The 144,179-nt window shown below is 32.1% G+C and overlaps 1 protein-coding gene across 1 annotated transcript; it reads left to right on the top strand.

Annotated features, from left to right (window-relative positions):
* Positions 1-36,875: 36,875 nt before the first annotated feature.
* LOC143047947 (pyrokinin-1 receptor-like) lies at positions 36,876-94,191 on the top strand. Its single transcript, XM_076221318.1, has 4 exons — positions 36,876-37,514; positions 88,873-89,415; positions 91,652-91,777; positions 93,584-94,191. The coding sequence occupies exons 1-4, from the start codon at positions 37,262-37,264 to the stop codon at positions 93,835-93,837; spliced, it is 1,176 nt and encodes a 391-aa protein (XP_076077433.1). The 5' UTR covers positions 36,876-37,261; the 3' UTR covers positions 93,838-94,191.
* The last annotated feature ends 49,988 nt before the right edge of the window (positions 94,192-144,179 follow it).

Below are 144,179 nucleotides of genomic sequence, written 5' to 3'. Positions count from 1 at the left end.
ACTATTAACAGAATCAAAAGGACCATCATAAGCACGTAATTTATCTAAAACATCCAAAGAATTTTTTACACTCCAAAAATGGTTTATACCACTATGTTCATATATTTTATTACAATAGTTTATGATAAGCTCTTTATTAGTTGTTAATTAACTAGTTAAGATCACTGAAAGATTAGTTGTAGAACACTCACTAGAGGCCGAGATGAAACGATATTTAAATGGTTTTTTGTGTAGTTTAGGTAGCCAATACATAGTAGGGACCTTCAAATGTTCAGAAGAAGCCTTAAGCTTTGATATGGTTGTGATATGCTTGTTTACTATATGACTCTCTGTGGAGCGGGTGGACTTGAATGTAGATGAATTTAAAATTTCATTCTTAAGAACGTCCGTGTAGTATTTACGGCATACCACCACTACATTATTGGCTGCTTTGTCGGCCGGTACAAACACAAACCGCTTTGAAAGTATTTGAAGTTTATTTCTTATTCTGGAAATAGGTGTATTATGTACTCTATTATTTACTTCAATTATTTTCAAAATGTGATATTCTCTTATCTACCACATTGATACATTATTTTAAATAAGAATCAAGAGATTTTTTTTATCAGATTTTCCCCGTTTACACCATTTTTTACAAAACGAGGAAAGAGCATCTTTGGTGACTTGACGACACTCTTTCCATTCTATTTTAGATGGAGGACGATATTTTGGTCCTTTTTTCAAAAAGTTTTTAACCTCTCTGTCCTGGACGATATTGAGGTCCCCTGTAATAACATGGCCATAGGGAACATATCTAAACTTCGACGATTCACAGTTTCAAGTTAAGGGAGTATTACTATCTATATTCACGTCTGATGTAACCGACGTATAATTAAAAATTAAACTTCTGCTGGTTTTTTTGTTTGTATAGGTGGTTCTATATTATCAAAATAGGGAGGTATAAAGTTTTGAACGGTAGAGTCATTAAATATACTACATAGGTATAAAGTTTTGAACGGTAGAGTCATTAAATATACTACATAAGATGATAAAATCAATGCCTCTGCTAATATATTTAATTTTAAAAAAATGACGTTTATGATCTTCAGGTGTATCGATACGCGGGAACAGCCTATGGTGGCAAAAAGCTGTAATTATACGAGAATATTCATACAGTGGGCTAAAGAATGAGACGGTGTCACACTCTTTGAAAATATCGTGTAATTTACTAATTGGTATTTGACCCAGTTTACATAATAATTGATGACTACCATTATTTTTAAATATAGATAGGAGATTATCAAGTGTATAATTTATACGATGTTTGACTCGTTGATTTCGATTGATACGTTTCCCATGAGACCTTTTATTTCGTTGTTTTTTATCCATAATATTCATGATATCAATAGAGAAAGTAGTCGATATGTTCCCTTGTCCAAGTATATTGTCATTTAGACCCAGGGGAAAAGCTGTTTGAAGTCGTTTAATCCATGACAGTTCGATAATTTTACTGGAATCTTCAAATTGTTTATGCGACTGCCCTTGTTGTTTCTGGACCGTTTCGAGCGGGTGAAATCTAATAAATTTAATATTGTGGGTGTGGTTACCTAAAAGTTGATAAATTATGCTTTTGAATTTCTTAGGTTTTCGGAAGCGGTATAGATGTTCCTGTGTTCGTGTAAAAAACTCCCGTCCTGTTTGTCCTACATATTGTTTACCACACTTGGGCTTAGTTCATGTAACCAGATAAATGAGGCTTTGGGTTTTTCATGTTATGTCACAGGAAAAGGAAAGTGAAAAAGCTCTCCCGTTCACTGTTGACCTTATAGTATTATCAGAAGATAATCTAGAACAGGTTTGTCATTTTCTGGCATTGCACGGAAATATTTGTGGATATCCACGTGCATTTTTATTGAATAATCTGGCTGCAGCAGCATGGTCACCTTTAACACGATTATAAAAACTGCTTAATTTAGATGGGGAATTTCGATTGACGGCGGTTACCTCCTGATTTGCACTTGTGCTAGTTCCCAATTCACATATAATCCTGTTGGCTACGTTATTACCGGTGACCTCAACATTGTTAATAACACTTCTCTACGAAATGTGTTATCGAAAGGTCCGAAATATCGTGAGCCTAAATCCATCAATTGGAAATACAACTTTAAAATTTTGATGGATTCAGTTGATTATGCCAGGCAATGGGCTAAGCGCGAGAAGGAAGACGTAGACACTCTTTCCGAATGGATTAAGGCAGTGAGGTCGTTAATACAAATCAGAATTAAGAAACTGAATGGGTCTATGAATGCCCATGCTACGTCAATCTTTAAAGACCCAAATGTTGCAAAACACCTATCCTACCTCCATGACAAATATGTTGTTGTCCCCGCAGATAAAGCCCCAAACAACATCGTTTTTGTATGTAAAACTCATTACATTAACTGCTTGATAAACGAATTGGGTATTGACAATTCACTTGGAAACTCAACATATACCCTCACGACACTTACCAAAGAGGAAATACTGGATAATCATAGGTCTGTTCTGTGTTCCTTTTGAATTTCAACCAAAGATGAAGAACTGGATCTGCCATCACTGTATTGGATACCTAAACTACATAAGTGTCCTTACAAACAACGGTATATTGCTAGGTCTTCCAAGTGCTCCACGAAACCTCTTTCTAAATTATTAACATCTATTTTATCAGCAATCAAAGACGGGCTTCAGAGTTATTGTGAAACTGCCTATTTTAGAGGGGGCGTGAATCAGATGTGGATACTTAAAAATTCCAAAGATGTTTTAGAGTACATACAATCTAACTCTCTTTCATCTTGTAACAGTATTAAAACATTGACTTTTCTACTCTATACACTAGTATTCCACATTCCAAACTAAAAGACAAATTGAAAGAGTTGGTATTGCTTTGCTTCGTAAAAAAGAATGGCCAACGTAGAAACAAGTATCTTGTCTTGGGGAGGGATAAATCCTACTTTGTAAAGGATCACTCTTAATCGAACAAAAATTCTCTGAAACTTATATTATCAAGATGCTTGATTTCCTGATTGACAACATATTTGTTACGTTCGGGGGACGTGTTTTTCAACAGACTGTCGGCATTCCAATGGGAACAAACTGTGCCCCTCTACTTGCCGACTTGTTTCTTTATTATTATGAGGCTGACTTCATGCAGGGACTTCTTAGGAAGAAAGATAAGAAGTTAGCAATATCCTTTAACTCTACTTTTCGCTATATAGATGATGTTCTTTCAGTAAATAATTCAAAATTTGGTGACTATGTGGAACGCATCTATCCAAGAGAGCTAAAGATAAAGGATACTACAGATACAGTTAAGTCGGCCTCATATCTTGACTTACATCTAGAAATTGACAATGAGGGTCGGTTGAAAACAAAACTTTACGACAAAACAGATGATTTCAGCTTTCCAATTGTGAACTTTCCATTTCTAAGTAGCAACATTCCAGCAGCACCTGCATACGGGGTATATATCTCCCAATTGATACGATATTCCCGTGCTTGCATTTCCTATCATGATTTTCTTGATAGAGGGTTGCTGCTCACAAGGAAGCTATTAAACCAAGAGTTCCAAATGGTGAAGTTGAAATCATCCCTTCGTAAATTTTACAGACGCCATCACGAGTTGGTTGACCATTATGGAATAACCGTTTCACAAATGATATCGGATATGTTCCTTACGTCGTAACTACAATCCCCTTCCCTTTCATGAATGTGACCTACCGAATTAGACCATTTACCGGATTTGTTATCACATAAGCAACACGACGGGTGCCGCATGTGGAGCAGGATCTGCTTACCCTTCCGGAGCACCTGAGATCACCCCTAGTTTTTTTGGTGGGGTTCGTGTTGTTTACTCTTTAGTTTTCTATGTTGTGTCGTGTGTGCTGTTGTTTGTTTGTCTTTTTTCATTTTTAGCCATGGCGTTGTCAGTTTGTTTTAGATTTATGAGTTTGACTGTCCCTTTGGTATCTTTCGTCCCTCTTTTACAGTAACGGAATATATAAACAATTTATAAAACAGTCGAAGAATTCTTATAAAAACAATATTGAACAGGCCGACAAACAATGACGTGATATAACCAGACAGACATGAAACAAATATAGGTCCGAGAAAACAGTTATGATGTAGTGAATTTATCTAAAACAGAAAACAACAAAAATCAAAAATGTTAGCAGTTTTTAGTTGACTTTAACACCATGGAAAAGAATTCTTGAACCATAGTGTCATCAGTTTTATACGCTAGTGTGTAAGGTCTTAACACCGTGGTTAAACTGCGTGCCTTGAAGTATCTGATCTACAGTATATGCACCTGAATCGACCAATAAATCACGAAGCCCAGCTGATGCCCATATTTAGCCTATTGCTGAAATGTAACACGAAACCATGTGGAAATTGCATATTCTCACAACGTGCTAGTGAAAAATCTGAGGCATAGACTGCTTTACAGGTCTGCATTGTATCATTCTGGCCTACGGCCTTTGACATTTCTAGGCATTTCAGCATTGCCGTATACACTCGCCATGTCAACAGGTTTTGCGTCTATGATTAGGGGATATGCATTGAAGACATCGATTGATTTTCGGTCGGAAAGTCTTTTGTGGAAGCCTGTCCAAAAGGATATTACTTGTTTTGTATCATTTTAAAACACAGGTAGTTCAAAATGCCGTGTGTAAGTAATCGGAGCAATACCCAAGCCATATCAGACACGTCACATCTTTTTTGGTTGTACATGATTCAATTTGACTGTATGGCTCGGTACATCTAGGCTGGCTGAATCTTTCTTTAGGCTTGCAGAAAGGCAAACATGCAATGAGAGTACATTGTAATCATTCTCAATATGAAAATAATTGTCATCTATTAACCTGGCAAGAAAGTTTATCAAAGAGGTAGGTATAAATTGTAAAGCTGTAGGGATAGAAACTTCCAAAGGAGATGGATAATTTTCAGTCGATATTTTGAACGATTGTAAACTGCTTCCAATTTTTTTTTTTGCCGCATTATGTAGTCTGATCTTCCTTTTGTATGGAATCATATACAAACTGGTTTTCATCTCAGAAAATTTTAATTCCGCTTTTAAAAAACAGGCAGCGCGAATAGACATGGAAACACTAAAATAGGTACTGAACATCATATCAAATTTACCCTGTCCTCTTTGAGTCTGAACTACAATGTGATCACCGAAGTGATTTTCTAGTTTGTGTTGCAGTTTAGCAGTTGTATTTACTACTAATTTCTTGTGGAAGAAAGGAACAATATGTGTCTAGTTAATTCAACAGCGGAAATGCTTTCTTTTTCATAAACAGATCATCGTGAAGACTTTCTGTCATGTTCTTCAAAGCAATTTCATGCTCGAACTCAATTGACGCATCATCAGCAAAATCCCTTTTCCAGTTCAGTATGCAGTTTGCAATGATACAGTGCCTTGTCTTTGAAGTTCTATAAACTTACAAATGGATATTAGTAGTCAGACTTGTATTTGCGGCATTTAAGATATTATCGACACGTTCAACAGACTCGACTCGCCTTCATTGCTAATCTCGCTTGTATGACTTTTGTCTACAAAATAAACATTTAGACTAGTCTAATGGTAATGCCGTGAAGAGTGTTTTAACTCAAGTTGATTCATACACGGAATGATTTGTACTCGTTGTTGACCATTTGTCTGTTCCTATTTGAAATGTAACCAATTTTTTTTCTACATGTAACAGCTTTAAAACACGACCTATGATATTTTATGTGTTCTAATGGAATCACTTTTATTGACTCTGATTCATCATAAAGGCGGCGTTAAACAATACCCTCTCTGACATATATTGCGTATAATTAGCAGTTTTGGTCCTCAATGCTCTTCAATTTTGTACTTGTTTATATTTCAACACAGATTAACAGTAGTCAAACTTATACTGGGATAAAAATGTTTGCCTTTAAAAATATTTGTTTTGGTTCATTTATAAATTGAAGGATCTATTTAGTCGGAACGATATTGCACACATTGTAGATATATGTGTAGATCTTCCCTTCGATGAAACTTGCTTCATGATTAATGTACATCATGAATAAAGTTGTTTCCACATCTTAATTGTATTTTACTTGCATTAGTGTATTTGATAATGATTGAATTAAACTGCTTTTTGTGAGAGATTCATGTAAATTGTTGAATTGAAGTATTATTTCATCTAGTGTATTAATGTAGTAAAGGGTTTGAGTTTATCAAACATTATAAATAAACTCAGGATTAAATTTTGTATAAACATTTACCATTTACCTCACTACTCTTTTTGGTTTCTATTTTGGTATCGGTTTATGGTGAACATGTCTTATAGTCTTCTTTATTGAATAGCGATCTACTACTGTTGCCTTAATTTGTCGTGATACATTATTGAAATTTACTGTTTAGTCCATTTTTGGTTATATCCTTTTGGCGTGTGTCGGTACTTATACATCCCGCCAATATGTTGTGGTGCTGTGGTAATTTTTTTAAATGTTGTCGTTCATTTTTTATCAAGTGCTTTTTCATAGTGTGTTTTGTAGACATAATTGGTTTTTGGTTATAATAATTAGGATATAGATAATGTTGACTGTGGTTCCACTATTTTAATATTGCCATTTGATAATGTAACTTGCCGTTTTGAATTTTCCTTGGAGTTTGGAATTTTTAATTTATCTTACCTTTTATCAGGACCTTATTATTGTATGTATTCGTCCTGTACTCCGGCTTTTAAACTTGTATCACTGTTGAAAAACTTGCAAGTATCGATAACAATTCAAAGCTTTACTTCTTCAGTAACCTTAAAATTGAGAAATTAAATTGGAAGACTACTGAGTGCACAATCTTAGCAATCGTACTATGGTAAATTTGTGTATTTTTGTCTGTAATTTTTGTTATGGGTCATTTTTATAAATTTACTGTTACAAAACTTTGAATTTTTAGAGAAACTTAAGATTTCCTTAGCAGTATTTGGCATTATCATAACTGTTTGGAATTTTGGATCTTCAATGCTCTTCAACTTCGTTCTTGTTTGGCTTTATAACTATATTTATTTGAGCGTGACTGTTAAATGTGATGTAGACGAAACGCGCGTCTGGCGTAATAATTCTGGTACCTTTGACAACCATTTGTTGGTATGCTTGTTATAGATGTTTCAATGTAATGGAATTTGATGCGACTGTCGTACAAGTGAGAGGTTTCGCTGGCTTTAAAACCCGTTTATGACAAAGTCAGGAGTTTTCCTGTTTGATTAGGGACTTCCTTTTTAAATTGGCCGCGGAGTTCAGTAGTCAACATTGTGTTATAAACTTAATAAGTATAACAACACATGTGTACCAGGAAGCACAAAATGGCATATAAACCAAGCATATTAGCAAAATTTAAAGACGAATAAACAAAAACAAAGTACAGAGATACGTCCTATGTATCAAAGAAACACCAAAAGGCATAGAGACAACGCACACTAGCTAAAATAAAAGACGAGAATTATAGAAAAATAACACAATGACGGAATGCAAAAGTACCGAGCCACGTCATTTGGATATCAATATAAACAGCCTAACAGATTCATAAAGACAAAGAAAAGGATAGTATATCGCGTTATTAAGATGATCCACAACGTCAGTACCCAGGATATTAACAGTAATATTAGGAATCCACAAATAATTGAAATTAAAACCTATTATATCCAAATTTAAACCAGTTTGACTCAAACTCTTAACTATTCTAGATCTCAGTATATACACTTTGTGAAGTGTTGTAGACTATATATAGCAAGCAATGCTTATTCTTTAGCTTTCTATGTTGTGTCATGTGTACTATTGTTTTTCTTTTTCATTTTTAGCCATGGCGTTACCAGTTTATTTTCGATTTACGAGTTTGACTGTCCCTCTGGTATCGTTCGTCCCTCTTTTGTATGTACTTGTCATCTCATGACAATCTCGCAAAATTTGTGGTAGTGAAGGCAGACAGGGCCTCATAAATGTGTGGTTGGGAATGCAAACATGGCTTCATAAATTTGTGGTTGGGAAGGCAGACATGGCTTCAATCACTTGCTAAATGTTACAGTTTGTTCTATTTCAGATGTTAAAGGTGTGGTGAAGAAGTCACTTTGTCCATCAAATGTTTTAATGAATGTACCCTGCCTTATCATACATTTAAAATTTGGTCATGTACGCACATTACATCTGACGCTCCTTCAGGAGAGTATCTATCTGGTGTTGCTAAAGTAGGAATCGGGGTATTGGAGTGTATAAATCACAATCTGATCTAATTGGCATGAATGACAGACGCTGGTTATGAGCAGCAGATGTTTTCCAAGAATAGCAATTTACATTAATGTCATCAAGTGAAAACGATAATTGAATGATTTTTGTCAATTAATTTTATCCAAAGGTTTGTGAAACCAAAAGTGATTGAAAAGTGCAGTACTTACACATACGAAGCTGTTGACTGTTGAGATGGTTAATGCCGACCATGGAGTAAAAAACCAACAGCTTTTATTAAAATGAAAAGAAAAATATATCTTACAATGATAAGTTTGAGTTTGGCAATGCTGAAAGAACAGTTTTTGGAAAATTATAATTAAGATCGTTAAAGGAAGGATCTTAAATTACCTACAAAATGTGTGAGATGTTCGGATTAGATTATACTACATTTTGTAATTGATTTCTAAGTAGACGAAAGAATGCTTTAGTCATTAAGTATACAATTGTCCTGGTCAGTTTTTCTGACGCTTATCACATTGCTTATTAATGAATGAAATTATCAACCAGCTTAAACCATTCAGGGAAACGTGAACTTAATAGTCAAGCCAGCTAATATTTTTCTTCATTCACAGTTTCAGAATATCTGAAAAAATTAGATACATAACCACTTAAACGAATGCGACATTTGTTACCACATGGATCACTTGAGCGGAGAGATTTTCGATTTTCAAATTATAAAAATAAAGTGGTTGATAACATATCCGAACATTGTCTTTAATCATAGCGAATCTTGTTAACTATAACTGGATGTGATTCAACATATCCAGATTAAGCAGTCTCAAGCGCCAGAGATATGCATTGGATTCGAGAAACGAAACAGAATAAGAAGGATTTAAAAAGAATTTCAAAAATGGCTTTTTAAACTAAAGAAAATTAAAGAACCTTGGTGAGCGCGCTCACATACCCCACGCGCCCACATTATGATTGGACAAATAAAATAACTGTTAGAAAGAAAAAAAAATGAATCATAATTTCCTGTCGATATGCACATCTATATAGTATGTCCTTATTATCTACACGGTTTCATGAAATTCTATTGTGTGGTTTTAGAGGAGTATTGATGACAAAATGTTGCAATAGTATATTTGGACAAAACTCCTAGAAATAAATTGAATCATAATTTCCTGTCGATATGCACATCTACATAGCATGTCCTTATTATCTACACAGTTTTATGAAATTCTGTTGTGTGGTTTCAGAGGAGTTGCGATGACAAAATGTTGAAAATAATTTCAAAGGGCATAACTCCTAGAAATAAATTGAATCATAATTTCCTGTCGATATGCACATCTACATAGTATGTCCTTATGATCTAAAAAGGTTGAAATTCTGTTGTTTGATTTCAGAGGAGTTGCGATGACAAGAACTGGATTAATGGACAGACTGACGGACGGGTCAAAAACATTCTACCCTCCACAGCTTCGTTGCGTGGGTATAATTAAAATATGAAAAGAAAAATACGGGTTAGCAGGCAAATATTTGTTATGGCACTCTAAAAGACAAAAAAACCATCTAAAGTACAAATTTCTGAATGAAGTACCAAATCATGACAAGCGAACATCCTTAATAAAATTGAGAATGGAAATGGGGAATTTGTCAAAGAGACAACAACCCATAGAACAGCAGGTTACCAACAGGTTTGCAATACAGCAGAGAAATTGCCGCACCCGGAGGCGTCCTTATGCTGTCCCCAAACAAATATATATACTAGTTCAGTGATGAATTTTAATAATGTTTCATGATTTATATTTAAGAAATACATGTAAGTCAACTGCATGAAAGAGGATATATTGAAGGTAATGTTCATATTTCCTTGGTATTGAAGGTTAGGTTCTAGTTATTGTTTTTAAAAAAGTGTCAAAGACTTGCAATTTATTTATTCACACTACCATTAATTAGTTTTTGTAATGTCAAAATTGAAACTAAATTGAAAACTAGTAATGTAAGATTTCTGCGAAGTTGAGATTTATTGTTATTATTTGTGTTGCCAATCATTATTGAAAATCTTTGCTTTAAACTCTGAAGTTTAATATTTTAAAAAGAAATGTGAGATTTGGCCAGCATGTATTTCCATATATTGATGAATTGTTTAATTTCATTTTTTAGCTAAAATCTAAAAGAAGAATTGAAATATGTCCAGAAAAGCCGTATTTTAATCAAGATTTGTATGATGTTGATATTTAAAGTTCATATAATTGTTGAGAAGCTTCAAATAATCTTGAAGTAAATTAGTCAAGAAATAATCCAATTCAGATTTGTTCAAGTGTAAAGGTTCATTTGTATGTTTTCTCAAGATAAAAAAAGAAAGAAAAAAAGCAGATTTAGTTTTTTTATAAAATTGATTCATGAGACTTTCTTTTCAAAACCCTTATTATTTAAATTCAAAATGTTTTAAAATTGTTCTTACAAATTTAAAACCAAGAACGTTTCATTTTTTATTGAGAGATCCAAAATAGCTAACGAGTCCTATGGAAATAATCACTTCTTTGGCAATTTTCATTGTATGCCCAGACTACATGCTCACTTCAAATGTGGGAGTTCATTTGTTGGAACCCCGGTTCTTAATGTATCCCTTTCTTTGTTCACTCATTCATTTGTCCATTCAGTATAAGGTTAATTGATTTAATCGAGATACTCTTTGTTGAAGATGAGATAAAAATTCAGTACTGAGCGTTCATGATGAAAGTAAAATTTTGGAAAAGTTGAAATTCTGTTTATAGAGTGATTTTATTTTTCTGAAAAGAAACATTTCTTTGGTCAAATTACCTGATTGACCAAATAAATTTATTTTTGGTATCGGCTGCATAATAAAGCAAGGATGCCATAAAACAGATGTAGGATTGGTTTAATAATATCATCAATGTGTCGCTATTATCGTGCAAATTTTTATGTGTCTTAATTTTTCTTTAACTTGTTGATGGTCTCTTATTTCAGGCTGATGTTCACCGATCCTGGTATAGCGTTGTTGTATACCAACTTTCCGACTCGTTTTTGGTACATGTTAAGATGTCTTGTAAATTAACTGGTGGCAATCTAGTTATATTTGGCATGTGCCTGCAATATTTGTCCAGCCTTTTGTGGAATATTGTCGTAAAGTTTGACTTTGAGCAATTGAGCTAGCTGGGTCCAGTTTACGTGTGAACCTATTTGGGTTTAGAAGTTTAGCAGTTCAAAAATCCCTGTTTGTCAAAGTTGTAACTAATAAATTTTCAATGATATGTTTTTTGGGTTTTATTTTTTTCCCCCTGTGTTGGTCTTAAATGTTCTGTCACTAGCCATTCGATTTGATTCAATACAAGTACACTTTTGGTCTGTGTTGTACTGTTCATATGACGTTCTTGAAGCCAGAAAACTATAAACATCATTTCCGCCATCGGTTATTGATTCAGCAAATGTATTGCGACTATCAATAATGTTTTTGTTTATCTCTTTTTTCTATCCTGTGGTGTTGAATTGGGGGACATGCGTACAAAAATAAGATTTGTCAAATGAAATGTTCATTTCTGTCTCCACACCTGGCTTTGTTTCACTCCCTTTAGCAGCTTTTGGGGAGGTTATGTTTGTGTAGCATTGCAACATAATTCATCTTTGCTTGCTGGTGCCGATTTATGTAATTTTGAGATATGATCATGTATGGTATTGCAGGGGTTGCAGTCCTCCAAAGAATGTTCTGGGTTTGTTTTTTGTTTTTTTTTTCAGACAGGCTATTTTTTTTTATTTAAGAGAAGAATGTCTTTTGTTCACCATTTCTATTTTTAGCGATGTTAGTTGAGTAGTCTGACGAAGTATTTTAATTTGAAATGCTTCAAACATAATGGACATGTTTGGAAAGTTCTCCATGCATTCTTCATAATTTTCAAACCGCCCTCTCAAACTGAAATTGCTTCTTATTTTTGGGGAGGTTTTGTACATTTAATGTTTTTCTCAATGCTTGAATTGATGACAAGTCCTTTGTTTCTCTTGAAATAAGAATTTTCCCAAAGTTGCAGAAATTTATTTTTAATATCATGACAACTGTTTTATGACTGAATATATTTTCCCTGAAATAACAGTAGAATGTTACTGTATCATTGTTGCTCTCTACTGTATTTACAATTGCATTTTCGGTAAGGGTTTCATTGTACTCACATTTTCTCATTTGTGTCACAAACGCTTGTGTGATGTCTGCTATCACAATTCCTACATCTAAATCGTGAGCGGCATTCCGGAACTTTGTGTTTGTCAAGGCAATTGTAATATACCTTATTCTGTTTTATAATAGCTAAGCGGCTCTTTCTGTTTGCAACATTGCTACATTCTAGGGATGCACGTTCTCCGCGTGGACGCTACTGATTACAAGTCCACTTAAAACATTTCTTACTTAATCAAGTAAATAATTAAAAAAAAAAAAACAAAAAAACAGAATTCTCATTAAATTTTATAGTTTCCTCAGTTGAAATAGCAAGCGGTAGAGAAAGAGGCTGTAGTAGCTTTGTGTTAAAATTGCTAGAAATGTTGTCACAAAGTAAGTTACCGTTGTTGTTAATGCAAAAAATCAACAATATTTGTTGTAATAATGTTTATCAAAGTTATGTTGCTAATTCATTCTTTACGTTAAACATTAAAACTGACTATATAAAAATAAAATTAACGGTACCAATTTTCTTGCACCAGATGCGCATTTCGACAATACATGTCTCTTCAGTGATGCTCGTGGCCAAAATATTTGAAATCCAATACTTATATAAAAGATGAAGAGCTATAATCTAAAAGGTTCAAAAAGTATAGCCAATATAAAAGGGTATGATGACATTGTGTCAACTTTTAACCAGAGACCAAACGACATATAAGTTAACAACTGTAGGTTATCCTACGTCCTTCAGCCAGTTCACATTTAAAAACAAATGTAGGTCATCGTACAACCTGCAATCAGTTTGAATTTTAAGTAAATCAACGATATGTTATCTTGTTCCTTTGGTCCTAATGGATATTTTTTTATTCTAAATTGCTCCTATTAAATAGAAAATGTGCGATGTAAAAGATTAGTTCTGTTTTATTGGTTTCAAGGGAAAATGATTGAAAAAAAGAATACGATTACAAGTAAAATAAATATATTGACAGCAACGATCTGTATTTCTTGACGACATTTAGAATTAACAATTCTGCAACAACAATATGACCTGAGATTTTCCTACGCATCAGACTACTTTTCCCATGCTCAATTGAGAGATCGACGTTACCATCTCATTAAACAGAGCTCGTTCTAGAAAATTGGGAATTGTAGACATAACTGCATCAGGTATTTTGGGGGTTACAATAACGGGATTTTTTTTTATGGTGATTATATCAGAAAACTCACTGACGACGATATCATATAAGTATAACACATAGCTGAGACGGTGATAGAGCAGATTGTAACCCCGAGAAAACATTGTCCACCGCGGCGAAGCCAAGGTTGACCATGCTTTTTCGAGAGGTTCCAATCTGCTCTATCAACCTCTCAGCTATGCGTTATTTAATTTATTATACTGAATGTCCTGTCATTATTATTTTCTAAATGAATTGTATTTCAAAGTATTTTCTATGACGTCAGGTACATATGTAAACCTCAGATCTGTGTACGACCTCAAATCTGTGTCTGTTTTTCAAATCTATGCCCCATCGTGACGTCAATCGCTAATCTAAATCCGTAAAAATGATTCGGCCTCAAATCTGTGTCAGATTTTCAATCGCGACGTCATTCGCAAATCTGTGTCCGTTAAAAAGATAAGGTCTCAAATCTGTAACGTTTTTTCCAATTTGTTTCGCCATGCGCAAATTTATGCCCGTCTAATAAGTTCGGCCTTGTAGGTTTTTTATTTTATTAAGTAATTTCCCATAATTCAATATTAAGATGGTGTGTGTTCTCCATGTATGTGCAAGGTGAAGTTTGTATGCGTTTTAGAAAAAAATCCGCCTAAATTATTTAGCTGGTATTTATAATATTGTTTCAAGTACGGTATATGCTTTTTGTTTTATCAAGTCATTTTTCCATGTGTGTGGTAAACAATCTTAACCTGCGTGGGTTATTATTGTATGCCGTCTTTAAGAATGAAACTACACATATTTATTTTACTAAGGCAGCAACCATTTGATTTTCTGGGGGGGGGGGGGGGCTATGTTTTTTTGTTTTTCTGTACAAACTTTTTTTTTCGCCTGCGGCGAAAAACAATCTTTTTCTTTCGCGACAAGTCGAAAACAATTTTTTTCTTTCAATTTTAGCATTACATATAGTGGCAGCTGAGAGTGAAACAAACAATTTTTTTTTCTCAGAATCAAAAACAAATTATTTTTTTCTCCAAAAACTGGAAACAAACTTTTTTTTCCAAAAAAACCCATAGCCCCCCCCCCCCCAGAAAATCAAATGGTTGCTGCCTAAAAAAAGACCGCAAAGAATGAATATTTGTTTGCAACTTCGAAGTACTTCGTTTTGTCTTATGAATTTGTTCATATCGCTGTTTCATTGACATTTATACCACTTTATCTATGTTTTTCCTTGAATACTAGTATCAAAAAATCATTCTAAATTGATAAAAATAAAACGTTCTTTATATTTTGAAATATTTGTGAATCACAATACAACATATTTTAATTGTTTGGTCTTACAGAAGCTGATATCTATTTAGTTCAAATGTAAATCTTGTAATAATGTCTATAATAACGAACATATTTCCCCGGGAAGAATCATTCTTTATGTTTTTGCACATTCCTTCTCTCCAGAAACCAGATGTTAACACTGCAGTCCCTTTGTTCATGGCTGGATTTGTTTTGAATTATAAATATTCCCCAAAAGTAGTAGTAAGTAAAGATATCCTGATAATTGTCAGGAAACATTTCAAGAGGATAAATCTCTAGTTGACGTTTTTGAAAATATTCCATCAGTCCACTATTCATAACAGATTTTCCTCCAGTTTAAAAAACAAAACATAAAGCAATTTTAAACCATGTGTATTAATAGATAAAATGTTAACCTTGCTTTTGTCATATAAACCACTTGTTCAATGTTTGTTCTGAGTGAGTTAATGCTCCGTGTCAAAGGCCGTACTTGCACCTGTAATTGTTAACTTTTCATTGTTTACTTGATGACGTCAATGCATGGACATAGATTTGAGCCAAAAATGGCCATAGATTTGAGTAAATAAAGGACATATATTTGAGTAAATAAAGGACATAGATGTGAGACAATACAGGACATAGATTTGAGGCTTACAGATATAACAATTTTTATATGGGTATTAGAAAAATAAACAGAAGTGAGGCAAAATACTTTATTTATTTATTTTGAGTCAAATAATAAAATCTGAGCCGTAACGTAGATCTAAAGCATTGTCTGCAATTATTTAAACTCAATTCATTGGCCTTTGAATAGTCGATTTTTGATTGGTCTGGACGAGAAGGTGACATTCAAAAACATTTTCACTCGCTGAGGTCTGTAATAGAGTAAATGAACACCCTTGTATTAACCAATCAAAATATGGTATTTTAACGTGAAGTTAAATAATATCAAAAGACTGAACTTTTTAATTAATAACATCTTTATTGAGTTTGGAGGATTGATATTTCAACAGACCGTCGTTATTCATATTGGGAATAATTGTGCACCCCTTCTGGCCAAACGATTTGTGAAGCAGAATTAATTCAGAAACTTCATCTTTTATATAAGCTTTGGATTACAAATATTTTGGCCACGAGCATCACTGAAGAGACATGTATTGTCGAAATGCGCATCTGGTGCAAGAAAATTGGTACCGTTAATTTTATTACTACCACTGGGTCAATGCCTCTGCTGGTGGACTATTAGTCCCCGAGGGTATCACCAGCCCAGTAGCCAGTACTTCGGTACTGGCATGAAAATACGGATTTTTTGTTATTAAAATTTACTGTTACAAAATGATAGAAATTATTATAGAATTATTTATAAATAAAGGAATGTATCTCGCTCATGCAAAGCTCTGATTCCTTTCATGGATTTGGCTATACTTTTTGGACCTTTTGGATTATAGCTCTTAATCTTTTATATAAGCTTTGGATTACAAATATTTTGGCCACGAGCATCACTGAAGAGACATGTATTGTCGAAATGCGCATCTGGTGCAAGAAAATTGGTACCGTTAATTTTATTACTACCACTGGGTCAATGCCTTTGCTGATGGACTATTAGTCCCCGAGGGTATCACCAACCCAGTAGCCAGTACTTCGGTACTGGCATGAAAATACGGATTTTTTGTTATTAAAATTTACTGTTACAAAATGATAGAAATTATTATAGAATTATTTATAAATAAAGGAATGTATCTCGCTCATGCAAAGCTCTGATTCCTTTCACGGATTTGGCTATACTTTTTGGACCTTTTGGATTATAGCTCTTAATCTTTTATATAAGCTTTGGATTACAAATATTTTGGCCACGAGCATCACTGAAGAGACATGTATTGTCGAAATGCGCATCTGGTGCAAGAAAATTGGTACCGTTAATTTTATTACTACCACTGGGTCGTTGCCTCTGCTGGTGGACTATTAGTCCCCGAGGGTATCACCAGCCCAGTAGCCAGTACTTCGGTACTGGCATGAAAATACGGATTTTTTGTTATTAAAATTTACTGTTACAAAATGATAGAAATTATTATAGACTTATTTATAAATTCAGGAATGTATCTCCCTCATGCAAAGCTCTGATTCCTTTCACGTATTTGGCTATACTTTTTGGACCTTTTGGATTATAGCTCTTCATCTTTTATATAAGCTTTTGATTACAAATATTTTGGCCACGAGCATCACTGAAGAGACATGTATTGTCGAAATGCGCATCTGGTGCAAGAAAATTGGTACCGTTAATTTTATTACTACCACTGGGTCAATGCCTCTGCTGGTGGACTATTAGTCCCCGAGGGTATCACCAACCCAGTAGCCAGTACTTCGGTACTGGCATGAAAATACGGATTTTTTGTTATTAAAATTTACTGTTACAAAATGATAGAAATTATTATAGAATTATTTATAAATAAAGGAATGTATCTCCCTCATGCAAAGCTCTGATTCTTTTCACGGATTTGGCTATACTTTTTGGACCTTTTGGATTATAGCTCTTAATCTTTTATATAAGCTTTGGATTACAAATATTTTGGCCACGAGCATCACTGAAGAGACATGTATTGTCGAAATGCGCATCTGGTGCAAGAAAATTGGTACCGTTAATTTTATTACTACCACTGGGTCGATGCCTCTGCAGGTGGACTATTAGTCCCCGAGGGTATCACCAGCCCAGTAGCCAGTACTTCGGTACTGGCATGAAAATACGGATTTTTTGTTATTAAAATTTACTGTTACAAAATGATAGAAATTATTATAGAATTATTTATAAATTAAGGAATGTATCTGCCTCATGCAAAGCTCTGATTCCTTTCACGGATTTGGCTATACTTTTTGGACCTTTTGGATTATAGCTCTTCATTTTTTATATAAGCTTTGGATTACAAATATTTTGGCCACGAGCATCACTGAAGAGACATGTATTGTCGAAATGCGCATCTGGTGCAAGAAAATTGGTAGCATTAATTTTATTAAAGACAAAAAAGCAACTAAAAACCCCTATTTCATTCAGTGCTTACATCTCATATATCCAAGTGAACTTAAAATTAATCATACTACTAAAACTTAAACATACTTAATGCACAACGAAAACCACTCATCAACAGGTTCTTAATGTAGGAAAGGGCTGCGGGTTTAAACGTTTTCACGTGCGCCAACGTCCACCCTAACCTGATACCGGCGTCACACAGCAGTTTATAGCACCGTCGCATGCCGGACGTGGTTAAAAACCATGTACGCTGCCTATTAATACCCTTCTAATTTTGGACGCATTCAACATGTCAATCATATCTCTATCGATTGCACAACAAGCTTTAATCGTGTTTAAGGCGTACGAGAGGCACACATAAGCGTTGTATGTTGGGGTATGTCTGACGTTTGTCTTAACGTAGATGGAATACACGCTACGAAATTTCTCCTTGAACGTTTTTGAGACGCCCGAACGTACCCAGGACTATTATCCGTGCTTTCGGTGTTTGGGACGTGCAACTATAGGTTGTTTGTAATACTTCTGGCTACACATGGTCTTGTGTTCCCGCTTTTCTCACAACAATTCATTTCGAAATGCAACCCCAAAAATAGAGACAGAGGTAAATCAGCTCGTGGTGATGTATTGGGTCATGGGATGATGAGAACAAGAAAGAAAGTGAGAGAAGAGAATACTGGGGACCAGATTTTAAAAGTCAGAATACGTTTTGGATACTACCCGGGTGCGGTTTATACGTTCACGGAGCCCCGCATACGTCCAAGTAAAATGTCGAACGATATTTAGGCGTATACAACAACGTGTCCTAAACGTGTCTCAACCTTATCTAGCGTTTTTCAATACGCTTGTAACATATGTATTTTGTGCCTGTACCGAACAGGTATACGCTTGACAACAGCTAGAGCGAGATGAAACTAATGCTACATGTACATACAGATTTCCTTGATTTAAGGTTTACCCCTTCTGTAGCCATTTTTGTACGAACTTTTCAAACTTCAATTGTATCAAAACTACAGATATAATGAATAATAGAGATAGGCCATTATGTACATATACCAAGGGGAAACTTGATGTAAGCATTATTATTATTTACTGTTTCATAGCATTTAAAAGAAAAAGAGAACTTTGTTGCAAACAAACCAAGATTTTTTAAGAAAATCCACAGCCTATAATAGAGATGTTTGGTATAAAATTTGAAACATAGATTACTCACTTGCTTTCCGATGATGTGCTAGCGTTTATTTTTTTTAAAAAGTTCTAATCAACCTGTAAATTCCAAAATACCTCGTGTTGAGTCAATAAAGTCGTGCGCACCCTTAAAGGTGTACTTGATTTGGTCCATATTTTTATTTGTTTAACAAGTTTATTTATGTAGTATTTTTATTTGTTTTCACCAATAACTACTATTGGTGAAAACATAAAAATATGGACCAAATCAAGAACACCTTTCAGGGTGCGTTCGACTTTATTCGCTCCGCATGAGGTATTTTTGAATTAACAGGTTGGTTAAACACTAGCACATCATAGAAAAGCAACGGAGTAATCTATGTTTCAAGTTTTATACAAAAATCTCTGTATTAAAGCCTATGGATTTTCTATAAAAGAGGAACGAAAGATACCAAAGGGACAGTCAAACTCATCAATCTAAAACAAACTGACAACGCCATGGCTAAAAATGAAAAAAGACAAACAAACAACAGCACACATGACACAACATAGAAAACTAAAGAATAAACAACACGAATAAACAACACGAACCCTGTTGATAAGTGGTTTTTGTTGTGCATGAAGTATTTGAAGTTTTAGTAGTATGATTAATTTTAAGTTCACTTGGATATATGAATGCAAGCACTGAATGAAATAGGGTTTTTAAATGCGTGTTTGTCTTCAAGAAGTTTCTGAATTAATTCTGCTTCACAAATCGTTCGGCCAGAAGGGGTGCACAATTATTCCCAATAGGAATAACGACGGTCTGTTGAAATATCAATCCTCCAAACTCAATAAAATAAATTATCGATTAAAAAGTTCAGTCTTTTGATATTATTTAACTTCACGTTAAAATACCATATTTTGATTGGATGATACGGGGTGTTCATTTACTCTATCAAAGAGCTCAGCGGGTGAAAATGTTTTTGAATGTCACCTTCTCGTCCAGAACAATTAAAATCGACAATTCAAAGGCCAATGAATTGAGTTTAAATAAAATAATCTTAGACAAACTTTAGATCTACGTTACGGCTCAGATTTTATTATTTGACTGAAACTAAATAAATAAAACATTTTGCCTCACTTCTGTTGAAGTTTCTAATACCCATATAAAAATTGTTATATGTATGTGACGTCATAGAAAATACTTTTAAATACAATTCATCTAGAAGATAATAATGATAGGACATCCAGTATAATAAATTAAATAACACATAGCTGAGAGGTTGATAGAGCAGATTGGAACCTCTCAAAAAAAAAAAAAATAAATAAATAAAGGCAACAGTAGTATACCGCTGTTCAAAAATCGTAAATATATGGATAAAAAACAAAATCGGGGAAACAAACTAAAACTGAGGGAAACGCATTAAATATAAGAGAACAACGACACAACATTCAAATGTAACACACATAGCAACGGACTAAGCATTAGACAAAATCCGATGAGAATAACCAATATAACATCAAAACCAAATACATGAATTTGGGATAGACAAATGTTACACACTCTGAAACGAACTATGATATAACAATGGCCATTTTCCTGACTTGGTACAGGACATTTTTTAAGAAAAAAATGGTTGGTTGAACCTGGTTTTGTGGCATGCCAAACCTCGCACTTTAATGGCATTGTTAAATATAACATTAAAATGACAACATACCATTACAGGACTACAATACAAATATAGGAGAATATATTGGACAAAGAAACACACGAATAATAGCTAACAAAAGGCACCAGGTTTGAAATTTAATACGCCAGAAGTGCGTTTCGTCCACACAAGACTAACAAGTGACGCCCAGATTCAAAAAATTTGAAAGCCAAAACAAGTACAAAGTTGAACAGCACTGAGGACCAAAAGTTCAAAAAAGTTATGCCTAATACGGCTAGGGTTTTCTGCTTGGGATAAGAACATCCTTATTATCTAAAATAATTTAGACATTTGCAAACAATAAATTTTATAAAATGACTATATAATTGATATACATGATAAAACTGAAGTATCAACTAATTACAGAAAAAAAAACGGGTACATTACATAAACCGACATAATCCAACACAAAAAACTACACACCCGAGTTAGCCGAAGCCTCAACGAAAAAACTGACGTCACATTTGAAATTGTAAAAAAAAACCCACTGACAACTATGTTGATATGTCGGAATACTATAGTTTGAGATAATCTATAGATGGACGACGACGGTGTAACGTATCGCAGGGTCCACTCTTGGAATATTTGGTTAGATTTAGCTCAGTAGGTTCATAATTTAAATTGTTGCAGTCCTGAATCGAATATGTTGCGGTGTAGGTAAGAGAAAATCTGTAGGGATTATCTCATCACGGAAAACCGTATTTGGCACAACTTGTTAGGAATTTTTGGTCATCAATGCACTGTTTGGTTCTATGACTATTTTATCTGAGCGTCACTGAGGAGTCGTATGTAGACGAAACGACAATTCACTTGGAAACTGTGCATATATATCCCCACGACACTTACTGAAGAGTAATTGTGAAACTGCCGATTCATGAAGTGACATGACTAAGAGATGTGGATATTAAATAATTCCAAAGATCTTTTAGAGTACATACAAATGCATTCCAAGACTCTCATCTTGCAATAGAATTAAACATTTGACTTCTCTACACTCTACACAAGTATTCCCCTTTCGAAACTAAAAGACAAATTAGAAGAGTTAGGTATTGCTTTGATTCTTACAAAAGAATGGCCAACATAGATGCAAGTATTTTGTCTTAGGAAGGGATAAATCTTAATAATTCAAAATTTGTTGACTATGTTTAACACATCTATCCCATCGAACTAGATATAAAGGATGCAACAGATAGTTTAGTCTGCCTGAAATCTAGAATTACATCTAGAAATGGACAATAAGGGTCAGTTGAATACAAACTTCATCAGCTTTCTAATTGTGAACTTTCCTTTTCTATGTATCATCATTCCATCAGCGTCTGCATACGGAGTATATTTCTTCATATTAAAATTATATGTCCGGGCTTGTATATCCTAGGGTTGCAGCTCACAAGAACGCTATTAAATAGTTCCAAATGATGAAGATACAATCATAATTTCGTAAATTTTACGGACGCGAATTTCACGAAATTGTTTGCCGTTATACAATCCTGTTCTCTTTTCACGAATATAACCTACCGAATCAGACTTGTTACCGGATTTGTACTAACATGAGTAACACTACAGGTGCAACATGTGGAGCAGGATCTGCTAATCCTGCCGGAGCACCTGAGACCACCCTCAGTTTTTGGTGGTGTTCGTGTTTCTGAGTCTTGATTTTTCTCTGTTGTGTTTTTTGAACTATTGCTTGTCTGTTGATCTTTCTTTTCATTGTTAGTTTGTTCTCAATTTATAAGCTTGAATGTCCTTCTGGATATTTCGCTCCTCTTTTCGAGGTTCACAAATGCACAATGCCACATCTATGATACGATATGATGAATATAAAATCTCAATTTATCACCTTAAGATCGAAGTCGAAGGTGATGCTTCTCTTTTCTAGTCAGTTATACTTATTTCGGGGAGTTCCATGTATAGAATTTAACGGACACTGCTATCCTTTGCAGAGTACAATGTATAATAGTTTATTCCAACCAAACAGATTAACTTAACAATGTGGAAATAAAACAATCAATTACTGCATATCACATGTCGAAAAATCTGTCTATGCACCTCATCATTTCCTCTAATAACTTTCTGCGAACGGAATCATCAAGGTAGCGTTCATAGGGTTCCCTTGCCATTTCTGTTGTTGATCTTCTTTTATTTATTTTTTAGCATTTACCTGATTGTTCCTTGGGTCTCACAAACTCTTCATCGGTCGAATCCTATTTCTCTGCAGTCTCCTTAGCCTCTTCAATCACCTCATCTTTCAAATCTGGTACATCCACATCAGCTTCCGGATTGATGACCTGACAAATGTCGGTTTCTTGTTTTTGTGGTGCAACCTACAAAAAAGTACAAAAATACGTTTTATTTATCATATTTTGTCCCTGTGAAAAGGCACTTATTTTATTTAGGTATATAAATGCCATATGTGGATAAGCAGGATTAACAAAAGGCTTATAAATAAAAACAACAGTAGTATACCGCTGTTTGAAACTCATAAATCGATAGAAAAAAAACAAATCTGGGTTACAAACTAAAACCGAGGGAAACGCATCAAATACAAGAGAAGAACAACGACACAACAATAAAATGTAACACAAACAGAAACGATGTAAGCATTAGACAAAGTAATCAACACATTCAAATAGTATAATGATTCATGATAAAGCAGGTATGATAATTAGAAAAAATGATTAATTGATTGATTGACTTGTGTTTTTAGCACTATTGTTCTGTTTCGCGGCGTTCAGTTTCATTGGCGGTGGAAGCCACACAGTGAATGGTAAGAACAACCTACCTTCGGTAGAAAAACTGATAATTCAAGTCAATAAAGATTGGAATAGAGCGCACCTGTCTCATTTGGGATTTGAACTCATAGCACTGACGGGCTATTGATACAGTAGTCCACCTACCTAGACCACTGGGTCACTAAGCCCCTCCCCCCAAAAACAAGAAATCATTTTAATTGTATTAGTTTAGGTCCAGCCTTGCCTTAACTCTCTTAAATTTGAACGGGTTTGTGTGTACTCGAGAGTAAATTATGTGTTTCAAATCTGACCAAATTTATAAATTCCTAAAGTTAAACATTAAAAGAATAGCTGTAGATAAGAAAAAATATATTAATACAAATGTACCAAAATGAGGCAACAAACACATTTGTTTTTCGAAATGGTTTTTATTAATTAAATAAAAGATGTGCCAATATTTTCAACTAGCTCTTTTTATGCCCCATCTACGATAATAGAGGGGCACTATCTTTTCTGGTCTGTGCGTTCGTCTGTCTGTCCCGCTTCAATTTAAAGTTTTTGGTTAAGGTAGTTTTTGATGCAACTGAAGTCCAATCAACTGGAAACTTTGTACACATGTTCCTTAAGATATGATCTTTTTAATTTTAAAGCCAAATTAGACTTTTGACCCCAATTTCATGGTCCATAGAACATGGAAAATGTTCCAGTGGGGCATCCGTGTACTTGTTTAGTTTCTACCAAGGGTGCCCTAAGTTTTGTTTCGTTTTAAGCTTTAATGTCCTCCACCATTGTTTATATATATTCACTCCTGCTGACGTCATGGCCTTTTTGATCCCGTCGGAAATGCGTCTTTTCACCTTGTCAGATTTACCGTTCTCTTACAAATTCCTGACAGGTGTTGGAAGAAGATATACTTGACGTCTAACGTTGGCCTGAATAGCCACCAAACTACTGCTTATTTTGGAATATCAATCCAAAATCAAATGAACCTCTATATGTGTTACCTCTGAGTGCCTTTTTTGGTTGCCGTTTTTTTTTTATTGGGATAATTTATAAAACACTTTGTAATAATAAAATATTGCAACGTGTCCGCCTCGTGTGAAGTCTGCAACTTTCAAAATGTAATGGACTCGAAGAAGAACCTCTTGTGTGTATGCTACTCTTTTGTAATAGCAAAAGGTTGACGTGTAGAACGCTACTGGATCATTGGTGCTCTATACTGTATTTATAATTTTTTTTCGGTAAGGAGGGCATTGTACTCACATTTTCTCAATTCTGTCACAAACGCTAGTGTGATGTTTGCTATCATTGCTAAATCTAAACCGTGAGCGGCATTCCGAAACTTTGTGATTGCCAAGACGCTACCGATTATAAATCCACAGAAAACCTTTCTTACTTCTTAAATAAAAAAAAAACAGAATTCTCATTAAAATTTATAGTTTCCTCAGTTAAAATAGCAAGCGGTAGGGAAAGATGATATAGTAGCTTTGTGTTAAAAGTTACTAGGAATGTTGACATCAAGTAAGTTACCGTTGTTGTTTTTTTCTTGTTATGGCAAAAAATATTTTTTGTAATATTGTTTATTAAAGTTATGTTGCTAATTCATTCTTTACGTTAAACATTAAACCTGACTTTAAAAATTAATAAAAAATGGGTAAGATGACAATGTGTCAACATTTAACCAGAGACCAAACGACATATTAAAAGTTAACAACTGTAGGTTATCGTACGTCCTTCAGCTAGTTCGCATTTAAAAACAAATGTGGGTCATCGTACAACCTTCAACCAGTTTGTCTTTTCAAAATGTAATTGACTCGAAGAACCTCTTGTGTGTATGCTACTCTTTTGTAAAAGCGAAGGGGAGTGAAACTGAGTTACCGGACTGGTTCCCTGAACAGTTTTTACCTTCGGGCAGTGCTCAACGGACTAAGTTCTGATGTTGACACATTTCTGGCTAAATTAGTAATACTAATGGAAATTAATTATTTAATTGATGAGACAAATGTTTTATGATGTTATAAGATATAATGTTATTAACTTCAGCAAATGTAATTGATTACATCATATTGTAATAGTCACCAAGATTAAGCAAGCAAATCGTAGGGATGTTCCTGGTCAAACAATACAAATAAAAACAATACTTAGCAATAGACTAAAAATGACTAGCTTTGAGCTATTATATCCTAACTTAGAAAATCGGCGGAATTACAATAACTTATGATGCGTTTTTAAACTATAATAATCGAACGAGACACAATAGAGACCTTTTCAATAGATCTGTATAGCTATTTACTATTGGACACCTAAATTACAGGTTTTTCTGAATACCTTTTCGTAGAGAATTAGGATTAGAAAGTATAAACTTTTATACCAAAAATGTGTATGGAATTATTGTTTGAATATGCCGGAAGGTAACGTAGACCTTTAATACTTCTTTAAAACTGAATAGTGTCTTTTATTGTATACTTAAATTAAAGACGCTGGTAACGAGTCGTTAAGTATATTACGTCAACAGAAATTTGGTCCGAATATTGACTTTAATTACTCGAAAAAGCTTTTTAAATAAGCTTACCTTGAAATGTATCACGTTGTTTTTACAATGGAAAAGGTAAGAAAGACTGCTAAAGTTGATTTATTAGAGTAGTTTGGAAGTTTGCTTTTTGTTAGATGTTGCCTTTTGCCCAGTTGAACCACAACTAAAACAATGCAATACACACGCTCTTTTATACCTAAATTTTGACTCTAAAAGACTCGGAACGTTACGTCAATGACACGTTTAACGACACACGATACTTGCTTTACAGCAATTGTACTAGAATAACAAAGTTGACCTTTCAATGTAAACAATCGTACAAAATTAATTGACCAGGTACCCCTACAAAGCAATGATAAATGTGCATGATATGGAAATACTGTTACATGTAAAATCATCTTAATAATGAATTTTCAAATCACGGAAATAATAAGAAAGATACAAAACAGGTAAGTGCATGCTTTAACTTTTACGTTGAATTTGACGTTCGGAATTACTTGAAGGTTATCTGTTTTAAAACAGTTGTCATGCATATAACTATATTTATATGAATATTATTAAACAAAACAGAAGAAACGTTGGTGACTAAAACTGAAAATGACCTGTTAAAGAACGGGCATCCAATAGGCGCTTAGTTCATAAATTGTACCATCAGGCAGAATGGCCTTTTCAATTTTCTTTCCACCACCTATCTATCAGGGATGACTGAGCCTGAGTACATATAGCTGCTTATTCTTGCCTTTTCCCTAATACAACATTTTTTGGGATGAGGAGATGTCTGTTTCTTTCGTCAGAAAGCTTCTTTTCTTCTTCCATACTTTCGGCTTTCTCACTAGGTTTTGAAGTTTCAGTCTTCCTTTTCTTAGGGGTGCTTGGTAGAGCTGAAATTGGTTTGACCGGCGATTCAAATAGTGCTATCATATCCTCTGGTAATTGGGATATACTTTCATCATCATATCCAAAAATGATTGAGACAGGGGATTTTATGGGAGAAAAGTTCATCATACATTTCTCTGGGGATTTCTCAAATTGTTGCAAACGGCGCCCTCTTCATTGGTGATACCGGAATGACAAATGTTGGGTTTAGTCTTGGTTTATCATTGTTTTGTTGAATTCTCTTCTCTACTGCTTTAATTTGTTCTGAATGCTTTGCCTTTTCATGTTTCCTTCATCCTGAAGGCTAGACTACTGGAAACTTTATACGAATAGTAACGACATTCAACGATGGCTTTGGAATGCTTGTTCATCACATGTCTCATCATTTTCTCCCTGGATAAATATTCTGCACCACAGTGCCTGCATGCAAACATCATCTGAAGAAAGAACATTACATCTTTAGAATAAGAACAAATACAATGTCAACAGAAATTGAGTCCGAATATTGACTTTAATTACTCGAAAAAGCTTTTTAAATAAGCTTACCTTAAAATGCATCACGTTGTTTTTACAATGGAAAAGGTCAGAAAGACTCCCGAAAGTTACTTTATTAGAGTAGTTTGGAAGTTGGCTTTTGGCTAGATGTTGCCTTATGCCCAGTTGAACCACAACTGAAACAATGATGATATTTGGATGTTTCATGTCCGACTATCCTGTCTGGATATTGCGGACTAGAAAAACCTAATTTTAAAGATCGGAGTCTGTTTGTCTTTTAGCTTTCATTTTACTCCGACTGCGTTGGTGTTGCTGGTACGGAGTATCAGGTCGTGCTGCTTGTATGGCTGCTTGTATTGCCTCTTTTGTGTCTTCGTGGACGACGGGCGATGTGTGTGGTGGTGTGCGCAGTAAGTCTGGGTTGTCGATGTCGAACCCTTCTTCAAAGTCGATCCTACTGCGCTTGCCTCTGTCATTTGTGGAGGTGTACTATATACTAGGCGATGACAGGCCTTTTTGGGGTTGTAGGGACTGGTGACAATATCCCTATTGACTACAACCCTAACTGGTTGCCCTTTGTACTTAGTTGGTGTGAGTACATGTCCAACTACGCTGTCTCTTGTCTCGGTTTGCGTGATGGTGGTTTGTTGGATAGGGACAGCAGGTACAACGGCTGTTTTGTTTGCCATCCACTAGTCGTAACGCTTGGCGTCCCTTCTCCTGGTGGATGGTGGCTTTCTCTTCAGGGCCGGCTTGGGTTTACAGGAGGGTGCCTCTTGTTCCTTAGCCTTAGTCCACGTCAACTGTACTGTCACCTGGTCAGTACTTGCCGAGAACTTCCAGGCAGGTTCTTAACCTATCAACTTCATGACTGCTAACAAAGCATTCAGTTGATCAGGGATATCCATGATGATTGTCCAAAAAGTGAGAAGTATTAAGCTGTGATCAGTACGAGTACATCAAACGCGAAAACAATGCAATACGCACGCTCTTTTATACCAGAATTTTGACTAGAAAATGAGGCTCCGACTCTAAAAGACTCGGAACGTTACGTCAATGACATGTTTAACGACTATCGATACTTGCTTAACGGCAATTGTACTAGAACAACAAAGTTGACCTTTCAATGTAAACAACCCTTCAAAATTAATTGAACAGGTATCCGATAAATGTGCATGATATGGAAATAATGTTTCATGTAAAATCATCTCAATAATGAAGTTTCAAATCACGGAGATAATCAGAAAGATACAAAACAGGTAAGTGCATGCTTTAACTTTTACGTTGCATTTGCCGTCCGGAATTACTTGAATGTTATCTGTTTTTAAGCAGTTTTTATGCATATAACTATATGTATATGAATATTATTAAACAAAAGAAAACTTGGTGACTAAAACTGAACATGACCTGTTAAAAAACGGTAGAGTTAAGAAAAGGGGAAACAGCGCAAACGCGAAAACGTTACAATATGAACCATGTTCATGTTATTTCTTCCTATATTTGGTTTACGAATGTTGTCTTTTGACTCCGGATTATGTAGTTTTTCGACAATTATTCAACTCCGTTGTAGAATATCCTTGTACTCAGTCAATTAGAAAGAACGTTTACTTTTATTCCGAAGGTTTTGGAATTTTGGATCCTCAATGCTCTTCAACTTTGTACGTTTGGCTTTATAAATATTTTGATATGAACGTCACTGATGAGTCTTATGCAGACGAAACGCGCGTTTGGCGTACTAAATTATAATCCTGTTACCTTTGATAACTATTTTGTCATGTATAAAAAAAAAAAGAAAAAAGATAATTGTTTTTCCAAATGTGTACCGATTATATGTTTTAATTTTAATTTTTTTTATGGTTGTTCTTGCTTGAGATTTAGTACTAGGATATCCTAACGCAGGTATCCTGTTGAAAATGATATAATTCAGAGTCAAAATTCAGTAAAAAAAAAGATCTATTTCAATATATCCTTATTGTTTTGATATAAAGCACAAATTAAGATAGAAACGTGTTCGCTATACGCGTATCGTGCATCTCATTATTTTGCGTTATACTTCAATTTTGTATTCAGTTTAAATTATTATTTTGTATAAAGTTTGATATAATTCAAGAATTTCTTGCTCAAATAAATCCTTATTCATGTAAAAAAAAAATACTGCTTGTTACTTTTGTTGTTCGTATATGTTATTTATAATCCAATGGCCGTAAACTTGCGTCATCACCTTGAAGAAAACAACTAATCTTTGAAAAAAATCTAATTATACTGTACGTGTTCTTGTAAATAAATCACCGCCACAAACTGAATTGCTTTTTGTGAAAGTATAACAACTAAAGTACAACTTCCTATATAAATTTTATAAGAAACAGATTATTAAAAATTGCAATCTATAAATGAATATATAAAAGGCAATAAATGTACTTTTAAGATCTTAAACTAATATAATAATTACATCCCAATATCCGTTTGCAGTCAACTTTTTTATATTTATGCTGAAGTAACGTTTAAGTATCTTAAAGATGACTATATATTAAAGATATAAAGTGAATCTTTAAATTTAGTTTACGTTTATTCTCCTTGTATTTAAAAAAAAAGTTGTAGTTTTATTTGTTGCTGGGAAAGAGCTTAATTTATTGTGCCTGTATTCTTCAAATGATGTTATTGCACCTTCAAACGATATTTTAGACACCTTTAAATGATTTCAGATACAAAACTAGCAATTTTCGAAGACTAAATGGACATAATATTTTTTGTAACGGAACCTTTGCAGACAATAACTTTTGGCGTTTCTAAATACAACTTCCTGATTCTTAAACAAGGTCGTTGACACACGTACGAGTCAAGGCGATAGGTTTACGAAAACAAGATGAAAATGGATAGAAAAACAAGGTATTGCGGATCAAGAGAAAAAGCTCCATCTCTTAACCGTATTTTTTAAATTGTTTGGATATATTGTCTCAATGTTACAAAATATTTTGTCAGTCCCAATGTGTGATACATTAATTTCAGTTCCGTATTAACTTCACAGTCTTAAGTTTAGATGTTTTCATCTTAATTTTTAACCTGTCCTGTTTCATTTCGTTTTTTGGCAAAAAAGGACACCACTAGTATATACCCATCTTAAATGGTCATAAATCGATTAAGTTAAAACAAATTCGAGTTACAAACTGAAATCGAGAGAAAGGCATTCTTTTTGGCGTGCTCAGTATTTATACATCTTACCATTATGTTTTTGTACTATGGTAATTTTTTAGTATTCTTGTTCTACATTATTGCCAAGATGCATTGTCCATAATATGTCATTTTTTTCTTTGTTCACATATATGGTCACTGTCATAGTGGTAACGATTATAACACAGTTTAGACTGCTGAACCCCATTTTTTTATAACTATAAAAGTGTATGCTTGTGCTAGCTCTAAAAGACTGATTGAACTGAAAGGTTTGGTAAGCTATCAAACCAGGTTCAAATCACATTTTTCTCATATGAAAATGCGTGTACAAAGTCTTGAATGACAATTCCTTCTAATTCATTTGATGTTTTGGTGCTTTTATTTTTCAATTCTATAATAGCTTCAAAGACATAGATAATTACAACAATTAAAACAACTGGCATATGAGGGTTCGACAATGTCTTGTTCGACACAACCTTTTGAAATGTTCGGTCTTCAATGCTCTTCAACTTGATGTTTCTTTTGCTTTCTAACTAGTTTGAACTGGGAGTCATTTGTGAGTCTTTTGTGGACAAAACGCTCGTCTGGTGTATCAAATTCTTAGCCTGGTAAATTGGATAACTATTACCACACCTTATGGCGTGTAGAGATCATAAAAAAGTCATTTGTAGCACTCTATCTACCACGAAATGTAGACATCGTGTTTAAAATGAAGTTGGGGATAGTATCAGACATTACATGGATTACAATTTTAACAGTTGAAATAGCTTTAAAGATACAAAGAATTTTTGAACGACAGAGGTAACAAATAGGAAGCCCTTCATAAGAACAGGCACTTAGAATACCACAGATAGCACGGTCGCTTTATTCACTGAATACCATTGCTTACATTTGTTTTTGACATTTCGGTCATTGATATGAAACAAAAATGACTTCATCGGACTCTGTGTGACAAGAGGTCTACACGGGTTTGCTAGACATGGCTGGGTTTGCTTGTTGTAAATTTCTGTCATTTAAATGTAATTGCTTTCACATAATCCGTATTAAACACATAGCAAACTCTACTACAAAAAAAAAAAGGATGAGCGTGAATTTTGTCGAAGAAAAGCAATGTGCTGCTGGCCCATGCACTTTAACAGTGATATCATCCCATCTTAATGAAAGAGAAGGGGTCCTTGTCATATTTTCAAAAAGACATATTTCAATCATTCAAGAAAAATTAATAAAGTCTTATAAAGATCTGTTGCATAATGTTCTTTACAGCCTGGACGACTTACAACGGTATATTGATATTGTAGTATAAGTCAGGAATATGACAGTTATTTTCTAATATTTGTGTGCATTGTAGTTTGTTATATTTTGGACTTCAGTGTTTCTGTTGTTTCTTTGTTTTCTTCTCATAGTTGATGTTTGTCCCTCGGTTTTAGTTTGTAACCCGGATTTGTTTTCTCTTAATCGATTTATGACTTTTGAACAGAGGTATACTACTGTTGCGATTGTTTATCAACTAATAAAGCCGGAACTTCACAAATTATACATGATTGTGTTGAACTATAGAGTAAATGAATTTTAACTGAAAGTGCAATCATTTCTGATGTGGAAATTTTGCAGGTGCGTTGAATTTTCATTATTGTTTTGTATGATAATTCGACATGCAACAACAATAGTCTTAAAAATGACTTTAATACTGATGATATTTAAAAAGCAAGCTTGTCGTATAGATGCTCACTTGAATATACACGGGTATAACCAACTAATGGTTGACTTCGGACATTGTGTACTGTTCATCGATATTTTTTCTGTACTTTGTTTTATGTTTTTTTTTTTCGTTAAGGTTCTTTACCGTTCGTAAGTAAAACATCGAGAACATAGTTAACGATTTATGAGAAATTCAAACATACATCAAGGTGACTCGATTGTTGCTCGAACTTTCTTTACTGTATAAGATGTATACAAAATTAATTATGCAGCCATCCAGACGTCAAATGTAAAGCAATTGTTTGTGCGAGACGAAAACGCTACCACTGAATCAATCGTGATTGGTGATTTATTGTATTATTCAAAATTTTTAAACAAATATCTTTGTGTTTTTTAAATCATTTTTTTCAAATGAGCCATGTAAGGAGAGATAACTTTTTTTATTAAAAAAATATACTAGACTAGACTAGGGATTTTTTTTCTTATTATTACTTGTAGCAAGAAAAAAATTTCGGTGACACCCTTTTTTCTTTTTATTTTCTTAAAACATATAATACCTCTCTTCTCACAATTTATTTCAAAGTTCTATCTCCTAGATTGACACAAATATGTTTTTTCATGAACAATCAAACCAAATTTAGGCAATTTTCAACGACTCATAGCTTGTAAATAGCACGGCGACCCATACTTTTTATTATATTTTTGAAAAAAAGCATAGTAAAATCTTCATTTTGGCAAATTATAAGAAAGTTCTGTCTCAAAAGTTATATACTTATGATCTACATTGTGACTTAAGTGGTCGGCAAATTTGTTGCAATTTTCATTGACAGGAATATTTGACATTATATCGTCTCCAAAACTCTCATCAACTTCTTCCGCCGGAAGTAGAAATGGCAATCCGAAAATCTGGGTTAACCATTGTCCTATCTCAGTTGACTTATCTTTGTACTCATTAGCTATGCCTAATTTTTGTATTTTCCCAAACCAAGCCTGTCTAAATTAAAAACGACAACCTTTGATTGTTGTATTTGGATACATTCTACGAACAACAATATGCATTAACAATTCAAAATCAATGTTTACATATCTAGGGTTGAACAGTAGAATTCTTACAGCGCAAATCTTGTAGACTGCTGTCCAGAAATTAGTGTGGGTAATCTCATGTTTTGACGGCAATAAAGCAAAAAGTAAAGGAACGAAGTATCCGTTTATGCATCCATGGATAGATTACAATTGATAAAAGACTTTAGGACAAAACTTGAATGTTCCATCAATAAAGATTACCTCAGTCATATTGAATCTTTGTTTTTTTCGTAAACTCGGATATATTTCCTTCTTCGTTCTCTGTACTACAGATAAAAGTCGCGCAAATGTTATGCGTTTTTTTTTGGTTTTTTTTTTGCGCAAACATGAATTTCTGTTCGCGCAAACGTAACGCGCCGGTTAACCGGTTACTAGTATTGTCAATATAATTAATTTCTTATGCGACTGTGATACATGTTAGAAAAGTTAGCTATAAAACTGGATTTAACATAAGAAATGTTTGTACCAAGTCAGGAATATGATAGCTGTTTTGCATTCGTTTGATGTGTTGGAGCTTTGGGATTTGCCATTTCATTAGGAACATTATGTTTTGAATTTTCATTTGATTTTATCATTTTTGTTTTTTTACTTTTAAATTCATATATTGAAGGATGGATATTTTTAATAGTATATCGTTTCAAATTTTTAAAACTTAACTTTCGTCGCGAAAAATATTTTTGATTACCATTATGTTTAGTATACCTCTTTCTTGAAGCGTGGTATCTCTGGGTTTATCTTTGTTGGAGGTGATATGGAACTGTATTAAATACTACCAATTGCTTTTGCAGTCAGGTCAATGGCCGATAAATTTAAAAACATGTTTGTACCGTTTCCATTTGTGTCTTTTACAAAAGTTTTAAATCCATGATGATCAATTATTTACATTCAAATATTTTAGAAATATACATTATAAGAACATTTGGAGTTTACAAATTGTTAATCTAAAATATCAGCTCCTTGAACTTTTGTTGTAATGAAAACATTGCCTTCGATGACAAATAATAAATGAACTAAATACTTTTTGGAACAAACAGAACGATTACTCTGCATGGTGTGTCGGAGACATAAAAATTTGCCACAATTAAAACAACTTGCATGTGCAAGTTCAACAATGTCGTGTTTACAACATCTTATTGCGTGTAATGATCCTAAAAGTCATTTGTAGCACTCTATCTACCACAGACTGAAGCCATCGTGTTTAAAATGTAATTAGGGATAGTGTTGGACATTAACTGGATTACAGTTTGAACAGTTGTAATCGCTTTGTAGAAACAAGGAATTTTGAACTGACAGAGGTAATTGATAGAAAGACCTTGATAAGAACAGTGATTTAGTATACCACATATATCTCGGTGGTATGTATTTACAATTGTCTTGAACATTTCAGTCATTTGTATAAAAGAATGACATCCGCGGACTCCTTTGAAGAGTTCTCCACGGGTTTGCGAGATGTGTTTCGGTTGCATGATGTAAATTGCTGTCATTAAATTGTTAATGAGTTCACATGATTAATTCTATATACATAGCAATCTCTACTATACCGATGAGAATAACGTGTGATAAATGTTTTTACTTTAGTTTGATTTTTTTTTATCGAGCGTTTTAAAATTTATTTTTGATAAATGACAAGGTTTACATATCTATAAACTTTTTCAAAAAGGTCATCTGTAATGTCACTATGAGTTCATAAACATGTCTCAGTGTTTATACTTATGAAAATGGTCTTTAAAGTTTAGAGCCTTCATGCAAATATGAAAGCCAAAACGTAAAAATATGCTGTCTGTCAGAACATATGAATATGAATGTTTTATAATATACACTTTTATTTCAAATTCAAGGATATGGTAAATAAAGGCTACAGACGTATACCGCTGTTCGAAATTTAAAAATCGATTGAGAAAAAAACAAATCCGGTTACAAACTAAAACTGAGGGAAACACATCAAATGTAACAATACAACGACACAACAGAAACACTAAAATCCCACACACACAGAAACGAACTATAAGATAGCAATAGCCATTTTCCTGTCTTGGTATAAGACATTGTAATAACACATCATGGGTTAAAATAGTAAATGATAAATAAAACGTCAAATAACCAAATTAACCTATAATTGTCAAACAATAAGATGCATCTATGCTATATATTGCCCTTTATTTTTTGTCATACTGTTAAAATACATGGCATATGTGTTTTACGAGATAATATAATTTAGTGTCAATACTAAACATGCTTCCTGTATTTATAAGAACCTTTAAAAATGTTGGATTTTTTTTATTTTTTACATTTAATATTGAGTGTATTTCATGTTGACATTACCATAATTTACCAAACCATGTCATTTAAAACACTTGCACGTTTACATAAATGGATTACCACTATAACCAGAAGATGGATGATTCAAGTGTTAATCTTACAATAATGCATCATTATTTTATGCACAACATAATGCCCCTCTACGATAACTTTTGATGAAGCTGAAGTCAACTTGAAACTTAGTACACATGTTTCCTATAGTATGATCTTTCTAATTTAATGCCAAATTAGAGTTTCACGGTCCACTGAACACAAAAAATGATAGCGAGTGGGGAATCCGTGTACAGGGGACATATTCTGGTTTATTATGCGACACGATAATATCACTAATATATCTAGCCTAGTGACATGAAATCCTGTACGTTCCAGAAACACTAAAAACGCTCCAAAAGTTAGAATTTTGGTCCCTTATAAGTAAATGATAATTCTATCAAACCCTTTTAATACTGCAAATAAAAAACAGTAAAATCACAAAAATAACTGAACTCTGAGGAAAATTCATAACGGAAAGTCCCTAATCAAATGGCAAAATCAAATGATAAAATACATCAAACCACTGGCGGATCTAGAAATTTTCATAAGTGGGGCCCACTAACTGCCTTAGGGGGGTCGCTCCAGTCACACTTCAGTGATTCTCTATATAAGCAACCAATTTTTTCCCCAAAAGGGGCCCCTAAATCCGCCTCTGCAAACGAATGGACAACTACTTTCATATTCCTGACTTGATACAGGCATTTTCAAGTGTAGAAAATGGTGGATTGAACCTGGTTGGTTTATAGCGCTAAACCTCTCACTTGTATGACAGTCGATCAAATTCAAATGGATCTCCTGTGAAATACCCATTCAAGTAAAAAAACGATTAAAATGTTAATTTCAGCACATTATCTCAAAGATGGGTAAACATGTGATAGCAATTAACGTGGTCTAGAAATAATTTTAATAATGATGTACTAGGTATTCAACATATGCATATCCGTTTATGCATGCAATAAATAAAATGAAACACTAACGTTTCATTCGCTAAAAGAGTTTTTGTTTCCAATTACTAGGCATCAGATATAATAAACAAAACAGTATTTCAGCGTATTGCATTTAAATATGTAGTCATTAATCATGAATGTTAATTATGTTGATAATGTTTACCATAGTATGCAATAAATTGAACGTTTAAAAGCTACTAACAAACCTCATCATTGTATGCTACAATCACTTTTCTTAGTAAGATTTATTTTCGAGCATATATCAATCAGACAATATCGTAGGCACGACTGTACATACTGTTAAGATTTAACTATAGAAATCAATGCTCTTATGGTGTGGTTAGTGCCAAATTATTGTTTAAATAGTATAGCCGGTATATAGTTTCTACTTGTCAAAATTGTCAAGAAAATTTTCAACTTCGGTTTTTATTTTTGTGTATGTTATGAATACTGATGTGATAATGTCAGATGTAGTAATAGAAACTTGATATAAATAAGCAGGAAATACCGTTTTGCGTAACTCTATCATAAACAATGTTAATTTAATTTGTTTAGATACATTGATACAGGAAGAGTAATTAAGAAGCAAACGTAGGCATCTTCGAAACTCTATTGAAGGTTGAGTAGAACACATCGTGTCTTTAATATAAACAACAAAAATGAATAAATCTTTAAACATTTCAAACGGTACTTTCGATGCAGCCGCTTACCTGGTGATCAAATTGGGTGATAGGTATGTCAATACGGAACAACTAGTGGTGCTCAATATTATATATATTGGAATATTTATATCTGGGATGTTTGGTAATGTTTGCACCTGCATTGTGATTGCACGGAATCGTAATATGCATACAGCGACGAATTATTATCTGGTTAGTTTGGCAGTTTCGGATCTAATGACACTGATAATAGGTGAGACTTTTTTTCTTATGTTTAAGCATTCACATTTATAATATATAATAAAATTGGTACCGCTAATTATAATTATTAATCATAACTTATGAGTTTTGGAAGATTTATAGTTTGACATATGGTAAATACAGATGTCTGATGTCTTTTGATTTTTGTTTGTCATTGAATTTTTTCTATAACGTATACCCAACATATAAGTTTATTATTTTAATAGACATATGTAAAACACCTCTCATTTACCCCATTTCCATTTGTTCTGTAACAGAGATGTAAGGGCATACAAAATAAAGTCAGGTGAATTGTACTTGCAAACGCTTATAGTGTCAGGACAATCTCTAACCGTCCTGATTCACTTTCATAATAACATTAACGGTAATTATAGTATTGCACCAGATACGCATATCGACAATACATATCTGTTCAGTGATGTTCGAGGCCAAAATATTTGAAAGTCCAAACTTTGACAAAATGCAAAACTATATATATATTCGTTTAATAATACATAGATGCCAGTAAAAGTCTAACAATGATTCGTTCTTCATCTGACAGATATTGTCATGGTTTTACATGATATCATTGGTTAATTTTCACTTTCTTCAAAGTGCTTAATTTTAACAAAACAATATGCTTTTATAGTGATGTATAGACAGGAAATTACACTTAATGGGAATGTTCCTAACAAACAAATCATTATGAGTATCAAAAATAGGTTTGCGTTTAAATCAGTCAAGGAAGCGTTAATGTCAGGAAGAACAATGTGTTGACATCATAATACGCTCAGGTTTCGGCATAGAAACGATAATTTTACGTGCCGCGAAATAATTACATTGCAGAAATGTTCTTTATTGGCGGTTTACATTACAACTTTCTATTACACAATCGGATGCATTGTGTAATAAACATTTTTTCAAATATTTTTAACATCCTGTTAGATATTTTTAATATCGTATCCATCCCATCAAACATATACTGATACTGAGTAATTAATTAACAAGTATATAAATTTATACATATAGCAATAAGCCATAATCGAAAATAACGTCCAAACCTCTGACTGCGTAGGATAAAAACCGCATACGTGTGCATGCAAAACAAAATTCTTGGTAGAGGGGTCTAAATACAGCAAAATCAACATTTTTGCATAGACCGAAAAATTGAAAAAGTATATATTTAATAGTTTTTTTTTCTCATTTACTGACCTAAAGCGGCTTATAATTGCTTGCTTACAACACTTTGTTTGAACTCTAGTCTGGTGGGTGGGTGGATAGTTGTTTTATTGGCAAGTACACCACAGCTCCTCACTTTAATATAGATTCATTCCACTATTGGCAACAACTTCAAATTTTATGACTTTCATACAAATCATTTTTTGGGCTGCAAGTCGAATTAGTTTCAGAGGTATTTTTGTACTATTATAACGCCTAGTATTTCAACGTATGAACATTCAATCACTTCTATTTATTTCTAGCAAGACTAAGATGTTTCCTATGCTTAGCGTTGGTGTCTAAACTACCTCTATGAATTGCATTCTTTGTTATGATGTAACAGTGACTTAATATTATTGTCAGATCCGTTTAAATCTGGACGAATTTCACCTCTAAAATACGGGAGGGTTCACATATCAGAATACACTGAAAATTTCACAACTAGTTATAATCGTTTGGATGACAAGATTTCTGAGATAACAGAAAGCAATTTGACTGATTACCGTCATTTGTTCTTAATAGAAGTATCAAATGAGCAACACAATATATAGGTCAATGTGCTTGTTTTCAAGATATTAACAATTGAAATGTTGGCGGGTAAATGTTCTGTCTTGACTTTTCATTGCTTTATCATTGACAAGTTTAAGTTCTCAAAAACTATTAAAAAATAATTTAAATTTTATAAGACTTTTACACATGGCTTATCGTTATACATGTAAAAGATTTATAAAAAGAAAAATGAGGGTTAACAGGCAAATAGTTTTAAGGCATTCAAATGGATAACACCAGAAGATTCGAAAAATCTGACACAAATCTGAAACTATAGGGACAAATGCTCGTAGAAGACTCTTGTTATCAACCCAGTTTAAAATTAGTAAAGTGTTTTTGCTGATCTGTCTTACTTTAATATGTTTTAATGTTTAATTTTGATATTGTGTAAAAATGATAACCCCGCCACTTGATCGTATGCCTGTTAAAGGTCATCAACCTGGCCAGTGGTTGTCTCTGTCATTTATACATGTTTTTCTTGTCCTTGAGTATTTTGTGTCTTAACACATTTCTGTCTACAAATTATTAAAGCCGCATGTTGACCTCTCTTAAAGTTTGTACGTTTGTGTTGTTCTGTTACTTTGTCTTAAAGTAAGTCGGTATTGAAAGCGGTTGCAGTATTACATACATGTATGTAGCGATGAAACACGTACATCTAAACGACATCCATGATAGAGATGCTGCCAATATAAATCTTGCTTTCATCTTAATTTTGTTGTCATGTTAATATTATAGTCTTGTTAGAAGTTTTACAAATTAAACAATAAGAAGGAACTAAATAGAAAGTTATATGTACACTTCGAGTTGCTCAGTATGTCGTTATCTATGTAGTGTATGGTGGATGTTGTAAGTCTTTCCTTGTTTTCATTATTTTGGACATGGTTTTTTTTTATGTTTTTCATCAACTTATTATTTTCATTGTTCGTTTGGTATACATTTTGCTCCTTTTGTATAAACAGAGACAGTTATCGATAAACCTCCCGGTGTCCATATTCCTACGACGTGATAAGTAGTTATTGTACTCAACACCCAAAACAAATAAAGTGGCAAATCGCATGTAATTTGTAACGATATAACTGTCAGCAAAGATAAGGTTCATAGTTGAAGATTACCTAAAATACTGTTTTACGAAAAACGAAGGCTGTATCATATACTGATGTAGAAAAAATGCAGATGAAACCGTGAAGAAAAACATTAGTCGACTAGATGTAAAATCACATGGGTTGATGTAGTGTAAAGGAATATTGCCAACTGAACTACTCTCGCCCAGCAGCTTTTTTTTAAAGATGCATCTGTTTGTTTCTGTGGTATATATGAATACGCAGTCACACTGATCGATCAGAATAGAAACGTTCCTTAAATGTCTTGTATAGAATGAATGTCAAGGACTTCATGTGAAAGAACCATTAAATAAAAATAGTGTCGAATGCTTCGTATAGGGAAATTAAGGTCCATGGTCTGTGAATTGAAACAACCCTGCCATAACTCTTTAAACGTATGTAATATTATATATGATCCGTTTTCCCTATCAAACATACACAATTAATATTTCACGTGGCGGTACAAATTCACGCATTTGTTTCTTATCGACCGACTGCAGAACTGACGTGTTGAATTATCCTAGATACGTTATAATTAGACACTTGGTGTTTCTTTTCTTCCAATATTTTGAATGATACTATTTTACGGCCACACAGAGCCTTTACAGAAATTATGAGGATTTCAAAACATCTCAGAAATGTACACTTTATAATATGGAGAAAACGGCATGCCATGATTTTTGTTTAGTGTAATGTTTCGGACAGGGAAATTTGTATAATTACCAACGAAAACAAATCGACGATTCAGTAATTAAATAATGTATAGACATAAATATCAAAAGACACGTTAATTGCAGGAGAAAGGTATTTTCGCTTCATCTCACTTCCTCATACTTGATTTTGTTTAAAACATGCGTGTAAATTACGCATTAAAAATATGTATCGCGAACACATGTCTAATTCAGCTATCTATTTTCTGTTATAAATTTCCACATTTTCGTTCACATATTGCATATCTTGTCGATTGGTTAAGTTGATCACGAACAAATTAATGTGTTTTCTATGTAATGATTATGAAAATCATCATTCTGATCGAAATGTATTAAAGTAAACTCTCTTACAAACTAAACGGACTATGTGTGAACTAAAGACCGAGTTTATACATTAATGTACTCCTCAAAACAAAACACGTTTACTATCATCATCTCAAACTAGTTTGTGAATGAATGTGTCCACTGATTCCTTTACTTTTAATAGTTGGTTTGAAATTACAAGCTTCTTCTGTATTCAAAGGAGAGGGGTGATTTTTCTGAATATGTCAATAACGATCGTGAAAAAAACTCGCCAAAATACCACTCAGTACAGCAGACTACATCAAACATTAACACCCGACTCCTTAAAACACAAAGACATCAAAAAGGCGTAAAAGTCTTTTATAACTTGTCAAGTTCCTTTGTGACGATTTTCACTTTTAGGGGCTATAGTTCATGATAATTGTCGTGTAAAGTCGTATACGTGCAATTATAACTTGAGAAGTGCCGAACCAATTTATTCAGAATTGTTTATAACTGGCAATTAAATGGCGATCAAATTTGTAAATTGACTTTTGTTACTGTTGACACTGTAAAGATGTAATCCTCTATTAATTTGAAATAGTCCTTCGCGTGCAATTGTAACAGCCACTATGTTCCGTCAGTAACTTTGTTCCGGCGGAACATTTCAACTAGTTATTTCGTTCCGATGGAACTTTCCGACTAGTTTTTTTATTCCGAGTGCAGTCGAAAAGTTCCAGAAAAAAGTAGCTATTTGAAAAGTCCCCGAACAATGTAGCTAGTTGAATAGTTCTGGCGGAACAGACCATCTAGTTGCATCGTTCCAGAACATCCCTGTCAATGTGTCCTGTGTGCATTAGCTTGATTACACTCTTTCTTTTTTCTCTGGTGATGACAGTTCTCACAGTCTCGTATCCCTCCTGGTTGTTGATATACATCAAACTTTTGTTTCTGTCATCTTGAAATATCTTCGACCGTTTCCGTATTCTTCTCTTCTCACTTTCTGTTGCAGTTTCGTCATATTTTTTCTCCGACAAGTACAGAACGAGCTTCTCGTACTCTGAAATTCCATTTCTGTGATTTTACTGACTGAAACATTCAGCTTACATATGCATTTGTTGGTTCTGAAATGTACTCAGGTGTGCTGAACCATAAAACCTACATTCCGGTGAAATGTCAGTTTAAATACTAACCATGCATTTTGAACTGTAATCATGTTTTTATATATATAAGTAACAGTATTTACACATGTAGCATCTAACTTTGTTATTGTAATAATATGAAAAAAATCATATAAAAAAATATTTATTCACTTTCATTTTTAAAGTTCCTAACATTGTTCAAGGGTTTTTACAAAATTGTGGGGAACTTTAATTTCTGACTAGTTGAAAAATTCCGTTATAAATTAATATCTAAAAATGAGATTCTGATTCAACATTATTATAAAACATAAGATATGAAAATCAGGTCATGGTATTTTAGTATTGTTATTGCTTTAAACAACAACTATATAAACGGAACTGTGTGACTAGTTGATAAGTTCCGTTTGAACTTTTAAGCTAGTTTGCCATTTCTAGTTAGGGCTAATTTGCCGATGAGGGAGGAACTTTGTAGCTATTTGATAAGTTTGATACTATTTGATAAGTCCGTTTGGCATTTATGGCTAGTGTCTTGAAGTCTCTTGGTTCCGTTTTTTAAAAGTTCAATGATGATATGTTCTTCCCTTTTTAGTCAATTCTCTGAATGTAGCTGTCTGACTAATTGATAAGTTCCGTTGGTAATTTTGAATTGTTTGTTCCGTTATAGACTTATTTGACAAAGAGGAACTTTGTTGCTAGTTGATAAGTTCCCTTTGACTTTTGTAATCAGTATCTTGGTTTCCCTTTGAAAGGTTAAAATATAATATGTTGCGCTTTTACTTTGCATCAATTCTCCAAATGGAACTTTCTGCCTGGTTGATAAGTTTCGTTGGAACTTTTGTGCTAGTTTCGGTGTTGACTAATTTGGCAAAAAGGAACTCTCTAACTAGTTGATATGTTCCGTTGTAACTTTTCAACTAGTCACTTTGTTCCGTTGGAACTTTTCAACTAGTCACTTTGTTCCGGTGGAACTTTTATACCAGAGGAAGAACATATTAACTAGTTAATAAGTTCCTCCGGAACTTTTCGGCTACATTTTGTAGTTAGTTCTTTCCGCCCGGAACTTTCCAACGTCGAAACAAAGAGCATTTGGCAACTTGTGACAGCACGTAAGTCAATTTCGATGTAAATGAGTTTCAGTGTTCATATGAGTTAATAATCCAAGAGCAACGTATAGAGCAGCATGGTCTTCAACAGCATATACATGTCCAAGAAATGGTAAAACCTCTTCATCTCCCCGAGTCTTTTTAACTTGTAAGTGAACTTGACTTGAATAATGCAAGTTCATCCACTTATACCTCATTCAATAAATATAAAAAAAAAAAAAACAACAAAGATATAACATACGCTATTACTGATGAGATTCACGACCATCGAACAAACATGAAAATCAGGCGAGTTTTGTAGATCTTAACTTTCGCCTTTTAAATTTTGACCAATTAATTTACAAAACATAATTAAAAGAACGTACAGTAAAAATCAGCACAGGAAAAGAATACACCGCTAATAAATGAAAATAAATAACTATCAAACCGAACATAGAATGTTCACATACAATTATTGAAATCAAGCTCAAAGTATTATACCCTTCTACACCAGTGCCCAAAAACAAACTTTCCAGAAAAATAAATTAAAAAAACATTTAGCACTTCTTCAGACAATTATACAAAGGAAACAGATATGAATGTCAATTCCTAAATTTGTTACATGTATTTCTATAAACATGAAAAATGTATAACATGTCGTTTAATTGTTTTAAGCCATTTCAATTGATATCTTATAGTGTTTTTTTCTATGTTGTGATGTAACACTTGCTTCACATAATGGTGAAGGTGTCATATGTCAGAAATCTGAAGTTCATTAGTTGTCGTTTGTTGATGTGGTGATAAGTGTTTCTCGTTCCTTGTTTTTTATATAGATTAAACCGTTTGAATGGTTTTACACTTCATTTTTAAAGCCTTTTATAGCTTGCTGTTCGGTGTGAGCCAATGCTCAGAGTTGAATACCATACTTTGACTAGCTGTTATGGTTTACTTATACAAATTGTGACTTCGATGGAGAGTCTCACTCATCTTCTTATTTCTACAGTACAAATTGCCTAATCCGACACCTGAGTATTACAACATCCTGCTTTAACCGACACATTTTCATGGTCCAAAAATATGCCTATCCTTGCAGAAAAAAAAAAACCCCGAGTATTCCGACACCCTGCTTAATCCGACATTTTTTCCCCTGGTCCCTCAGTTTGTCGGATAACACTTTTAAAAAACTCATGCACGTGGAACCGTACTTCTTTAATAAAATCTTGTATTAGGTTATGACCAATTTATGATATATGTCTTCCTTCTGTTTAAGATGTAATAATGCTGGCGCTTAAATCAGATATCGAATTTGTTTGTCGTCATTTGATAAAAAGTAACTAAAAGCATGTTTTAATATTGTATTCACTTGTTCACGAAAAGAAAACCATAATGTATTAGTCTACACAGTTTTTCTGATGTACTAAAGTACACATTGAAGACTATTTAGCGGTCATTTGTACAGTATAATTTACGTTTTTAGATCTTATTGTCTGTTGACAAATTAAATTCCATAACAAATGTGTTATGAAAAACGTATATGTTTTAGAACTAAAATACTTATATAGTTTATTGAACAAATAAATCTGTTTAATTGTTTTCTTTAAATGTCAAAATGTATATTACTTCGTGTCTAATATACTTCAAACAGGCTTGAAGCCCTTCAGATGTCAACGTTAAGATGTTATTCCTCCGAATAGATTTTGAAACTGACAGCAGAGAAAAAAAGTTAATTATACCGAAGTTAGATTTAATAAGTTTCAGACGTAATTCTGTAACCATGCATTTATAAGTTATTCCTAAATTGACACTTCTTTTAAACTATAATATTACCCTTTATAAGCAACTGACGATTTCGTATAAGTTCTTCAAGAAAATTAATTTAATGTTTAAACTAAATAAAACCGGAGACTTCTCGGCACTTATTTTTAATCATTACAGATTGTTTAAGTTTTTATACAAGATGGAATACTTAAGGATTTCGTGCTTTAATACAGTTTATATGCGACTTAGCAGTAAATCTTTACTCACAATGATTTTTCTCTCATTTTATAATTACATCCTTGTCATGAAGAAATGGGAGGGAACACATCGGGAATATGGGAACTATTTTTGTACTCGCACCTTTTATTTAAATATAATGCACTTTTTACATGTAACATGGCACCTTTTATAAACTTTTAGGACTAAATATTTCTTTTTTTTTATGAAATATATTGTCGAAAACACAAGATTCAACTTGATATTTTTTCATCTTCTTTAAATATTCAGTCAAAAAGTTAATGTATGTTCTTGCCTTTTGAGTATTTGTGTCATTGTGCTGAAGTCTCATTAACATAAACTCCGTGACATGTTACTCATTTGCATTACACCACAAAGTATGAGTGGATATTGAATTATGGTCCAATAGACATATCCATTAAAAGCGAAGTACAGCTTTCTTACTATGTATTATATATATCATTGTAATATTAGGCGTTTCAATAGGAACAGAAATAATTTGAATCGCCAAATTCTGATCGAGTCAAAAAAGAACTACAAATCGTATGAAAATCGCGTTAAACGAAACTACTTGAGATATGAAGGAAACCAAATTGACTACTGGCGAAAACATAATCCGAAACAGTTTTTTGATGTATTCAAAAAAGGAAAGAAGAACACTAATTGTAATTTAAAGTCGTCAGATTTTTATAATCATTTCAAAAACCTAACTGCTGAAACCAGTTCTAATATAACCGATGATGTTGAAGCTGATAACCAAGAATGTGTGTATAACGAACTTGATGCGTCTATTACTCAAGAAGAAGTATGTAAAATTTTGTTGAAGTTAAAATGTAACAAATCGCCAGGTGCTGACAATTTGTTAAATGAGTATTTTATACATTTTAAAGACATTCTCGTACCTTTAATTGTGCAATTGTTTAATGTAATTTTTGAAACTGGATATATGCCGAAACAGTGGTGTAAAGGAATACTTATTCCTGTGCATAAAAAAAATAATGTAAATGTTACTGATAATTATAGAGGTATAACACTAAGCAGTTGTTTCTGCAAACTTTTTACTACTATTATTAATGAAAGGCTTACATTGTGGGCTAACGAAAATGACATTTTAACTGATGCTCAGTTTGGGTTTCGACCCGGTCATGGCACAACTGATGCTATTTTTGCCTTACAATCAATTATTACTAAATATTTGGGATTGAAGAAAAAACTTTATTGTTGTTTTATAGACTATAAAAGTGCTTTTGACAACTTGAATAGAAATTTTTTATATTATAAGCTTGCAAAATGTGGTATAAGTGGTAAACTTTTTTCAATTATTAAATCTTTATATGATAATTCTATGAGCTGTGTAAAATTTAAAGGTGAATTTTCTGACATATTTTCTGTAGAAAAAGGAGTATTGCAAGGGGAACCATTATCACCTATACTATTTTCAATGTTTTTAAATGATTTTGAAAATGAGTTTATTAATAGCTTATGTCTACCAGTAGACATAAAAGAACTTTCATTGTTTTTATTGATGTATGCAGATGACACTGTTATATTTTCCGAAACTATTGATGGGTTGCAAAATATGTTGAATTCACTACATAATTATTGTAAAAAGTGGAAACTTATTGTAAACACAAGCAAAACTAAGGTGGTTGTTTTCAGAAACGGTGGTAAATTACGAAGCGATGAAAAATGGTTTTATAATGGCGAAATTATTGAAGTTGCTGATCATTATTTGTATCTGGGTGTTATGTTATATTACAATGCAAAGTTTAATCAAACTCAGTTAAATATTGCTGCCAAAGGCAGAAAATGTTTATCAATGTTGTATGGTAAAATAAAACATATGTGTTTAAATGTACAAACAAAATTGTATTTATTTGATGTCTATGTATCACCTGTTTTATTATATGGAAGTGAAATATGGGGTTTTCATAATGCATCTGATATAGAAAAACTTCATATAGAATTTTGTAAAAATATTTTGACTGTTAAAAAATCCACTGCTACCGCAATGGTTTATTCTGAGTTGGGAAGATTTCCTTTATTGATATCTCGGAAAGTAAAAATATTAAAATATTGGATTCGTCTATTACGGACGAGAAATTGTATTCTTAATGCTATATATAATGATATGTATGATGAGTGTGAATCAGGAAATAAGTCATCATGGGTTAATAATGTTAAATGTATGTTACTTAGCCTAGGTTTTGGACATGTGTGGTGTGCACAGAATGTTGTATGCGAAGAAGCATTGATTATTTTATTCAAACAAAGGCTTATTGACCATTTTCTTCAAGAAAGAAATATGTTTTTCGATTCATCATCAAAATGTACTATCTATAAACACCTTGTGGATAATGTTCAATTGCAGTTTTATTTGACAAAAAATTTAAGTCCACAATGTATTAGATTTTTAACTAAGTATAGACTGTGTTCTCACAAATTGAATATTGAATATGGTAGATTCATTAAAAAAGCAAAAAATGAAAGATTATGTATCTTATGTAACCAGGGTGACATCGAGGATGAGTTTCATTTTATTTTAAAATGTCCAAAATATGAAAATATTAGAAAAATGTATATAAAAAGGTATTATTATACAAATGCATCTGTTTTTAAATTAGTTCAATTATTGTCAACAAAGAATGTTTCGGAATTATCTAATTTAGGAAAATATCTGAAATACGCCACAGATATAAAATTTTCATGACAATCTTCTGAATGATTTATACTATGTAGTATTGCCTCCTATTGTATTTAAAATGTTCTGTTATGATATACATGTACATATTTATGATATACCTATAAGCTGTATTGCTTTTGGTTTGAAATAAACTAAAACTTACAAATTAACGAAAGGTACGTACGCTTGACGAATCATACGTTAGACTCGTTTTAGGGATCCTTAATTTTGGCATATCTAAATTAGTCATCGAACTTTGGACCATTACGATTACCCTACATTCAACTTATTAAATTATATTTTTCTTGAGATACATAGATTTTCGGGACGTACGATAGGTTAAAATATAACACCACCAGGTGGAAGGAGATAACTCTACAAAGTACCCTAAATATAGAATAGTCAGAAAAAACAAATGCCCTAAAAAACTAAAAAAAAAAAGTGCTCCAACCCCTCCATCACTCTTCAAAATTACAATGTTGCGTTGTTTAACCTAAGAAATTATCAAAGCAAATACATTGTCCTCTTCCCTTACAAAAAAATAAGAGAAAATAAAAAAAAAAACAAAAAAACAAATACCTCCTTGATTCAAAATTTACAACGCCCAAAATAATAAAATGAAGAAAAAAATATGACCTTCATACTTTGCCATATGCTGGTGCTCGTTAAATAACTTGTGAATCAACGCCTCTCCCTGGGTAATAGTCATTGCCCCCTTTAATGTGTCTATATGATACAGCCGAGTTAGCTGATTACAAACAAAAACATCTGAATCCAGATTTTCCCTGTACCTTATAGTGTTAAAATTTTGAGGAAAAAAAAACAAAAAACAATTGATTGATAGCGTCGAAAAACTAAGAAAAAAAACCATAACCTCCTTTTGAAGTTCAATGGTTGCTCCCATACTTGTTTTTTTTTTTTTCTATTTTCCCATTTTATGCTTGTTCAACAGTGTGAACTTTGTAACGTTCATATAAAACTGAATCTGCAATTAAAGTTATAGTTGACATGTGTCGCCTGCGATCAAAAGAGCTACATTACCTTGATAACTTTAATAGAAAAAACTTGATCACAAAATCTGTTTTTTAGATTTATTTCACATTACTATTTCTAAACATTGTAGCATCATTGTTTTGCAAATCTCTATTTTCCACGTTGACAATTTGCTGATGGTGTATTATAAAAAAAATTAAAAATAAATGTAAATCTTGTCGTCAAATTTAGACTAACATACTTCAATACGCCATTAAAATTTTATTCGTGAAACTCGTGCTAAAACAATTCCCCCGGAAATGTGTGTACTCGTGGTTTACGTAAGTCACGTATCGGACGTAAGTGTATTTGACACTATTTTTCTTTATTTTCTTATATTAAAAGTGTATATCATTTACGATATGCTTATTTTTTAAAAATAAAATTACTTTACGTTACTTTTAGTTTAGCTCATATTTTCATATGAAAATATGAGCTAAACTAAAAGTAACGTAAAACATATTACATAAACAACAAATAACATTTAAAATTTACCTCTCTGTAATTTTAAAGTAACGTAAAACATATTACATAAACAACAAATAACATTTAAAATTTACCTCTCTGTAGTGCCTCACATTTAGCAAACCGCAATAAATCACTCGTTTGCAGTTAGTAAGTTTACCAATAAGTAGTAAAGAACACAAGGATGAGACAATAGATAATAGTTCATTATTAAGGTTGTACATAGGTGAGGTTTGTCAAATATAAGTTTTATTTTCATACTATACAACGTAAAATATTTTGCCCCAAACCACTCAGTTGTCCTAATATATAGGACTTAATGGCTCATAAAAGATCATTTGCCAAAATTAAAGCAGATTCTTTTGATTTGAGACCCAAATAATTCCAATGTAAATATAATGTATAAGTCTGAGTCAGCTTTTTCCTGCCATGTTTTAAAAATCAAATATCTCGAAATGGAGCTCCATGAGACATCAATATTTTCAACTCATTTTGGTTCTTTTAGTAATACATTTCCGACTTATGGTATCAATTTTAAATTCTTCTTGCTTATTTTTAAAATTTTACCTAAGTTCATCCTTAAGATCTCAATTAACAATCAATTTTCTTAACAGGAAATTAAACTTGCTAAATTCCGTTTTACGTGATGTTTCTCCTTTAAATCTTTGATCAATCCTTTAATTTAAGTAAAATAAAAATAATAAAAAATCCATTTGAATACAGTCATTCTCATCTAGCTTTGCTTTACACTTCTAAAATATTATTGTTAGTATGAATTCCATTTGTTATAAAAATGTTCAGAAACAGTTTTATGTATTTTAAATTAGAATTCTCGCCGCATGATAATGCAATCAGATTGTTTAATTTCTAGTGTAACCAGTAAACCCTGCAGATGTTTTTTTAAAATTTCAAACTGAACTCCAATTAAAATTGAATTGTCGATTTTCTAGTGACATACTTCAATATCTGCGCAATACATTTGCCGAGAAACCGAATTTTCTTATGAAAAGGAATTGTCTCGCGGTAAATATGTTTTAAATTTCTTCTAATTAAATAACCATTAACAAAAAAAGGAGTGCATGTCGCCATGTACATTTGTATGCCTACTCATGAGAAAGTAAAGAATATTGACCTTTTGTGTTGCATAAACTTAACTTTTAATATCTACATTCGGACACGATACAGAAAAAGCAGTAAATTGATACTGAGGCTAACCTAAGACAGTTCAAACGTCAATATAATACATCAGTGGCCGTTGCTCTTTTATCGTTTGTATACGGTAATACAATTTCAAGCGTGTGTTTTAAACATGTTAACTTCCGTTTAAGATTTTCACAAAAAAGACCATCATGCCTCCCCCTTTTTAAGGGACTGCTTAGATTTCGTATTAATTGTTTTATGTCGTTCACAATTTGTTCTTTTTTTTTCAAAGTTTTAATGATAATTTTCTGCAGAGGATGTAAGTTTGAATAGTTAAAATTGAGAATGGAAATGGGGAATGTGGCAAAGAGACGACAACCCAATTTAAGAGAAGAAAACAATAGGTCTTCAATACAACGAGAAAATCCCGCACCCGGTTATTGTTTATAAAATTGACCGTCATATCAGATATTTGACAAACTTTCCAACCTACAATACCTGACTGTATTTATCATTTCTAATCAAGTACTAGTAGTTTGTTCTACAAAAAAAGCAAACAGCTTTAAGTTGCGAGGAAAAAGGGTGGCAATCCTAGTACGTGCTGCAGTTTAATTATATATTGATTACTTATGCGTCTTCGTGATCACCGCGGATTTGTCTCTCCTCAGGAAATTACGAAAAAAGCTTTTAGCATACCATAAACGATTAATTTTCGACAATTATATTTCTTTCTTTTTTTGCATCAAATTACGCTTTATTTCATACAACATTGACATTTCGGTTGTTGTGCACTTGGACAGTAACTAACCTTACCCTTCCCATGAACTTTTCCTAAAAAGATGAAACTGTTTTGTGTCGACATATGTGCTAAAACGTACTTCTGACAAACTATTTTAATCAACAATATAGTTATAAGCTGTGTCCATCTAATGTAGAATAATTTCTACAGGAAAAGCAAAATCAATCCCTTGTTTTTATCTCGTGTAATCTAAGGATGTTCGATTTAGACTTGAGTGATGTAATTTCGAAAGTGCTATAGCGAAAAAAAATTTGTAACTATATTCCGTGTAGTTTTCTTATAAAGTGTAAGCATCATTATAATACTCAAATATCCCCTTCAAAATGACTTACTTAGCTTATCTGCATTTCCTTGGAATTATTGCGTCTGATCCAATTTTATATCCACGACACACTTACTATTCTGGTCCTTATGGAAGATAAGATTGTTTCCTTTCCACTGTCTGTGTAAATACTTTGGCTTGTGTTAGACCATTTCTCTATTGATGTTGCATAATGTAACGGTGCCCTTTTCCTGAAGTGCAATTCACCTCTTTGATAAAAAAAAGTTTGTCAAAATAAATCGTATTAAAAGTTCTTTTAAGAACTTAGCAATGGATGACAGTTTTTAATGGAAAATCAAATGCCCTAATTCAACAGGTTAATATAAGACCAATATCCTTTGTTAAAGTACAGTTCGTAAGTACGCATTTACTTTGACAAGAATTACAAAGTGCACAAACTACACAAGTATCAATCAAGTCTCTAGGTACAAAATGAAACATAAGAGTTCAATTTACCAAACTTCTTCATTTTCAAAATATGAAGATGTGATATGATTGCCAATGAGACAACTTCCCACCAAACTTTAAATAAAGTGGATGTAAGCAATTATAGGCTTTTATTACATTTGAAATTTAAAAGACCTAAACACTGTCTTCTTTACAAACTTTTCTTGGACTGTAAAATATGTTGTTGTTTAGTGCATATTGAAAAAGACTTTTTCAATAATTGATTATAACATTTGGCAAGATTTTCCAAGTTGGAAGAAATTAATTTTTGAAACACCAATATTGATTCCTTCAATGTGTGTTTGGTTCAGTAATGTTATTGTCGGATGAGCAAAGTAGCTATATGTAATGCAGAAAACAAAAAGTCTGCAAATCATATTTGGTTTTTTTTAATATGATTTTTCATACAGTTATTGTTTGATAAATATCATCGACAACTTTGTGATTTGGTCAAGATTTTGATAAGATTAGATGATAGAATAAGATGCAAAATGATCGAAGTCTGACTTAATATTATATTTCAAATTGATTTACGTTGTTTTACTGTTGAAAAATTACACACATCTCAATGCAATAATATAACTTCTTTATCAATAACCAATATTTCGAAATTAATGGCAAATTAAAGGTAAATAAACTATAAACTTATCTTTGGAGTTGCTGCTGGATACCCTTGTTAGCAAAGTTGTCCAGGCCTCTTAGTGAGACACATTTGATGAGAGGATAATATTGTTTGTCTAGGTTCTGGAAAGTGACCACATCGGGCAATTATTGAAGAATTTTTGCTTTTAATTGTATTCTTGTCTTTCATTTTTGCTAATGTACTTTGTCTTTGTGCTTCTTTGTTACACATTTGTTTGCGTTTATAGCGATTAAGATTAAACCAAAATTTTGACTGCTGTATCCCTATTTGTGGCATTTTTACATTTAAGTCTGTTTGTTTAGTTCACACATCGTTGTCAGTATAACGGAATTTGATGCGAATGTCATACAAATGAGAGGTTAAACTAGCTATGAAACTAGGTTTAATCCACTAGTATCTACATAAGTAAATGCCTGTACCAAGTCAACAATATGAAATTTGTTATTCATTGGTTTGATGTGTTTGAGCTTTTGAATTTGCCATTTGATTAGGAACTTCCGTTTTGGTTTTTCATGGAGTGCAGTTTTTTTTGTGATTTTAATTTTTAGAAAAGTAGGTAAAGTCCCACATTATGCAGTACAGTATCACACAAGTTGTATTCATTCAGCGCTTGTTCATTAGTTTTTTTGTAACAAACAAAAATTCAACAATAACACGTTTTTTATCAACAATTTGAATTCGGTAAAGGTCAACAGTAGTTTGTGTATTTCTGGGTATATTTAGAAATCTGCGAAATGCATCATGGTCAAAGTTACTTGAAAGGGTCAGTTAGTTAGATATTTCTACCAGGATATACATTTCACAATAAGACCCTTTTTTTTTAAAAAGTTGTTTTTATTTTCAATAGGCGTAAACTGTGTTTACTTATGTTAATATCATATCTCCGTATCTTCAAAATCAATACGTGTACTGCTATTCGATAAAACATCCTCTCTTTATGTACGTGCACTCTCGGGAAAAAATCATTACAACCAATTAAAAGGGAGGAGTTTATAAGAGGAAATTGCTTTAAATGTAATACTTATTCATAAGGATACTAAATCCTTTTACCTACGATTAGTGTGCCGTTATTGTCCGAAAGATACCATTAATTGTCCACCTATACATTTAAACTGTTGTAAAATCCATTCTCGTAGGTATTGAGAGAAGTTGCACTGAACGTCTAATTCGAATGTCACTGGGGACTTTTTTAATGGTAAAGATATATCTGCGGATTGTACAAGAACAGCCAAATTGACTATCACTTTTAATAGAAGCTATAATGACCGAGCCTGAGTATTTATTAACGTATCATCATTAATACTTTTCATTGATTTTCGGCCACATCAGATTGTCATGTTATAATTCTCCACATCTACTTCACCATTACAGGGAAATCTAGTTATTTACAAGTAGAATGAACTTTTTTGCGTACTCCTAATTAAACTTAAAATTCGCTTCTTGTCAAAAGTCAACTCAAAATAGACAGTATTATTTTAAATGTTTTCTGTAAAATCAGTTATGTGCTTAAATACATTATACATATCAAAGAATGAGTCATAAAACATCATTTTAATCATAATTTCATGTCTATCAAAAGCAATTTAAGTGTCTTTATTACTACATTAATCAATTATAAATGTTCTAACATTTGATTTAATGTCAAAGACGTGTATCTGCAATCAACTTATTTTAGGTACAATCAAGGTAAAATGTCTGTTATAAAACCGAAAGCATTAAAAACTATTGATAGCAGAAAACAAAGCACCAAAAAAAGCTAGGGGGACATCAACAATTGATTAAGTGAAATAATTTCATGTTCATGAACATTATAAATAAGATTTAGACAAATGAAAGATAAAACACATTGCTTTCACTGAGAAAACAAAATTGTGCTTAAAAGTTAGAAAACAAGTAAGTAATAGTTGTAGATCTTGTCGATTGTTGATGTGGTTCATAAGGGGTTTCCATCTCTATAGTTTTTTTGTATTGATTAAACCGTTGGTCTTCCCGTTCGTATGGTTTGACACATAATCTAGTTGCTTTGGGGCCCATTTTGCTTGCTGTTCGGTGTTCGTGTTCGTGTTTAAGACCGTATTTTGACCTAAATGGTTTTACAAATCGTGACTTGAATGCACAGGTTTCTCATTGGCACTCACCCAACATATTCTTATATCTATAGACCGTTGTTTTTCCTGTTTTGTTTTGTTTTACACTAGTCATTTTGGGGCTATATAGGTTGCTGTTCTGTGTGAGCCAAGACTCCGAGTTGAAGGCCGTACTTCGATTTATAATTGTTTCTTTTTCCACATTGTGACTTTGATAAATAGTTGTCTCATTGGCTCATACCAAATCTACGTATTTCCATTACATTTGAAAGTTACAGTTATAGTAAATATGTTAAAGTAGCAAAGTAAAATTTGTAACAGCAGTTGATTTGTGTAAACATTTTTGCATTCTAACGTTATAAGGATGCATAAGTTTGTTAGTGTGTTTTAAAATGAATAAAAGCCAATATTTTAGGAACAAAGTTGAAGTTTTCTTTTTTTTAAACAGAGAAAATATGAAGTAGGTATAAACTATTCTGTGTATAATTCGAGTATTTTCCCACTGGGATAGAATTTTCGTCTTGTCAGCACTTACGACTTCAACGTTGTACTTGTTTGGCTTTATAAATATTTTGATATGACCGTCACGGATGAGTCTTATGTAGACGAAACGCGCGTCTGGCATACTGAATTATAATCCTGGTACCTTTGATAAGTATTTAAGACCGATGCTGTGTATCACGTACGTCTTGAAAACATTCAAATGTATAACGCTGTACAAAACAATGTTATCAAGCTTTCAACTACAAGACAATTTTTGGAAGGTATCAAAGTTTAATAGCAATACTCTTTGAAGTATCAATCAATGTTAAAACAATAATATAAACCATGTATATGTCAAATAAAACTATTACATTTAATGTGTATTCACATAACACGGGTTTACGTGACTACAAATGCATCATTAATAAATGTTATTAGACCAGATAATGAAATATAATTTTAGAATGTTATTTTTGCACATGTAAGCGTTGTTGCATCTACACTTCAATAAAGTTGTTCTTTTTAAGATTTTCAATGGCTTTAGCGTTATATATTATATAATAATTTTAATGTGTAAATCAAGACATGCAGCTATGAATCATTATCTAGTTGAATTATAATGTAAAACCCATTTTATACAAAAAAGACAGATATCTTTGATACATTAGAACAGGTTTATTTTCTGTTGAAAACAGTGCCTCCTAGGGGAAAAAAAACAAAGCCTTTCCTTACGTGTTCTAAATCATTTCAATAGTTTATTACTCCCAACTATATATGGTATTTTTAGTTTTTGGCTCATGTATTCATATCAGGGGAATTCATCGGACTAAAACAGACTACCATCTTAATTCAATCGGTGAAGCAACATCAAATAAACACAGATTATCACATAATACTGTAAATCAACAAGGTCGTCATGGTTTTCTAGTCTCAGAATACATGCATCTTTTAAACAATACAGAAGGTTGAACCTTTGAGTTTGCACTTTAATGAGATTGTAAGTAATATAATCTTGTTGTAATATGGTAAGTTTTCTATCTTTGGATTCACAGTTGCATGTTCCAATTTCGATTTAAAATCAAATAAATATAATCTTTGTTCTCATTATCTGATATATTTACTCGAGAGTTGCTGAGGGAAAAGGAGAGATGCAGAATCTTTTCCCGATTGACACTTATTTTCATGTTGGTTTTAAAAAAAATATTATTTGTAATTTTTTCTTAGTATTTCATATATTAGAAAATTTGTATTGAATTAAAAGAGAAAGGTGACTTATTGGTTCATTAGGCCGGGTGTATGATACAATTATATTTTGAACAAATTTATGTTGATGTTGATTTACATACATGTATCTCACTGTGATAATCAATTGACTTACTTACTTATGCGATTGACTGAAGAACACCAAAGCTTGACATTTGAGCAACGAAACATAGCATAGTATCTAAAACAGCATTTTTTTTATTTAGTTTTACCATCATTCGTTTTAAAGTATAAACAATGAGGGAACGGTTATTTGTACAGAATATTCACTTTATCTAAAATTCTTTCGTCTTAATATTTTTGCTTTTCGGTTATATTTCAAAATAAAATTTAGATTATCATATTAAACAATATTTTAAAAATTCTTTTTACTGCGATCGAATATTTTAAGGAAAAAAATGTAAAGATTATTTATCACCAGCCAAGTAGTCAGCACTGAAGTTTTGATGTACATTAATATTGATTTGTTCATACATATAATTAAAAATTAAATATTCACAAAGGTTTGAATTTTTCTTAGTAGTAATATTTTTTTTACCCAATTAATATTGCATTCTAATCCAAAATGATCATACATCATTTGGTATTGTTGGTTATTTTTGCATAACTTCATGACTGTATAAATACGACTTTGTCTTTTTGACAATATGTTTGTGTTTAAATATTTGACCTTGTGCGATTTTTGATTTCTGACTATCTCTTTTGTCCATCCACGTACCAGCAAACTGATTCTGATGTCAACAGTTATCACAAGAACAGGAGATTGGGGGAAGTAGTATTTGACTGAATCAGTTAGATTTGTTTTATTTTAACCTTTGTGTACGGATATTAATCTCGTAATGTTTATAAAATATACTTTTAGATATAAATAAGAGTGCTAATGAGAAAACTCCAAATCACAATATATCAAAAGTAAACAATTATAGGTAAAAATACGGCTTTCAACACGGATCCTTGGATCCTGTGTATATAACATGCAAATTACCAGACATCATCAAGAAGATTTAAGGAAGTTTTGAAAATTAATGGTATGGTTACATGAAGGGACTCTATGTTCACGATGTATGCCATCAAAATTGAAAATGTTCCATTATGTTTCAGAAATAATCAACTCTATTTTTTAGAACATATTCACATTTCGGCACAAGTATTTTGTCTGTGAAAAAATAGCCCATCTTTGATTTATTTTGTTATGTCAATTTATTCGAAAATGTATATTTTTGAAGTAATTGCATTAAATCCTGTTTTAAACGTCAAATGAAGCATCATGCTATCTTCAGAAGAAAAAAGAAACTACGTTACAAGTATTATAATTAAAACAATTACCATAAACAACATATTGTACTATCAAAAATCAGAAATTCATATTCCAAGTACTCTCTATGCATAACAACGGTGAGAACACTTGACACTATATGAACTTTGGTACCTTATGATATAAAAACACAGCTTGCAGCCATAGAGAACAGATGGTATGTGTCAACCTACTAGACCAATTATTGAAGAAAGTATTACGAAAGTTCATTAACAGATATAAACTAATTAATGCTGAACTCTAAAAAGGACAACCGGTACCCATGTCCGTATTTCAAAACGAGTTTATATAAATATTTTCTACTACAACCATAATTGGAAAAATATGTCTGTTTTTTTTTTCTTTTTTTTTGTACTTTTGATACATATCAGTGTATTTCTAAGTACAAGATTTCTTAAGCAGATTTAATATCTAATTAGGCCTTTGAAAAGCACATACAACAACATTTATGCTAAAACCAAAAGCTATAGTAAGAACATCATCGCCAAATTACTAACCATTTGATATGCATTTGATCGAGTTATTTGAGTCAATGCACCAATTATAAAGAAATCATGAACTTAAAAGTAAAATAACAAAAATACTCACTCCGAGAAAAATTCAAAAAAGAAAGTACCTAATCTGAATTAAAAGCTCAAACACATCAAACGAATGGATAACAACTGTCATATTCCTGACTTTGTCGACTTTTTCATATGTAGAAGATTGAGGATTAAACCTGGTTTTATATACTACATACTTTTTTTATCTGATCGACACTGATGAGTCTTATGTAGACGAAACGCTGTATAAAATCTCATTATTTTGGCAACTATGTATGGAAAAAACCAAACAGACATTAAAGGTATTAATGTCAAAAATAAGGAGTACAGAAGTCAACATTGTGTTATTATCTTAATCAAAAACCGAAACATTCAAAAGCCAAAGATATGAAAATATTTAACCACGTTAGAAGTTATATGACCAAACGAGATCTGAAAAGAATATCCAAATTGTAAAAGATGATTTATAACAACATTATAAGATTTGCATTCTTTTTTTCAATTCCTTTATGATCCATTAGAGCAATTACAAAGCATTTATTTTTTGTAAAGTGTTATCATCATTTTACAGCCATGAAAGAAAAATATCTCCAAATGGTTACAAATTTACTTACAAACCGAATTCGTGTTGCCGTAGGTAAACGACCACTTAATGGGAAAAAGACTAGTTAACATATATAAACGAAATATATCCTTTGCATGAATTAATATCAGATAAGTCTGATAGGTTCATCTCAATTTTCTTTCCACAAGTAAGAATAATGGCAAATTTCTGATTTGTTTTATTAAAATCGTGTCAATAAATCTCTTGAAAACCAGCATAATAACAACGAAATAATGAAATCTTATTTCCGAATATGAAGTAATACGATACGTAATTTTCATTATATATCTCTTGGTTAATGTCCATTTACATCAAAACACTGCTCATATTAAAGACTGGCATGAACAGGAAATCAATCTTTAAATAATCTGCCAATTTCGTTCTCGATATGTTTCTATAATAACTGCGCCTAATCTTGAGTGTGTGTGCTTTATGGCGCCTTCAGGATTTAGACGTTTACTCACTTCAATATATATGTCTGTTTCTAATATGTCGAAATCAAGTACTCATTTTTCTGAAAACCATTAATTTTTGACAGTCAACACTATGATCTATTTTTATGTGATGAACGGTTAAATATACAAATATATAACACATTCTTTTCTGGTTTTATCTTCATTTTGGATTTTAAAACACGCCCTAATCCTTATAAAAAAAAAGCCAAAAAAACGGTTTTTTTAATAATAAAAATGTATGTAACATGTTGTTAACATGTACTTGAATCCTGGGGGAGCTTTATGAACCATAAATGGGTATTAAAAGAAAAACCAAATACATCCAATGTCAACAATGCTGGAGGAAGTCTGAACCTTAGTTTTCCGATCATTTCGAAATGACTTATAAAAAAGAAGATGTGGTATGATTGCCAATGAGACAACTATCCACAAAAGAACAAAATGACACAGACATTATGCATAGTTTTAGAAATGTATGTGGTAAAGCATGTCAGTACCAAAACATGGACTATAAGGCGTTATTTTTTCTATTTTTTCAATTTAATTCCATATGAATTATACATTGAAATCTTATAAATAAGATGTTCCCTTAAACCCACTAAATTGATGTATATGCATGCAGAAAATATAGTGTTATCAACTTACAATTATCAGTATATCATGCTGTTTGAGGTCTGACATAGTGCATACTGGAAATTTAAATGAAAACACGCGTATTTCATATTTGGTTGCCTCAATGTAAACAAGGGATACTCAATTTCTTTTTTTGTTTGTTTTGTTTTTGTGTCCAGTCAATGAAATGTAGAAAACCACTTCAGAGATAATGCTTTCACATTATTGAAGAATAATGAAAATATGACAATCAATCGAATAATGAAACAAACAATCAAATGAATGCATATCAAACAGGTCATGGTTTCCGTATGAACTCCAAAAGAAAAACGAAAGGAATTCAGATTTACAAACATGCAAGGGTTAATTTGATCGTTTTAGGTTTTTTTTTAAAATAAGAAATTCACATTCAAAAAAGACTTTTTAATTTGTTCGTAGTCTGATATAGTCAAACGTTTGATTATGCCGAGTTCAACTGTGTTCCTCCTTTTTGAATTTAAATTACCTTAGAATTCTGTATAATACTTTTTTTCTCAAAATAAGAGTGTGAAGATTTGTACTGCAGAAGTTTTGACATCATTGTTTTATAGCTATGTACGACATCAAGTAGATTATATTTCATAATGCACGTGTGTATTGAATGCAATCAGTTTATACACTTGTGACCTCAGTTTTTGATACCCCAAATTGTAACCAGAGGACTCAAAACAGTCAACATTGTTCCTGAAGGTCTTCATAGTAAGATAGGTTTATTGGCCACAAATAACAAACCAATTAATATTCCAACAGTACAGGCTTTATTGGATATCAGATTGCCAACTAAGTTATAAATATTTCGAAAATCCTCATCAACTAGTTCATTTAGAATAAAAAACACTTCGTATAACATTATTTTATTTTCAAATCTTATGATGTAATGTGCTATCAAGTTAATTTGACACTGGCGCTGTTATAACATAATAATTTACAAAACTTGCACAATATGATAATTTCTGTATCAATATAATGTCAACATTTAATTTGTTGTCTTGAGATTATATTATAATAGCTCTGTGTAAATATCATTGCCTCGTTTTATTAAAGATATTTTTGGCATTTGTCACATAACTAGAATCATATCAGCAGTACTGGAATCCATATCATAATAGAAAAATACGTAAACTGATAATAATCAAGATGGCCTTAGTCACGTAGATATAATTTGAAAAATCTTGTTAGGTAAGATAATCCTTACTAAGAGGCACATTTCAACAACACTACCGGTCGCTCCTTTAATGACCATTAGACACTTCCTTAGCTTATGTGGTAAAATAGAGACAGCAGTAGTTTATCAATGTTCAAATCTAAATAAATCCATTCTAAAGGTACAAGCCGCGGTTAAAAACAACGAGGGAATCACACGAACTCCAAAAAGAGCGACATAATGGTTTTGGAGATAAAGTTATTGTAAACTGATTTGTATTCTGATTGGATGTGCTCCTCTTACCGCACGCAGATTTGTTCCTTTTCATAAATGACGACTAAACATCACTTTGCAATTTTTGAACAATGTCTGCAGATATTTTTAAGATTTGTTCTCTCTGTAATAAATTAAGATTGTTTAGATATTCACATAAAGTATTTGAATTTAGTTTACGCTATGTTTCTTTGTTCTCAGTGGTTAAACTTAAAGATACCAAGTGCAAACAAGTGAATCTTTATTAAACAAGATAACATATAAATGCTAAATGTTCCAGAAAATAAAATAAATTACATTTGGCGTACTCTGCAGTCGTTAGTTAAGTGATATATCACTTCCATTGGACTAATTGTGTAAACAGCAGTAACTAATTGCTAAATTCTGACGGAATTTTGTACCTTTTATCTAATTATTCAATGATGTAACGTTATATATTTTATTGGAAAAGAACAAAATGTATTTACTCGTACAAGATTACTTTGCTCCAGTTTTCTTCATCTATGTCAAATATTCGTAAATTCGTCTAGGTTGTATTTGTTTTTGATCCTGCATATCACGTTATTATCAAGAATCAGAAAAAGACAATCCTTATAATCCACTATCTAAGAATATCTTACAAAAGTTAGAAATGCAGAAAGCTTTACGGCATTTACAAAGATTACATTTTTCGTTAACCATAAGCAAAATGATATTGATGAATTTTACATTGTGTATAAAACTTTTATCGACACTTTTGATCTCAACAGATTTTATTAGTCCTTTAACGATAGTTTGGTAGGCTTTACGACATGTATACAAACACTGGCAATATTTTATAGTCGTTAAAAGAGATCATTACATAAACTGGGTTTATTTTTGTATAAATCTGCTGTGTTTTCACTTGTGATGAAACAGATCAAATATACCTCTAAAATGAATACACCCACATAAACTAGTTTGATTGTGTTATTTGAAATTTTAAAATATCATTGCAGCTAAATTATCCTTCTTTGTCTCAATCAAGGCAATTTAAGGAATTTCATAATTTTGATCTCGAAGGAGTTTCCATTGATTTAGTTTTCCAACTATTCTGAATCGAGCTGCTCTTATGAGTTTTGTAAATTCGAAACGAACGTTTGACGGACGAATTTATATATTATGTACATGTATCTAATCATTTTATGCAACCACAAGGGGAATGGAAATGCCATTCTCGCTTTCCAATCTTTTTTTCACAATCAGTTATTGTCATCAGTGTCTCATTTCTTTACCAGCAACACAACACTATTTAATAACATAGCGTTTTAATCTTAGTAATAATGATTTCTTCATTATCATCTTTTTTAAACCTTAAATTTACTTTCTTTAATTACCAGTTTGAGCATCACCTTGTTTTATTTGTTTGATATGGTATAATCTGATGATGATATATCGCCTTATTTTCCAGTGGGAATTTCTTTTCTCCTTCTCTAAATATCGAGTGATTTGTGAAAAATCTGCAAATACATAATTTAACGTTAGGTTTGATCTGGTTGGTAATCGAAAACAGGAGCAGTTACAGTCAAGTATATAATCACAAATTATTTGGCGAATTTGTGTTAAGATTTCAATTCTAATACTAGTAGATGAAAAATGATTTGTGCATTTTAAGCTGAAGGCCTACTATTAAAACAGTTTTATTTGAGGTCAATCCTAGCATGACAATACATAGGTCATTTCTTGACTTTTGTAAACAAACTGCTGACAAATTAGCTTAACAAATTGTTCCGCAATATAACAACCAATTTGGGAGTGTAAGAAGGCATTATTGATGTTTTTATTATATTTTTACCTATCGTGTCTTTTTATTTTGTTCGCACACTGTTACGCTACTGTTATACAAGTTACAGTACTACCTGTGACATTATCTTATTCATGGTGGCCATAAAAGTTATGTCCACCATGGTGACCCTATATGTCCATCATTATACCCCCTGTCGCTTAATTAATACACAAGGTATTAATCAAAAACTAGTCAAGGATAAAGGGAAATCTTGACTGCATTGAAGTGTTAAAATTATATCACTTACAGGTCATGTGTCTCAGGTAAAATATATATGTATGTCTTTGTGAATTTTCAATTTAAACGTCAAAACTTAACATGCAAAGTTGAGTATAGAATTTAACATACTGTCTATAATATATTTCCTATTGTTATGAAACTTTGTAAGCAGTGTTATAATTTATTAAGCTTTAGTCTTACCAAGTTTTATTAAGGTTGGTCAATTTTTTCTATCCTATTAGGTCCGAGACCACAATTGTGTCCCTTGATTTTCGTTGTTCACGAATATAGTTCCTATTGTTGACAGTGGGTTACTTGCCAATATTTTTCATACCCCTTCCAAATTTATTTCTCCATGTTTTATGCCTGAAATTGGAAGTAGGGGGGTGAAATTACACTAAAAAAATTTGGGTCCGAATTTCAAAGGAAAGTAGTGATTTGGTCCAGCTGAAAAAGGTTAAAAATTAGCATTTCAGAAGCTGTCAAAAGATTTCAAGACGCCGTAAACATAAAATTGTCCATATTTTGAGTTAGAGCCGATGAAGTTTTCTATAATTTTGATATAATTTGTACCAAAAGTAGTACAACACACTGTAAAAATTTCATTGAGAAAGCGCAGATGGGATTTTTTTAATTTTCATTTATGTTCTAAAAGAAATGCACTACGAATTAATTGTGTTCTCGGACCTCATACCAGTTCAGCACTTCCAACAATATAAATGTACACAGAAAAAAATGATTTAATTAATAGACCTTAAAGGTAACCATCTATATAAGTGTATTTTGTCAAATTTTGGCTTTTAACTGACAGACATTAGCCAAACTGAAGATGTCATATTTAATAAGTTCACATTTGTTTCAAAAAGGCAAAGCGAGACAGTTTTTTTTTCTTCAAATATTTTTTTGGAAAATAAGTCTCTTCAACATGTCCATTATGTTAAATCCTGAAAGAAAAAAAAAAGATAGACAAAAAAAGTTTTTTCTTACTAAAACGGTATAATGATATTTGTAGTTTTCCTGAATAATAATAGATGTTGTAAAATTTTATTATAAGAGGATTGATATTGTCTTATCATTTTATTTTGTTAAGAAACAGGCTTGCTAAAAATTACTTCCTTCATGGTTTCTTTAAAAATATCATTTGCTTGATTATTAGTTATTATTAATGATAATTCATTAAATAATGCAAAGAAACAATTAAATACAATGAGCATCATGTACATTAATTTTTTTTTACTTTTAAAAAAAATAATTAAAGTCTGTCGTATTACTGATGTTGACCATGCAAGAGGGTGGACATAATTAAGAGAATGTCACAGGCTGTACTGTAGAGGTTTAGCTAGCTACAATACTTGGTTTAATCCATGCACCAATTTAGGAATAGATTACCTTAGCTGTATTTGCCAAATTTTTAAAAATGTTTGGTCCTCAATAGATTTTAACTTTGTAGTTCATTTACTTTGATTTGATTGTCACAATGAGTCTTTTATAGACAAAACGCACGTCTGGCACAGGTACAAAATTTTAATCCTTGTATCTATGATGCGTTTATTAGGAGTAAGAAAGTCGTTTTCATCTCGTTTGATGTGTTAAAGCTTTTGATTTTGCCATTTGTTCAAGCTTTTGATTTTATTTTTTGTTTTAGCCCTACCATATCATTATTTTATATTTTAATTTGCTGTCAGAATTTCTTTATAGTACCTCATATGGTTTAGACTTCACAGTTTTACTACATTCATACATACATTAAAAGAGGGACGAAAAATACCAAAGGGACAGTCAAACTCATAAATCTAAAGCAAACTGACAACGCCATGGCTAAAAATGAAAAAGACAAACAAACAACAGCACACACGACACAACATAGAAAACTAAAGAATAAACAACACGAACCCCACCAAAAAACTAGGGGTGATCTCAGGTGCTCCGGAAGGGTAAGCAGATTCTTCTTCACATGCGGCACCCGTCGTGTTGCTTATGTGATAACAAATCCGGTAAATAGTCTAATTCGGTACGTCACATTCATGAAAGGGAAGATGATTGTAGTTACGACGTAAGGAACATATCCAATATCATTTGTGAAACGGTTTTTCCATAACGGTCAACCAACTCGTGATGGCGTCCGTAAAATTTACGAAGGGATTAAAGGAGATTTTGATCACATGCGTATATATAAAAGACAAGTAATATATCAAACACAAGAAAGTTATAAATATTAGAATAAAAAAGGCCATGAAATTAACACCTAGTTGTAAACAACAAAAGTATTAAGCTATATTTACTAAACGTCTGACGATATTCCTTAAGTGGGACAAGCACATAACTTGTTATAAAAAAGAAAAATTAAAAAAAATTAATAATGCAATAAAGAGTTTGAATAAGCCATCTAAATACTTCAATAAATATTATTTATAAATACTTTGTTCCTAAATTTCAGTTATTGCTATGTAATAATTCATTGGTGTTGTTTTTTTTTTGAAAAAAAAGCAGTAAAAGACTAGTAATCACTCTGTTGAAATGTCTTTTTCTTGTTTAAGTTTTTAACGTTATCAAGGAATCAATTCGATGAACAGATGTCTGAAATCGTTGGTAAATTGGATTGCAGTTATACGTTATATACAAGGACACAAGTGGTCTGTTTACATGCAAAATTACTATTCTCAATATGAATAATCTGAAGTTATACCTCGTAAATGCATGTAAGAGAAGTGAGAGGGTTAGCGCTATAAAACCAGGTTTAATCCACCATTTTCTACATTTGAAAATGCCTGTACCAAGTCAGGAATATGACAGTTCTTGTTCATTCGTTTTTTATGCGTTTTGTTATTTGATTTTGCCATGTGATTATGGACTTTCCTAATTTATTTTCCTCTAAGTTCAGTATTTTTGAGATTTTACTATTTCGGACATTTATATCGAACTGCTTTTTCTCTCAATATTTCAAAATTGTCGTTTTTTAACAAAAGAGTGCATGGAAGTCAGAAACAATTTAAAAAAAAAAAACAATTGCATTGATGCTTTTTAAACCACTAAACTTTCTAAAAAGAACAACCATTTCAACAAGGTATCTTCTAAATACTTAAATAATAGTATTACCGGTAAATTAACTATTAAACCACTTTAAATATATAATTAATTTCACCCCATTAAACTCAAATATCATTAAAATGTTGAAGTGGAGTTTGTTTTCTTGATGGGAATTTGAATCGTGCGGTTGTTGTATGTCTACATTAAATGGAGCAGATGGTCTTATTCGTCAGTGCCAATTAAAATTACTGAAAATCTCATTTTCATACATGAAACAGTAAGATTAACATAGAAATTAATAAATAAGAGCACTTATAAAATGCACTTTTTACCAGTACATAACATTTTACAGAAATGATATTAAATAAAGGCAATAGTAGTATACCGCTGTTCGAACGTCATTAAAGGATTGAGAGAAAAACAAATCCGGGCTACAAACTTAAACTGAGGGAAACACATCATATAAAAGAGGGACACATTGAAACACAAGAAACACTAAAGTGCAACAAAAACTAAACAACAATGCAACACACAAAGTAACGAACTATAAGATAACAATTGCCATTTTCCTACCTTGATATAGGACATTTAACGAAAAAAAAAAAATGGTTGGTTGAACCTGGTTTTGTGTCTAGCCAAACTTCCCGCTCTTTTAAATAAGATTTACAAAAAAATCTGGTATTGTTCCTTTGTACAAATAAAATTGAGAATGCAAATGGGGAATGTGTCTAAAAGACCACACATGTACATTTAAAAATTCGGTTTTCAAATTTAGGTTTCGAATTATTTTTAAAAGCAGTAATAGATAAAGTAAAATACACGAAACGACGTTATTGGAATATTAAAGTAATTACACAAAGCATATTCTTCGCAATATAAGTTAAGACTTCATTCCTGACGAACGATTTAAATGTATTGAAAGTCTGTTGTAAAGTTATCACTTGTAAAGTTGTCACATGTTAAGATATGTACTAGTATTACACAATTATAATTTGATGTGACGGTCTGGTAACTGCATTATATTCCTTTTCAACACAAAAACATAGCTCATGTTGCCATTATACATCATGAACTCTGTTATAACCCTATAGGAAGCCGACGTGAAAAGGCATTATTCGACCAACGAAAGCCATATGTTTATATAGCCGGTTGAGTGATGTAGGGCGCTAAACATAGTGCAGGATGTGTTGCAATGATGACACATATGCTGTGCATTAGTTATGCCAAACGTAGTTCTCAATGTAAGGTTTACGTAATCAAACTTGTGCATATGTTCAAATGACCATGTTTTATCACACGGTTTAATCGCTTATCAGTAAAAACTACGTGGCGACTGTTATGTGTCTATTTGAAATCAGGTCGCCGTTTTATCAACATTCACACGTTATATATTTCGCAGACTTTGTATAGCATCTTTAAACTAAATCCGTTGGATGTGGATTGACTGATATCTTAACTGTGGTAAACATGTTCATTTCATGAATTGACGTCGAAACATCTTACAGTAACTGTGTCAACCCCTTTCGTGTCAATCCGATGAGTCAAAACCTCTTAACTCATTTTTACACTCTGCTTGTGAAGGCCAACACGAATTGGTTGGCCGTTATGAATGTTCAGTGTCACAGATTTCCGTTCTCTTTTCCTATATTATAACATAACCGAATGAAACTGATCACCAGATTCGAATTGTAGGAAGTACAACATGTGCCACACAGGTAATGCAGACATCGCATATCTTTAATTGGCAAAATATGTCTCTTTTTTTCTTTATTTTTGTACTCTTCGTACATATCATTGGATTACTATGTACAGTATTTCTTGAGCAGATTTAATATCATTTTCGGACTTTGAAAAGGACATGAAAAGTTCACAACATTTATGCTAAAACCAAAACTGGTTAAGAACATGATCACTAAATCACAGAATATTTGATATGCATTTAATCGAGTTATTTGAGTCAATACACCAATTATAAAGAAATCATGAACTAAAAAGTAAAATAACAAAAATACTAAACTCCTAGGAAAATTCAAAACAGAACGTCCTTTCTCAAATGGCTAAATTAAAAGCTCAAACACATCATACGAATGGATATCAACTGTCATATTCCTGACTTTGTCGATATTTTCGTATGTAGAAAATGGTGGATTAAACCTGGTTTTATATACTAAATACTATTTTGATCTGAGCGTCACTGGTGAGTCTTATGTAGACGAGACGCGCGTCTGGCGTACTAAATGATAATCCTGGTACCTTTTATAACTATTTATAGCTAGCTAAATCTCTCATTTGTATGACAGCCGTATAAAATCCCATCATTTTGACAACGATGTGTGAAAAAAACCAAAAAGACATTATAGGTATTAATGTCATAAATAGGAGTACAGCAGTCAACGTTGTGTTATTATCTTAATCGCAAAAACCGAAACATTCGAACGCCAAAGATATGAAAATATTTAACCACGTTAGAAGTTATATGACCAAACGAGACCTGAAAAGAATATCCAAATTGTAAAAGATGATTTATAACAACATAATAAGATTCGCATTCTTTTTTTTTTCAATTCCTTTATTATCCATTAGAGCAAGTACAAAGAATTTATTTGTTGTAAAGTGCTATCATCATTTTACAGCCATGAAAGAAAAATATCTCCAAATGGTTACAAATTTACTTACAAACCGAGTTCGTTTTGCCGTGGGTAAACGATCACTTAATGGGAAAAAGACTAGTAAACATATATAAACGAAATATATCCTTTGCATGAATTAATATAAGATAAGTCTGATAGGTTCATCTCAATTTTCTTTCCACAAGTAAGAATAATGGTAAATTTCTGATTTGTTTTATTAAAATCGTGTCAATAAATCTCTTGAAAATCAGCATAATAACAACGAAATAATAAAATCTTATTTCCGAATATGAAGTAATAGGATACGTTATTTTCATTATATATTTCTTGGTTAATGTCCATTTACATCAAAATACAGACTGGCATGAACAGGAAATCGATCTTTAAATAATCTGCCAATTTCGTTCTCAATATGTTTTCATAATAACTGCGCGTAATCTTGAGTGTGTGTGTGCTTTATGGCGCCTTCAGGATTTAGACATTTACTCACTTCAATATGTTTGTCTATTTCTAATATGTCAAAATCGAGTACTCATTTTTCTGAAAACCATTAATTCTTGACGGTCAACACTATGATCTATTTTTATGTGATGAACGGTTAAATATACAAATTTATAACACATTCTTTTCTGGTTTTATCTTCACTTTGGATTTTAAAACACAACCTAATGCTTATAAAAAAAAAATGTTTTTCTAATAAATAATAATAAACCTATTTTGGTCATATAGCTTTTCAGTTGTTTCTGTTCTTATAAATCCTTGGCTTTGAGCGTTTCTGATTAAGAAAAATCCAGAAAAGCGATTCGGACGCTTAAATGTATTTACCATAATATGTTGTTTACGTTTACCTGAATCCATGAATCATTATGATTCATAAATGGGTATTAAAAGAAAAGCCAAATACATCCAAGGTCAACAATGCTGGAGGAAGTCTGAACCTTAGTTTTCTGATCATTTCTTAATTGACCAATGCATAATATTAGAAATATATGTGGTAGAGCATGTCAGTACCAAAACATTGCTACTTAGTACTAAGCGTTGTTTTTTCATTTTTAAAATCCAATTCCACATAAATTATACAGTGAAATCTTATAAATAAGATATTCCCGTAAACATTATGTATGCAGGAATTATAGTGTTATCAACTTACAATTATCAGTAAATTATCAACTTACAATTATCAGTAAATTATGCTTTTTTGGGGCTGACATAGTACATGTTGGAAATTCAAATGAAAACACGCGTATTTAATATTTGGTTGCCTCAATGCAAACAGGGGGTACTCAACTTCATTTTTTGTTTGTTTTGTTTTGGGGTCCTGTCAAAGAAAATATAGAAAAACACTTTAGGTGATAATGTTTTCTAGTCCAGTCAATCTAGCATATATTTGACCCTAACCTGAAAGTAATTGCAACAGAAGATTTTTATAAGTTTTAATGTTAGCATTATACCCCAAATATACAAAAAACTAGAGGCTCTAAAGAGCCTGTGTCGCTCACCTTGGTCTATGTGAATATTAAACAAAGGAAGCAGATGGATTCATGACAAAATTGTGTTTTGGTGATGGTGATGTGTTTGTACATCTTACTTTACTGAACATTCTTACTGATTACAGTTATCTCTATCTATAATGAACTTGGCCCAGTAGTTTCAGTGGAAAATGTTAGTAAAAATTTACAAATTTTATAAAAATTGTTAAAAATTGACTATAAAGGGCAATAACTCCTAAAGGGGTCAACTGACCATTTCGGTCATGTTGACTTATTTGTAAATCTAACTTTGCTGAACATTATTGCTGTTAACAGTTTATCTCTATCTATAATAATATTCAAGATAATAACCAAAAACAGTAAAATTTCCTTAAAATTACCAATTTATGGGCAGCAACCCAACAACGGGTTGTCCGATTCATCTGAAAATTTCAGGGCAGATAGATTTTGACCTGATAAACAATTTAACCCATGTCAGATTTGCTCTTAATGCTTTGGTTTTTGAGTTATTAGCCAAAAACTGCATTTTACCCCTAAGTTCTATTTTTAGCCATGGCGGCCATCTTGGTTGGATGGCCGGGTCACCGGACACATTTTTAAAACTAGATACCCCAAAGATGATTGTGGCCAAGTTTGGATTATTTGACACAGTAGTTTCAGAGAAGAAGATTTTTGTAAAAGATTACTAAGATTTACGAAAAATGGTTAAAAATTGACTATAAAGGGCAATAACTCTTAAAGGGGTCAACTGACCATTTTGGTCATGTTGACTTATTTGTAAATCTTACTTTGCTGAACATTATTGCTGTGTACAGTTTATCTCTATCTATAATAATATTCAAGATAATAACCAAAAACAGCAAAAATTCCCTAAAATTACCAATTCAGGGGCAGCAACCCAACAACGGGTTGTCGGATTCATCTGAAAATTTGAGGCCAGATAGATCTTGACCTGATAAACAATTTTACATCTTGTCAGATTTGCTCTAAATGCTTTGGTTTTTTAGTTATAAACCAAAAACTGCATTTTACCCCTATGTTCTGTTTTTAGCCATGGCGGCCATCTTGGTTGGTTGGCCGGGTCACGCCACACATTTTTTAAATTTGATACCCCAATGATGATTGTGGCCAAGTTTGGTTCAATTTGGCCCAGTAGTTTCAGAGGAGAAGATTTTTGTAAAAGCTAACGACGACGAACGACGGACGCAAAGTGATGGGAAAAGCTCAATTGGCCCTTTGGGCCAGGTGAGTTAAAAAAGTGACATTAAATTTTACTTGAGGAAGACTAAAAAAATCACCATTTAAAATTTCTATGGAGATTTGCATTGAAAAGGGAGATAACTCTTGCAAAAGAGGCAGAAATATCAATAAAAATTGATACAAAATTATAATTTTACCGCTTCTATTCATCAGAATGTATTGATTCTTGATTTTTTAGCGGTCATTAGAGTATTACAAACAACTCTAAAGGGGTTTTCATATCTTTTATCAAGCTATAATCTAGATTCGTAATTCATTAGTTGACCATTTATTTAATTTTTCAACATGTCAAGATAAAGAATCTCAAATTTATTAAAAATAATTAAGCATGTATTCTTCTTCTTGTGGTTTAAAGTTTCTATAGACAAGTAAGATGCTGAAAAATATAATATACAGATATGAACAATACTTAATTTTCACATTATGTTTTCAAAATGGTCACAAAGCTTCAAATCTGCAATTTCTTTAATGAAAAATGCACACAAAACTATCCATAACACTTCGGTTTCGTACATTGCATAAACAGAAGATTATATAATTTAGTTAAATACAAACTTATTACCCCATCAAAGTATCATACTTTACATAAATTTCAAGAAAAGAAAACAAATGACCAAAAAAAAAGACTAATTTTTGCGGAGTTATCTCCCCTACAATGTTAATTTCCATAGGAAATAAAAAATGCTGATTTTGAGTTTTCCTCACGTTAGATTTTATGGGACTTTTTTCTGTGTATATTTAGGGCTTTATGCAATAGATTAGAACTAAAACATTTTCTGTTGCAATTAGTTTGAGGTTAAATCTTAGTTTGACTGGACTATTCACATTTTCAATTTGAAGAAATATGAAAATATGACAAGCAATCGAATAAAGAATCAAAACATCCAATGAATACGTATCAAACAGGTCATGGTTTCCGTAAATACATGAACTGCAATTTTCATCGGTTCCAAGAAATTCAGATTTATAAACATGCAAGGGCTTGATCGTTTTTAGGTTTAAATTAATTAAGATATTACCATTCACAATTAATTTTTATTCGTTCGTAAGGAGATACATACATGTAGTCGAACGTTTGAGTATGCCAGGTTTTATTGCGTTCCTCCATTTTCAATTTTAACGACCTTAGAATTCTGTATACTACTCTTTTACTCAAATAGAGACTGTGGACATTTGTAATGCAGAAGTTTTGACATCATTGGTTTTATAGCAATGTACGACATCAAATAGATATATTTCATTATTCGTGTCTTGATAATAACCATAAGACACTCATTACAGTTCATAACGCACGTGTTTATTGAATAAATTGGTAAAATACACTCGTCACCTCAATTTTGGATAAACAAAATTGTAAACAGTGGACTCAAAACAGTCGGCATTGTTCCTGTTGGTTTTAATAGTAAGATAAGTTTATTGGTAACAATTAACAAACCAATTAATATTCCAACAGAACAGGCTTTATTTTATGCTAGATTGCCAACTAAGTTATAAATGTTTTGTAAATCCTCATCAGCTAGTTCATTTGGAATACAAAACACTTTGTATCAAAAAAAAATTCAAATCTTATGATGTAATGTGCTATCAAGTTAATTACACACTGGCGCCATAACATAATAATTTACAAAACTTGCACAATATGATAATTTCTGTATCAATATAATTTCAACATAAAATGTGTTGTCTTGAAATTGTATTATAATAGCTCTGTGTACATATCATTGCCTCGTTTTATTAATTATCTATTTTTTTTTTTTTGCATTTATCACATAACTAGAATCATATCAGCAGTACTGAAATCCATATCATAATAGAAAAATACGTAAAATGATAATAATCACGATGGCCTTAGTCACGTAGATCTAATTTGGAAAATCTTGTTTGGTAAGATAATACTTACTGAAAGAAGCACTCTTTCAACAACACTACCGGTCGTTTATTTAATAACCATCAGAAACTTTCTAAGCTTATGTTGTAAAATAGAGACAGCAGTAATTAATCGATGTTAAAATCTATAATAAATCCATTTGAAAGGTACAAGTCAACAAAGTGAATCACACCAAAAAGAGCGACACCATGGTTTTGGAGAAGCAGTATACCGTAAATTGATATGTATTCTAGTGGGAACTAGTTGTGCTCCTCTTACAGCACACAGATTTGTTCCTTTATAGTCATGAATGACGACGAAACATCACCTTGGAATTTTTAAACAATGTCTGCAGATATTTTCAAGATTTGTTCTCTCTGTAATAAATCAAGATAGTTTAGATATTCACATAAAGTATTTGAATTTAGATTACGATATGTTCTTTGTTCTAGTAGTTGAACTAAACCAAGTGCAAACAAGCGAATCTTTTTTAAACAGAAAAACATATAAATGCTAAATGTTCCAGAAAATAAAATAAATTGCATTTGGCGAACTCTGCAGTTGTTAGTTACGTGATATATCACTTCCATTGGACTAATTGTGTAAACAGCAGTAACTGCTTGCTAAATTCTGAGAGAATTTCGTACCTTTTATCTAAATATTCAATAATGTAACGTTATATATATTGTATTGGAAAAGAACAAAATGTATTTACTCGTAAAAGATTACTGATCTCCAGTTTTCTTCATATGTGTCAAATATTCGTAAATTTTTCTAGGTTGTATTTGTTTTTGATCCTGCATATCGCTTTATCAAGAATCAGAAAACGACAATCCTTATAATCCACTGTCAAAGATTCTCTTACAAAAGTTATAAATGCAGAAAGCAATAACAAAGATTACGTGTTTCTTTTGCCATCAGAAAAATGATATTGATGAATTTTACATTGTGTATAAAACTTTTGTCGACACTTTTGATCTCAACAGATGAAACGGATCAAATATACCTCTAAAATGAATAAACCCACATAAACTAGTTTGATTTTGTTATTTGAAATTAAGTATTTAAAATATCATTGCAGCTAAATTATCCTTTTCTCAAACAAGGGAATTTAAGGAATTGCATAATTGTGATCTCGAAAGAGTTTCCATTGATTTGGTTTTCCAACTGTTCTGAATCGAGCTGCTCTTGTGAGTTTTGTAAATTCGAAACGAACGTTTGACGGACGAATGTTTATATTATGTACATGTATCTAATCATTTTATGCACCCACAAACGGAATGGAAATGACACTCTCGCTTTCCATTCTTTTTTTCACAATCAGTTATTGTCAGCAGTGTCTCATTTCTTTACCAGCAACACTATTTAAAAAACAGCGTTTTAATCCTAATAATAATGCTTGGTTCATTATCATTTTTTTAAACCTTAAATTTACTTTGTTTAATAACCAGTTTGAGCATCACCTTGTTTTATTTGTTTGATTTGGTATACTCTGATGATGATATATCGCCTTATTTCCCAGTAAGAAATTCTATTCTCCTTCTCTAAACATCGAGTGATTTGTGAAAAATCTGCAAATACATAATTTAACGTTAGGTTTGATCTGGTTGGTAATCGAAAACAGGAGCAGTTACAGTCAAGTATATAATCACAAATTATTTGGCGAATTTGTGTTAAGATTTAAATTCTAGTACTAGTAGATGAAAAATGATTTGTGAAATTTAAGCTGAAGGCCTACTATTAAAACAGTTTTATTTGAGGTCAATCGTAGCATGACAATACATAGGTCATTTCTTGACTTTGGTAAACAAACTGCTGACAAATTAGCTTAAACAAATTCTTCCGCAATATAACAACCGATTTGGGAGTGTAAGAAGGCATTATTGATGTTTTTATTATATTTTTACCTATCGTGTCTTTATTTTGTTCACACACTGTTGTCATTATAATGGAACTTTACGCTTCTGTTATACAAGTTAGAGGTTTAGCTAGCTACAATACTTGGTTTAATCCATGTACCAATTTAGGAATAGATTGCCTTAGCTGTATTTGCCAAATTTTTAAAAGTGTTTGGTCCTCAATACTTTTTAACTTTGTGCTTCATTTACTTTGATTTGATTGTCACAATGAGTCTTTTGTAGACGAAACGCGCGTTTGGTGCAGGTACAAAATTTTAATCCTGGTATCTATGATGCATTTATTAAGAGTAAGAAAGTCGTTTTCATCTCGTTTGATGTGTTAAAGCTTTTGATTTTGCCATTTGTTCAAGCTTTTGATTTTACCTTTTGTTTTAGCCCCTACCATTTCATTATTTTATATTTTAATTTGCTGTCAGGATTTCTTTGCAGTACCTCATATGGTTTACACTTCACAGTTTTACTACATACACACATGCATTAAAGGAGATTTTGATCACATGCGTATATATATATAAGACAAGTAATATATCAAACACAAGAAAGTTATGAATATTAAAATAAAAAAGGCCATTAAATGTTTGCCATTAACACCTAGTTGTAAACAACAAAAGTATTAAGCTATATTTTCTAAAAGGCTGACGAGATTCCTTAAGTGGGACAAGCATATAAATTGTAATCAAAAAATAAAAATAATAAAAAAAAAAATAATCCAATAAACAGTTTGAATAAGCCATCTAAATACTTCAATAAATATTATTTATAAATACTTTATTCCTAAATTTCAGTTAATGATATATAATACATTTGTGTAATTCATTGATGTTGTTTTTTTTTTTTTTAAAAAACCAGTAAAAGACTAGCAATCACTCTGTTGAAATGTCTTTTTCTTGTTTAAGTTTTTAACGTTATCAAGAAATCAATTCGATGAACAGATGTCTGAAATCGTTTGTAAATTGGATTGCAGTTATACGTTATATACCAGGACAAAATTGGTATATTTACATGTAAAATTACTATTCTCAATATGAATTATCTGAAGTTATCCCTCGTAAATACATGTTAGAGAAGAAGATAATTATAACATCTATATAATTGGTTTTCCTCTCAGTATTTCAAAATTGTCGTCTTTTAACAAAAGAGTGTATGGAAGTCAGAAACAGTTTGTAAAAAAACAATTGCATTTATGGTTTTTAAGCGACTAAACTTTTTAAAAACAACAACCCTTTCAACAAATTATCTTTTAAATACTTAAAAAATAGTATTACCGGTAAATTACCTGTTAAACCACTGTAAAAATATAATTAATTTCACCCCATTAAACTCAAATATCAGTAAAATGTTGAAGTGGAGTTTGTTTTCTTGATGGGAGTTTGAATAGTACGGTTGTTGTATGTCTACATTAAATGGAACAGATGGTCTTATTCGTCATTACCAATTAAAATTACTGAAAATCTCATTTTTATACATGAAACAGTAAGATTAACATTGAAATTAATAAATAAGAGCACTCTTTACAAGTACATAAAATTTTACAGAAATGGTATCAAATAAAGGCAATAGTAGTATACCGCTGTTCGAACGTCATTAATTGATTGAGAGAAAAACAAATCCGGGCTACAAACTAAAACTGAGGGAAACACATCAAATAAAAGAGGGAAACATCGAAACACAAGAAACACTAAAGTGCAACAAAAACTAAACAACAATGCAACACACACAGTAACGAACTATAAGATACCATTTGCCATTTTCCTACCTTGACACAGGACATTTAAAGAAAAAAATGGTTGGTTGAACCTGGTTTTGTCGCTAGCCAAACTTCCCGCTCTTTTAAATAAGATTTACAAAAAAATCTGGTATTGTTCCTTTGTACGAATAAGATTGAGAATGGAAATGAGGAATGTGTCAGAAACACCACAAATGTACATTTAAAAATTCGGTTTCCAAATTTAGGTTTCGAATTATTTTTAAAAGCAGTAATAGATAAAGTAAAATACACGAAAAGACGTTATTGGAATATTAAAGTAATTATACAAAACACATTCTTCGCAATATAAGGTAAGACTTCATTCCTGACGAAACGATTTAAATGTATTGAAAGTCTGTTGTAAAGTTGTCACTTGTAAAGTTGTTACCTGTGAAGATGTGTACTAGTATTACACAATTATGATTTGATGTGACGGCCTTGTCACTGCATTATATTCCTTTTCAACACAAAACATAGCTCATGTTTGCCATTATACATCACGAACTCTGTTATAACACTATAGTAAGCCGACGTGAAAAGGCATTATTTGACCAACAAAAGCCATATGTTTATATTATGACTGTTGGCGGATATTTTGATTTTGTCGGCCATTATGGAATTGTTTCTAATTGTTCCATATTCATTAAAGATTAATAAGCATCATAACTAGCAATATGCAACGTTTTGTGCTTTTATTTTCAAATGATTAATTATATACTATATATTTGGACTCTGCTTTATGACTGTTGGCGGCCATTTTGAAATTTTTTTGATGGCTCCATATCCAAAACTGTTTATAAACGTCATAACTAACACTGTGCAAAGTTTCATGCTTTTACCATAAAGTGATCAATTGTCCCAAAATATTGGACTTAGCTGCTGGACTATATAGCCGGTTGAGTGATGTAGGGCGCTAAACATAGTGCAGGATGTGTTGAAAATGATGACACATATGCTGTGCATTAGTTATGCCAAACGTAATTCTAAATGTAAGGTTTACGTAATTAAACTTGTGACCATGTTTTATCACACGGTTTAATCGCTTATCAGTGAAAACTACGTGGCGACCGTTATGTGTCTGTTTGATAACAGGTCGCCGTTTTATCAACATTCACACGTTATATACTTCGCTGACTTTGTATAGCATCTTTAGACTAAATCCGTTGGATGTGGACTAACTGATATCTCAACCATGGTAAACATGTTCAATTCATAAATTGACGTCGAAACATCTTTGTGAACCCCTTTCGTGTCAATCCGATGAGTCAAAACCTCTTAACTGATTTTTACACTCTGCTTTTGGACGCCAACACGAATTGGTTGGCCGTTATGAATGTTCAGTGTCACAGATGGCCACTGATATCTTCTAATTGTAGTAAACCGATTTCCGTTCTCTTTTCCTATATAATAACATCACCGAATGAACTTATCACCAGATTCGAATTGAAGGAGAATACAACATGTGCCACACAGGTAATGCAGACATCGCTTATCTTTCAGAAGTATCTATTTCATCTCTGTTTTTGGTGTGGTTAGTGATGATCAATCTTTAGTTTTCTACGTTTTGTTTTGTGGATTTGGTGGTCTTTTATGTTTTACATTGATGTTGTATGTTTTCCTTTTCCTTGGTTTCCCTTTGTATCTTCGGCATCTGTTTTGTACATACCACTGTACCCGCGATAAGGCAAGGGTCAGGGCTCTACCAAACCGTATATAAACCCACAACTTTGTCTTTACATATTTGGTCGATAGCTGTCTCATTGACAACCGTATTTAATTGTCTTATGTTTATATAGATTTTGCCTCCACAACATATTAAGGAAACAGGTGAAAGAGGTAGGGCCAATTTGCCGGGATTTTTTTTCATTCGATGAGATAGGTAAATCATGTTTTAAATAGCCCGATGGATGCTAACTATAGTACATGAAAATACGTCACATCATCTACTTTCATCCTACAAAAACAAGGCCAAGACTATTGATTTTTTAATATTGATTTTATTTTATTATTAACATTCTTTATGCAAAGTACCATACCACGTAACTTGTCAAGGAGCCAAATAATGTCGAACAAATTTAAATCTTGTTTTTCATTCTGAATATTTGTATATCTGTATTTGTCCTGGTCTTTTAAGGTTTTATCGTCTATAAGATAAGATAAGATAATACATGTATATAACCGAAGAACATCTTACATCAGTTGGTCATAGATCACCCTGCGTTACTTACACATGTTACATTGACTTTTCTTGCATTTTAACAAATCGGCCCTTCGTTATGATACAGATGCAACAGCTTTTCGATGTTTTACCTACAATCACAATTTGTAGTGTAATTGGTTTGTTCTGTTGTGTTGTTTTATTTTCTGATGACTTAGGTACCGGTGTAGGGACGGTGGTAAAAAATTCAGTACAAGTATCTACAGAGTTTGTGAATTGGCGACAAAATTGCTGTTGACTGCATTTGTTACATATAATACCATGTTCAAAAAAAGATTTCGAAAAATTGTTTGTGTTGTTTTGAAACTTGTATACAATGGCCTTATTTTAAGTTATGTGTATATTACACCCGCAACACATGGGCTTCATTGCTATAATAAATGTAAACACATGAATAGATAGTAAGTCAAGAGTATGGACAGTCATAGGAATGCACACAATAAGCGATCCATTATTTTTTTCTTTAATACATGTAAACTGATATACTTGTAAATTATATAGTCAAAATGAACCAAAATGACTCTATGAATTAAGCAAACACCCGAAAAAATATGATAGAAACATTAAAATTTAAAATAACAACACAAAAAATGTAAATAGTCTGAGGGAGATTCGAACCCTTTCTTCAAAACCATCATTCATTTGTAGTCCTGTGCTCTACTGATGGAGCCAGGGCGATACTTATCCATGTTTCTTATTAAGGAACTATATCGGTACAATTTAGCGATGTTACATTTTTTTCTTTAAAAAGTTGTTTTTTTATGTTATAAGGACACATTAAACCAATTTCATTTTTGAGGGAAAAAGTAGTATAAATTACAACAGTCATAAAAAACATTCTTTTTTTTTTGTTTGGTTTAAAATGTCCTGTTGGGGGATTTCTTGTTTTCCCCACCTAAAACACCCAAAATTCCGCATATTGAACTTTCATCCTTTTTGAAGGTAAAATTAACTATTGATCACACATATCATAATATATGTAAATCGAGATAATGTTCAAAAAGCATTTTTATTTTTTGTTTTTATAGTATTTTTTTCTGTCTGCGCTCTTTGAAATTGGCCCTTCTGTGAAAAAATTCCCGGCAAATTGGCCCTACCTCTTTGTGTTTTCTGACATGAATAATGTTATGGAAGCAATGTTTTCCCTTAAATCAAAACATTTTTGTCTAACAGATCGCATTTAAAAGACAAGCCAGAATTGGTTTCCAATTCATATAAGGTCAGTACAATTCATTGCCTCTTGTCTTGGATAGAGCCTTGAATGAACAATATTATAGCCAAATGTGTTTTTGATTTTCTCTTTCATGGTTGAACTACGCGTTACATGTATTAAAAGCTTTTATTTTCAGTAAACGCTCTGTTAAATATGACAAAAACATTCAATATGTTTTATTAAATGAACAAAAATGTAATAAAATTGAGAAAGGGAATGGGGAATGTGTCAAAACGACAACAACCCGACCATAGAACAGACAACAGCCGAAGACCACCAATGGGTCTTCAATATTTCAAGAAACTTTCCTTTAGCTGGTCCCTTAACAAAAAGGTATACTAGTACAGTGATAATGGACGGCATACTAAACTCCAAATTATACACAACTAACTAAAATTAAAAATCATACAAGAGAAGTTCATTTATTATATTATGTTCTCGTCGCCAACAGCTTTCACTCAATCTGCGAAGACAAAATCTTAGATAAATGGCAATTGCTTGTAAAATTTACTTATTTTAAGATCTCTGTTTATTACACTCACTTTAAAGGCATCAGATAGTTGATTTCGATCGATTTTGACAGTTTATTTACATTTTAGACACGTTCAAATAAGGTTTTTGTCTAGGTGACGGGTTAATTAATTTTCTTTATAGATTTACTCGGCTGTTTGTCAAAGATACCAACCCAAATCCAATTTATGATCAACTATCTCTTGATCTGACTATATTTGATGCTTCAATCATTGAGCCAAACAAGTATTGAAAGGTTACACAAAATATCCATACATCCATTGACATCTTCATATACCTTCATTAATTTAACATGACAGCACAAAGTTCATGGCCTATACCACAGATTTCATACATGTAGGTCTTCATAAACAGCCATAATTGACAACACTATCAGCTTAAATACGCAAGTAAGCAAAGCATCTCAAATCTTCCCAATAAACGTTTCGAAAATATATCGTTTTTGAATTCTAAATATTCGCAAAAAAAAACAATCATACCGTTGTTTGATATGGTTCGTATGTTTCACTTTAAATTTTAAAATTTACAGTATGAAAAAAAAAAGAACGAACCAAAAAAAAAAAAAAAAATAGTAGTATTTCATATTTTCCAACGTTTTCAATTTTAAAATAATCAGGATTGAAAAAAGAGACATGAAGAGTGTGTTCGTGTGTCTCTATTAACCAAAAGAGATGGAACTAAAACGTATGATAACGATAGGAGTATCATATTCCCCTCTGAACATCGGGATTGCCTTGTGCGACGTTTAATGCTTATAACTTTTTGATAGCTTTTATTTTTAAAGATAGTATAGTGCCTATAGTAATTTTGTTTTTAAAAATTACTTCCGATCTAAAAACAAACAAAACAAAAATAAATGAATGATTAGCTTTTAATCGTAACTAATTTTCATTGTGTATTTTCTGTCTAGTAATAAAATAACAAACGAATAAAAAAACAATTATGTAAACTAATATCTTGTGTTCAGAAGTAAAAACAGTAAAGGCAGTAAAATATAACATTCATTTCCCTTGGCTTAGGTGGATAATAAGATTTGTTCACCTTCGAAAAGTAATGCTTCCCTCGGGCGATGCCCTCGAGAAATATGATTTTTCTTTGGTATACAAATCTTCATATCTTCCTCAGGCACGACAAATAAATGTATAATATTTAAAATACCTTCAAAAATACCGGTCGTAAATATACGAATAAATTAGTTTCCAAAATCAAAGTCGACGGACAGCAAGACAGTACCGTTTTGTGTTTGCAATCTAATTATATCAGTATTAAAACATTCTTCGAAAAAAATAAGTTACAAAAGGATTTTAACGCGGTTATAGTTCTGGACAGACAATCTCTAAAGCAAACAGGTTTAAATGCTACTTGTCAGAGACATCTGAAGTCTTCTCTAGCAGATTTTCATGTTTTGTACTTTGAAGTGATCAATCGTTTTAATTACCGCGTTTAACTTAAAGTACAGTACAGGCAAACTCATACAAATAACATTTGCTTTGACTTTCCGTGTCCGGATGTCGCTATAATAGAAATTTACTACTAAGTGCGGTGTTTTATGAAGCAGTGTTAAAGACTTTAATTTACATTATTTGAGCATCATTTTAATTCAAAATTTAAATTCAAGCAGTACATATTGGCATAATGGGAAAAGGATGAATATTTTAGCAATTTCACAGTTTTTCAAACCATTCAAAGATACAATGTAAATCATAAAGATGTTATTTGCTAAAGTCGACGAGCTACTTCCTGTTTTGTTACGTATAATAATAAAGAAATGGATACTTGAGCGAGACTAACTGGTATTAATGTTTTGAAAAAGATGACATGTTGGGTTTAAAGCAAAGAAAGAAATACCTTTCAATAATATGTATGTACTCTTGGAAAGTTGTCATATTTTGTATCGCCTATGGCTAGGCAATACAACTACTACAGATTTGATACGATTACCGAATTATTCACAGGATTAAAAAAAATGTATAAAAAAGTAACGGTAGAGATTTGTTATTTAGAACATGTCCATGAAGTTTTGAATCTCGGCGTTTTAAGGTAGATTCATGGTAAACCGCCATCTTAGATTGTACAATTACAGTACAAAATCGGTCTAGTTATTTGCCCAAATCAGCAAATTTGGAGACAGATTTGCAATTTTATTGTTAGACTGTTTATTTATATAAAGAAAACTTGTTAATTTATTGTATTATTCATAATATTTTAACAAATATCAACCTTTTGTGGTTTTAAAATCATTTTTTTTTTCAAATGAACCATTTAAGGGGAGATAACTCTTTTAGTACAAAATTTATACTGGACTAATAGGGATTTTTTTTATTTTTACTTGTGGCAAGAAAACAAGTTCAGTGACACCATGTTTTCTTTTTATTTTCTTAAAACATATTATAAAACCTATCTTTTCACAATTTATTTCAAAATTCTATCGCATAGAATTTTTATGCACTCTTATGTGTGTTTTCATGAACAAACTAACCAAATTTAGGCAATTTTCAACGATTCGTAGCTTGAAAAATAGCACGGTGACCCATACATTTTATTATATTTTTGAAAAAAGCATAGTAAAATCTTCATTTTGGCAAATTATAAGAAAATTCTGTCTCAAAAAACATTTACTTATGATCTACCTTAAATCTTCTGATATAATAATGCATTCAAAGGCTCACATATTGGTCGTAATACTTCCTGGAAGAACAGCAACTACTGTTCTATAACATGTAAAGTGTAAAGTAATAGAAGAGCAGATTTTGTGTAAAGATGTTTAGATTACTGTATAGAATGTGTTTACATAAAACAAATCAAAGCATTGTGATATTATTTTTTTATAAAGAAGCTGTGTACACATTTTGACTAAAATAGTTTCTGTGGTTTCACACACCAGCATGTGGAAAATTAAGACAACTGATGATAATGTGTTAACTTCTTAAGTCTGGACGGGACGGTGATATTAATCATTTGAAAGGTGGTGTTTTAACACAACAGAAAATATTTCCCTCCAATTACTTCTCTGAATATGACATTATCAAGATGTTTGATTTCTTGATTGACAACATATTTGTTACGTTAGGGGGACGTGTTTTTCAACATACTGTCGGCATTCCAATGGGAACCAATTGTGCTCCTCTTCTTGCCGACTTGTTTCTTTATTATTATGAGGCGGATTTCATACAGGAACTTCTTAGAAAGAGAGATAAGAAGTTAGCGATATCCTTTAACTTTACTTTCCGCTATATAGATGATGTTCTCTCACTAAATAATTCAAAATTTTGTGACTATGTTGAATGCATCTATCCAATCGAACTAGAGATTAAGGATACAACAGATACAGTTAACTCGGCGTCATATCTTGACTTACATCTAGAAATTGACAATGAGGGTCGCTTGAAAACAAAACTTTACGACAAAAGAGATGATTTCAGCTTTCCAATTGTGAACTTCCCATTTCTAGTTAGCAACATTCCATCAGCACCGGTATACAGGGTATAATATCTCCCAATTGATACGATATTTTCGTGCTTGTATTTCCTATCATGATTGTCTTGATAGAGGGTTGCTACTCACAAGGAAGCTATTAAACCAAGAGTTCCAAATGGTGAAGTTGAAATCATCCCTTCGTAAATTTTACGGACGCCATCACGAGTTGGTTAACCGTTATGGAATAACCGTGTCACAAATGATATCAGAAATGTTATGGTTAGACTGTTTAATGAGACCTACCGAATTAAACTATTTACCGGATTTGTTATCACATAAGCAACACGACGGGTGCCACATGTGGAGCAGAATCTGCTTACCCTTCCGGAGCACCTGATATCACCCCTAGTTTTTTGGTGGGGTTCGTGTTGCTTATTCTTTAGTTTTCTATGTTGTGTCATGTGTGCTGTTGTTTGTTTGTCTTTTTCATTTTTAGCCATGACGTTGTCGGTTTGTTTTAGATTTATGAGTTTGACTGTCCCTTTGGTATCTTTCGTCCCTCTTTTCCTTACGTCGTAACTACAATCCCCTTCCCTTTCATGAATGTGACCTACTGAATTAGAAGATTTGCCGGATTTGTTATAAAATGAGCAACACGACGGGTGCCACATGTGGAGCAGGATCTACTTACCCTTCCGGAGCACATGAGATCACCCAGTTTTTGGTGGGGTTCGTGTTGCTTATTCTTAAGTTTTCTATGTTGTGTCATGTGTACCATTTGATTGTCTGTTTGTCTTTTTCATTATTAGCCATGGCGTTGTCAGTTTATTTTCGATTTATGAGTTTGACTGTCCCTCTGGTATCTTTCGTCCCTCTTTTATAGCTATAACAAAAGTGCTACTTCAAAAGTTTCAAGAAGTTATAACTAACAGTGAATTAAGATAACTGATGAACTGATAGCAGCGCTACCTTTTTGTACCATACTATACGTGCATCAGATATTGAGAGGATACAAAAGTCATTTATCATGCAGGGATTGCTAAATTGATTTAGATTCAACTGAGACATCGTTATTTCATGCGAAATTGATTTTATTATGTTTTATTGTTTCATTTTATAGATAATTATCGTTGTGGTTTTTCATTTGTTGTAATGTTCATGTATCCATCAATAAGTCGTATTTGTTTGTGAGTTAAAAAGACGAATAATTATGCAAATGCGCTGCATAGGTAATACGAACTATTTTACGTTGATTATTAAACAAGTTTTAACGTTAACATAATCTATATTTAAAGAATAAAATATAAATTCGAAAATCCATAGTCAATATTATAATATATGGCATACTTTTGTAATTATTTTAATATGAAAGTTTATTGCTGACTTTTCAAATATGCGGAACGGTTCTCCTTGATAGAGCATGCTACGATGTATATAACGCCCCAAAGATCTTGGCTCGCAATGGATTTTTTCTTTCAATTGAGACTATTTAAAATATGGGATTTAAAAGCCGAAGATTATCCTGTTACAGCGGTTACTTATTTTTTGAAAATGCATTTTGACAAGTATATAGATAAGGAAATGTTGCAAGATTGCCTTTGCGACAACAACCTATCGAGTTGAAATGAAGTGGTTGTAACCAATTTTAGGCAACGTTGAGAAAACCCACACCATATAGTCGGCTATAAATGCTCCAACATGACAAATATAACAAAATTCTATCGAGAAAAATAACGGCATAATTTATAGCAAAACAATTTCTGATCAACAAATATGAGAGACATGAACCAACGTCAACTACTGAACAACAGGCTTCTCACTTTGGACAGACACTTATATGATGTGGAAGGGTTAAACAGATGAAACGCGTCAACAATCCTCCTAACCTGGGACATTATTATACAATGATAATTTGATATTTGATATACGACTTGGCAATTGTCCACCGGACTTGAATTGTACATGTCGTTTTATAGAACTGCAATGTTCGTCCAAATATGAATTAAATATTTTGCACATGACGTTTGACGAAAAACAATGAATCTATACAAAAAAGGGGTAGCAATTCTAAAACAAGCCTATCATGTAAATCATTCCAATATTGAACCTTGCTATATTTTTTTCTAAAGAAAATAGAACTAACATGGATATGCTTTTTTTGTCAAATGTATGGGAGAATGTATTATCAACAAGAGCATACAATTTGGTTTCTCGTTGCCACACGCCTGACTGCTGTGTATTTTACAGATTGAAAACATTAACTGGTCATGCATTGTTTAAACCCTCATCAATTGTGTCATCGCATTAAAATTACAATCAAATCGACACTTTTATTAAAACAAGTTGATATTTTGACGTTTAGTTTAGCAAACATTGACTATTGGCGTAAGTACAAAATTAAATCCTGGAATCTATGATATTTTTTTGGCAACATTTGACATATAAAAAAATGTAACCATTGAACTCACTAGTAAAAGTTTTGTATTACACAGACCCTAATTTATATTTGAATGTCAGTTTGTATATATACCACATCATAAGCCATAAACGTTCACAAATTGAACATTTTTCAGTACATATGAAATTGATATTTAACATAAGATTTCCTTCTATTTTGTCAACCAATCAAATGTTTACATAAAAAGCTAGGATTGTTTAAAAGTACGTTAATTAGGTCAATGTTTCTTCCTAATAAGTTTCATTTTGACATAAAGCCAGATTATGTCTATAATCGACCAGAGAGCGCTATGTGTCAGTTTTGATCTTAAAAAGTACAATTTAATGATTACTGTTCAATATGATGTAGTGATTTCTAGAAAATAATTAGAAAGAGTAATTATGCATAATCTATCAAAGAATGAAGAAAATACAAGCTTTCTTGTGAATTACAAGTGAAATTCTAAACCATCACTTTACATATGCATAATCTTGGCGTCGCATAAAAATTTCATATTTTCTTATTTATTTCCCTCCCTTAATGCGGTATAGTGATGTGTTAATGAATGTTTAAAGTTAAAACGTTAACCCCAGTATTTACACGTACCTTGTACAACAAAAACAATTTTAACGAACTCTATACTTATGTCGGTTATAATAGATTTATTAATAAATCGTGTTTCATGGACTTCCTTTTTTTCATTTACCTAACTTAAAGTTCGGTGTTTTTGCAATACGTTTTTAATTGCTGTAATAATGATTAATAGCTAGATGTGTGTTTAACGTTATGACATTTTAATTACACAGTATACCGATGCATGCGTCGAAACTATCTTTTTCAAATTTTAATGACGATGATTACATGTTTTTTCAATGGGCTGTTTTTTTTTTATTTGATGTGGCTTTTATGTAATTTTCAACAATTTGAAGAGATCCCTTTTTACTTCAGAATAAACGTGAATTTTTCAGTGCGGTATTTTTTACTGACAGCATAAATTTGTTTAACTCATTGTCGTTGTTATATTATTTTACATTCCCTGTACAAACTGCACGATATGAATACTAAAGAAAAAACCATTCAACATATATTACAGTACATGATTGATTAATTAGTTAGTTTTCAACTTTTACAAGAGATAGCATAATAATGAACTTTTTTTCTTTCAGCATGGCCATCAGAACTGTACAGCATTTGGGAAGCCTATCCATGGAGGTTCGGTAAAGAATTTTGTGTCTTGAAATCATATATCCAGGAAATTACTGCATATGCTTCCGTTCTCACTATCACTGCTTTCACAATGGAGAGATATGCTGCAATCTGTCATCCAATGAGATTTCAGAGTTTTTCAAACTTGTCGAGGTCAATCAAGGTCATCGTTACTGTTTGGATTGTTGCTTTCTGCTGCGCATTACCATATGCTCTTTATGGAAAGGTTTTCTATGCAGTAATTGATCCTAACACTGGCCAACTTTTGGAAAATTCGTTGGTCTGTAACATTCCGTATGAATTACATGATAAAATGAGATATATGTTTCAAGTGTCGGCGTTTGTTTTCTTTTTGTTGCCGATGACAATCATACTTGTGATGTATCTCCTGATTGGAATCACTCTTTGTCGCTCAGACATGGTTCTAGATAATAAAAGTATAGCAAAGTCATCAACAGCTGCAGACCCGGTAAAATCTAGAAAATCTGTTTTGAAAATGTTAGGTATGTTTAACATTGTTCTTTTATCCAGTGTTTGATATTGCGTTTGTAATACGCGTTATATTAAGTTTCTTCTTATGTTTGAAAATGCATGTAGGAATAATAATTTATAGACATCAATTAATTGATGATGGGAACAATCAAAATTAAACTTTCTTTATTTTAGATGTTTTACTTTGTAAGAGGGTTGCAATATAATATTTAAGATATAGATGTTGTAAAACAAAGTTGAGTCATATCTTCCATTACTTAAACTTATATGCTGTGAACTGTATAAAACGAATAAAAGTTGGAGCAAACGTGAACACGTAAGTGTTTGGAAAAAAAGAGTATTATAGTGGCGAAAAATACCAAAGAAATATTCAAACTCATAAAAAATAATTAAACTTTCAATGGCATGGGGATAATTAAAAAAAACAACAAACGACAAACAACAGAACACAAAACACAGTTAAAAAAATAAAGACGTATTACAATACATGTAATACATGACTAAATTCCCCATTAAAACATAAGTCATTCACATTGGCAGAAGTCCCAAATACAACATAATGCATTCATATTGGCAGAAGTCCCCACTACAAAAACTGGTGTTTCATTTTTTTAGAAGTCTAGCAGTTTCATACTTCCGGGTCCCCATTTAAAAAACACAGACGTCCCAATATCAAACTTCCGGGTCCCCATTGGCTTATTTGAAGTCCCCAGTTGTACTTTGAATTCAATTCTTCAAATTATACTTCTATGGGAGTTTTTAACAATAGTTTTTGCTACAAAGTTAAAATCATGCCAAACAAGTAAAAATTAATTAATTGTTAATACTTATGATACGTTCTAGAAGTCCCAAGTTTCAATTTCAGATATCTGAGTCCCCAATTGCATTAAACAAACGAGTATGTGTGTACACGTGAGTGTGTGAAACAAAAAAAATATTAGAGTGACGAAAGATACCAAAGGAAATATTCAAACTCATAAAAAGTAATCAAACTTTCAATGTCATGAGAATAATAAGAAAAACCAACAAACGACAAACAATAGAACACAAAACGCAGTTAAAAAATAAAGACTGAGCAACACGAACCAAACATAAAATGCGGTTTCATGTTCTCAGGAGATTAATGCGTATATTGCTTCACATGTGTTCATTATTTGACTGCCTTTAAAATCCGGGATACAAACTAAAACCGAGGGAAACACATCAATTATAAAAGGAAAACAACGGAACAACAGAAAAACTGAAGTGCAACAAAATAAAAGCAGTAAAAACTGATGATTTTTAACACATTATGGTCATTTTTTATTATTGCAAATGTACACATATACAATTACAACTTTACAATAACGTTAATATGCATGAATAAGTAATTATTCACACGATATTTATCCTCAGAATGTCATCCACTAATCAGGGTAAACACATAGAGAACATTTCATTTCTTCCCTTTTTTTTATAAAATAACAAATTTTGACATTTGTAGATTAACTTTCATTGCGCTAACTTTAAGAAAGATTATTTTTGTAAATAGCCGAAATAGTGGTAGAATATGCAAAATTTTGAAAAGTGCAATTCGCAACATTTAACAGTTTTGAAGAAGAAAAAATAGATTGAAAAGCTCATCGTGATCACATTCATTATTAATTTCAGACTTCCGACTGTTACGTTTTGGCTGCGACTGGTGTAGTTATTTATAAACATATTATCTCCGATTCCTTTTTTTGTATATTCCATACGGAATTTACATCAGCAAATAACAAAATCCAAGTATTATATAATTAATCATTTATTATTTATAAAACGCATTGCCAACGGCGTAGAGAGATCCATTTATTTCAACCCAGCATCTAGTTTTACAGAAAAAAGTGATAACATTTGAATACAGAGCTTTTTATAGCAGAATGATTTTTCGATTATACAATTTCTGTCGATTACGTACCAATAAATGTCGATCCTTGCATTAAAATCTCTTGGACGTCAAAGTTGATATAACACTTGTCATTCTAAATAACAATTTATACAACAATTAATACCTCTGATTTTCTTTCTGATTTATTAAAACAATTTGGATGTGGGATTTGCTTTATTTGGTGCCTTTACAGAATATATATGGCGACAAAATCCTACAGGATTTTTTTCTTGTCTAAGCGTTTATTTATAAACCATTTATAATATGTTATAATTAAATCAATGGATAATAAGTAGAAGGAAGACGCTTTTCAATTATTCTTTCTTTCTTTCATTTAGTTGCAGTGGTTATAGCGTTTTTCTTGTGCTGGGCACCATTTCATTCACAAAGACTTATGACGTTGTATGTAGAGCTGTGGACACCAGAATTGCACAACACACAAACAACATTGTTCTACATTTCAGGTATACATCAATTTTACAAGATATATAATAGCATTAAAAAAAACCAGAATATTAGCAATTTGCAGGGATAAAACAGTAAGAAATTAGAATGGAATGTATTTTTTTTATCCTTAGCTCTTATTTCTTGTTCGAGCATGTCTTTGCATTTCACCCGTTTGATTATTAAACTCTTCAAAATTTGATTTAACCTTTGGATTTATAAATATTTTCACTTTAACCATAATTGAAAATAGATTTTTGTTTAAACGATCATCTCGCAGTCATTAGAATTGTAAGCGTTTACTTATTTTGTCATATGACAACTTAGTCCCGTGTAAGTATAGTTCTAAGCTAAGGCTGTTTCATTTGGAAGTAAAAAAAAATTAGAAACAAACAACGAACGTTGTCATATTAGTCAGTAATGAATTTGAGCAAGGTCCGATCAATGCTTCTAGAGAAAATCTAATAAAGTTTGGTTATGTTACGTAAAATTCAAATCAGTATGTCAATCAAGTACAAAAGATGGTGTTTATTCATACAACTTGAAAAAAATTATCGCATTGCATGTGGTTGACATACTATTTGGTGATCGTTAAACATGTATCAATCGAATTCAATTTGACTTGAAGTCAGGTTTTCGCAAAGTTTCAACTTCAATGTAGGTAACCGATACTATAATATCGTGGAATAAGACAGTGCATCTTGTAATACAAGATCTTTAGCGGGATTTCATCATTTAAAATATAAATGTATATACATGTACGTTGTATAATACATGCCCTTTATGATTTATTTACTGAATGCTAGATGTCCTTCCAACAGTCCACCTCATTTTTTTTTAAATATCGTTATTGTATACCGTTGAAAACGTGTTTGTAGAACTGTTTATTCTTTTTGTAAATAACCAATGTTATTTTGGTTGCCCTTTAATCATTTTTTCCCTTTTTCAAGTAAATTACAAAATAACAAGGACATCAATATTCATGTGGTACATTAAATAAAAAGTAATTCATACATTTTTGTTTCAAAAATGCCATTACTGTCAAGTTCAGCTTAATTACTGAAGACGTTAACGGTATCTATATTACTAAATTGTAAATCAGAGAGGCAAATGATACCGAAGAGATATTCAAACTCACTAGTCGAAAACAAACTGGGGGTTATATTATGTCTGAGATGCAGTCTAGATAACAATGATTATAAACGTGTAATAAATGCATGTACATCGTTAGTGCAGATATGTACCATTTGTAGTATATGCCATTTAATTAAACTTAAATCGAGCAAAACTACCAGGTTATCCTTGCATTCACGCATCTCTGATATATTAGACTTACATACAACAATCTGTATCCGTAACAGTGTATATGTTATTGGTAATCTTGTAAATACTCAATGAATGTGTAGTTTCTAAACCACATCTGGATGAAGAAAGAAAAATCTTTAGAACAATTATGATACCTACCTAACTCCAGAAGAATCAGATCGATTTACCGCGAAAGACTCTTGTATTTGAATAGAAACACATGTATCGTTTTTATATAATGAATATTTGCAATAGGGAAAATAAAATATGTATATACTGAAATAAAATGCATAGTATTAAAGGAATCAAATTACACAATAACGCCTCTGTATTGAAGTCTATATTCACAATTCTGAATGAATTCTTAGTCTTGTAGATTTAATTCAAGAGGATTCAAATAAGAATCGTTTGTCAATGCGTTGTATTTTAAAAAGCATTTGCTATTGTATTGGCATCTTCAAACATAGAAAATTACTTTACAATTAATACACGATTTGATAATTCTACATATTGCTTTTTAGGAGTTTTGTACTTTGTGAGTGCAACAGTGAACCCTATATTGTACAACCTGATGTCAAAGAGATTTAGACAAGCATTTAAAAGAACATTATGTAAATGTTGTAAGAAAGAAAGCAATTCGGATGTGAATCTCTTTGGAAATGGTACACATAAAGATTCCGCATCACATTACGCCTACGGTAGAATATCACGTCACGGAATAATTCATCAATCCACCACTATTAAGGATACATCCCTAGCTGACATGTCTGTATAGGAATTAAGTAATAGAAAGAGACGTTTTAGTTAAAATTCGTTTCAGAGACACGTGCTCAGTAGCTTAGATGTAAACAAAACGCAATAGAGCTATTACGTTAATTCTATTGTTTTGAATACCGATTTTTTTTTTTTGGTGCACTAATTCTTTACAGAAGTCGTATTTTTTCCAATTGAATGGTGCATGACTACCTTGTTGGAGACTTGACATTGTTATTGTGTTCATTTCTAACAATAGAAACTTTGCTACAATGAGACTGATGCTAAGCAGCCCAAATCAACGAGAATATCCTCATTACACAGCAGTTTTTATATGAATGTTCATTTAATTGTGAAATTAAACAAGTAATCGTTAGTTAGAACTTCAACTTTACGAAATTGTATTTTAAAAGTTTTTAAAATGTATTTATTTCAACAATACTCATCGGTTAACTCACAATGCATCAGATTACGTATGTCCCCTGTCCCCCAAAACAAAATAGAAATTAGATCTGCATGATTCGGGGGCATCAAACATCACATCACTCCGGTGTTTGGCATAGGTCTTGTTGCTTTTGGTGTTCTATATTTTGTGGACCGTCGGTTTCAATTTTGTTTTGCCATGCCATTGTCAGTTTATCTGCTTCTGAATTTGAATATTCCTTTTTGATATCTTCTGTCTATCTTTTACTACCCTAATAGAGTGACAAGTCAAAGGCCAATATATCATCGAATTTACCATTCCATCGTGAAAGAATAACTTCAGGTTAATGATTGATTCAGCTGATGACTTTGCCAGAAAAAGGGGTTTTGTCTAACATGGATATGACTACATTCGTTTTCAGTCTCAACCTGTATTTATGTTATGTATTATTATGAAAAACAATAAATATTTCAATATGAAGACTGAACACAAGTGCGATCACATCTATTTTAGACCAAAAACATCCAAAATTAAGCACACACGCTTAAATTATGAATACATCAGTAATTATTATACCAGTACCTGATGCATGTATCATGCAATGTTAAATACAGCCCATTTGTATGTACCACAAATACAGTCGACTCTCGTTATGTCGAAGTCAGCCGGACCAGAGAAATATTTCGAGATACACGTAGTTCGACACAAACGAACACCGGAAGTTCACAATCTAAGGGACACAACTCTTGCTTAGCTTGATAAAGCTAAAATAAATCCGGATGAATATGGCAAGGGGATCGATAGTCCAGTATCAGATCGATGTATTTGTATGTCACAGTCTTTTATTATTATAATTATTATAATGATAGTTATCAAAGGTACCAGGGGCCGTGTCAACGAAGCTGTCCTAGGACTAGGACATGTCTTAGGATGGTCTTAGGACACGTCTTAGTCCTAAGTCAGGTTAACGAAGGTGTCCTAAAATAAGATATGTCCTAAATTTGGTCCTAAAGTTATGATATATAAATAGGTGTCTTAGGATAGTCCTAAAAGTTACGATGTCCTAAAACGAAATAAAAACAACAAATATGGCATAAATTCATTAATAAAAATACTAATACAATAATAAACTAGTATAATGTTATAAAAAATAAACTAATTAAACAAAATTTTTCAATATTTTTTTAAAGATTCAATTGTGTTACATTATTTTCAATTTGTAGACAAATTTGTTATTTAAAATGCTTCCAGATATAAAAATTAAAGCGTTCATAGTATTTAGTTTGAGTTTTGGGAATAATAAGCATATTACAAGACATTTGTGTGGGTGTGCTAGAACTTACATTGAGATATTGCGGACAAGTCATTTGGTGAAATGTTTTACTATTAACTAAAATTGCTTTTCTGTACACAACTCTATATGAAATGGACATCAAGAGAAAATCTCCAAAAAGTATGTATGACGATGTCATATCGTTATACGCTCAAACATTTATATGGAATAAATGGGGCTGTCCTTTTTGCTTAAAAAATACTATCATCATGAGTAACGGTGCCATGTTAATTTAAATGTGTGTGAAAGAAACAGAAACATTGGTGAATTAGTTAAACGAACTATAAAATAATTTATCTAAACCTCACAGTTCCTACTAAACATTTAACTGTGCGGAACTAATTAATGACGATCATGTAAACAACACATGTAAACTGATATTCTTCTGAGGACAAGTTCGTACTCTGAAACGTTTAATTAATAATTCAACATTGGTTGAAAAAGTTAAGAAAAACAAAAAACAAATCAAACAGTGGAATTATTTAAAACACAATTCATAAACGGTGTAAAATATTTAGAATTAAAAAAAAAAAAAAAAAAAGTAAATAAATAAATTAAAGTAAAATAGTAATAAAAAAGAAATAAATTAAAAATCAAAAATAAACAAATCAAAACAAATCAAAACAAATCAAAACAAAAACAATAGGGGTGGTCTCTGATGAAGGTTTCCCTGGAATAAAAACATTTCCGAAATAACCCGAAACATTGCGTACATAGCACAGTATCAATGTAAGGCCAGAGATATGATTCGCACCTAAATGGGTGGATATTGGATCAATTTCTATGAAATTATGTCTAGACATATCTTAGGACATATCCTAGGATACTTTCATTGACACGGCCCCAGGATTATAATTTAGTATGCCAGACGCGCGTTTCGTCCACATAAGACTCATCAGTGACGCTCATATCAAAATATTTATAAAGCCAAACAAGTACAAAGTTGAAGAGCATTGAGGAATTTAAATCCAACGGCTTTTCCAAGAGAGTAATTTCCAATCGATAGTTTCGTTATTCAGGTCGGTTATAGCTGACAAAATTGTTTATTCTCGGATAAAAGAGATTAAAGAAAGTTTTGATTTTTATTCATTTTGTTTGATCTCACTCTTTCTTTTCAAAGGAAAATATAACAAGATAATAGACGCCGTTTGAGTAGTTTTTAGGTAATCATCAACGGAAGCCATAATCCTCACTTTATACACACCCAAGCTCATTATATTGTAAATCACAAATTAATTGTTTAAAAAAAAAACTGATCCATACATCTCCCATTTTACAAAGTTTGTGGGTGGGTGGATTTTGATTAATATTTTGAGGTTTCTTGGAAATATAGTGCTTTAACTGTTTTGGTTCTTATAAATGTATAATATTCAGCTTTTAGTGTTCCCGATAAAGATAAATTCAGAACGAAAAGTGCCTTAGATGCATAAAATGTACTTTGTATTTGTTTGGCTTTATAAATATTTTGATATGAGCGTCAATGACGAGTCTTATATAGACGAAACGCGCGTCTGGCGTACTTTATTATAATCCTGGTACCTTTGATAACTATTTACACCACTGGGTCGATGCCACTGCTGGTGGACGTTTCGTCCCCAAGGGGATCACCAGCCCAGTAGTCAACATTTCGGTGTTGACATGAATATCAATAATGTGGTCATTTTAATAAATTTCCTGTTTACAAAACTTTAGATTTTCGAAAAACTAAGGATTTTCATATCCCAGGCATAGATTACCTTAGCCGTATTTGGAACAACTTTTTGGAATTTTGGATCCTCAATGCTCTTCAACTTTGTATTTGTTTGGCTTTATAAATATTTTGATATGAGCGTCACTGATGAGTCTTATATAGACGAAACGCGCGTCTGGCGTACTAAATTATAATCCTAGTACCTTTGATAACTATTTACACCACTGGGTCGATGCCACTTCTGGTGGACGTTTCGTCCCCGAGGGTATCACCAGCCCATTAGTCAACATTTCGGTGTTGACATGAATATCAATAATGTGGTCATTTTAATAAATTTCCTGTTTACAAAACTTTAGATTTTTCGAAAAACTAAGGATTTTCTTATCCCAGGCATAAATTACCTTAGCCGTATACGTATTTGGCACAACTTTTTGGAATTTTGGATCCTTAATGCTCTTCAACTTTGTATTTGTTTGGCTTTATAAATATTTTGATATGAGCGTCACTGATAAGTCTTATATAGACTAAACGCCCGTCTGGCGTACTAAATTATAATCCTGGTACCTTTGATAACTATTAAGTCTTGGTTTTATGGGTTAATATAAAAAGACCCTTGATATCACTCAACGTTCGGCATAACTTTCAATTATCAACTGCAAAAATAGTCATCTTCTGTAACACATGTTTTGTCTAAACGATTGAAATATGATAATAATGAATTTTGAAACACCACTTTAAGGGAACGCAAAACTTCTACTAACCTAAAATTTATCGTACCTTATGCCTGTTAACATAAACGGTGTCAGCGGGTTCGTTTCTCAATCATATATAGCTTAGAGGAGGTGAGCTAACAATTTTGAAGCTTAAGGAGTAGTGGTATGTGTGCCAATGAGACAACTCTCCGTCCAAGTCACAATTTGTAAATAAAAAACCGTTATAGGTCATTGTACGGTCTTCAACACGGATATTGGCTCAACCCTAACAGCAAGTTATAAAGGGTCCCTAAAATGACTAGTGTAACACTAACGGTCTAATCTATATGAGAGAGGAGAAACATTTATGAATTTATGAACCACATCAACAAACGACAACTACTGAACATGTTTATATTATGTTTGTATTATAATCTGAATACTATTATATGAATCATAGAGATAGAAAAGGCAGGAACAACAATGCTTTTAAGGAAACAATCCAGAGAACAAATAAATTAGAGGCTCTAAAGAGACTGTGTCGCCCACCTGGATTTACTGAGGTTTGGAAATCATGTAAAATAAGGTACAAATCATAATTTAAAGTATAAGATACCATTAGATACTATAATAATATCGACGATAACAGCAAAAAACTGCAAAATTTCTATAAAATTACTATCTGAGGGGCAGCAACCAAATAATTGGTTGTCGGATTTGCCTGAAAATGTCAGGGCAGGTATATCTAAATCTGTGAACATTTTTGCCACCAGTCAGATTTTCTCTTAATGCTTCAGTTGCAGAGATATAAATCAAAAACTGCTGTTTATCCTACGTACTATTTTTAACCATGTCTGCCATCTTGGTTCAGGGTCATCGGACACATTTTTTTAAACTAGATACTTGTATGATGATTGTGAACAAGTTTTGTGACATTTTGTCTTAGGAGTTTCAGAGGAGAAGATTTTTGTAAAAGATTACAAAAATTTAGGAAAAAATAGTAAATTAGACTATAAAGGACAATAACTCCTGAGGGGGCCAACTGACCATTTTGGTCATTTGACTTATTTGTAGATCTTACTTTGCTGAACATTATTGCTGTTTACAGTTTATCTCTATCTATAAAAATATTCAAGATAATAACCAAAACAGCAAAATTTCCTTAAAATTACCAATTAAGGGGTAGCAACCCAACAACCGGTTGTCCGATTCATCTAAAATTTTCAGGGCAGATAGATCTTGACTTGATAAACAATTGTAACCATGTAATTTGCTCTAAAAGCTTTGGTTTCAGAGTTGTAAGCCAAACTCTATATCTTACCCTATGAACTATTTGTATTCGTGGCGGCCATCTTTGTTGGCTAGGCGGGTCAACGGACACATTTTATAAACTACATACCCTAATGATGATTGTGGACAAGTTTGGTTAAATTTGTCTTAGCAGTTTCAGTGGGGAAGATTTTTGTAAAAGAGTACATAAAACTACGAAACATTGTTAAAGATTGACTATAACAGGCAATAACTCCTGAAGGGGTCAATTGACCATTTTGATCATGCTGACTTTTTTGTAGATTTTACTTTGCTGAACATTATTGCTGTTCACAGTTTACCTCTATCTATAATGATATTCAAGATAATAACCAAAAACGGCAAAATTTCCTTACAATTACCGATTTAGGAGCAGCAACCCAACCACGGGTTCTTCAATTCATCTCAAAATTTCAGAGCAGATAGATCTTGACCTGGTAAACAATTTTACCCCCATGTCAGATTTGCTCAAAATGCTTTGGTTTCAGAGGTATAAGCCAAAATCTACATCTTACCCCTATGTTCTATTTTTGGCCATGTCGGCCATCTTGGTTGGTTGGCCGGGTTTGTGCCCAAAGTAGGACCACTGCTTCATATGGATAAGAATCGAATAAGATGCATTTACATTACTTCAATTATTACTCCAAGATGGTGTCATTGGTATCGAGTCAATGGGTTTTTTTGGTTGTTAAATATTTTTATGAGGGTTTAACACAAAAAGTCATTCCTATACAAAAAGAAATATGTAACGAGCTAAATAGGATGTTCATGTTCTATTGTAAAATTCACAGAAAATTATTACCAGATATGCAGATACAAACTGTGAATGGACAAATGAATCGGAGAATGAACGAACTGTGACACTGATTGATCACTATGCAGTTATCAGACCAATTTTCAAATAATTATACCCGCTTGACTGAGCTGGGATTTGTTAAAGAACAGGGCTGTCAATATTTTTATTTCTATTGCAGAAAGCTACTTCAATGCTTCAATGCAAGAGATCAAATTAAATAACCCTTTATACTTTATTAAAGCCATGAAACAATTAACTTCATAGAATGATGCAACAATATGATAAATTGCAATCATATAAATAGGCACAAAGGACGGCTTGAAATTGTGTTAGTGGAAATTATTTATATAATATGGAGGGTCATATTGTATTTGTAGAATTCAATTTGTTATTTTAGTTGATACCTAGACATGTGGGTCGAATGAACAAATGGAAGGGTTTAATAAGCATGACATATTGATGTCAGAATTATTTAATTACAATAGATATTTCGAAGCTGTATATGATACGAAAGAAATAACAAATTTGAAGCCATCACCCTAGTTAATTAATGTTATTCAATATTATAATTAGAAAATTTATTAACAATGACCAATCCCAATCGTTCGAAATCATTTCCTTTACATGTTCTTATCTTCGTATAAAGTCAGACTTAAAGTCATAAGAAACCTCAAATTAAACAAAAATCATGCATATGGTTTTTTTTTATAACTAAATGGATAGTTTTCATTATACAACTTATGTACATATACTTTTTTCTGAGGAAAATTCTTTAATTTGTCCACATTTAGAAGAAGTTTACTTATTATTAATTGATTGCCTCCAGGAAGCAATTCGCCGACATATTTTCCGTATGCATAGTGACCTGAGCGTAACCCTCCTCGTAAAAATCCGGTGATCGCAATACTCATGGGTCTGTCATTAAAATAAACAATTATCTGATTGTATATGTTAAACACGTGTTCAATATCCATGCTTTTTGTTATGTGTTTACAATAAGGTGACAATCGGTAAAATTCTGCTTCAAAACACGGCATTTAAAAAGCAGCCATATTTTTTAAATCATAACAGACAGAAAGAAAAAAAATGACGATTATACGATATATTTGCGTAAAAAATGACAAAATCGTGCACAGAGATCTAAGTTTATGATATATACATGCATTAGTTCAAGAATTGGATAAATAATTTTTCACCACTCACTGGTTTCATATGACTTTAAACATTTGCTTGTCATTTTAGAAACGTTGAAGGTTTTATAATACATAATGATATATTTAAAACTGATATGTTTTCTGTTGTGGTATAACAAACCATTTGCAACCGTGACTGATATCGAAATCGTCACTGATGGCTGATACAGCACAAAAATACACTGAATTATCTCTGTATGGTCATACTTTTTGCTGAAGTTTCCACAAACTTAGATAGTTGTTACATTTTTTCACCATACCCCAAAACATCATCAAATATAATGAGCATAAACAAAAGTAAATAAATGAAATATCAATCGTGCAGCGATGTATGGAGCGAGGCTGTATTAATACCAAAAAAACCGATGTTTATCTAGGCCTGTCGGATAAAAGTATAAATATTTTCAAGACGTATAAAAATTCGTTAAAAACATATGTAAAATGTCGGAATCGCCACAATGACAATAACTCAAACGCGCAAAACTAATTGACACAAACGTAAAATTAAACCTTGACTACTAACAAAAAACAATAACAATCAAAGAGAAGAAATCGTTCAAGGCATTCATTTTATGTCTAATTTATATTTTGATCATCGGTTTGCCTAAACGTAATTGCTGTTTTGGAATAAACTAAGAAGAGAATAATTGTATAAGAATAAAACCTCTGAACATATCAGATTGAATATCTCAAACAAAATGGACGTAAACAGAGTTAATGTCAATTCAAACCCCTAGAGAAACAATTATTTAAAGATTTCCTGACATAGCTGAAATGTTATGACCTTTCAGGAAATAAACATAGTAATAAACAGATACACGAAACAAGATGTAAAATGATTGTGAATAGCATACAAGTTGTATTAATGGTAAAATAGGTGTAGAGTGGTGTAAGCTCTGTCAAAATCAGGTTGTGAAGAATCAAATGCTTTGTTTTTTTTATTATCTTTTCATTTTCACCCCTCTTAAACTCATCTGTGTTCGATGAAATTGTATGATATAACGCGTGATGCTTGCGATTACGCTGAAGACACAATTATTCAAAAATGTTAACATGCATTATTGTAGTCCTGGAAGGAAGAAAGTGCATTGAACCCGAGCTCATGTTAAAGATGTTTTGATAAATATATATATTGTATCTAGTATAAAATTAAAACTGTGAGTAAACTCACAAAAGGATGCCCCAAGCAATTCTATCAATATGTATGCTTTTTGTTTATTAAAAAAAATTCTGATATTTGATGAACAAAAATATTGTGGTCAAGCAGATTACAAAACAAAATATTCTGAATCCAGATTTTCCTCATACCTTATAGTGTTAAGTTTTGAAATGAATAAATTGATCGATATAGTCGAAAAACCAAAATTGAATATGTTCGCGCTTTACACCAAACAATCTGACTTTGGATAAATCCTCATCCTTATTTTTTGGTGAACTAACGCCTAGCTGGACGACCTAGGCTTTTTGCCGATGACATTGCATTGCTGTCCCACAACCACCAACAAATATACAACAAACTAGCACAGATTGAAAAGAGAGCAGCAGAAACAGGACTTTCCGTCAACTACAATAAGACCAAAGATTTAAAGTCAAACACAAGGTCTCTAGCAAGTCTGATGTTTAACACCCACGCTTTAGAAAAAGTGGATTCCTTCATAAACATTGAAAGCGTAGTGGATAATCTTGGCGGTTCAGATAAAGATGTAAAAATCAGAATTGGCAAAGCTAGAACTGCGTTTAATTTGATTGGATCAATTTGGAAGTCAAGAAGCATCACTTTCAAGACCAAAATACGCCTTAAATTAAATGTAAATAATAAAATTAACGGTACCAATTTTCTTGCACCAGATGCGTATTTCGACAATACATGTCTCTTCAGTGATGCTCGTGGCCAAAATATTTGAAATCCAAAGCTTATATAAAAGATGAAGAGCTATAATCCAAAAGGTCCAGAAAGTATAGCCAAATCCGTGAAAGGAATCAGAGCTTTGCATGAGGGAGATACATTCCTTAATTTATAATAATTTCTAATATTTTAAAACAGCAAATTTTAATAACACAAAAAATCCGTATGTTCATGCCAGTACCGAAGTACTGGCTACTGGGCTGGTGATACCCTCGGGGACTAATAGTCCACCAGCAGATGCATCGACCCAGGGGTAGTAATAAAATTAACGGTACCAATTTTCTTGCACCAGATGCGCATTTCGACAATACATGTCTCTTCAGTGATGCTCGTGGCCAAAATATTTGAAATCCAAAGCTTATATAAAAGATGAAGAGCTATAATCCAAAAGGTCCAAAAAGTATAGCCAAATCCGTGAAAGGAATCAGAGTTTTGCATGAGGGAGATACATTCCTTAATTTATAATAATTTCTAATATTTTGTAACAGCAAATTTTAATAACACAAAAAATCCGTATGTTCATGCCAGTACCGAAGTACTGGCTACTGGGCTGGTGATACCCTCGGGGACTAATAGTCCACCAGCAGAGGCATCGACCCAGTGGTAGTAATAAAATTAACGGTACCAATTTTCTTGAACATATTCCTCTATGGGCTGAGACTTGGAAAACAACAAAAACGCTGCATCAAAATCTTCATCTTTTGATCAACCACTGTCTAAGGCGCATCCTTAATGGCGTGAGAAGATATCAAACCAAGACCTGTTGGAAAAGTAGAACCATTCCCCAGTTGATGAAGAGATGATAAAGAGAAAGTGGTGATGGATAGCACACACACTGAGAAGCAAAAGAACAACATAACAAGGCACGCTTTACAGTGGAATCCACAAGAAAAGCGTGACAGGTTTCAGACCAAGTTACACGTGGAGAAGGAACGTTCCAACAGAGATAGAGAAAGAAGGGTACAGTGGCATGATCTGGAGAGGCTTGCCTGCCAAAAAATCTAAGGTGGAGAAATATCGTTTAGTGGCCTACGATCCCCAACGTCTTCAGGCAAAACTTAGCATTAGCATAGCTATTACCGTACAATTAGATATTATTAGAAGACCTAACATGACAAAACTGAGAAAAAAGATGACAAAACTGAGAAAAATTTCAAAGAAGAAAACCAAAAGGCTTGAGATTTGACAAAACAATAGTGAAAATCAAAAATTACAGCCCCAACCAACGAACACATAGTTCGTTCATTTAGTCGTACATACTTCATTTCGTACAGTTCGTACGTCAAAATAAATAAAAGTGCAAAAAAAAAATGATTATATATCCTTAATTAATTTGTAACAGCCTCTACGATAGATAACTCAGCTGTTCCATTTGCATGCCTTATATATTATGTACTAAGTTACGACGGTAGATAAAAACTGACGAGGAAAGTTTACACCCGGCTTCAAAAAGCTTGATTTTAGGTGAGCCTAGGTAATTGAGTGGTCTAACACACCGGGCATTGTGCAGGGTGATTTGATGCCACAATATCACAGAAGCTTGAATTCGAATCCCGGCCAAAAGATTTTGGTACTAGTTAGTTGTTTTTCGATTTTTCAAAAGTGTGTCTTAGTTACAATAAAAGGTAACGAAGGTCATTCAGTACTTTCATTATCTTAAATTGTTATATGTGATTTGTTCAAAAGTAAATCAAATACTTTATATGTCATTTGTTAATTGTAAAGCGGCACGCATTAGGTTTCCCTATAGTGGTTTTACGTATGATTGAAAACAAAATATTTCACAGTTTTCCGAGATTAACGTTTTAATTTGATGCGTTTGTAATGTTTATCGATTTCAGTTATAATTGTAGTGGTTTTATGGTTAATAAAAGAGAAGCTACGTTTTAAAACAAAACACACGATTAAAATTTCTTGTGGGAGAAGATGCTCTATTTTATAAGGATATTAAATATGCACGAACGTTCACATTCACAATGTAGCAACCAACACAGCGCAATGCTGAATGAACAAACACTCTAACTTCTTTGAAGGAAAATATACCTAATATGGAACCAATCTTTAAGATTGTACACAGGTTGGGAAACATCCTTTCCAGGTATCGGGTTTAACGAGCGATATGTTCAAAATCAAAACCAGTTATCTAGTTAACAACTTGTATCCAGGGTATTTCAATTGCACTGACTAATGTGACGAGAGCCTCGAGCTCGATACATTTAACACACATTGCACTTGTATCAAGGGTTTCATTGCACTGACTAATGTGACGAGCGTCTCGAGTTCGATACATTTTAACAAACATTACCCTTACAATAAGAATATGTATATTAGGTATTTGAGGGCCGTACATCGAAAACAATTTAGTGACTGACTTGATTGTCAATTAAAGTCCATAAATGTATATTATGTACGCGAGGTTCATGGGCTTGAATTATTTCTAGTCTAATGAGTCAAATAAGGCATTTTTTTATCGATGCGTTCTTGGAGAAGGCAAATAGTTGCCGTTCCCGTAAATAAACACACTATTATATTGACGTAAAAGAACAGCGCAAACTGAACTATTGACATGCTTCAACTATTTACACTAAATTATTTAGATAGGTTTTGACGAATTTAAATGATAACTTTACTTAAACATTGAAAAAAAAATGCTTTTATGTATATAAAAAGACTTGGTATCAGTGCCAATGAGAACTTTCCGTCCAAGTCACAATTTGTAAAAGTAAACCATTATAGGTCAAAGTACGGTCTTCAGCACATAGCTTTGGCTCACACCTTCCAACAAGTTAAAAAGCCCCAACTATGACAAGTTTAAAACTTTTCAAACGGGAAAACCAACGGTCTTATCTTAAGAAGAAACGAGAAACACTAATGAACCACATAAAAAAAAACCCGACAACTACTGAACATCAGATTCCCGATTAACCCATTTTATCATCGTTTGTTTATGTTTCCTTGTTTTGATGACTTTCGGTTTTACAATCGCATTTTCCTGTGAAATGACAGAGTACAGCTCATTCATAATATAAACATATGTCATGGGAGTATGATCGGAACAGCCCCAAAATATATTCATATTTTACAACGGGTCTGTACGCAAAGCGCTTGAAAAACGTCATAAAGAATTCATTTTATACGGTTTGTTTTATCATAATACTGCTTTGTTTACCTCTGAGCTGGACACTTTGTGTTATAGGTCATATTGCACATGTTCTTCATATTGAAGTTTTCATGTGTTTTGTTTTTGGAATACTTTTCTGCTGGGAAAAACAGAACCGATAAAGGTAAGAGATTGTGCATATTTAGGTAAATGATATTCAAAGGGAACATTACTTTGTATGTGCGCCAACAGTTAAAAAGTTCAGTGGGTTCCCGAGTGTGAAATTTCTTTTCTTTTAATTCTGCTTTGAGGTAAATTTAAATATTTGTTCTTTAAGATATATATCGGCTTGAAATAATTTACTCTTTTGATGAACATATATTTTAATGATACAGGAATACTTAAATACTTAATTTTTAATTGCCAGAAACAACTGCACTCCAGATATACACCTTGTAAGAACACGCAGGAAAATACCCTACACTTAGCAAAAATTTTGCGTAATGCTACAAAAGTATAACGATTGCACCAACAGAACATCCTGTTCTTTAACATATATATCTGCTTGAAATATTTAACTCTTTTGATGGAAATATACTTTAATGATACAGAAATGCATTAAATACTTAATTTTCAATTGCCAGTGCCATGATCAAAGAAACTTAACTATCGCGTAACATCATAACTGCCGCAAAGATGAGAAAGTATTGGTTACACCTGACACAAAAACAAAACTATCAAAACGAAAGTAGCAATTACTTTATGAATTGGAATCTTGTCTTAGCCTTTTATCATTTGTTTTGAAAATTAAGAGCACCAATTATCTTGCTTTTGAGACATCTATATCCTTGTTTCAGTATCATTTTTGCAAAGGTCGATCGGTGACTTTATTCAATATACTGTCATTACTATCGTGTTTTTAGCATCAAAGTTTACGGTATGAATTAAGTAAGCATAAAAAAGAAATAAAATTATACATTTATGTGAAAATTGAAAATATGTAAAACCTGTGCAGTGCACTTTAGACAGACATACAAGATTGTGATCATTAACTTCATGTAGAAACTTTTATGTTGACTACCAATGACAAAGAAGTTGGACTTGAAACATTGGAGTATTTCGGTCAACGCCATCAGAGGAGAAGTTGCACGAAGCATCAAAATCGATATGCAAAATCAATTTTTATTTCGTGAGCCTATTAAGTTAAGCAAATATATATATCCGTTTTGTGGACTTTAAAGAAGCTGAAATAGTGTTTTTCTTACAAAAATAAAAATAAAAATTTAAATATGCACGTAGGCTTAAGGTTGAAAACCAGTATATATTTATTTAAGGTAGTTAGCCGTTTTCTTATAAAAAAAAAACATTCTATGTTATACCGAGTTGCACGGGTGGTAACAAAAAGTCCTTGATAATTCACCAAACATTTTATTTTAGTATTGTTTTGATTTGACATTCTATCGACAAATCTACCAGAAATTATCATAAATTGCACTTAAGTAGATTCTCCAAACTCAAAACATCAGTATTTAAATCAGCTATTCACATCAAACTAATTGTATTATTTTCCGGTTTTTTTAATTTGTATAATATTAATCTACTAGTATGCCTTTTTGGAAGGTATCCTCCTCAGATACAACTGTATAACCTTCACTGGTGGTAAACGAAGAAGAGGCAACCGAAAATACAAAATCTACTCGCATCACTATTCCTGGCTATATAGTACCATTGTCTACACTGATGGTTCATCGGAATTGGTCTTTACACTCTACGCATTTAATAGATGGGCAAAAGATACCAGAGGGACAGTCAAACTCATTAGTCAAAAATAAACTGACAACGCCATGGCTAAAAATGAAAAAGACAAATAATAGTAAACATTACACAACACAGAAAACTAAAGACGTCTAAGCAACACGAACCCCACCAAAAAATGGAGGTGATCTCAGGTGCTTCGAATTCGAAAAGGTAAGCAGATCCTGCTCAACATGTGTCACCCGTCATGTTGGACATGTTATTACAAACCCGATAAATAGTCTAATTAAGTGTTTACCGAAAAAGATTAAATTGCCACCTTGGGAACAATAAAAATCTTTAATCTGTTTAAACAAAAAATAGTCTATGTAAGGGAATGATTCTTTCTTTCTTCAGGGAAAAGTACGAGTGTCAGAGACCGCAGCTAATTCGGAAAATTAAGACACTAGCCTTTCAAATATAAATGAAGCCGTACAGACATGACATAGTTTGGATACAAGTCATTGCACTGATAAGTTAAATGACTGCAGGATTACCTCATCTTTGTATAGATAAAAACAAAATTAGAAGACTACCAAAACTAGTGATGTCAAGACAATATCTAGCTGCATTTGTAACTCACCAGAAAACGGTGACATAATAAGTTGCAACTGGTGTTGTGACTGGTTTAAAGAGAAATAACAAGAAAATTGTGTCCTAGATATACTCAGCTTGTAGGGACATTCCGATGTCTATCAACCGCATCAAGTACCAATATTTGAACTCTGTGCTTTGTAAATTATGGACTGTCATTGCTTAACTGCTTTCAGAATAACATTGGTATCTTTGGCATCTAAAAGAAAAAAGGTGATAATTTTCTAATATTAAAGTGCAGGAAGAAATTAAAAATAAAATAAATTTGCCTGCTTCCATGACAATAATCAGAACTTGTTTTAAATTAACTGTAATGTGTTTGTACACTTACCAATAACTTAAAAAAAAGAAAATTATTTACTCGTCAAAACAGTTGACAATAATTTTGATTTGCCAACTGCTAAAAAATTATCTTGACAAATCTTCCCGAAAACATCATACACTGCACTTCAGTAGACTCTGTCAAGCCTCCAATTTCAAAACATCAATATTTTACTGCATTTAACATCAAACTAATAGTACATTTTTCATTTTTTTTCATTTTCCTCTATTTTTAAAATTGAGAATGGGAATGGGGAATGTGTCAAAGAGACAACAACCCGACAATAGAAAAAACAACAGCAGAAGGTCACCAACAGGTCTTCAATGCAGCGATGTTGAATTTGTATAACGTTAATTTACATGTATGCTTTGTTGAAAAGTATCTTCCTGAGATATAACCTTCAATGGTGGACGAAGAAGAAGTGGCAACCGAAAACATTGGTATCTTTGACATTTATAAGGTGAAAAGGAGAATATTTACCTTAAAAAAAAGCTTCCAAAATTAGAGTACAGGAATGCACGTATTATACATTAAAAAAAATTGCCTGCTTCCAGGACATCAACCAGCACTTTTCACTTTTGTGTTGTTTTATATTAACTATAAAAAGTAAAATCACAAAATTTAGAACTTCGAGGAAAATTAAAATAGGAAATTTCCTAATCAAATGGCAAAATCAAAAGCTCAAACACATCAAACGAGTGGATAACAACTGTCATTTTCCTGACTTGGTAGAGGCATTTTCTTATGTAGAAAATGATGGATTGAACCTGGTTTTATAGCTAGCTAAACCCCTCTCTTGTATGACATTCGAATCAAATTCAATTATATTGTAATTTGTTTGTACAAATAATAAAGAAAAATGAAACTTCTTAACACGTTTATAACAGTTGACAAACAAACTTCTTTGAGTCGTCAAACAGTTAAATAGACAAACTTGATGTTCAAAATATTTTAATAAGGTTTTACTGAATGAAAGGAAAGTATTGCTTTTGAATTTTTGTTTATGTTTAGTGGCCAATGTCAAATAAAAGATCCTCGTTTTGTAAAACATGACAACTCAGTGAATCGGTATATAGAATTGAGAATGGGATGGGAGTGTAAAAGAGACAACAACTCGATCAAAGGGCAAAAAAAAACTGTCATAAGCCACCAATGGGTCTTCAGCACAACGGGATTCCCGCACCCAGGGGGCGTGATTCAGCTGGCCCCAAAACAAAATGTGTACTAGTTCATTTAAAATGGGCGTCACATATAAATGAAATAATTAAACAAAGGACTACCAGCCAGTTTCTGATATGCCAGCTCCACACCTAAATTAAATTGATTAAAGATTATGTCTTCATCATATAAAACATTTCCTTAAATCATCTTTAATTAGTTCAATTTCTACACTTTTTTCTTTTGTCAAATTTAGATAAAATGATTAGCGGAGGACGTATCCGGTACACTGCCCCTGCAGACTATAAGGAAAAATTATTTAAACAAAGACATGCATACAATAGTGAACTTTATTGTTCATACATCATACAATAACAATGTGGTACAAGGTACTTATATGCAAACAAAGTCAGTTGTGTCATCATCAACTTTACATAAACAAAAGAATACGATCAAAAGAGGCTCAAGAGCTTCTGGTGCAGATTGTTCCATGAAAAATAAAATCTTTTAAAAGGCGAGATTGAGAAAAGTGGTTTTTATTTCATTCCTAGTTATTTTTGTTCTTTATTTATTTTTCTTTTGTGTAAAAATACAAACAAACAAAAACAAACAAAGAAACAAGCCACACAATTACGAAATAAAAAAAATTCTGTGACCCTGATGATTTCATTTAACCTACTGAGGATTTCCTTGAAGAAATGTAACACGATATAGGTAACTAAATATAAACACCTTGAGTGGTGTGGAATTTGTGCCCATTTGATTGTCATTTATCCGGTATAAATTGTGTTTAGGCTGTTACTTTTGTCGATTAATTTTTTTTTTCTGAGTAGGTAAAGTTCAAATCACTGTGCCAACTGATATATTAGAATAATAGGTGATGTGCATGTAATGTATACGTTATTCAAATAACCTAAAAAGACGAAAACCAAACAGTCGACTATAAAATAATATGTTACTTTATAAAATGGTCACATAGAAGTATACTGTCTGGAAGTAAGACCCAATAGTAGGAGGATGATCATTAGGCTGTATGAGTAGATGATAAAAGTACAGACTCTTCCGGTCAAAACGTCAAATCCGATCCATCGTATTGGTAGAGAGTGAATTTTAAAGAACCCTAACAACGAATTTATTTAGATGTGAACTGCGGCAGGATGTTGCAAGGTTTAATATCTGCCTTTTACCAATGCATTTTTTTAATAGGAAATTTTAATTTTCTGCCTTTCAAATCTGATTTTTTTTTGTTTTGCTTATGCCTTTTTTTAAATTAGGTTTTGGCCTGGATATGAATATTTTTGTTGGTTTTGTAACTAGGCATACGACAATTTATAACATCAAAATTGAAAATACATTGCGATGATCTTTCGGTGTTTTGGGGAAAAACAATTATGTAGACTTAGTACCTTAAATTCAAAATTTTATTGATTGATTGACTGATTGGTGGTAAACGCCACTATCAACATTATTTCGTGACGGTCATTGTTACAGGTGGAGGAAGCTGGAGAGAACCATCAACCTACTGTAGGAAAACGGACAATCCTAGTCAATAAAGATTGGAGTCCAATGCATATGTTCTATGTAGGACTCGACCTGACAACTTCAGTGTTGACAGGCTAGTGATACAATAGTTCGACTACTGACAACTTCAGTGTTGACAGGCTAGTGATACAATAGTTCGACTACTGACAACTTCAGTGTTGACAGGCTAGTGATACAATAGTTCGACTACTTAGACCGGTCGCCTAGGCCCTTCAAAAAAAAAAAAGTTTGGGACATCTTTTATTTGTATGTAACTGATCATTTTAAAATTCTAAATATGAAATTAACATCTTTCTGCTCAGTTTGTATATAGTAACAACATATCTTGACCGAAATAGTGTCTGTTGGACATATCATATTTCATATCACCATAAAAAAAAACATAGTACAGGTTTATAATTCCCGAAGGTTTTAATTAAGTGTACATAATGTCATATATTCTTCATCGTAATTGTAATCCATTATCGTCCTGTCAAGTATGTTTTTGTCTCAAGATTTACGTACTGAAAGTGGATAAAGTTGAACTATAGTCTGAAATATCAAGTACTAAAAGTATCTTTAAATTACATATTCAATGTCTAGAATTGCGTTCATTAGATATTTGCCTCTGAACAAAATTCAATCAGCCAATAAATGATTAGTTACACAAGAGTCATTTTTTTAAAGTAAAACTACAGTTGGTGTGTAGTTTCGTAACCTTAAATATAGCTTCTTTCATAGTGGATGCTCGTATCAGTAAAATTTGACGCTTGACCTTGAGTAACTATCAGCCAGTAATAGAGAATGGACCCCGTATTTTTATATCCTTTATTTCTAGAAACAGATATGTAATACATGTCTTTTCTAGAACTAAATTTGTATATCGATAAAAAAGAACAAACAGTTTGATGCCAGAATATAATAGGAAGCAAAATGCATGGTATTGGTGACATCTAGATGAAACAGTTTGTGTTTGTTTTGTTTTTATTACAAATTGCGTTTTTAGTTTTTCAACATAACTTCGTTCTTGATTTATAAATATGAAATTATTTCACAACTTTTCAGTAAACAAGTACTTAGTGTGTTCATGCAGATTTATCTACGTTATAGAGTCAGAATAGATTTATGAGGAAAAGTAGTAAATACAATATATTTGGCCCCAGACATAAGCCATGATATAATGTTAGCATTAATGCATTTTATGTTTACTTCATGTTTATTGAAGAGATTATGTGTCAAATAACAAACAACAACTTTGCTTTGTTGATCCAAGGACTGGAAGAAATTTAAACGAATTAGATAGAAAGAGATATGGGATTATGCATTAATGAAACAGCAATCCAACTTGAACGATAAAAGTAACTTTAACAACATATCTTTATCATTAATGACGACGACGATGGAAGTTTTTAACGACCTTGACTGGTATACAGCCCTTGCACGGTCGGTTCATCATTATTATGGTTATGCAGGTGTTATAATTTATAGACATGCATGTAGAAGCTTCGTTGGTACAGAATTAAATTATTTATTTTAAGATACGCGAAAAAATACCTTTACACAATCATTCTGACTAAAAGGATTGAGATGTAACGTTATACCCATTTTCCAATGGTTTGCCAGAATATTTTCTAATAATGTTGGCTTGATACAAATATGGCCTGTAGAAAAAGTTGGTGCTTAATTAGTGTTGAATGTTTTGTATTTTCTGTTATCTTTGGATTTCACATAATACATAATCAAAAATAATAAACGATTATTACACTTAAAACACTTGAAACGGGCAAAATGTTTTTGTCTGGTGAAGTTATATCTGCATAATTGTTATAATTTAGTTCGTAAATGCGAATCATTGTTTACAAATTTAAAGCCTATTTTCAAGACATCAACGAACATTTTACACTTGTCGACTCTTCTGTATTCACGTTAATTATGAATTAAGTAGTGATCCAACGAATAAACATTGTAATGGGTCTGTTCGATGTTGGATACATCCTTAAAAAGAGGGTTGCTATCTACAGATATAATTTTTATAGCAATTTGATTGGAAAATAAGCAACACGTAGAATGGAACTTCGTGCTAGGCAATATGATATTTAGCATTTGAAATTTGTGGTTCTCAGTAAATAATGCCCAAAACAACATTTCCATTTAAAATGCCGTCATAGATAATTATTGAGTCTTTTAAATTAATTCGGCACAAAATTAATACGTCAAAATGAAGTTCAAGCATTAAAAAAACAGAACAAGTCATTTGTTTTCAAACAGATTAAAATGAAATAACAATATTGTCTTGTCTAGACGTATAAGACAACTCGTCAAATAAGGAACTATTATTGTATGTGTTATAAAACTGTCATCATTCCTCAGGAGTTTTGCAGCTGGAGCTTTGAATAATTTAATTGAGGTCACATGTTTTTTTCTATTTCATATATATATGTAATATTCAAATGTCATAATCTCTGTTACTAAGTAAACAATAATATGGGGACTTCAGTAGAAAATTCAATAAAAAAAAAATAAATAAAAAAATCGGGAAAATTTTCCCGATATTTTCATCGTACTAATGAACTCAAAATCGTTCAATTTTTTTTGTCGCGTTTTTGAATTTCCGGATCTGCGCAGAAATCTACTTCCGTTTCCGGTCTTGTTTGCATGAGACTTTGAATAAAATGTATATTTATCAGTCTAAAACGTAACTCAATACTAATCCGTTTCTCTTTTTAACATGTTTCCGTTTTTCTGTTTGATTTATAAAAAAAATCATACAGACTTCGTCCCCATTCATAGGTTATGCCTGTCTCATATTAATTTTAAACCTCTATGCAAAAAGGAGATGTAGTGAAATTGTCAATGAAAAAATTACCCACAAGAGACCAAATGACGAGAAAGTCATAACTATAGCCCCCCCGTCCGCTCATCATCAATGAGCAAACCGCATAGTAAGCTCCCAAAGAATCGGGAATGACACAATAATAAACAATCAATTGAGAAAACTTGATCTAAACCAAACATTAAGATCTCAACGCAGACTGATACTGTGTTTTTAGATGTTTGATGATACGAACCGTTAACATGGTTAAGCTCTGCTTCGTAAAGAACAGCAGAACAGACTTTCCATATTACATTAAATGTTTAAGCATTAACTGACATATTTCAACAGATAATAAATTCATGAATGTCAGCTGCATGTTTCAATGCCTTTAACTTCGTTAACTTTGTTTTTGTCTTTTACTTTGATTACTCAGGTTCCGTTGCCTCTTAATTTTCAGAAAGTTTGTCTACAATTAGTCTTAATTGTTCAATTTTGTGTCATTAATTATCCAAAGGATTACATCCTGCAGTTTCGTCATCCATAAATAAACTCTAAGGAGTGAAATTATTTCATAATTTACGTAACTGAATTATATTGATTAGTGCAGACAAGTGAATATAGTGGTCGGAAATTGTTTGGCATGTTTCCCTTACAACTTTCAATGACTTATAATCTCTATTATAGAATTTTGAATTAGACGCAACGGGAGAAATATTTTTATGATTACAATATGTAGGGAGAAATGTAGTAATTATCGTCTGCATGTTTTCTTTACGCTACTGTATCAGAGGAGGAGGGAAATTTATATTAAATAAGAATTATCTGCTGATTCAAATTGATTTGTCCATTTTGTAAAACTAGGTTAATCCGAAAATGCCTGTCGCTTAATTCTAACAATATTTTTGTTTACGAAAAAAAACTGTACGGTTCTAGGCAGCCTTGATTCCATGGTTTATCTATACCTTAGTTTCTGTATTCTCTTTTACATTCTCAACCAGATGCGATGGTGTGGTTTTCTCCAGAAGATTTAAATACATTCTTCTACATCTTTATCGCAACACAATGATAGATATTCATTTTTTTTTTAAATGCAATCAAATTTCCATAACAAAAAATAGAAGATGTGGTATTCCAGCTGCCAAAAAAAAAAAACCTAACTATATTGCAGACACTGGAGGACAAGACTGTAAATATAAATACTAGTAGTTTATTGATCACCAAACAGAGAACATTTAGTAAGAAATTATATCCAAGGGCACATCATTTTTTTAAGAACTACAACAACTGTTACCATCTGACAATATATATCTTCTTCGTATGGGCTTCAACAAGAATGTAGGTTGAACAATTTTCATTACGACTACGTGCAGAATGAGGAGAATGGATATGATCCCCAGATCAGACCATGATTCGTACTTATTTAAATAAATGATGAATTTCCAACTCACGTCATGACAAAATGTTTTCAATTCAAAATGGAAAAATCCGGGTAGATCTGTTCCCAAAACAACAATATTATTTCTATTCCCCTGTACAATTGGATCAAAACAAGATGAGACAAGACGAAAAATTACAACTGAGGCGCATATAACTTGCAAATACATATAATTTCATATTTTAATAGAAAAGTCCAATCATAATAGGTAAATGTGAAATATAATACAATACAACTTAAATATACAACAATTAGTCATGGATTGACAGTACTGTGAACTAGAAATACAATTTTAATAAAACTTGTATGAATAATAATATCAAGGAAAATGCTAACATGATACTTTATATCAAAAATAAAACAATAACGTACACAGTTTTGTCTTAATTGGGACCTAACATTACGGCAATAGCCCTTTGAATTTTAACTTAGATGGATATGTAGGGTAATATTTAGGTATATACCATTCCGGTGGTGACTTTATTTGTTCGTCAGTTCAGACAAAGAAATAATGATAATTTTTATTTGTAATAATGATATTTGATGGCATATGCGATCCTCTTTGTGAATATTTTCCAGCGACCAATTTATAAGGGCATTTTGAAAGTTGAACAAATGCATATGCAGTTGTTAAAACAATTTGCGTCTTTAGGATAAAAGTAAATATAATTGTTCCAAACAAAAATAAATAAAATTTTTATGACCTCGTCAACCATGAAAACCCCACATCTCTGAAAAAACAGGTTGTTGCAGGCACTATATATGGTGGTTAAACTAGTTTCACGTGGTAAATATTCATATTGATATGTTTTCTTATTGTCTGACATTTAACAAAATTAACTATAAATTTGAAATACAGAAAAAACATACTCTCAAGTACATTAACAAACCAGAACATCTCCATATCCAAAATACTAAAACTACACTACAGTGTTACGCTTTGGTGAATACACGAAACGATTATTACAAAAACTATGCACCACAATTTAAGAAATTCCTATTATAAGCAATGGAAATGAACAAACAACGGACATTTTACAGTTCCTGCTTTGCAGGTTTAAACCTGTCAAGTATAATAAAAAATATACATCAAGGAGAAACAACATGTTTGAAAGATAAAATCGACTATCGACTTTTTTCGGTCGTATGATATTAAAATCCAAACAAATACAATACAATACAATACAATATAATATAATACAATACAATACAATACAATACAATCAACAATACAATACAATACAATACAATTCAATTCAATACAATCTACAATACAATTTAATGTAATACAATATACGATACAATCTTCAATACAATGCAATATACAATTTAAAATACAATCTACAATACAATACACTATACAATCGACAATACAATCTACAAAACAATCTTCAATAAAATGCAATATTAATTCTAATATACAATCTACATTAGAATATAATGTAATACAATATACGATACTATCTTCAATACAATGCAATATACAATCTAAAATAAATCTACAATACAATCTACAATACAATACAATATACAATATACAATACAATACAATCTACAAAACAATAGAAAATACAATCTACAAAACAATCTACAATACAATATACAATCTACAATACAATATACAATCTACAATGCAATATACAATATTCACTACAATAAACAATCTATAACACAAATACAATCTACAAAACAATATACAATCTACAATACAATACAATATACAATCTACAATAAAATTTACAAAATAAATCAATAAACAATACAATATACAATACAATATACAATATAGAAAACCAATAAACAATATAATATACAATATACAAAAACAATATACAATACAATATACAATATACAAAAACAATATACAATACAATATACACTCTACCATTATACAATACAATATAAAAAAAACAATAAATAATACAATACAATATACAATCTACAATACATTTCTAATTTCCGTGGCACGTAGTATAATGGGAATTAATTGTCTTCTCACGTAGTCGTTCGAAGGCGTATGATTTTTTTTGGGCGGGAAAAATTCGTTAAGAAACGTTTTTTAAATATTTTGTATATAAGCATGTTCAAATTAGCATTAAAGTTAAAACTTTTTGTTATATATAGGTGGTATTGCTAGACAAACGTAATCGAATTTGGTTATTTCAGACTCATTTCTGTCTTCAAATTATTTTCATTTAGCCGCAGTCTTTTGACTGATAGCAGATTCTTTGCATGGTTTCTTAAATGTTTTTTAACATTCTTATATCAAGTGTGGTCCAACACTTGGGGTTTCGTCTGGCATTGACAAAAGGACACAGGTTTCTAAAAGTATTTTTTTTCCTGGACGACCACGAAACAATTAGATATAAGTAGAAGATATTAGAAGTCATTATGATTGCCACAATTTTTAATGTGTATTGATGTGACATGCTTGTACATGGTCCGAGACCACAATTATTTCGTAGTGCATTTCTTTTAGAACATAAATGAAAATTCAAAAAATGATCCCACCTGCGCTTTCTCAATGAAATTTTTACAGTGTGTTGTACTACTTTTGGGACAAATTATATCAAAATTATAGAAAACTTCATCGGCTCTAACTCAAAATATGGACAATTTTATGTTTAGGGCGTCTTGGAATTTTTTGACAGCTTCCAAGGTGCTAGTTTTTAACCTTTTTCAACTGGACCAAATCACTACTTTCTTTTAAAATTCTGGACCTACATTTTTTACAGTATAATTTAACCCCCCCCCCCTCCCCCGCCTAACTTGCCATTTGAGGCATAACACATGGAGAAATAAATTTGGAAGGGGTATAAAAAATATTGGCAGGTAACCCACTGTCAACACTAGGGACTACAACGAAAATCAAGGGTCGACAATTGTGGTATCGACCCACATATTTGTTTAATAAAATCGGCAGCTCAGAAAATACACAAGCAGCAAGCTAGTCGATAAAGATACGTTTGTTTTAGTTTTCTATTGGTAAAGGTGTTGGTATGTTAGGATTATAAGGCATAGAGAAGACACATAGTACAATTATTTATTAACTATTCCCAATAGCTAGTGCCCTCGTAACAGCAGAATAATTATAATTTAACATAATGCATCTCTACAAGACAAATTCAAATATGCAATACTACAGTTTACATGTACTATGCGAATATCTAACATTAATACGGATCTTGACATGAGTGTTATGTCTCATGCGTTCCTTTCTTTTGATCGGCTTGAAATTTTAATTTTATTCAGAAATTTTGGGACATTTTTTTAAGGGAACAAAAGCATAAGATATATGCAATCCTTCTTTCCTAACTTTATAAAGTTTATAATTACTAATTCATGTTTAAGTACCTTAAATTTTGAACTTTCAACAATATTAATCTGAAACAAGGGACTTGCAGATTTTTGATGATTTCAATACCGAATATATGAACATTATAATTTAACTTTATTTAAAAAATAACAAAAACTCGTTTTATATAATTTGATTTTTATAAGAAAACTAATTGGTATTTCATTATTAGTTGAAAATTAAATAAATAAATCTACAACTGTTCTAAAATAGATTATCGAATCATTCCATCAATTGATGTACATTTACAGCTTTAATGTAATTCTACACTTGTTGACACGTTTGGTACGGAAGGCTGTGCAGTACGATATTTCTGTAAACAACAGCATAACAAAGCATAGTATTCTCCCCTGAAATACTTGCTGGTGACCGTGTATATAACTATGTTAACTGAAAAATTAAAGATTTCTAGAACCGTTTGCACATAAAAAATAGCGTCCGTTTTATCTTCGAACACTCCAGCGTACATAATTCCAACAAGGATTCGACCTGGGATCATGCACAGGAAGTATACTGAAGTCAGTACAACTACAGTTTTCGTAATATTTGCTTCTGCTTTTATTCTAATTTTCCTGCAATCATCTGTTGCCATCGTTTTTAAACGTTTGCCACTTTGAATCAATCCTCTTATCATTAGAATGTTAGCTACCAGTATAATGACAAAGGGTATTCCGCGAACAATGATATAGTAAGACAAATAAAAATAAGCTTTGAAGTAAATAAAACCATACCTTTCTGAAAGAACATAGCGCGCAATAACAAACATCATAGAGAAAGCAAAAGTTGTCAAAAACATTCTAACTGAAAGTTTTGTGTTCCATGTTTCCTTAAACTGCATTGGTCTTGTCACTGCGAATGCCCGCTCGCTCCCAATTATTGCAGCACACAAACAACTACTCAAACCAGGGGGATCTTGAAAATAATGAGTTACGTCTTGAAATTGCTCCAGAAAATGTGCTTGAAAAGGTATTGATATTATCACACACAACGAAAGAAAGTCCGAAACGGACATAACACCGATTAAAAAAGTTACTGATGTCCATTCTTGCTTTTTGAGCAAAACTATGATAGTCAAGACATTCCCTACGAGTCCGAATAAGCACACCGCGAGCACAAGAACAAAATATAAAGCTGAAACATTTCTGTCATAGGCTGATGTTGTAACATTATCATCCGTGGTATTTGTGAAAGTGAAGTTTGTTGTTGTTTCCATTTCGTGTTTCTCGTGATTTATCCGTTTAAGTGTGCCTTTTGAATATATCTTATTCAGAAATATCATCTATAATTTATTCTAGTTATCTGTTTTTCAATTTCGGTTTTAGTTTAAAATGTTCTTACAATGTATATTCAGTTCTATATCTTAGAAGATTTCGCAAACTGATAAACTTTAAAGTGTCAAAACAACTTTTATGCTAAATAAACCTAAAATGTATAATGCCCCTTTTATAGTAGCAGTAACATCAATGATATTATATTTTTATACATTTGGTGCATGAAATCCTTTAAAGTCGACTAACAAATGTTAATGACAGATCCTGATTATACAAATCTGTAATTGAAGTACACGCTAACGAATAACATTGCCTGCTATTCGCATTCGTCTTATTTGCATTCTTTGAAAATTATAGAGGTCTTTTTTTCGCTTTTCAAGTTAATGAAACAAGAAAAGAATTGAATACAGACTGTGAATCTACATTAAAGTTGAATAATTACAACATTTTAAATCATTAGTGTCCATGTCGCCTGCTGATAAAAAAAAAAAAACGGTGATGGAAATTAAGTGCAATGTTTTTCTACTGGTGGACATATTGGACGAACCGAGATAATTGATTGCATGGTATCATGAAAGACCATTAATTAACCGATTTTAACTGAACAAACAAGATTTGCAATATAACCGTACTTTTTTTACGGTGCATATTTGAACAAAATACTTCGACCACTCACAAAACCAATTTGTTAAAATGTTTGATGAATTTGTATGGCATTTTTCTTTTCAAGCTGAACTACTTGTGAAATTTTTAACCCCGTTGCTTGTATAAGCTAAGGTTGTTAGGTTAATGCAAGTAATGTGTAATAAAAACATTCCTTACATCGGTTAAGTGATAAAGTACTTATGTTTTCTATATATAGTGGACTGATTTAACAGACAGTCTTTACTAGGAATACTACTTTGAAAAAATGTCACTGGATAATGGTGACACTTTTATCATAATGAAAGTTTACAAGCTTTTTTTTTTAAAACATTGTTAAATTACTAGGCTATTTAACGTAGTTGAGTGTTCTGAAAATAAAACTGAAATGTATTCAGTAAATAAAATGTAGATACCAAAAAGTAAAACCAGAAAAAAATACTGAACTCAGGGGAAAACGGAAAGACCATTATCAAATGGCAAACTCAAAAACTGAAACACATAAACCGAATGGATACCACAATTGTCATATTCCCGACAAAATATGGTTGTGTAACTTGGAATACAAAAAAAAAATCAATCCCATTCAATTCCTAAATGCTAATAGCATTTTTGTTACTGTTTACTTTCAAAAGGTGACCTTTCAGTGGTTCTAAAAATCACATATATTCTTATTCGTCACCACTAACGTATATAAAGTATTTATCAAATAAAAACAAACACTTGTTTCATAGGAATAGCTCGCCAGCATTTGCAGCTTACTGTTATATTTTATTAACTCAAAATGTTTAGTCCCGATGTAATGATATCGGCAACGCCGCTGCGTAGTACACGACAGCCTACAAAATAGAAAAACAAAATGAGAAATCATATATACATATATATCTTAATAGTCAAACAAACAATGTCCTACTGATAGTATGAATATCTATCTATTTATGCGTAAAACATTTAAAAATACAAGCATCCAAATGCGGGGGGAGGGGGTGCTTACCTAAACTAAGCTGCCTTTACTGAACGGTATACGAGCTTCGAATGACCATATATCTTAAATTACTTAAACAAGAAAACTATTCGCACTTTAAAAATCCCGTGCTATTTACATATCAAATATCATACTCAATATATTTACGCAATGTCACAAATATTGACCAATCCGAAATATCATATATCTAAAACACAAACCTGTTTATTTATATAAACACCAATTGATGACCACTATCCGGACACACACTCACGTGTAATTGTTTACATAACAGAAAACACGTGTATGCTCAACTTTAATAAATACATATATATATATATATATTGAATTAAGTAAAACCATTTATAAAAATACAATTATTGAAAGTGAAAGTGATTTGACCAAAGTGATAGTAGAGAAGAAATTCTAGTGCAAGATCGTTTGTAACGTTTACATTAATTGATAACATCACCAAGTCTCATGCGAAAGCGTGCTTAGCTGGCCGATAAACAAAAATATATACCAGCTCAGTGATAATAAACGTAATACTTAACTCCGAAATATAAAAGAAACTAAAATTAAAATCATGCAAGACTAAGGCCGTGTTCACACCAAACGCCATGTACAGTAAACATGTTTACAATTAGTTTAATGTAATGTACACTGGTTTCACATAAAATTTGTTCACATCTATACACCTTGATTAATTACCTGTACATAAGACTTGTCCACACTTGTAAACTATATGTCATTTAAATGTTCATTACGTAGAACCGAATGCAAATTTTTCGGACAACTTTTTAAGCAGTTAGTGAACGACCATTTGACTCCAAAAAGTAGGGGAGGGGAATGGACTTTTCCTTGAAAAATATTATGATCCTCAATTTGATAAAAAAAAATATATATATTCTGGTTATTCAGATGATTAAAAAAAGAATTCTGAATCCAGAGCTACCACACACATTATAGTGTTAAATATTGAAAAAAAAAAAATTGATTGCTAGCATCGAAAAAAAAACCTGAATAAAAACGTTCACGCGAAAAAAAATTCTCACTCAGACCCTCCTTTTTTAGTTAAGTGGTTGCTCCTTATTAAAGCATTTTGATGATTTGCAGTAGCTTAAAAATGTTAAAGGTGATTCGGTTACGCATAAGAAAACGTAGACTGCATCAGCGTGCTTACAGACGAAGAAAAAGGATTGAGATCATGATAACTACCATATGGTTCCTATCTTTTCTGTTTGTTTTTTTCTTTTGTTGGTATTTTTTCTCCAAAGAGTATTGGAAAAACGAGGGAGTAATGCTTTTTTTTTGTATTTCTTAGTGTATTTAAACGGATCTGAGATACTAGACAAACAAAACAATTTACCTCACACTTTTTTTAGTAATGCATTTATAAGTGATTCGTTGTTTGAGTAAATACCAGTGGCAAATTTTTGTGTACGTCCAGTCGATTCGGTATGAACTTTTCAAATGAATTATTTGTTCGGAAATGATGATGCTTTGAGTTTTGATAAGGGGTTAATAAAGCTACGTTAAGTGTTTTAATAACAAATAAATATAATATCAAGTTTATACAATTATTTCTGTTAAGAACTTTATTAATAACTGTTATACATATCAATTTTATTCAAAAATCGTTTCTTCTTTAAATATACATGGTAAAATTAATTTTCTAAATGCCTATAGTTTAGTATACACTTAATATACACAAGGCCTACATTGACTATCGACTGAATATAGACAAACATGATTTAAACTACATGTAAACATTGAGTTTTATCAATGGGAACGTAATTTTGTTTAGTTTACGTGTGAGTTACACTAATAGTCCGGCGGCTACAAGCATATTTCAGACGAATTGTGCACATCCTGCTACAAGCATGAAATTTGGCATAGACCTTCCTCAACTATTACTCTTTTATTTCAGATAGGAAGGCATTTGAAAAAAATGTCTCACTTCCGGTAAAATCCAAAATGGCGGACCTCATACTTGAATCAGCCTAATATCGAAGGCTAGTATTTAAAAAGGTGTTATTATCATGCTACTAGCATAATATTTGGTACAAACCTTTGTTATGTACTACTTTTGATATATTTTATAGATAAGATGTCTTCAAAAACCCTACTCCTGTTAAAATCCAACATGGCGGACATTAATTGTACTTAAATAAGAGCGTAATTGAAATATGTTTAACGTATTGCTACTATCATTACATTGTGCATGAACCTTTTTTTGGTGCTTCTGATGGTTATAATTTATAAGACATATGTCTTAAAAACCCTTAATTCCGGTAATATCCAAAATGGCGCACATAGAAATATCAATTTATTAATCAAATATTCAACTTTTTTTTAAATGTAAAGAAAATGTGCTGGTCATTAAACTTTTGGCTTGACGTTATCCCCAAAACCACTAATTCTATCATGTTGTAAATGTTTAAATATAAAGTTGACACTTCCAGTAAAAATATGACGTAAATTTCAAAGATGAGTCCTCAATCCATTTCTTCGATGTAGAGTTTTGGATAGATTGGTTAAAACAAAATAAAATCACTATAGTACTCAAACATATTTAAAATTACTACAATTTTCGGCCAAAAATAACGATCACCACGACATGCACACATCGCAGTGCACGAGAGACCCGATTTTCCACATTAAAAATGACCGCAGCATTCTTTCTTACATCCACAATGTACAAGCTTCTGACAAAATGATGAGGCCTCAAAAAGAGTTTTTTAAAAGTTATTCTCTTTGTCCCCGCCTGGAGTGGGTAGCATAAGAGCCAATCTCAAGCTCGTCTCCCTAAACACCTACCTAAGTATATTGCATGATTTACATGCTGGAAAAGACTAGACCAACTCAAAATGCCATCCCTTTTGCGCAAATAGTTATTTTCTTGCTTCGTTAACCATGTTATACCCACCTGTTAAGTTTGTGCGATCTTACAGTAAAACCCCGTTGATTTAGTCTGATCAATCATCATTCTTTATGTCACATCTTCAAATGCAATCAATTATGTCTCCCACATAGTTTTTTTTTCCTTTCAAGCAAAGAGAGAACCATTTCACAACAGGTAAAGGCATGGATAACAATAAGTGTGTCAGATCCCTCATTGCCTAGTGCATTTGAAAGGCCATTGATAGATCTGAATCCAAAGTCTTTTGCCCTCCCAAACACAATCCATAGTTCGTCTACCCCTATTTCACGGAATAGCGAAAAAGTAGTGACAGCATCATCATTAACGACTGTTCGAATCATGACTCGTTTAAGTTCGTGTTTCACTGCATCAGACAAATGCACCATGATTCTAGTGTATGCCTCTAAATGTGAAATTGGTGTTAAACTTGAAATGCATCACGTGGTGGATAAGATAGAATGTCCTGACCATTTGTTGCTATAACTACCATACGCATCCAAGACTTCATCCACTCGTATTACAGTTTCAAGGTATTTTATTAAGGTAAGGACATAAGACCCAATCAGCCTATTCGTTCGTCGGAGAGCTGAATTCCCACATTTACAAAGACTGTGGTATTGGTCCTCACATCCATAAATTCCAAAAACACATATTTTCTTGCTTTGTTAATCCAATCTGTTAAGTTTTATCCGATCTTACAACAAAACCACCTATCGTTTTCAATGACATTAAAGGCAACAGTAGTATACCGCTGTTCAAAACTCATAAATCCATGGACAAAAAACAAAATCGGGATAACAAACTAAAACCGAGGGAAACGCATTAAATATAAGAGTAGAACAACGACATAACACTAAAATGTAACACATATAGACAAAATCCCACGAGAATAACAAATATAACATATATATATATAACATCAAAACCAAATACATGAATTAGGGATAGACAAGTACCGTGACACGTCTTATCGCAATGTGAATTTACACTCAAAAATAAGAGAAAACAAACGACACAACGTTATAATGTAATACACACAGTAACGAACTATAATATAACAATGACCATATTCCTGACTTGGTACAGGGCATTTTTAAAGGAAAAAATGGTGGGTTGAATTCAACCTGGTTTTGTGGCATGCCAAACCTCGCACTTTTATGGCCATGTGAAATATAACATCAAAATGACAACACAGGACTACAATATAAATAAATTTGAGAACACAATTGACAAAGAATCACACGAACAACAGCCAACAAAAGGCAACAAGTTCAAAATTTTAATACGCCAGAAGTGTATTTTGTCCACACAAGACCTATGTGTGACGCACAGATACAAAAGTTTGAAAGCCGAAACGAGTACAAAGTTGAACAGCATCTAGGACCAAAAGATCAAAAAGGTTGTGCCAAAAACGGCAAGGGTTTTCTGTCAAGTTACCAGAAAATCCCTATAATTTAGAGTAATTTATACTTTTGCAAACAGTAAATTTAATAAAATGAATATTCAAAAGATGTACATGATAAAGCTGAAGTATTAACTAATTACAGGAAACAACTGAAATACATTTACATAACCAGACATTTGAAACACAAAAGTAGACACATCCGAATACGTTTAAACCTCTACGCCAAGTGACGTCCTATTTGAAACTGAAAAATGACGAAAAAATGACGTCATTTGAATTAGTAAAACAGAGCATCAAAAAATGAAAAATGACGTCACATAAGAATGAATAAGATAGAATTAGGATTAATTTAAGATTATATATTTGAACTAAATACTGATATTGCATTTAATAACAAAGCACATTTTAATTCTTATTAATATAAAACTGAGGTAGCAATTAACTATATTATAAAACTATGTCAGGTTTGTTAAGAATCTAACTTCAAACGTAAAATATCGTACTGATTACTTTGAACGAAATCAAATCTGATAAATGAAGGCGGTGAATAATTTTCTTTACCATAACACATAAATATAATAGAAAAGACGTCAACACATTTGACAAAATCCGATGAGAATTACAAATATAACATTAAACATTTAAACTAAATACATGAATTTGGGATGGATAAGTACCGTACCACGTCTTATAGTAATGCGAGTTCACACTCGGCAAAACAGTCACAATCGGGAATAAGTCACGTTTGGTAATTAAAAGATTAGACGACATTATGACAAAACACAATCTACCATGTGGTAAAAATGTCCTTAGCTAGTTTGGTCAACAAAACATCGTATGGATCCACCAAATCGTGATGGTGTCCATAAAATTTACGGAGTGTCAATTTTAATCTGTCCTCCTCATAACTTTGTTAAATTTATCAAATCCATATGGTGGTGTTGGCTGGTCAGTCATCATTCTAAATGCTAAAGTCACATCTTCAAACGCCATTAATGTCACCAACGCAGTTCCTTTTACAGCAAACGTGTTATCTTTTAATGCCTATTGCATTTGAAAGGTCATAGATAGATATATATCTTAAGCTTTTTTCCCTTCAAAATGCAAACCAAAGTTTGTCTGCCCCCATATCACGGAATAGCGAAACAGCAATGACATCAGTATCGACTGTTCGAGTCATGACTCAGTTAAGTCTGTGTTTCACTGCATCAGACACATCGATCTTGATTCTAGTGTCAGTCTCTTCGTGTAAACATGGTGCTAAACTTGAAACATCATCAAGTGGTGGATAATATTGAACATCCTGAGCATTTGTTGCTACAACTACCTTGTACTCAAAATTGTATTACGCAAGCTTCTGTGAATGAAAACTTAAAAGTTCTTTCTTATTGTCGTCACCTCTCAGAAAACTTTGCCAATTTTGAGGATGTTTTTAACCCTGGATTCGTCTGTGAATTCCCTTTCCCCTAAATGTTGCTCTTGCTTCTTTTAGCAGCTTTCAAACTACCAGTATTGTCTATGTTCGCATCCGACATTACATCCACTGTTGTTACAGTTTCAAGGTGTTTCCTAACGAGTATGATGATTTGGTATTATGTCCTTACCTTAATAAAATACCTTGAAACTGTAACAAGAGTGAATGGAGTCTTTGATGAGTATGGTATTTGTAGCAACAAATGCTCAGGATATTCTATCTTATCCACCACTTGATGTATTTCAAGTGTAGTACCATGTTCGCATAAAGAAACAGACACTAAAATCATGGTGCATGTGTCTGATGCAGTGAAACACAAACTTAAACGAGTCATGATTAACAGTCACTGATGATGCTGTCAATACTATTTCGCTATTCCGTGAGATAGGGGCAGACGAACTATTGATTGTGTTTGGAAAGGCAAAAATCTTTGGATTAATATCTATCAATGGCCTTTCAAATGCACTAGGCAATGAGTGATCACACACACTAATTTCTGACCCATACCTTTACCTGTTGTGATACGGTTCTCGTTTTGCTTGAAAAGGAAAAAAAAAGACTGCGTGGGAGACATTGATGGTATTTGATAATGTGACTTTAACATACATAAAGAGTGATGATTGATCAGCCTAAATCACCGGGGTTTTACTGTAAGATCCCACAAACTTATCAGATGGAGCTAACATGATTAACGCAGCAAGAAAATCATTTTTTGCACATACCCTTTTGTCAAAAGGGAAGGCTAAATATAAGTGAGGCTATTCCCACAACTTGGTCTAGTCTTTTCAAGCATGTAAAACGTGCAATATACTAATGTAGGTGTTTAGTGAGACGAGCTTGGGGTTGGTTCTTATGCTACCCAGTCCAGGCACTAATGGATTGCGAAGGGACAAAGAGGGTCCCTTTTAAAAAAACTCTTTCTAAGGCCTCATCATTTTGTCAGAAGCTTGTACATTGTGGATGTAAGAAAGGATGCCGCGGTCATTTTTAAAGTGGAAAATCGGATCTCCCGTGCACTGCGATGTGTGCATGTTGTGGTGATCGTTATGTAGTAATTTTAAATATGTTTTAGTACTATAGTGATTTTATTTTGTTTTAACCAAACTATCCAAAACTCTACATCGAAGAAATGGATTGAGGACTCATCTTTGAAATTTACGTCATATTTTTACCGGAAGTGTCAACTTTATATTTAAACATTTACAACACGATAGAATTAGTAGTTTTGGGGATAACTTACAGCCAAAAGTTTAATGACCAGCATAAAAAAAAATCATTTTCTTTACATTTTAAAAAAAGTTGAAAATTTGAATAATAAATTGATATTTCTATGTCCGCCATTTTGGATATTACCGGACGTAAGGGTTTTTAAGACATATGTCTTATATATTGTATCCATTAGAAGCACCAAAGAAAGGATCTACACAATGTAATGATAGTAGCAATACGTTAAAACCACATTTCAATTACCCTCCCTCAAAAATAAGCTTATTTAAGTACAATGTCCGCCATGTTGGATTTTAACCGGAAATAGGGTTTTTGAAGAGATCTAATCTATTTCATTTATCCAAAAGTAGCAAAAAACAAAGGTTTGTACCAAATATTATGATAGTAGCATGATAATAACACATTTTTACACACTAGCCTTCGATATTGGGCTGATTTAAGTATGACGTCCACCATTTCGGATTTTACCGGAAGTGAGACATTTTTTTTCAAATGCCTACCTATCTGAAATAAAAGAGTAATAGATGAGGAAGGTCTATGCCAAATTTCATGCTTGTAGCAGGATGTGCACAATTTTTCACAAAGCCGCCGTACTATAACACAACACCGAGTTTAGGTCAATGTGAACACGGCCTAACAGAGAACAGAGGATTCATTTGGTACAGCATGCAGCAACGTTAAACATGTTTTTTAGAGATCTCAACCGTCCCCCTATACCTCTAGCCAATGTAGAAAAAACAAACATAAACAATACGCACAGTAAAACTCTGTTCAAAAGGAGTTCGATGTCAGAATACCTAATCAAAGGGCAGAAAATAACCGAAGGCCACAAATGGGACTTCAGCACAGGAACAATATCTCGCACCTGGAGGCGTGATTAAGCTGGCGCCTTAATAAAAGTGTGAACTTGTTCAGTGATAATGGACGACATACTAAACTCCAAAACATATAAATGCACTAAAATCAAGAATCTAACAAAACTAACAAGGGCCAGAGGGGAAAATGCGGCGGGGTTAAACTAAAATTGTGAAATGTCAACTGTCAGTCCCACTATTTCTCTATCTATTGTTGAAAAACACACAACAATACGCACAGTAAAATTCAGTTTAAAAGAAGACCGAGTCCGTTGTCGGACTAGGTAATGATTACCTTGGTTCAATTCCAATGTTGACATTCTGTTAATTTTAATTACTAAATACCCCCTACTTCATGCGAAACAAATTTCTAGCCGAAGGGTTGAATTGAAGTAAATATAAATACGTATTTAATGAGGTCGAATAATTCACTTGCAAGTGAATATATTCTTATAGCTGACTATGCGGTATGGGCTTTGCTCATTGTTGAAGGCCGTACGGTGACCTATAGTTGTTAATGTCTGTGTCATTTTGGTCTTTTGTGGATATTTGTCTCATTGGCAATCATACCACATCTTCTTTTATATATTTATAGCAATGTGTTTGCTTCTTTGAAAAATCTAGCTGCTAAAAGCGAGTTCTTTTTCAACTGTTTCACTTTTAGTAATGATTGCACAAAAAAAATCACATAATTTATGTTTTTCTGAATTCACATTACTAAAAGACGTGTCACGGTACTTTTCTATCCCAAATTCATGTATTTGGTTTTGATGTTATATTTGTTATTCTCATAGGATTTTGTATAATGCTTAGTCCGTTTCTGTGTGTGTTACATTTTAATGTTGTGTCGTTGTTCTCTTCTTATATTTCATGTGTTTCCCTCGGTTTTGGTTTGTTACCCTGATTTTGTTTTTTGTCCATAGATTTACGAGTTTTGAACAGCGGTATACTACTGATGCCTTTATTTTTCTATGTCTCGTATCTTATGCATCACAAACAAGTAATTTGTATTTTTATCTTGATAAATAATAGGCCAAATTTGATATACAACTAGTATTGATACACGTACATGTTAGTCAATGGCTATTTGACAGTAGAATATGTGGCTTTTTATTATAAAAAAAATGATTTTGCAACAATACATTTTAAGCGTAATTGCCAGTATTCATAGTAAACAGTGATTCAGTATTCAGATTTCGTTTTCAATATTTAAGTTTTGTACAAAGCACAGTCAAACACATACAGAAAATCAAGAAACATGCATCAAAAGTTAACACCACTTGATATTTCAAGACAGGTTATTTCACACACAATGATTGACCAGTCTTTCGAAATTCTAATTTTCAGCTATAAAAAAAACAACATTTCTTTCAGTGTGACGAAAGTAGCATTTTCATAAATTTACAAACGGTTAAAATTTTCATTTCTGAATGACAAATCCAGGAAACAAATACAGGCAACCAGTAGTATACCGCTGTTCGAAATTCATAAATCGATTGAAAAAAAAACCCAAATCCGGTTTAAAAACTAAAACTGAGGGAAACACATCAAATATAAGAGGACAACTACGACACAACAGAAACACACCATTTAAATGTAACACATACAGAAACGAACAATTATATAACAATGACCATTTCCCTGACTTTGTACAGGACATTCTAAGAAAAAAAAATGGTGGATTGAATCATGCCTCTTTTATGTCAATGTTAAATATAACGTAAAATGCAACATTACATTGCAGGACTACAATACAAAAAATGGGATAACATATAGGACAGAGAAACACACGAATAATAGCTAACGAAAGGAACATTGTATCAGGTATAAAATTTAATACGCCAGACATATTGGGCTTATTGCAAAATAAATATTGGCGATAACCATTCGCACAACCTTGATGTCTTCTATTGATTAATAGACATACATTCAGCCTGTTAATATAGGTTAAATACAGTTGAATGATTTGACGTTTTTATTGAGGAATAGTATCATTTGGACACTGAAACGAAAGCATTCTATTATGTAATTGTTTTTGCACATCTGATAGATAGCAGATTGATAGTTAGTTGCAATTTCAGATTAATACGCCGTGTCGTTTAAAAAAGGACTTAAATTATGTGTCATAATATGGCATTGTCGTACGAAAATCATAATTTAATCTCCAATAGATGGTCAAATCAAAATGACGATATATGTGTAGTCATCTAAATTTAGTAACAAACAATCATACTTAATATGAGAAATTTCTGTTTTATATCTCCGTTGTATTGCTTTCACAAGGTATATAATGGCAACAGTAGTATACCGCTGTTCAATAGCCAGAAATCGAAAAAGCGAAAACAAATATGGGTCACAAACCAACACCGAGGAAACACAATATCTATAAGAGGAACACAACGGCACAACAGAACACTGAACTGCAACAAAAAACAAACACTAACATACACAGAAACGAAATAGTTAGCACTTTTGTGTTGACGTGACTTATCATTGCTATGGTCATAATTATAAATCAACTGCTCATAAAACTTCGATTTGTTTAAACACTAAGCAATTATACATTACATAAGCTGTATATGGCAAAACGTTTAGGAATATCTGGTCCTTTATGCTCTTTAACTTTGTAATTTATTTGGCCTTTTTAGCTATTTGATTCGAGCGTCACTAGTGAGTCTTTTGTAGAAGAAACGCGTGTCTGAAGCAAAAACGAAATTTTAATCCATTGGTATCCATTCGTTTGATGTGTTTGAATCTTTGATTTTGCCATTTGATTGGGAATTTTCCTTTTTGAATTTTCCTTTGAGTTCAGTATCTTTGTGATTTTACTTTTTAATGATGAGCATATCTTGACTTTGTACGGGAAATGTTTAGATAAATGATGGGTTGAAAATGGTTTATTGCTATAGCTTATTGCAATGTTAGAAATACAATCTTACAAAAACTCTTTAACATACTCCCACAACACCCGTAAATGACGGTATAATTTGGTCAACTTACATGATGAATGACAATACTACCAACTACGATAGTATTAGACGTAAAATGGTCTCCGAGGAGTTGTGTTCATAAGATGTTTTCATTTCAGTAGTTAAGGCCCAACAGCTCTTGTAAAAACCGTCCAATCAAGACAGCGATATATAGTCATTGACACATTATGGCAAACAATAGTACCAAGTATAGTCACTTTCAGTCCTATGGTCTCAAATGAATTCATACGGTGCTATTGCCTCAATGCTGAAACAAAATATTCCCACAATTCCCATACGATTGTTTGATAGAAAATTGTAGTAAAATATGATCAACTACACATGAAGGCAGCCAGTCTTGTTAAATATATAATAACTTTCTGTCAAATACTTTCAAAGGAGTTGAGTTACACATGATGGCAAACAATTCTAGCAAGTATGAGAATATCTGCGTTCACAAGGTGTTATAATCAAAATACTGAAAAAGTTGTCAAAGTACCATAACTCCTGTAAAAATGGTCGAATCATATGGCGGTTCAATATGTTCAACTACACATGATGGCAAACAATCTGATCGAGTTTAAGAGCTTTCTATCATACGGACTCAGGGAAGTTTGCAGAGTCATTGTTACAATACTAAAAAATGGTCATAAATTGCCAATATAACTCCTTTAAAAACTGTGACGGTCAAGCTGATCACAAATGATTATACAAAGTATGAAACATTTATGCCAAACGAGTTTCTACTCATGATGCGTTTTGGACGGATGAAGGACGAAGACAGTTACCATTTCCGCGGTGCTACGCGCAAGATCAAGACAAACCGTACCTTTGCGATTTTAGTGTTAAATCTCTTTGCAAGTTCACTAATGTGGATTGACACAAACTTAAAATATAGCGGCACATTACTCTGAAACAGTAAAACTTTGTTAAAACCCTTTGTCCTAAAAAGTGTTAAACACCATAAACGGAAATATTTGACTAAAACAGAATTTTTTGTTTAATTGTTTTAATCACGAATACGAGTCTTTGGTTTATATTGATTCGACAATCTTCGGCAATCATGGCAGATCTTTTTATTTGTATATTTATGTAAAATGTGTCCTTCAACTTACTATTTCATTATTTGTAAATTATTCTTGTAATAAATCATATTGACAAGTTTGCTTTCGACAGTTTACAATTTACAGTTTATTTACAAAAGGAGGAATCTGAATATAGGAATGTTAGATTAACGTTTTACCAATTGGTCTTTCCGAAGAATATAAAGCCTTGTAGATTGTTTTATTTAATATTGAAGCGTATTATTTAACTGATCTAATATCCTTGCACGTTACAAAACACTGTAATTAAGAAATTCACGCTGTTAATGCAAGCTTCCTGTCAAGTTCAAAAAATTTATGTTAGCAATTCTGTTACTTATTAAGACATATATTGCATGTTTCATTAGGATACGATTACATTGTGACAGTTGCAGGAAGGTCGCTTAATGTACGACATTGCAAATCTTAAAAAGTGTCACTCCCTCAACAAATAAATATAGCCTGATCAATAAATCTATATTGGTTTTAAGGTAAAAGCGGTTTTTTTTTTTATTTGCTTTGGAGCAGAAAGAGTAGTCGTCTCTATTTATGTTAAACAGAGGTTAAATAGCAACAAATATAAAATGTCGTGTTTGTCTATTACAATGTTACTACCAAATTCTTTTCACGTCTCGTGGTACGTAGTTAGCATGTAAATTAAATCAAAGGAACAGAAATGTCCAAATTAAATTTGGTTCTGTCTCACAGTTAAGTTGTGATAGTTATCCCTTCAACCAATATGTGTGGCGTGTCATCATACACAACATGTCTTGATTGTTTGAATGGAATCTCTAACATAATTCGCTGCCTTTTTAGTAATATGCCTCCCTCGAAATTTGTTCTTCACTGCATTAATCAGCACTCTTCAAACCACAGACAATTTAAAGCTATGCTGCTTCTCATCCAGCTAGGGAGGGGAGATAAAGACGAGTGAAATCAACGATTGAACAGTACAGATGATATCAAATGACTTCCTGTATACATTGAGCAAGAGTTGCATGAGCTTGGCCTGCATGTACCACTTCGCTTGTGGAATACATTTTAATAGATTTTTCGGATCATTTCACATCATCATGATCTTTTCCTATAGATTTTGTGATATATTAACTGCTACCTGTTGATCATCACCCCGATTTATCAAAAAACAAAGCGTCAAATAAAACATGAAAAATGAAAATCACAAAATATACATTTTGAAATAAAATACCATGTTATTCCTAAACTGCTCTTATAATTGTAATCAACTTAGTATTTGATTCTACCTTTTAACTCGTTTTGCCTAGAATGACACTGATGTGGGATGCAAACACACTGCACGTTTGGCGTACCAAATTATAAGCCTGGTATCGGAGTTTAGACTGCACAACTGTAGAAAGGGAGATAATTGAATCTAAGATTCGGGAATAGAAATTCAAGTGCTGCGAAATTGGAAATTATTGTTAATCAATAAAACCATAAATGTGCTTTCTATTGGTTTCGCATTTATCAATTTCGTTGTATTATACATAAATCTCATTAATCGATGAACTCTTTCGAAAATTCATTGTAAAATTACAAATATATGTCGATAATGTACGTCTCTTTAAATTCCAACTCTAGTTTACACTGTTGTTGAATTTTGTCGATTCTATGTGTTGATTTCGACTTCGTTTTTGTTCTTGGTTATCCCATTTTAATTTGCAGACTGTTGATTTACCTTATATGAAAAGAAGATAGTTCTAATGTGCGTTAACATTAGGTCAATGTAAACATTGAAAACTGAAATAAGGTATGTTGATATCAATAATTTGTTAAAAACTGTAAGACTCCCAAATAATGGTAATTTATTATAAATTTTATTTAAACTTTCTATTAATTTAAAAGATAAAAAAAATCAAGGAAGAATGCGTCTATGGTAAACAAATGCTGCGGTTGTAAAAATAATGTAAAAAATATCAATTTCAGAAAGGGCCATAACTCTGGAACAGTAAAAGTGACGCAACCCAAATCCGATCTTAATTTGTTTCTGATGATAATTGTCATTGTTTCATGATATATGGTAACATAAAGTGAGAGTGTGTAAACAGTAAATTAAGCAATCTTTTTCATTATAAAGTGACAATCATACATATTATTTGAGAACGATGAATATGAAGGCTATCGAATTTAAACTTTATCGGTGTTTGGTTGTAATAAGTATTGTGATTATGGTTCAAACGTTTGGGTTGAGACAAAAGAGAGACGAAAGATACCAGAGGGACAGTCAATTTATACAAACTATACCTCTCTTCTTTTCCTTAATGGTTCAATTGCACAAAATCATTTGTAGGATAGATTTATTACAAAAACCATTTTAAAGGTATCCTGTGTTCAAAAAGATACTTGATTAATTGATTGAAGGATGGTGATGATTTGTAAACATTTTAAGTGATATTTGATTATTTTATTAACACACTTTTTTTTTGTATACCTCACATGTTATCATTTCTTAGAAAGATATGAATTTATAACGGGTGTATAGTGGTCTTATTAACAATATTCCTGTTTATTTATAGCTCACAAGGTAAACGCTTTCTGAAAACATGAATCTGTATCTGGTAGATAATTGTACTATTAAGAACCTAATTGTTTCTGTATAGCTCAAACGGTTACAGCCCTGAGAAAGACATATCAGTCGTCTTAAGCACATTGTTCATGCTTCGACACGAATAGTTTCTTCCATATCTTCTTCTTCCGGTAAAGAGTTAAGAATATACACGAGGCTTTTCCAATAAAGTAAATATAAACCAAATAATTAAATTAGGGAATATATATATGAGAAGGTTTCATCAACAAAGAGGATTACACTATATATATTATTAACCTCCTGAAACAAGACGTTTAGACCATTGCGTTACCATAGAGACTGGCTGAAAAAATAAGAACCTGTATGACGTGTTCGAGGAAATTATTCTGCAAAATCCTAATTTCTTAAACTTTATAGAATACAATCACGTTTTCAGAAATGTCGCATGAGCAAATAGTGCGCATATCAATTGAAATGCAATAGAATTTGTTAAATTTAATGATTGGTCGAAAGGCAGCGAAAATATCATCTTTCTAGATAACCCATGCTCGCTCTACTATCTAATATGTTACGTACAGACATGCAACAGAATATCAATTGGACGGAGTTTTGTTTAATAAATAACGATTTTTGTATGTTAGAAATAATTGAGAGTGGTTTTATTTTGTTAAGAAAAAAGTAAAATCACAAAAACTCCTGAATTCCGAGGAAAATTGAAAACGGAAAGTCCATTTTCAAGAGGCAAAATCAAATAACAAAACACATCAAACGAATGGACAACAACTGAACATGTTTAGCTCTCTACAGTTATAAATGATCCCTGCTTTAACAAAAGAAATTAGTACATTTTATGAATTGGAGTGCATTGCAAGCTGTAACAAATAAGTACATTTCATGAATTTAAGTGCAATCTTATTTGTAGAAAAACACATTATCTGTTTCAAAGACACTTATAACCAGGAAGAATAAAATAGTGTCTGATGGTCTATTTAAAGATATTTTTGAAATGGGACTTCCAAGAGTACATGTACATACCCACGATTAAAAAGGAAAAACAAGGAACGCCTTTTGTGGTTTGTATATGCGGACAAACATTGTTATTTTTTATTTGACTCAGCGTATTATTTTTGTTATGTTCAAATGACCTCATACTATTTTGTACTTTATAAATATATTTCAAGACTATTTATACTAAATTTGTCATATCGGTATGATTTTATCCTCTAAAAGAAGCTTTTTTTCATTCTAAATGGGATTGTAAAAACGTTATTAGATATATTTGAAGTTTAATGAAACCATAATAACAGTGGCACTCTATAACATATTTCAGATTGTATGCTTTTATAACTGAAATTCCATTATATAATAGAACATATAACAAAAACCTGAGCTAGATTCTATTTTGATGAAGAAACATTATATTCACATGCAACTATTTTCTACTATTCTTGGGACTTGACATAATTAAAGTAGTGTTATTACATAAAAGAAATTGTATTCTAGGATTCATTTTGTATAATGCAGTATTAAATTAAATATCTACTTAACTTAATATCTACTTCAGTCTCAATTAACAATTTTATAATAAAAAAGGAATCTGTGCTACATGTTTTAAGTTATATCTATAGTACAATTGTCAGTTTATGATTTTATTTTAATGTTACTTCAATGCAAGTATGTAAAAGAAATTAAACCAAATTGCACAAAAGCCAGAACATTTTAAGTTATGTATTTGAGTTAACAGAAACAAATCTAGTGTTTTTTTTTTTGTTTTTTTTTTTTTGTTTTGTAACAGTTGGCTTCTTCTCTCAACCAGATTTGACGCAACATTTTGGAACATTTGGCATTTAATGTCTTCAACATCGTTAATTTGGTATTCAAGTAAAACCCTTTATAATTGACGAACTTTATCATACCCTTATGGTGTCTTAGAGGTTGTTTGATAACCCCGCAATTTCGTCAATCACATTTTTTTCTAAACACAGGCATTTATAGCCTTAGTTAGATTGATCATACGGTGACCGATAGATGCTTAAATCCCTGTCATGTGGATGCTTACATCCCTGTCATTTGGATATGGTGGATAGTTGTTCCATCGTCAATCATACCACATGTCATATATTTTTTATAATTCATTACAATGATGATCTAAACGAAAAGGGATGAATATTGAACTATTTAATTTATCTGTTCTCGATATCACCACTTTCTGTTTTTAAAATAAAAAAAAATACCTTCCATTTATCACATCATCAATATCAACAAAATTAGTACAGTGTGATGTATATTAATGATAATCATCTGGAATCTATGGAAGAAGCGATTCGATAAAAACTTTTCTTATATAAACGAGCGATATTGTCTTATATCAACGAGTTGAATTGTGGGAAATTTTAGACGAATGTTAGCATTTGCACGAAGAAAGGCCGATTTCTTGGCATAAAGTAATCATCCTTTTCTTAAAACAGGGTGACATTTAACGCGACATACGTCTGGTGTATAATTTCCATGAAATATTTTATGTAATAACAAGCAAAGTGTATTTAAACTAGAAAATTGAATTGTTGAATAAATGAAACATAAATGCACGATTTATCATTTGTAGATGTACACATCCTATAAATATCATGTAGCAAATTCAGTGGAATGCAATTGAGATGAATTCAATTGTTTGCTAAACCAATAGTTATCAAAGGTACCAGGATTATAATTTGGTACGCCAGACGCGCGTTTCGTCTTCATAAGACTCATCAGTGACGCTCATATCAAAATATTTATAAAGCCAAACAAGTACAAAGTTGAAGAGCATTGAGGATTCAAAATTCCAAAGAGTTGGGCCAAATACGGCTAAGGTAATCTATGCCTGGGATAAGAAAATCCTTAGTTTTTTGAAAAATTCAAAGTTTTGTAACAGGAAATTTATTAAAATGACCACATTATTGATATTCATGTCAACACCGAAATGTTGACTACTGGGCTGGTGATACCCTCGGGGACGAAACGTCCACCAGCAGTGGCATCGACCCAGTGGTGTAATTAGTTATCAAATATACTGCTATATTTTATTATATCAATGTGATATTTGTCTTATATCATAGCGATTTTTTTTAATATAAAAAAATGATGAATACGATACTTTTCTAATATAACTGCTATAGTTTTCTAATATAAAATGAATACGATGACACGTCACAATGCATGTCAAGAAAACTGCAAACATAATTCAAAAAGTCAGATCATGTGTTTAATGTTTTAGGATCAATATCACTAAAATTTCGTAATTGTAACACAATCAACGCTTACATGAACTTATCATTTCGAAAATGTTGCTTGACCCTATTGATAGTTGAAAGTGTTAACAACCTGTTCAGTCTATTGTTTTCAATTACATGGTTTAACCGACTAATTCTATTTGAAGTGATGATGCAATAGCGGAATTTAAATGCGGTTGCAAATAGTCTTCCGACCTATTAGATTCTAATATACTGGTCACACTGCTATAACCTATCCACCTTGGTAATATCGAAATAGACAAAAAAATCATTTACTTAAAAGAAACATTCATTCAAACAATCCAATCCAATACAGCTCCAAATTACAATGAATATTCAAATGGTAAAATAAATAATCCAAACAAATTAAAATGTACAAATGCTGATGTCCTGAACTTTGAAGATACCAACTGAGGTAGCCTCAGACTATAGACTGGACAACTTCAGATACAACGAAAATCAAAAATCTTGTCAAACAGAAAATGTATTTATTATTAATATAGAAAAGATATTGAGAAAGAAAACAGATTTTTTTTTTTGGATATCAAAGACTTTCCCCGTTGGTAAATCGATATCTCTATGAACATAATCAGCTCGCCGCGTGGACACTGTTTTACATCGCGATGACCATGAGCGAATACGCCAACATTTCTTGGTGCAAAATAGCAATCCGTATCGCTTGTTATAAATTCATTTCTTCAATGAGTACTAAAACAAAATTGTTAAGAACACAAATAAATAAGATGTAAATGTCTTTTGACGTTAGAAATGTGTATATATCTTTTCTATATTTATAAATTTAGATCGTTCAGTTGGAGGAATGGAAAGCAGATATTTATAAGGGGAAATTTTAAAGATTTATAAATATAAGAAGATGGTGCGTTCATTATAAAATTTGCTAAATGTTATATATGTGAACAATCACTTTGATACTTAGCTATTTGATTATGACATTGTTTATTAAACCCTTATTTGATTAGCTTTGCTTTCAAAACCAATTGAGAAATTTGTAAGAAGTTACCAAAAACAATTTGAATTTAAGCAATGATCTTAAAACTTATTTACATACAATACTACTAAGAAGTAAAATCACAAAAATATTGAACTCCGGGGAAAATTCAAAATAGAAAGTCCCTTATCAAATGGTAAAATCAAATGATAAACACACCAAACGAATGGAGAACAACTGTCATATTTCTGACTCGGTACTGGCATTTTCAAATTTTGAAAATGGTGGTTTGAACCTAGTTTTATAGCGCTTAATCCCTCAAGTGTATGACAGTCTCATCAAATTCTGTCGTATTTATCAAAACAGACATAATAGGTGAAATTGTCAAAATATTGGTACAGCAGTCTAATATTTTAAATACAAATAAGTACTAATATTGATATAACAAAAACACCGCTATGATATTTTAAAAGTATCGGATTGATATTAAGAAATAATAACATTTGTTTATTTATGTATATAAGAAAAACACAGCACTTCAAATTTTACACGGACATAAACTTTAGCTTCTAACTAACTTCTGATTGATATTTAGACTCAATTGTTGTTTATAATTGAACATTAAGTTTTAAAGTTAGTATTTTCTTAATTTTTCGTTGCCAAAAACAACATTTTCCGCATGGAATGTCTGCATATATACAATTGATATTAGACAATATCGCTATGTGATATAAGAAAAGTTTTTATCGATACTCTTCTTCCATAGACTGATAATTTGGTTCAGTAACCAGCCTATGTCTATTATTTGTTCGAGTTGAGAGGAAATTAAAACTGATAACTTTATACAGTCAATATATTTGAACAAGCGATATATTTTGCAAATGTTTGCGATATTTTGAATTGTTCTTCATAACAAGTCTAACGAAGCTAAAATTGTAAATATTATATTTTAATCAAACACGCACAAAAAGTAGCGGAAATAAGTAAAATTGTATGTTAAATATATGTGTTCCTAAGTGAAGATAAGAAAGATATTTTGTACAAGATTGATAAGAATAGTTTTTTTTGCACAGTTTTTTTTTTTTTTATTTCTTATTAAAGAGAAACTTTTACTAATTTGTATGGCGCGTGCTTTTATGTAGTTGATAAAACTCGAAAGTATATTAATATAGTGCCTATGGGATCAGTCGTTAAAGAGGAATACAGTTAATAATATATTTACACTAATTTGAAATAATTTAATTTTGGATGTAACGCGTCTTCTGATTGGCTGACGTTATTTTGTTATTAGCCCATATACATAACTTAGTCATGTGACCGTGACGTCATCAACGTTTTTCATGGTTTTCTACGGTTTAAAATGGAATTTAGAATTAAATTATAAGAAATGACTGTAATATTTTTTCTGTCTATTCGAAATAACATAAAAAATGTGGTGCACACTGTTAAATAACCCGCTACGCGCGTTATCCAGTGTGCACCACATTTTTTATGTTATTTCTTCATAGACAGAAAAAATATTACAGTCATTCCTTAAATAGGTAAAGGATTTATACCATGGAACAGTAAACATTAACAAGTTCCATCATGTCCCTTTGGTATCGTTTGCCTTTATTTTCTGTGCAATACATAAATTTAGGCTTCAAATTGTAACCGATTTTTTAATCCGGAATCAAATTTTAAATTGCAGAGACACAATAGGATGACGGAAATGAAACGCATGATATAAATGATTAGTTTATAACACACTGACGTACCGGTAAATGCTTCAAACCTTTTTGAGAAGATGCTGATAAGAACATTGGTTATATAATAATTTCAAAACACGGATGAAATCAAAAGGTGACAAAGTGAGCTTATTAAACTCATGTATAAACTTGATCGTTTTATTTGCAACTTGGGCACACAACCATTCAACATACAAACAATATGACAAATTTCATAAATCAGCTAGTAGCAGTACAAAGCTCTTATAATCAGTTTTGGACATCCAGGAAGTATTATTTATTGCTTACTCAGGCGCCCAGGGTATAGATTCCAAACTCATATGAGGGCGGTTGTAGCTATAGGGAGTATTGATAAACAACCGTCATCATTAATTTTATTATGATCATCTTTTGTCTGAATTATTTGATTTTTATGAGGCAATGCTAATGAAATATTGGAACGTCTTCAGGATAAAGTCAAAGAATGTATTGCAATTTTGATTAAACTTTAAAAATATGACTATATTGATAAATTTAAAAAATCAAGAAGTACTTTTAGTCTTTTTTATATTTCCTTTATAACAGAAGCAAGCAGATTGACATCTACCAAATGCATGCGACATGGGCTCGGACCACTTTTTCTTTTAATAACATAAACATCCACGATCAGGAAAGCTGCGGAGATTCTTATAGTAGAGAAACAATTGGTAAATATCATCATGTACTTTTGACTATGGCAAAGTCACGATCAAGTGAATATTGACATTTTTACTTATTTTGTTTTTTTTTTGTTTGTTTGTTTTTTTTTTGTTCACACATTGTTGTCAATTGAATTTAACGATCATACAAGTGAGAGGCTTTAGCTAGCTATAAAACCAGGTTCAATCGACAATGTTCGACTTAAAAAAAATGCCTGTACCATGTCAAGAATATAACAATTGGTATTATTGCATAGCAATATACTATTTCCCATAGGAAGTAACCAAACGTTAGCGTGCAATAAATTCCAATATTGCACTAGTGCAATAAATCTACAAAATTCATGACGTCATCAACGACAAAATCCTAGTTTAAAGCAATTTTTACTTTGAAATATTATATTGCTATACAATAAAAGGGTTATTGCATGAATTATGGGGAATATTGTCCCTCGTAGAACATATTTTGTACTCGCAAGCTCGTGCAATATAAAATTCTACTCGGGACAATATTCCCCATTATTCATGCAATAACCATATATTACTGTTATTTATTAAAATTAATTTATTAGACGGACATTTTTACTGATATATCGAGAATGATATATTGTATATGAAATACATGGACCATAGGCCTTTATAATATACGACAGAGAGTATCTGGTCGATGCAGCTACATTCCAATTTGATTTAAGTCGATTTATACATTAGGTCTAGATTAAGAAATTTCTTCCAGAGAATTGTGGAGTTATACTTATTAAAAGCAGTGCTCGAAAACACGCGGCTTATGCGACGGGTGTTTTGATACGAAATTTTCAATCATGTATTAACAGATTATATACCTTTGTGTTAATTCAATGTTAAACATACATGTATGGAAATTTTATAGAAAATCCATATCCTTTTTCCTTGCACTCTCAATTTTGGAAATTTGGTGCTTGATAAAG

This window comes from Mytilus galloprovincialis, chromosome 10, assembly GCF_965363235.1.
Source record: "Mytilus galloprovincialis chromosome 10, xbMytGall1.hap1.1, whole genome shotgun sequence".
Lineage (NCBI taxonomy): Eukaryota > Metazoa > Mollusca > Bivalvia > Mytilida > Mytilidae > Mytilus > Mytilus galloprovincialis.
This window is presented reverse-complemented; position numbering and strand designations above follow the sequence as displayed.

Bases quoted from the DNA above. Each gene is read 5' to 3' on its own strand.
- LOC143047947 (XM_076221318.1), top strand. From the start codon at position 37,262: ATGAATAAATCTTTAAACATTTCAAACGGTACTTTCGATGCAGCCGCT. The intron at 89,416-91,651 runs GTATGTTTAACA...TCTTTCATTTAG, and splicing joins ATCTGTTTTGAAAATGTTAG to TTGCAGTGGTTATAGCGTTT. The intron at 91,778-93,583 runs GTATACATCAAT...ATTGCTTTTTAG, and splicing joins AACATTGTTCTACATTTCAG to GAGTTTTGTACTTTGTGAGT.